The 121,896-nt window shown below is 41.6% G+C and overlaps 4 protein-coding genes, 1 long non-coding RNA gene and 1 pseudogene across 13 annotated transcripts; 4 read left to right on the forward strand and 2 right to left on the reverse strand.

Annotated features, from left to right (window-relative positions):
* The first annotated feature begins 2,248 nt into the window (after positions 1-2,248).
* ube2z (ubiquitin-conjugating enzyme E2Z) lies at positions 2,249-8,698 on the forward strand. The gene is made up of 7 exons (XM_086288297.1): positions 2,249-3,174; positions 5,115-5,187; positions 5,727-5,914; positions 7,036-7,147; positions 7,229-7,341; positions 7,457-7,547; positions 7,735-8,698. The coding sequence occupies exons 1-7, from the start codon at positions 2,723-2,725 to the stop codon at positions 7,915-7,917; spliced, it is 1,212 nt and encodes a 403-aa protein (XP_086144423.1). The 5' UTR covers positions 2,249-2,722; the 3' UTR covers positions 7,918-8,698.
* A 22,374-nt stretch (positions 8,699-31,072) lies between these two features.
* Positions 31,073-44,384, forward strand: LOC147331954 (oxysterol-binding protein-related protein 7-like). Of its 4 annotated transcripts, none has more exons than XM_086288298.1 (23): positions 31,073-31,288; positions 32,875-33,094; positions 33,300-33,443; positions 33,561-33,614; positions 33,700-33,813; positions 33,906-34,064; positions 34,361-34,502; positions 34,656-34,774; positions 35,229-35,318; positions 35,424-35,568; positions 35,717-35,850; positions 36,955-37,047; positions 37,446-37,626; positions 37,734-37,808; positions 39,099-39,313; positions 39,428-39,565; positions 39,643-39,706; positions 39,804-39,882; positions 40,540-40,684; positions 40,781-40,931; positions 41,149-41,275; positions 41,378-41,500; positions 42,386-44,384. In XM_086288298.1, the coding sequence occupies exons 2-23, from the start codon at positions 32,927-32,929 to the stop codon at positions 42,492-42,494; spliced, it is 2,769 nt and encodes a 922-aa protein (XP_086144424.1). In that variant the 5' UTR covers positions 31,073-31,288; positions 32,875-32,926; the 3' UTR covers positions 42,495-44,384. The 4 variants fall into 4 exon arrangements, with proteins under 4 accessions (XP_086144424.1, XP_086144426.1, XP_086144427.1 ...); XM_086288300.1 differs by having other exon boundaries at positions 35,427-35,568; XM_086288299.1 differs by lacking the exon at positions 31,073-31,288 and adding an exon at positions 32,170-32,260.
* Positions 44,385-68,244: 23,860 nt separating this feature from the next.
* On the forward strand, positions 68,245-73,202 carry LOC147331955 (uncharacterized). 3 transcript variants are annotated; one of them, XM_086288305.1, is made up of 12 exons: positions 68,245-68,577; positions 68,766-68,884; positions 68,966-69,430; positions 69,680-69,732; positions 70,942-70,981; positions 71,089-71,156; positions 71,290-71,376; positions 71,457-71,770; positions 72,002-72,180; positions 72,335-72,516; positions 72,662-72,876; positions 72,967-73,202. In XM_086288305.1, exons 1-12 carry the CDS (start codon positions 68,427-68,429, stop codon positions 73,200-73,202), a joined length of 2,109 nt encoding a protein of 702 aa, XP_086144431.1. In that variant the 5' UTR covers positions 68,245-68,426. The 3 variants fall into 3 exon arrangements, with proteins under 3 accessions (XP_086144431.1, XP_086144429.1, XP_086144428.1); XM_086288303.1 differs by lacking the exons at positions 72,002-72,180; positions 72,662-72,876; positions 72,967-73,202 and having other exon boundaries at positions 68,966-69,272; positions 69,339-69,430; positions 72,335-72,446; XM_086288302.1 differs by lacking the exons at positions 72,002-72,180; positions 72,662-72,876; positions 72,967-73,202 and having other exon boundaries at positions 72,335-72,446.
* Positions 73,203-73,795: 593 nt separating this feature from the next.
* On the reverse strand, positions 73,796-76,678 carry LOC147331956 (uncharacterized). The gene is made up of 3 exons (XR_015128923.1): positions 75,510-76,678; positions 74,145-74,363; positions 73,796-74,068 (listed from the first exon to the last, which is right to left on the reverse strand). It is a non-coding gene; the product is annotated as an uncharacterized LOC147331956 (long non-coding RNA).
* Positions 76,679-79,952: 3,274 nt separating this feature from the next.
* On the forward strand, positions 79,953-82,196 carry LOC147331957 (uncharacterized; annotated as a pseudogene). The gene is made up of 4 exons (XR_015128909.1): positions 79,953-81,095; positions 81,250-81,405; positions 81,669-81,761; positions 81,895-82,196. The product of XR_015128909.1 is annotated as an uncharacterized LOC147331957 (transcript).
* A 6,336-nt stretch (positions 82,197-88,532) lies between these two features.
* Positions 88,533-121,424, reverse strand: LOC147331958 (TANK-binding kinase 1-binding protein 1-like). 3 transcript variants are annotated; one of them, XM_086288307.1, is made up of 13 exons: positions 121,321-121,424; positions 103,145-103,385; positions 102,901-103,032; positions 102,178-102,282; positions 101,908-102,058; positions 99,761-99,954; positions 99,170-99,237; positions 98,980-99,086; positions 98,221-98,393; positions 97,839-98,120; positions 97,160-97,240; positions 96,839-97,066; positions 88,533-90,655 (listed from the first exon to the last, which is right to left on the reverse strand). In XM_086288307.1, exons 2-13 carry the CDS (start codon positions 103,376-103,378, stop codon positions 90,527-90,529), a joined length of 1,884 nt encoding a protein of 627 aa, XP_086144433.1. In that variant the 5' UTR covers positions 103,379-103,385; positions 121,321-121,424; the 3' UTR covers positions 88,533-90,526. The 3 variants fall into 3 exon arrangements, with proteins under 3 accessions (XP_086144433.1, XP_086144434.1, XP_086144432.1); XM_086288308.1 differs by lacking the exon at positions 96,839-97,066; XM_086288306.1 differs by lacking the exon at positions 88,533-90,655 and having other exon boundaries at positions 95,226-97,240.
* Positions 121,425-121,896: the final 472 nt, after the last annotated feature.

A 121,896-nucleotide genomic window follows, 5' to 3' on the forward strand; every position in this document is an offset into this window, starting at 1 on the left:
CAGTAGGTGTCCCAGAGAAGGAATGTGTTGAAAGTTGGACCTCAACTACTCAGGATGATTTTTAATGAATTTCTGAAAATTGACATAATTATAGTGTATTGGCTGTATTGCATTGAATACAAGTACCCTTTAATTTCTGAGGAATTCTACAGTAAATCTGGCTGAAACCTGGCACACAGGTACAGTAGGTGTCCCAGAGAAGGAATCTGTTGAAAGTTGGACATCAACTACTCAGGATGATTTTTAATGAATTTTTGAAAATTGACATAATTGTAGTGTATTGGCCGACTGCATTGAATAAATGTTTCCATTAATTTCTGAGGAATTCTACAGTAAATCTGGATGAAACTTGTCACACAGGTACAGTAGGTGTCCTAGAGGAGGGATGTGTTGAAAGTTGGACATCAACTACTCAGGATGATTTTTAATGAATTTTTGAAAATTGACACAATTGTAGTGTATTGGCTGTATTAGATTGAATAAATGTTTCCATTAATTTCTGAGGAATTCTACAGTAAATCTGGATGAAACTTGGCACACAGGTACAGTAGGTGTCCCAGATGGGGGATGTGTTGAAAGTTGGACATCAACTACTCAGGATGATTTTTAATGAATTTTTGAAAATTGACACAATTGTAGTGTATTGGCTGTATTAGATTGAATAAATGTTTCCATTAATTTCTGAGGAATTCTACAGTAAATCTGGATGAAACTTGGCACACAGGTACAGTAGGTGTCCCAGAGGAGGGATGTGTTGAAAGTTGGACATCAACTACTCAGGATGATTTTTCATGAATTTTTGAAAATTGACATAATTATATTGTATTGGCTGACTGCATTGGATACAAGTACCCTTTAATTTCTGATGAATTCTACAGTAAATCGGGCTGAAACCTGGCACACAGGTACAGTAGGTGTCCCAGAGGGGGGATGTGTTGAAAGTTGTACATCAACTACTCAGGATGATTTTTAATGAATTTTTGAAAATTGACATAATTCTACTGTATTGGCCGACTGCATTGGATACAAGTACCCTTTCATTTCTGAGGAATTCTACAGTAAATCTGGCTGAAACCTGGCACACAGGTACAGTAGGTGTCCTAGAGGAGGGATGTGTTGAAAGTTGGACATCAACTACTCAGGATGATTTTTAATGAATTCTTGAAAATTGACATAATTGTAGTGTATTGGCCGACTGCATTGAATACAAGTACCCTTTAATTTCTGAGGAATTCTACAGTAAATCTGGATGAAACTTGGCACACAGGTACAGTAGGTGTCCTAGAGGAGGGATGTGTTGAAAGTTGGACATCAACTACTCAGGATGACTTTTAATGAATTTTTGAAAATTGACACAATTGTAGTGTATTGGCTGTATTAGCTTGAATAAATGTTTCCATTAATTTCTGAGGAATTCTACAGTAAATCTGGATGAAACTTGGCACACAGGTACAGTAGGTGTCCCAGAGGGGGGATGTGTTGAAAGTTGGACATCAACTACTCAGGATGATTTTTAATGAATTTCTGAAAATTGACATAATTCTATTGTATTGACTGTATTGCATTGAATACAAGTACCCTTTAATTTCTGAGGAATTCTACAGTAAATCTGGATGAAAATTGGCACACAGGTACAGTAGGTGTCCCAGAGGAGGGATGTGTTGAAAGTTGGACCTCAACTATTCAGGATGACTTTTAATGAATTTTCGAAATAAACATAATTGTAGTGCATTGACTGTATTGCACTGAATATGAGTTTACTGTGATTTCTGAGTAATATTACAGTAAATCTGGGTAAAAACTGGCCCAGAGGTAAAGTAGGTGTCCGAGAAGAGGATTGTGTTGAAAGCTTGGCATCAACTTTTAAGAATGATTTTTAATGAATTTTTGAATATGCAACCAGACTGTCACGATGGCTGTATTGGGCTGTTCCATTGTAATTTGTGTGCGCGAGTGCGTGTGACTGTTCACGCGCGTGCGTGTGTGCGCGAGTCTAGGCTTTCAATCAGGATATAAAGCGAAAAGGCGCTACCGTAAAGACTGGTGTAAAAGCGCAAGGAAATTTATGCGGCGGATAGGAGGCGGCTGGCTTGACCGCGGCTCACAAATGACGGCTCACTTTACCGCGGTCAGTTGATTGTGAGGGCACAATAACTTCCCATTGTTTTGGAAGTTTTGAGCTGGGCCTTGCTTAAACGCTAGCTGCAAAAGCTGAAATGATGGTGGGTTGTTGTTGTTGTTTTGTATTATTGTTTTCAGGAATTTTACTTTGAAAACTTTTGCCCGGATGTGCCGTGGCTTTATTATTTCCGTGTTCTTAACTGGTGACAAATACAAGCTCCTAAAGTTGCGATGGTAAAAGACTAGTAGGGATGTGGTTGGTAATAAACCAAATGTTCTGGGGATTTAATGGTTTGAACCAGTATCCAGAGGGCAGTAGTAACCGTAACACTGTGACGTGGCAATTTTGCTGAAGACCGAGCAGTTTTTTGGAGGCCTGGGGGTAAAGCTAACAGTCAAGCTAACGATAAATATCCATTATGTCTTGGGAAGAATTGCCTTGCTTTCTGGCCTCGCCTCTGCCCGGTTTCTTTGCTGTCTGATCTGCGTTGGGCAACAAAGGAAGCAGGTAACTTGAAACTCTACTGTCAATGCTGCGCTGGAGAAAAATATAAATTACTCAACACCAACGGGTTTACTGTAGCTTGTTAGCTTGTGGGCCATGGCGGACAGCTTTGGAGATGAGTCCAGCAGCAGTGCCCTAGGCTTAGACGTTACTACGGGACAGGGGAGCGGAGCCTCACAGCTTCCGATTTTGTCTAACTCTCTGTCGGTGGGAATGTCGGCAACTGGCGGTGTGCACTCCAGCTCCAACCCGACCTCTCCGCCTCTTGCTGTCGCCGCGCAGAGTGGCCTAACAGCTGTGGTGGCCCCTATGTCCGCTGTCACTGCTACCCCGGTCAGTTTTGGGAACACATTGACTCCCGGCTCTTCACCACCAGTCGTGGCCGTGTCTCCCACATTGCATGCCTCCTCGCCTCTCCCCGGTGTTGGGCTAGGGGCGGCAGGAGCGGGCCTCCTATCTCAAATCAATGCCACTTCCTGGGACCCAACTCTTAGCACGGATTGGGACAACGAAAAAGCTTCCCAGCAGTGCATCCTGAGGATAAAGAGGTAATTCTAGGAAACACAGAACTCTGACGGAGGTGGGCATATTTACGTAATCTAGACCTGCAATCGAAAGTGAAATCTTTCCGTAAAGTTTTTAACAGCATCTAAAACGTCACATTTGACGGAGACATTTGGGAAACTAGAGGTCTGTAATAAGAAGCGAGATTTCGTCTGACCCAGGTAACTACAGGGTTAACCTTGGCTCTTCTGTTCACTATCTGTTTTCGGGTTAACTTCGTACCAGAATTTGTCGCCATGGTCATTTATGATGTGAATTTAACCTCCCCCAGAGCAGGTCAAGTTCGAGATTAGAGACCAGCAGGTGTTAAATCGTTGCCTTCTGAGGAATCTGTTATCGAGAAAATTGACCATTCCCTAGAAGGTCACACAGAGGGTCTGAAGTTGTTGTTGTTTTGTTTTAATAGCGTGTAAAGTCTTTGGCTTTCACTGATGAGCATCAGTAATAAATATAGATTCTTAGATACAGCTTTATTCCATGGTTTTATTTTATTTTTTTATGTTAGAAGCAGAGAGTTTTACAGCAATTTTATTGTTCTAGAAGGATTAATGATCTTAACACTACTTAAACTGCTCTGCTTCAAACCCTTCAACACCCCTGTGTCTGTAGCTGAAAGAATAAAAACTAAAACTTTCTGAAACCACCACATTTTCACTCAGTCTTTTATTTGTGGCATGTTTTGCCGTTTTAAACTAAGCCTGGGTTTTTAAGTGGGACTAGTTCAAAGTTTCAGAGCTCTAATGTGTAGCCATCACCTCAGAAATAAACACCAGCACTGAGAGTGCACTCAGTGATAAATAATTAACTGTAATTTAAAAGTTTATTTATAGGGCTTTGTGTGTTAAATAACCAGATTAATAATTTTCTGCAGCATTAACCATGTGTCTTCTTCGCAGTTGTTGGTTACTGGTATAATTTCAATGCTTTTTATATATTTTTGTTATCACAATTTTATCATCATCTAATAATATTGTTGATTGAATTGGTGGCATTTATAGGGATTGTTTTCTGTGGAATAAGAGTCATATGGCCTTTGAAACTCCTGTTTTAGATAAGATGTTGCCAACACCACCTGGTTTACACAAACATGCAGGGAAAACTTTGGCTTAACTTTGCAAGTTGATAACCTGATTTTTGAGACGGCTTATTGCGATTACCAATCTTACGGTAAACAAATCCAGAAAACTGAGAGATACCCTGGGTATGTTGAAATCCCTTTGAGCAGTATTTTAGACGATAGTGCACTCAGCCTATGTTTAAAGATGTTGCTTTAGTTTGACCCACACATACATGAACACACTTCTTTGATTTTTAACATGTCATTAATTTGTTGCTTAATAAACAAAAAATAAAGTTATTGAGGAATCACTTGACCCAAATTAATGAAATGTACTATTTCACTTAATTTACCTGTTTAAGCAGCTGGATAGCTTGAACATTCTTGTTTCCTTTGAGTCTTTTTCTGGAAATTCTAGTATCATGACAACTCTGGTAAATAATTCCTGTCTAATATATAAATGCAAACAGATTGCCAACATGTTGGTATCAGTCTGAATGAGTCTTTGTTACAAGTCGAGAGGACTCGACTCAGCTGGTTGTATGATGCAGTTTATCGCTGTTAATTGCTGTATTATCAGAAACACACTGCATGTAATTGCCAACTTGACTATGGTAGTTTTTTGGGTTTTTTTTTTAATGACTGCGTTAGTATGTTCGAAAAATTCACATTAGAGCAACTTTAGAGTTCAGTACTGTACTTAAATGTATTTTTTATAATAGATTTCTGAAAATATTAAGATCCTTCACCTCCAGGACATACTGTTTTACTAGTGGATTGCTGGAATGTTTAGGGGCATATTTCTTTGTGGGTTCTCTCTCCAGTTTTCAGTGTTTCACAAACCTCATCTGTTTATTTTGTCTGTAGGGATATCATGTCCATCTACAAGGAACCTCCACCAGGGATGTTCGTGGTCCCTGATCCTCAGGACATGACCAAGGTAAAAGGCAAAGTACAGTCTGAAAGATTTACCAACCTTTGACATCATTAACATGTTAACTTGATAGCCAATCAGATTTCACTAGGCTTCTTATTCCTGGGCTTGATGGAAATCAGGATCAGCACTGGACTTCCTCTGGAGTACTGAAAGCACATTGAGACGACTGTTGTTGTGATTTGGCGCTGTATATAAAAAAATAAAAAATGAAAGAAGTGGTATAGCTGTAAAAAGTGCAAAACAGCGAAGTGAAGAGTCCTTTAAACTGTGACTACCTCAGTGGTGTTTTCCATTCAACTGGAGTTGTACCGGTGCTGACAGCAACCATTTACTAATGGAGAAAAACCTTTAGATCAGAGTCAAAAAAATTGATAATGACTCAGCACGAGTCATTTGTTTTCTAGATTAAATTTCTTTGCTAATTGGTCTGTTCTTTCCTAGCATTCCTCTCTGCCTATAGACATCGTTTTAGACCACCTTATGAATCCCCATCCTGTCTTTCTCTCATCCTTTAATCCCACTCCTGTGCCTCATGACTTCAGATCCATGCCCTGATCACAGGGCCATTTGACACGCCATATGAGGGTGGCTTCTTCCTCTTCCTGTTCCGCTGTCCCCCTGACTATCCAATTCATCCACCACGGGTCAAGCTCATCACCACTGGGCACAACACTGTCCGTTTCAATCCCAACTTCTACCGCAATGGCAAAGTATGCCTCAGCATCCTGGGGTGAGTCATGGTTTCTAACTTTAGTCTCCAAGGGAACTCATGAAGAATTACCATGTTCACTGCATACGTTTCTGTTCATCAGCTGGGCCATAAGCAGCCTATTTAAAAAAAAAAAAAAAAAAAAAAAAAAAAAAAAAAGATTGAGGAAAATAAGCAAAAATGCCCAAACAAAAACATTGCCCAATGCAGAGGTTATTTTTAGACCAGCAAGTGATCAGTGAGTAAACTAGCAAAACCTCGAATTAGTTATAGTTAAAACTCGATGTTCAAAGTAATATCTCAGAATGCCTTGTTTTGTCTAACTAGCAACCCAAAATCTAAAAGGAAAAGGAAAAACACTTAAAATACTTATTTGTAGGGATTGTTGTCTGTCGAATACTCGTACATTAGGCATGTGCTAGTCCAATATTATTGGTCAGACACTTGAGACAAAAAGCTGGATATTGTCTGTTTGTGACAGTGGACAAATCCTTGGTCTGAGCCATTAGATCATGGATGGGCAACTCCAGGCCTCGAGGGCCGGTGTCCTGCAGGTTTTAGATCTCACTCTGGGTCAACACACCTGAATCAAATGATTAGTTCATTACCAGGCCTCTAAAGAACTACAAAACATGTTGTGGACGTAATTTAGCCATTTGAATCAGCTGTGTTGGATCAAGGATACAGCTAAAACCTGCAGGACACCGGCCCTCGAGGCCTGGAGTTGCCCACCCCTGCATTAGATGGACTTTTTCTCTTTCTTTTAAAGTGTGACTGAAAACTGAAAAGATCCTACAAAGGAAATGCTTTCTCTCTCTCCCACTATTGGTCATGCAATTTCACTCTAATTATGTTCACCAGACATGGTGAACATAATTAGAACACTGACCTTTACACATTAATAATAAAAAGAAATAGATCCTCACAGTGAGGAATACATGTTATTAATTTAAAACTAGTCAGATGTCCACGGTTTGTTTGTAAATATATGTTATCAAAAATTTACAACTTTATTTGTGATTCATAATTTTTAGGTCTTAAAATAAGTCATTTTACATCAATGATTTAGATTATTTTTTTTAAATTATGCAAGAACCCATTGTAAGAATGCAACAAACTGTTTCTGTGATCTTTGCGTGTAGGACATGGACAGGGCCGGCATGGAGTCCAGCTCAGAGTATCTCATCTGTGCTCATCTCAATCCAGTCTCTGATGACGGAGAACCCCTATCACAATGAACCTGGCTTTGAACAGGTACAGTCAACAAAGAGATATAGATATATGAGAGTTTTATGTCGCCACCAATCCATCACACCTTGTCATTCTGTTTCACAGGAGCGTCACCCAGGGGACAGTAAGAATTACAATGAGTGCATCCGCCATGAAACCATGAGAGTGGCTGTGTGTGACATGCTGGAGGGAAAAGTTCTTTGTCCTGAAGCTTTGTTGTGAGATCCTTATTTTTATTTTTCTTCTTTCTATTTTCCTTTATCACTTGCATTCCATCTTTGTTTTCTAGCTGTTAACTAAATGTATCAAGTGTGTGAATGTGTTTATTTTTAGGAGTGTGATGGAGAAGTCCTTCCTTGAATACTATGATTTCTACGAGGGCGTTTGCAAAGAGAGATTGCATCTGCAGGGGCAGAACATGCAGGTGAGTATTTATTTTTTTTCTGTTGGATTATTTTTGTCTAATCAAACAGTGCTTTCAGTATAAAATCATTCTTAATGTCAATAATGCAATATCACATGACTTTGTGACAGCACTGTGTGAGCCGGGAAAGTAAAGATTATAAATGGCAATCTTTTCCTCTTCCAAACATGACGTTGCCTTTTTCCAGGACCCATTTGGGGAGAAGCGTGGCCGTTTCGACTACCAGGGCTTGTTGGCTCGTCTCGGCGCAACCCACAGACGACTGCGAGAGAAAAACCTGGCAGAGGATAACCACAATGACAACGACTCGGACTCAGACACCAGCTCTTCAGGGACAGACCCCGACAGTCAGGGCAGCTCACAGCCCTGACTTCTTGGACAGTGCTAGACTTGTAGCCGAAAACTAAAGACAAGAGAACTGTTTTTTTGTGTATCTTTGTTTCTTTTGCTGCATCGGAGCAACATCACGGAAGACGATGTGAGTCTTTCTTGGGAATACGATTGGAATCGAGTATCTATTGTATAAATAATACAGAAAACTAAAGAAGAGGTGGTTCCTTTTTGCTGAAAATAATTAAAAAAAAAAAAAAAAACAGCAATCTGCAAGCCAAGTGCTGGAAAGCTTGACCTGCAGCTTTGGATTTGTGCTACTTGTAGCTAGCCAGTTACCATTTTGATCTGCGACTCTAAAAGCTCAATTTGACATTCTGGATACTTGTGAAAAGAAAAGGTTATAGTGACGGCTTGAACCTTCTATGATGTTCCACTTTGATCCCCAAGCACAAACATGTTTTCTATCTTTTCCACACCAATGAAATACTGTCTGTTAGGGACCTGTGAAGAGGAGGCCTGAAGCTTGGAGCTGGTTTAAGCAAAATCAAAGGACCTTATCCTGGGAATGTCAGGATGATTGGCCTGATTTGGTTGAAGCAGGGTAAGATCAAAGAAGGTGCTCCCCGTCTTTGATTTCAAGAGGGAAGGCAAAGTTATCCTGTGTAACGCGGAAGATGGAGAAAGTGACTGCAGTGGATTTGTGAGTCAGTGCCTTGTCTCCTCTAAGTGTAAAGCCATGCCAGACCTCTTCCAGACTTAACATCAATTGTTTCTTCAGTCAGGCCACAAAAAAAATAAATAAAAAAAATAAAATAAAATTCAGCAGCTCTGGATTTCTACAATATTTCTTGTGTATTAGCCTCTACAAAAAGTTCTGTTTAGCTTTCAGCTCTAATTGTCCTGTTGAATTGGTGCTTAGAGAAGGAGACATTTTAATTTCATTAACATCATTATGCCTTTTTGTTATTTTTCTTTGCTGTAATCAGACATCAGACTAACAATACCTTAAAATATGTACGATGCATTATTTGTAATCCTAGCTGGGGTTTGGTTTTTTGTTTTTAATCAGTCAATTTTTCAAACCAAATTGTCTCACACTTTCACTAGATTAACTTTAATTCAGGGAAATTAATGGAAGGAATACAAAACTCTGTTCTTGTATGGACAGTGAATTAACCCAACCAGTTTGTTCTTCTCAGGCTTTTTCTATGCTTTGGTAGTTGTTTCTCCATTATCCAACCCTTGAAGGTAGCTGTCGCAGTGAACTAATATTCATTTGTTATTTCAGGTTTCTGCTTTTCACCAATAAATGACAGTCACGGCACCATTGGAGTTACACAATCACAAGGTACTAAAGTGACAGGTGTTGCTGCTTATGCTCTGAACTCAACGAGAGGGTTTTCTCTTGGGGAAACAAAGGGGCACAGAGAGAGGAGGAAAATGCTTGGTTGACATGCTGAGATTTTTCCTTCTGTCTTTATACAATACTCATATTTGCACTGAAAGAAATGTGTGTGTGGTGGCGGAAAAGCCTTCATTTCAGGACATCATTAGGTCAATGTAATGATGCTTCAGATGAGCACCTTCATCCTGGTAAACAGTTTATTGGTGTTTTTCTGTAGGCCATGTTTGTATCAGGACTTAGACCCACATTACAACTTGGCAAGAAAACAAACTATTGTAACATTAACGATACCCAGTTGTTTTTCACTTCAATGACTGCAGCTTGTAATAGCTTCAGTTTAACTCTTTAAGATCTGCTCTGAAGAAGAGGAATGATATTGATATCCTTTGTCATTGTGCCTGCTGCATATAAGTTGATGGCACTAAAAAAAATAAAATGCGATTTTTGAAAGTTCTTTGAGTTGAATGAGAAGGTGCATTGTGCTCTTAAGCTGTCCCATGAGTAAACTTGTGAAGTTGTTTTTCTGACTGTGGTAAATGTGTACTTTTACATCAACACGATTGCTACAAAGATGCTGTTTCATTTCATTGCTCAAATTCTTACCAAAACCTTTCCTTTGATAGCCATTTCCATTGTTCAATAAAGCAATATTTGCTTTAATCAAGTTTTTTTTTTTTTTCTTTTTCCCAACGATACTGACCATTTTTGTCACTGTGGAGGCAGCAACTACTGGTTAAAATGTAATGTTATAGTTAAATTCCAATGTTAGGGTGAAATTCACATGCAATACATGAACATGCATTAATGTGTCAAATACAACACATCCACAAGAATTAAAAATCACTTACACTTAAGCCACCTGCAGCTTAGCTTAACGGAAAAGTTGCAAGTCACACTTTCTTCGAGTGGAGATGTAATGACTAAAAGGTTATCAGCACTTCTGTAACTAAAAAAACTGTGTTTTCTAATTTAATTGCTACATAAACCTACATAAAATGTAGGTGGAACTATTTGTCACAATCAAGCTGCAGCCTTCAGGTTTTAAAAATGAACACAACTTGGAGCTGTGGCAAAGTGCTGGATTCTGTAGAAGCATGAAGTTAAGGGCATCTCTGAGGCATCACCTCTGCTAATGCTAGTCACTGGAGGCCTTGAGGCGACTTTTGTTGTGATTTGGCACTATATAAATAAAATTGAATTGAATTGGAACTTTCCCCTGCATTTGTCTTTTAGGGCTTGAAATTTATCTGACAAATAATATCACCTGCTTTGTGGGACAGGCCATCCAAGAAGTGGGTGTTTGAAATTCTAGTATTTTCTTTAAAACTTTGTTTTCTCGGGCTCTTATTTGGTACTAATAAGCATTGCACTTGCACAGGTTATGGATGCAGCTTGCTAAGCAGCTTGCTAGCTTTAATAATCTTATGCCCAAAACCAGTGGGTACCATCAGGGCAGCTGTGTCCACCTTTTATATGCAATGTATTCCCAACTGCATCTTACTGTCTGAGCAACTAAAATGTTGTGATTGGAATCCCCAAACCAGACTGCATTTGTACATTTTCATCATACAGAATGGTGGTAGGTAGGATATTTAGCTTGTAATCATAAGGAAGAAAAAACAAGTTCACCCATTAAGAGAATATCTAACTTTCATAAAATCCATTCATGATTTATCTGGGCATTAATAGCTCTGAGTATACTGGATATGATATTGGGACAGAGCTATGCTACATGTTTCCTAGCTTGTGCTAAGCTAACAGACATTCATGATCGAGTCTCATCATCAAGGAGAAAGAAAATCATATGGCCATTCTCTCATATTCATCTCTCTAGACTAAAACATAGTGTTTTGACTATCTTCTGCCTTCCATTGTCCTACAGAGTTTGTGTTTAATTGCAGTGTTGATGGAGTCAGTTTCTGCCCTCAGCTTTGTGTCAGACTCTTGTTTGATTGCCATAATGGCATTTCTAACATAGGGCATTCCTTTTTGTTATCGAATGGTTATGAGAAGCTGCTTCTAGCAAAGTTTTGTGATTGCCAAAATGTTCAATTCAACATGCCCTGAAAGGAACAACAGGGATTATATCCTTGTTTGCTTGTGCTGTGCTTAAAGTGTTTTTTGTGGTTCAAAAATGCCTGGATTCACAACAGGTCTTGAGCATGGTGATATTGTGCAGAAGTGTTGGAAAAGCATAGAATAAAGTGCTGTTCAGTCCTGATGCATATGACTGGTCTTTTTTGTTGTTGTTCCCTAAATTTGGTTTTATTTTATTGTTTTAATGAATGTGGTTAGATGTGAACTCCCTGTTTTCTTACATAACTCGAGTTTGGACTCCAACACCATCTTTTTTGTCAAGGAAAAACCAAATCACAGAAGTTCGTAAAAGTAAAGGATCTCCATAATGTCTTAGTTCATTCAAAGGTAGACCTATCCACTGAAAACACCTGTGTTTACTCGATTTTTTAACTTATTCTTTGCATATAGCCATAGATGTCCTGTGCAGGAAAGAATATTCAGGTATGATGATGTTTTGTGTGAATAAAATAATGTTACCAGTCACTTTGCAATATTTCCTAACCTGTAAAAGGTAAAAAACATTTACAACATAAATATTGATGTGATGAATTCATACAAATGAAACTTCCAGAGCATCAAGGCTTGCAATCTCACAGAAACTGCCTTTTTTAAGGAATGTTCTTAGCAAATTACACCTATGAACTGATTTGCAGGTCTTGGGTAGCTCAGATGTTAGAACATCAGGTTGAATCTGAGGGTCCAGGATTAAAGTCTTTTGCAATGACTGTAGAAAACATGGGTGCCCAACATTTTTTATCACCCATTGGTTTCTGGCTGTACAGGTCACAAACTTTGCCTCCTCCATGTTAGCACATGTAACAAGAACTATAACGGTGTGTTCACACCAAACGCGATAGACGCGACCAAAACGCGCCAGATGCCCCTAGCTTGACGCGTGCACATTCGCACCTCGATGCGCGTCCAACGCGAATTATTACAAGCGGAAATGTGGGAGGAAGTAGTGCCAGACGGTATGTTTGCAAGATGGCAGCTGTCGATCTAGCGTTGGAAGAGAGAGTCTCCCTTCTCTATTTACTGTGGAGAGCAGAGCAGCGGCGTAAAGGACGTCCTCGCCGTACCTGGGTCCATCAGGTCCTCCAGAAGCGTGAGCAGTTTGGTGAGTTTCACCACTTGCTCCTGGAGCTGCATCTGGATGACGGCCACTTTCCCTCGCCCAATTTAAGGAACTGCTGTCCCGCGTTGGTCCAAGCATCGCCTGCCTAGACACCAACTACAGGAGCTCAATCCCACCTGCAGAGCACCTGTCCGTCTGCCTGAGGTTAGTAAAAGTGTTTAATACAGTAGTCCTTTATTGATGCCTGTGCTAATATATGTGAAACTATCCGTTTATACACTGAAAACATGGCTGTGGTATGCTATCAGTAAATGCCGTCGGTGTTTACTGATAGCAAACTGTAGTATGGAGACGACTGTTTATAATTTTTCTAGTGATACTCAGAAGGTCTCATCAAGTCCTGATTTAATTCGATTTATGCTATGTTATCAGTGTTTGCAATGATAGCATGGCTGTGGTGTCATATCAATGTATTTTCTCGGTGTTTGCTGATATCAAACTGTGGTGTGAGGACCACTGTTGGTAATCTTTGTAGTGATACTGAGAAGGTCTATCTTATAAAGACATTAATTTTTTTTTATTTAGACCTGGTTTAATTCTGGTATAGAATCAGTTGAATATTTGTATATAATCCCTGCAGCTGTCAGACTCTATAACAGGGGTCACCAGCAGAGATGGGCAGTAACGCGTTACAAGTAACAGATTACAGTAATCAGATTACAGTAACGCGTTACAAGTAACGCGTTACTGTAATCTGATTGCTTTTTTCAAGTAACAAGTAAAGTAAGGGATTACTATTGCAAAAACGGTAATTAGATTACCGTTACTAACGCTGCGTTACTGCGTTACTAAAACCGTGATTTTTTGCGAGAATGTCTCACGACAGTGACGTAAGCGAGTGCGCCGTTAGTGACAACAGCTGTGTGCAGATCAATAATGGATCACATATCGATTGTGGGAGAGAGTATGAGCGTGCAGCGTTTAAAGCGTGGAAGTACTGACTAAAAACATTAGCGTCCATCGTGCATGGGAAGAAAACTTCTTTTTACAGCGAAAAAAAACCCTAAACTTCCAAGCAAGCACTGAGTGCGCTACCACGTAATGGGAAATTCATAGAGAAACTTGCGGATTCTTCAACTGACCACGGCACACCTGCACCAGGGTAAACCTCCGCCTACCGCAGTCCTGCTTTACAGGTGAAAATAGAGCAACAGGACCGCTGAGTCTTTGACTTTATTTATTTTCTGCTGTGTTTTACTTGCATCTATTTGAAAGACTGAGTGTAAACACAAAAAATATTTTATTTTATGTGCTGGAATGTGTAGAAAATAGGTTTAAATGTTAAACTAATTTATTCAAGTCAGAGAATGTTGCATATAATTAAATTTTTGCTTGATGCATAAAGTTAAAAGATTAAAACTGATAAAACAAGTTAAAAAAAAGTGACTTTTCCATTTGATTACATTTTGTATGATGGATTATGTAGAAAAAGTAGAATTGGGCTGAAAGATCTATCGCTTTATCACCTCTTCAGGTTGTAAATCGTGTTTTTAAAAAGCAACTAAGTAACTAAGTAACTAAGCAATTAATTACTTTTGAAAATAAGTAATCAGTAAAGTAACGGGATTACTTTTTTGGGGAAGTAATCAGTAATTAGTTACTGATTTTTAGATGATTTGTGTTCCACTAGTGTTATTTGAATATATGAGGTTTTTTCGTTTGTTTAAAACACCCCATTGCCTAGTGAGTTGTTTCACTAACGGTTTTCAGTTGTAGTAATAAATCTTCTGTTTTTCTTTTTATCTAACCCTCCTGCCTCTGAGCTCATTTATGTTATATCCTCTGTCGCCTAGCAGAGCCGGGCCGTAACAGTGTCGTACAGCTCCGGGTTTATTAGCCTTTCCTCCATATTCAATATGGAGGAAAGGCTAATAAACGCGAAGAATGAAGGGCTTTGGCTGGACCTGCCCCTTTGAACTAGGTCAGAGCCACGTCACCAGGCTCCTGATTGGTTGTCGCTGCGCGAATTGACGCTGGAGTTCAAATGTTTCCAACTCAAGCGGTAGATGCGATACGTGCGAATGCACAAAATTCACCACACAAACTGACGCGCATATTTTTATTCGCACGTTTTCGTGACGCAAATCTGCTTCTGAATTTTCGCGGGACCCCCAGTTGCGTGTCATCGCGCTTCTCCATTGACTTTACATGTAAACCTGACGCTCTGGTCACGTCTATCAGTGTGAACGCACCGTTAGGACCACTTTTTTTTTTTCGAAACATGGGCATTGTTTCTTCTTCTTCTTCTTTTTTTTTAAAATTTTATTTTCACTTGCTACACACAGGACAGACAAGGCTTGGGGAAAGAAAAACATCCAAAATGAAAACTGCAGTCGTGGTGCTTTCAATTGTACTCAGAACTCGGAAATTCTGCCTTCCGAGTAGGAAGATGTAGGTAACACTAGACTGCAGATGAACTGCATACAGGGCTGGACTGGGACAAAAAATCGGCCCGGGCATTTTGATTAGAGACCGGCCCGCCATTATAGGAAAAATCATAAAGCCTTTGAATGAAAACAAATGCTGTTGTGACAGTGATGTACACTGTTTTGATGGTATATATGCCATCAAAACAGTCTATCAATTGTTTGTTGTAAGATTCAGATAAGTATTTTTTAAAAGCTAGACATTTTAAATGAGAATAAGAAAGAAAAGTATTTCTTTGTGCCCCCCTTTCCCTGTTAATGCCCTACCTGGCCCCCCTGGCAAAACTTTGCCAGACCCGCCCCTTCTTGTTTTCAGTAGCAAGTGATGACCCGCCACAATATGAAACAGGAATGTACCGCCGTGTAATCCATTTATTTCAACAAAGTAAATGTATTCTAAATACCACCTTTTTAAACGGTACCTATAACGGAATACAGTTACTCATATTTAGTATTTTAAATACGTAACGGCGGTACATGTATTCCGTTACTCCCCAACACTGTATATAAGCCATGCTTTTTTTCTAAATACTGTAGCGGGTCAGGGCTGTTCGGGGTTTTGTTTTGACAGTTATGTTTTGTTGTTCTGTTGTCATGGTTACAGGTGACGCTCTCTCTGCGACTGTGTGTTTCCGGGTGAGAGAGCGCCTTTTTTTGTTGTTGTTGTGGTGTGCTGGTCTGCCTGTGTTAATAAACGGCTGTGCTCCCTGGCTAGCTCACGGGAAGCAAGACCAAACGATACCTCCGTCTCCTCCTTGTCTGAGCTCGCCACATTGGTGTCAGAAGTGGGATTGCTCACCCTCGCCGTAATGGAGAGAGACATTCCGAGACTGGAGCAAGCATTCGAGGAGAGCATTCACTGCTTGGGAAGCTGGTGATTGAAGAGAGAGGAAGCGAGCGGCCATGTAAATCCCCCGACGGGGGACAGACACTAGGGCAATACTTCATGGGCTACCTCTGTCGACCCACACACCGTGTCCCCAACCGCGAGCAGTTATGCCTACCACGCCAGCTAAGGTACCGGGCTATACAACGGGCTAACCCCGCTAGAGCCCTACCTCTCACAAGTCCGGCTAGCCGTGAGGCATAGTGGCTGGAGCGATGAAGAGGCTGCCACACACCTAGCACTAGCATTGGAAGGAGATGCACTGCAGGTACTCCTTGACCTAGCCCCGGCAGAGCAGCATGAGCTCCAGGCCCTCACCATGGCACTCGAGAGGCGATTCGGGCAGCGGCACTCCACTGATCAAAGCAGGGAGCAGCTGACCAACCGGAGCCGTCGGCCGGGGGAGAGCCTGGGCGCCTTTGCTTGCTGTATGCTCGTCGTGGCTACCTGGAGTTCCCAGCAGCAGCCCATGAGGAGCTTAGCTTGCATGCTTTTCTGCGAGGACTTTTTCAATTCAATTAAATTCAATTTTATTTATATAGCGCCAAATCACAACAAAAGTCGCCTCAAGGCGCTTCATTTCCAGAGCGACTACGCCAACACGTCCGCCTGGCCATGCCTCAAACTCTCCGTGAGGTGCTCCTTGAGGCTGAAAGGACCGAGCTGGTGCTCACCTCGCGACCTAACCAGCAGGTGCCCCCCCAAATTACCCCCAAATCAGAGCTGCAGACTGCGACGGGGAGGGGGAGGTCGCGGAGATATGCCAGCTGCAACCCTCGGTGCCCCGGAGGCGTCCTCGTCGACCGACCAACCGCTGCTACCGGTGCGATGAGCCTGGCCATGTGGCGCGTGACTGCCCAGCACCTGCCCCGAAGACCAGAACTACGCAGCCTCAGGGAAACGGGGAGGGACCGGTGTAGCGAGGGGACCACCGCTCCAGCTTCCTGCCCCCCTCCAAGGACAATGCACGGTGGTGGGCCGAGTCGGGCACCTCAAGGGACTCTACCTGAGCTGCTGTGTTGAGGAACAGCCATGCTGGGCCCTGGTGGACACGGGGTCTACCATTTCCCTAATACGACCTGGTGTGCTCCCTGGAACGTCCGGGCTGCTTGTGAAGGGTTGGTCACCCACCGACACCCAGCTGATGACAGTGACGGGAGAGAGAACTGACATGCGGGGGAAGAAACCGTTGCGGATCCGAGTGAAGGATCTGGAGCTGGTGCACAACTTCTGGCTTGCTGACATTCAGGACCAGTGCATCATCGGCCTTGATCTGCTGACCCGCTGGGGGGCCTGCGTTGACACCGCAAAGCTGGCTATCACTCTTGGCGCAGAGACTTTTGCCCTCCAGCACAGCCAAAAGCAAGGAGCGAAGGGGACCACACGAGACAGGCGTCAGGCAGCTGCCGCTCAGCAGATTTCGGATGCTGGTGGCTCCGGGTCATCTCCACTCGCCTCAGCCTCAGCCTCTCAGCCCAACAAACCTCACTCGACCGAGACCATCGAGGCTGTTGATGACCTTTGGCAGCGCAGCAGCGTAGGTCTCAACGTCGACCAGCGCCAGCGGTTGAGGTGCCTAATGGACGAGAATGTGGACATCTTTGCCACCAGTGACAAAGACTGTAGGCAGACGAGTCTGGTCCAGCACACCATCGACACCGGCTCTGCTCAGCCCATCCGTCTAAGCCCACACCGGCTGCCCCTCACAAAATGGCAGGTAGCGGAAGAGAAGATCCATGAGATGGCTGCGGCTGGGTTGATCGAGCCGTCCAATAGCCCATGGGCGGCACCCGTGGTTCTGGTGGGGAAGAAGGATGGCAGCCCGAGGTTCTGCGTGGACTTTCGCTGTCTCAATGCAGTCACCAAGAAGGACTCGTACCCGCTTCCGCAGATCGACGAGGCCCTAGATTACGTTACCGGCTCCAGCTGGTTCAGCTCCCTCGACCTACGCAGCGGTTACTGGCAGGTGGAGCTAGCCCCCGAAGCAAGGCCTAAGACTGCATTCACCATTGGACAGGGGCTGTAACAGTTCAGGGTCATGCCATTTGGGCTCTGCAATGCGCCAGCGACGTTTGAGAGGCTGATGGAGAGGGTGCTCGTGAACATCCCTCGCAGCCGCTGTGTTGTGTACCTGGATGACCTGTTGGTGCACGGTGGTGACTTCGACAGTGCACTGTCTCACCTGAGCAAGGTCTTCAGTGCCATCCGACGAGCTGGGCTGCGGCTCAACCCTGCGAAGTGCCGGCTGTTGGCGAGAGAGACCACATTCGTGGGCCATGTGATCAGCGCTCAAGGTATCGCCACCGACCCCGCAAAGGTGGCTGCGGTCCGGGACTGGCCGACTCCCTCGAACGTCAAAGAACTTCCTGGGCCTAGCCTCCTACTATCGTCGGTTCATCAAGGGGTTCGCGACGATGGCCAGCCCCCTCCACCGCCTGACTGACAAGGGACAGCTGTTTGGCTGGGGGGATGCCTGTGCTGCGGCTTTTGCACAGCTGAAGGAGGCTCTCACCAGAGCCCCAGTCCTGGCCTATCCCGACGCCCGGCAACCTTTCATTGTGGACACTGATGCTAGCAATGTAGGAGTCGGGGCGGTCCTTTCCCAGCAGGACGAGGCTGGAGAACGGGTGGTGGCGTACTTCAGTCGTGCTCTGGGGCGAGCCGAGAGGAACTACTGCATGACTCGGCGGGAGCTGCTGGCCGTAGTGCTGGCGGTGCGGCACTTCCGGCCATACCTGCACGGCTGCCAGTTTCTCCTGCGCACTGACCATGCATCTCTGACTTGGCTCCTGAACTTCAAACACCCAGAAGGTCAGATGGCCCGCTGGTTGCAGGTCCTTCAGGGCTACGACTTTGAGATCCAGCATCGGGCAGGTCGACAGCATGGCAACGCTGATGCCCTCTCCAGACGGCCCTGCATGGTCGTCGAGTGCCGCTACTGTCTGCGACAGGAGGAGCGGGCCCAGGAAGCGCTGGGGGTGGCTACTGCTCAGGCCGCGGTCAGCGGAGGGGGATGGCTCACATTGACCACGCAGCAGCTGAAGCGGGAGCAGGAGGCCACTGTGACGTTGGTTCAGGTGGGGGCCTGGCTGGAGGCGGCGCAACGCCCAGACTGGACGGGGGTGTCGGGACAGGAGCCCGAAGTGAAGGCCTACTACTCCCAGTACAACAACCTGGAGACCCACGACGGCCTCCTGTACCGGAGATGGCGGGCCCCCGGTCAGGGCAGAGATCTCCTGCAGCTGTTGGTGCCTCGGTCGCTGCGGTTGCAGGTGCTCGAGCTTGTCCACGGCTCGGTGGGGGTCGGCCACTATGGGAATGCCAAAACTCTCCGCCGTCTCAGGGGACGGTTCTACTGGCCTGGCTGTCGACGGGATGTGGAACTTCATGTGCACTGCTGTGACACCTGCACGGCACAGAAGGGCCCAACTCAATGCTCCACTGCCCCCCTTCAGCAGTATCTGGTGGGGGCCCCAATGGAAAGAGTGGGAGTGGCCGTCCTAGGGCCTTTCCCTGTCACAGAGTCAGGGAACCGGTATGTGTTGGTGGCTATGGACTATTTCACGAAGTGGCCAGAGGCCTAGGCGGTGCCGGACCAGAGCGCAGCGACGACGGCCAAGAAGCTGGTGGAGGAGATGTTCACCCGTTTTGGGGTCCCGGCTGAGCTCCACAGTGACCAGGGGCGTAACTTTGAATCGAAGGTCTTCGGGGAGATCTGCCGGCGGCTGGGGGTGGAGAAGATGAGAACCACACCGCTCCATATCCGTATCCATATAAATGGCCCACCTTACCATCACTTGGGCTCCAGGGGGCACACATTTTTTTGTTTTTTACCCTATTTAAGGAAGGCATTAGGGGCACAGCAAAATATGAAGAGCGGAAGGGTAGCTCAAAAAAAAAATAATACAAAAATGCACAAAAGAGAGACCTGTAGGACCTGATGGATACACTGGGTTGGCTAGGACCATTAAACAAAATGGAGGTGTTATTAGCAGAGAAGGCATTTGTGTCACACTGGCAGAGGAACTAATTGACAAGCCATGTATGTTGCCACTGGCACTGGCAGATGTTCCACTCGAGAAAGACTCCTTTTAATCAATAGTGACAACAACATTGTGAGGGTGTCCCCAGAGATGGAACATTCAACTTTGTAAACATCTTGGGTAACAACACACCAGATAATCTCATCACCAACATTCATGGAGCTGCGTCTTATCAGTGGGAATGGTTGAGATAACTTCTTTAGAAATTACAACTGTAAGAACAAAACTAACAGTAGTTTAACTTTTTGGTAACATCTTACAATTAAATATTAATCAAATACAGTAACACCCTGCCAAAGGTTTTCTTTCAACAAATAGAAATACATACTTTTAGTCTGTGTCATCTCTGTGCTTGTTCCAGTAGACCTCAGTGCAGCGTTCCATAATTTTGACCATAATACTTTATTAGAGAGATTATAGCATATCGTAGGTATTAAAGGTACTGTGCTTACATTGGTTTGAATCATAGGTTAATTATCGACTTCCACGGGGATCTGTGCTATATTTTATATTTTCTCATTTCAGATCATTCCCTGTAAACCCAAGTGTGTAAAATATTCCAGTCCACCTGACATCAACAATGTGGTGTGGTGTGCGATGTGTGATGTCACAGTGTTGGACTGGTGTGAATATTTTAGACACTATAATATAATTTTCAATTATTTTGTTCCTAATTCTGATGCCTGTTTAAACTTCAGCAGACTGTCTTGACCATGTCTGATGGATTGCCTGATTCTTATATTGCGTTTTTCTACTCTCCCGGAGCACTTAAAGCACTTTATACAACATAACTCATTCACCCATTCATACAAGTACTATTTTCTATGCTTAAGTGCTTTCGATCTAACATTCACACACATTCATACTATGATGGATGTATTGCATAGCAACTTCAATTCAATTCAATTTATTTATATAGCGCCATCAACAGTCGCCTCAACACGCTTTATATTGTAAGGTAGATTCTACAATAATAGATACAGAGAAAAACCCAGCAATCATTAGACCCTGTAGCCGTCGCATTGAAATGTAATTATTATGTGATTGCAATGTTCAAAATTTGGTGTTTAATCTGGATTCATGTTGTGTTGTCGCCACCTACTGGTGGACCTGAGTGTGGCGCTTTGTGGTGCGCATGCTTTGGGGTGATGCTCAATTAAGCGCACATGTCACCAGAGACTGAAGGATTGAGTCAGAAAGAGAAGGCTGGCTTGTGTAAAGGTGGAAATATGGACGATATGGACTACAATTGCTCATGAATGTTCAGTAGAAAGGCGCACACGGTATGTCGGTGCATTTACTTTGTGTGTACGTTTTATTTGAATTGTAATTTTTGTTCTGCTGATGTAATATCTGTGTTTTTCATTGATCATTTCACCATAGTTTTTCACGGTGTTTGCTGGTGAAAAGAAGATTAAAATACTGGCTGAACATCAGTGCGAGCGTGGCTCTTTATTCTACTTCAAACATGAAAAACCTTCAGGAGCAGTTACAGACCCCCTATGAGCAAGCACTGTGGCGACAGTGGGAAGGAAAAACTCCCTTTTAACAGGAAGGAACCTCCGGCAGAACCAGGCTCAGGGAGGGACAGGGCCATCTGCTGCTACCGGTTGGGGTGAAAGAAAGAAGACAGGATAAAGACATGCTGTGGAAGAGAGACAGGAGGTTAATAACAGGTATGATTCAATGCAGAGAGGTCGATTAACACATAGTGAGTGAGAAAGGTGACTGGAAAGAAAAAACTCAATGCATCATGGGAATCCCCGGGAAGACTCCGTCTATTGCAGCATGACTAAGGGAGGATTCAGGGTCACCTGGTCCAGCCCTAACTATATGCTTTAGCAAAAAGAAAAGTTTGAAGCCTAATCTTAAAAGTAGAGATAGTGTCTGTCTCCTGAATCCAAACACAGAAGAGGGGCCTGAAAACTGAAGGCTCTCCCTTCCATTCTACTTTTAAATACTCTAGGAACAACAAGTAAGCCTGCAGTGTGAGAGCGAAGTGCTCTAATAGGGTGATATGGTACTACAAGGTCATTAAGATAAGATGGGGCCTGATTATTTAAGACCTTGTATGTGAGGAGCAGGATTTTGAATTCTATTCTGGATTTAACAGGGAGCCAATGAAGGGAAGCCAATACAGGAGAAATCTGCTCTCTCTTTCTAGTCCCTGGGACTGGTATCTTGCCCAAAGATATTTGGCATGAAGACTGGAAACCACCAACCTTCTGATTAATAGAAGGTTGGTGGGCTACAGGACATGTGGTGTCCTGTAGCTCACTTTACCTCCTGAGCTACAGGACACCACATGTCACTACATGTCTACATGCCTAAATGCTTTGAGTTGATGCTAATGTGAAAGGTTGATTAGATATTTGAGGAAAAAATCTAAATGTTTTTAATGACTAAGTTTTTAAAGATGGTGGGAAGGTTTTATTCATTCATCACAGAGTTTTATTGACTGATTATTCATCTTTTGAGAAATGTGAAAACACATTTTGATTTTTGTAATGTCTGTAGTACACATGACATCACATTGAAAAATGCCTTAACTGCTTTGAGACCTGCATTAAAAGTGGTGAGAATGGTTTTTATGATGTGAGAATTAAGCCAAGTATATTGAGATAATAATTCATTTATTTAAATGTAATTAAAAAAAAATACAGAGCTCCAGTTTGTATAAACACAAACCTAACAGCTTCTCTCCCTAGCTGGGGTGTGCTCTAGCCCCCCCACAACCCTGATCTGGATACGTTGAAGAAAATGGATGGATGGATGGATGGATGGAAGAAAGATGTATTGTAACAGTTGAATGATGTGCTTTGCTTTTATGCAATGTTAGCGGATGAAGCTTACGGAGTTTCAAGTATTAATAAATAGCCCATTTCCACAATTAAAAATGAGTAATTGTTGTTTACAGTTTAGTCTCCACAAACACATGCTTTCAGTCTAGCACACACTAACCCTCTCCATGATATTTTGTTTACTTCGCTTATTCCAGCAGTTGAAAATTTTCCACCAATAATTTCAATGCATTTCTGTTCGTATCTCTTTTGCCCTATTGAGTAAAAGTTCAGAGATTATAAATAGGAACTATTGTGGGGGATGCCTGTGATGTCGAAGGCATGTTAGATTGAAAAGCAGGAGTTGCATGAACCTGAGAGGTTTTTTTAGTCTTCCACAACAAAACAGTGAAAAGATTTCTTCATCGTTAGTGTGATATGGGACATTGTTACTGGCCAGAACATACATTTGCCAGGGTGTTGATTAGTTCCTCATTACTGTGGATTTCAGGAAGTGATCCTATGGGGAATGGCTCATAGTGCAACTTCTTGCAACTACATTATATGACTTAAACAGTAAAAACACTAGATGGTGCAAGAGCCTTAGTGACATCAATGTGTATTCAATATATAATATATTCAATATATTCAAGTTTCATGTAAAATATTTAGCCTTTGGTTCAGTATATTCAAGATTTATTCAATATATTCAGACTTTACTCAGTATATTCACTTCTCATTCAATACATTCAGACTTTAATTCACTCAACGACTAAATATTTTTCACCCCCCTTTTAAAGACGAAGTCATCAAAATGTTTAGTTTTTTTCCTCAAAACCTAACTGACTTTGGAGAGTTCTGCAACAAGGTAGGTCTAAGTTAGAGTAAAAATGTTCAGAAACAAAAATGAAAAGTGGTGGATTTTATGGAAAATTTATCAAACAGCTGAAATTGAGAAAAGCTAAAATTATACTTTTAAACTCAGCATCAGAAAACAGACAAAGACGCTATATACAATCTGAGAACATCAAATACTGTATAGCAGCGGTCCCCAACCCCCGGGCCTCGGACCGGTACCGGTCCGTGAGTCGTTGAGAGTTGAGGCTCAGGTCTGAAATGTATGGTTTTCAGCGTTATTTTGTCATCGTTTTTATCGTTAACTTGGTTTTCCTGGGTCTTTTCACGTGTGTTATAAATAAATCTTCTTTTTTTCGGTACCGGTACTAGTTTTATTTTGTTGTATTTATCCGCAACACCTTAAAGGCCGGTCCATGAAAATATTGTCGGGCATAAACCGGTCCGTGGCTCAAAAAAGGTTGGGGACCGCTGCTGTATAGTCCAGTTAAGTCACGCTATATACGTCTAGCAACCACTTTATTAGGCTCACCTATTCCATAACTTGTTACAGTAACCCAAATATCAAATTAACCTTTCACATCAGCAATTTAGGCATATAGAAATTGCAAGTCTATATGCATAGACAGCCATATAGACATAATCAAGACAGCTTGCTTAAGTTCAAACGGAGTATCAGAGTAAGAATTTCAATTCAGTTCAATTTTATTTTATTTATATAGCGCCACATCACAACAACAGTCCCCTCAAGGCACAAAGAATGAAAGCTCAAGAATGACACATAGCATGGTTGATGATGTCAGACAGGCTGGTGTGAATATTTCAGACACTGTTATTTCAGACCATCACAGCTGTCTTGTGCCAGATGTTTTGTTGACATCAGCTCAGAAACATCAGGAGGACTGAAGCTCATGACAGGGATCAAACAGGATTCACAGTCTTCACCAGCGGCTCCCTCAGTAACAGTGACCTTTGTTTTGTGTGACGTTAGAAGCACTGTATCCTTTTCAGATAATGTAGAGAGGCTCTGGACCTTTACATAATCATGGTATAGTCATTCCTGTAGAAAGTTAAGCAAAGTATATATTGAAGATATATATTACCCTAACAAGTTACTCTGGTATGAATGACTCTGAAAACCTTATGGCAAATAACACAGAATTAGCAAAGGTTTTTAGTTCAGTCTATCTAATAGACTCCAACGTGCAGTCATATGACCAATTAAACCAAGATAGCAGAGGGCATTATACAGCAGTTGGTTTGTTTGACAGCCCTATTAAAGATTAAAAACCCTCCTGGGTTTTAAATGCACCTTAGAACACACATGCATCAACACTACAATGAGCGGGTGGAGGGAGGTTTGGAGTCTTCTCTCACCCCCGTTCTCTGCGACCTGCTGGAGCAGGGGGGCTAGGACTAGGAGGAGGAGTTGGCCGTCCGACTGCGGTCTGGAGTGTGGAGCCTTCCTGCTGCTGCGGAGTTGGGGCGGTCTGCCTCCCCCCACCGCAGGGAAAAGGGAAACACCACCTGGGTCTGGGTGCAGTTCCCCCCTCCAGGGGCGGGGGCACCTAGACCCGGTTTGTAGAGTACGCTTGGGGAGTGTGATCGTGTCTCCACGTTGGTTGAGTGTGGAGTAAGTGCATATGAGAGCATGAGGGTGGGAATGGATGTTTGTATCTGTGTGTGCCTGTATGTCTGTGTCTATATGTCAGGTTGGGTGTCAGGCGCCACCTCTCTGGGGACATCTCAGGCCCTCCAAGGTTTGGAGGCCTATCTCCCCCTACCACCACTTCCCCTGCCAGTGGCGGACCCCCTCAGACATCGGTGCGTTGGTGGTTCTTTGTGTCCGGGGATGGGCGTCCAGGTACACACCGGCTCACTCCTTGGCGGCCGCTTATCGGGGCCTGGAGCCTGGGGCTCGCTCGGGCCACTTCGGAGGTGGGGTGCCCCCGGCCTCTCGGCCTGGGGCTCGGTCACTCAGGCGCAGCTGGCTGCCGGCGGAGCTCACGGGCGCGTCACTGCAACTCCCCCTGGCTTCTGCTCCGCGGCTGCTGAGTGAGCCCTCATCTGGGACTCTCCTCAGCTCTTTCCGGGACAGTGCCGCAGCTGCCCCTCTGTTGGTCTTCCTTGGTCTCTTGTGTTCTGGGGGCCTCTGGATGTCTGGAGTTTTGATCTCCTCCACACCTGCTTCACGCCCTGGAGGACGGGGCTGTGGCCCCCCCACACCCTCTAGCAGATTATTACATGAAGGAACCTTTTAAAAAACAAAAAACAAGCGCGTCCATGCTCACAGGTGTACACACGGGTGATCACACCCACAAACTACACCCTTTTGGGCTCCTACCTCAAAGCACACTGTGTTCTGTTGATCTTATGTGCTGCACAATAATGTTTAACATTTAGTATTTACTGTCATATTCCCATATATCATTGTGATGTTGTTTATTCTATTACTCTTGTTCTCTTCTGCTTGCTTTCTTTTTTCTTTCTCAGCAGGTGATCCAGGTGATTGATATATGCATTTTTTTTTACTCTGCCCGTTCTGTTGGTTTTTGTCTTTTGCCCTTCTCCCCCGTCCCTCTTCTCAGCTGTTTCTCTTTCCCTCTTTCTTTCTCCCCTTCTTTCCCCCAGTCAAGTCTGTCCCGTATTCAGTAAGTGAAAATAAAATAAACAATAAAAGGTGAATCAAATGGACCATTACGGCAAGGCTGGGATGGTCAGTTTGGTAAAGTAAATCCGTTGGGCATCTTTCTTTGCCTTTAGACAACAATTCTGATGGCAAAAGAGCCAAACGGGACAGGCAAAAAAAAAAAAAAAAAAAAAAAAAAAGATTAATATCAGTTTGTACAGATAGCTTTTCTTCAAATTCTTTAACTCTCACTCACTTTTGCAACTTTGTACTTTTGTGTTACTCGCAGCAACAACTCCACCTCATTGTTAATCCATTTAAAAAACTCTGCTTTTCCTCAGCATTCTGCCGCAACGTTTCAAAGAGCCGGAAAGTAAATAAGCGGCAGACTAATGAGGCAGGTCGAATCTTCTTGCGTTTCACACATGCGCAGTACTGGAACGTAAGCCTTTTCTGTCGTTTCAATGTGGACGCACAACACTGTGAAAATGACTGAAAACGCTAGTGTGGACGCGGAGCGTTTTCAGACGAAAACGCCGTTTTCAAATCTATCCCGGCTAGTGTGGACGTAGCCTAACAATGGGACGTGATGTCAGTTTCATTGTCATTAATATGCAAATTGTCATGACCATTGGTCATTGACCAATGACCAATGCCCAATCCTTGATTCAGAGATGGTCTTTCCTTTTTCATGTAAATTGACTCCCTGCTCAAACCAGTGTTCCTCCCTGTCCAGGGAAGTAGTGCTAAGCAACAGACTAATAAAATAAATAATAAAATATTGGAATTTTGCTCAGCAAAACTAAAGCACAAACTTAGATGGTCTAAAATATGATAATTACACTAAATCAATCAAATTAACCAAGTCCTGTTTGAATTCACAGAAAAAAATTACCCACCATGAAAATGAAAGGGGAAACTATCCACAGAGTCATAAAATGCTTTTTGCACGTTCTTTGTGCTACTGTTAGCTTGGGAGTGTGGAGCCAACTCCAAGTGGTCATCAGAAGACATTTTTGACACTTCCATGTTGGCCTCAATTTTAATTTGTTGAGATTTGTGTGTCCTTAAATTAAATCGTAGACTATGATTCCTGATGATGATTGTTCTCAATTGTCTTGATTGTTCTTGATTGTCTCTCAATTACATTTTCAATAACTGAGGGAAAAAAGTAGCCAGAAATGCATCAACAGTACTCAACAGATAAATCAAGATTTTCAAACTGCAGCTATCAGACATGTACAGTAGTTACATTTCTAGGCAGTTACACACCAGGTTATGCCATAGGTAATGGTTATGCTGTAGGTTATATTTCAGGGTTTTCGAGAGGTTTGCAGTTTTGACGTAGCTATAAAATAGAGTTTTCGCTGAAAGATAAATCCCCAGTAACCATTAAAAGGATTACACCCAACACACAAAAATACATATCTTATTGTTTGACATGAGTTAATTGTTTTGTTTCTGTATATAACTCTATATACTCTAGTAGGCTCTGGTATTTAAACAGTGCTCAGTTGGCCTTAAAGTATCCCTTTATTCGAATGTTGCCCAACAGCCTGTGCATGTTGTTCTGGCACATTCCTGAAGGGAGGAGGGAAAAGAGAAATGGAGGAGTGACGAGAGAGAAAACCAGTCATATTACGTCTCAAACCTGTCTAAAGTGTTGTCACAGAGACAGGATGGCAGATTGTTCTGGACAACTTTGCTTTAATCACAGACAACAAAACAGTCTGCATCTTTCAATTAAATCCAAATATGACTTCCATATTTGGCTTGCTTGGGCTGTGTAATGTTTCCCATACACATTATGGTTACGTCATGATGGACTCACACAATATTCACTCTCTGATAAATGCATCAGAGAACAACTTGGGGTTCAGTATCTTGCCTGAGGACACTTTAGCACAAAGCATCAAAATTCATAAAAGTGCCATAGGGATAATGTTATCACTCAAATCATTTTTCTACATTCCTTTTGGCAGTAGTTTCTCTGCAGAATTCAAACAGTAAGTTTTATCATTTATACCATGTAATTTCTTCTTCTCCAGTCAAGGTGAAATTCATAGGGTTTTTTTTTTTAACATGTTTTTGGGGCTTTAGCACAGAAACTATACAAACTCTGGTTTAATGGTCAGACCACATACTTGACATAGTTGATCTGAAATCTTCCTCTGACCTTGTCATGACTCAAAATATAAGCATTATCCCTGGGTTATGCCATCAGCTCTAAGGTTGTTTTTGTTGTGTTTTGTTGTGTTTTTTTGTGAGGACATGACGGTGTGGATATCTAGCAAACAAAGATGGGGAACAGGTACATGAGTTACTTCTTCAACAACCATGAGCTTTTCCTGAATGACAAAAATGTTTAATATAAGGTACGTGCTCTGTAATAGTGTCCTATACTGCTTTTATCTTCAGCTGGAAGGCAAGTAACATTGGTGGTAAGTAACATTCCTGCATCACAACCAGTGTTGGGCAAGTTACTTTGAAAAAGTAATTAATTACAGTTACTAGTTACTTCTTCAAAAAAGTAACGGAGTTACAGTTTTCTAAAAGTAATTAATTACTTGAAAAGTAACTATTGCGTTACTTTAAAAAAAAAAAACCCTCTGAGGTCCAGGGTATAATTGCCCATTTTTAACTACTTGTGATTTTCCCTGTACATTTCACCTTTAAAAACTATTTACTTTGCCTTGTTTGGTATCATTCTTTTCAGCTCAACCTCAAGTGTCTGAATTTACAGTTATGATTTCATTTTGACATACTGTATTAACACAATTGATCTAAAATCTGACAAGAAGTAGAAAAAGTTATATTTTTTACTGTAACAACCACAAACATGTTAAATGAATCATATTTCACAACTTTAAATGCAAATATAAATTGTCAATTTTAAAATCATATGTACAAGTTTTGGAAACAACAAAGCTATTTGCAGCCATTTACCTTTTACATTCAATAAGATGCCACACAAATTATTTGTGCCACTCCAAATATTTCCGTCCACTATAAAGGAGAACATCACAGCCTGATGCCTGCAGGTCTGACAGCAGCAGGTGTTCTCTGTTCTCCTGTTCTCTACCTGGAGAAAGCAGTCGCCTCATTGTTCTGACACACAACACAAACTATCCACAACACTACACACTAACTACAAAAGACAACACATTAACTACACACTCCAAACACGCTAAATGTCATAAATCTCTCACATCTCAAAACGCCCTCTCTCTCTTTTTCTGCTCTCTCTCTCTCTCTCTCTCTCTCTCTCTCTCTCGCTCTCTCTCTCTCTCTCTCTCTCACTCTCACTCTTGCTGTCACTCCTAAAACTTCCCCCTCTTCCTAAACAACCAAATATCATGGCATGGTGCATTTTTCCACCAACAGGAAAGGGCAGGGGTTTTTTTTGTTGTTTTTGTTTTGTTTTTTGGTCATAAGCAGAGAGTGCTTGCTAGCGCTGTCGTTAAACGTGACGAAACTATTCAGGAAAAAATGCAGCGTATATATTGTTTATCATGACTCTGGTTTTACATGGCCTATCAACACTGCCCAACACTATGGAGCCAAACTGGCATTTGCCAGAGAATACCAGAAATGGCAGGCCCAGCACTGGTGCAGTGTTCTTGGATAGAGCGTGAAGAAACTATGGAGAATGTTATTTTGTCTGTAACTTTCCACCTCAGACAGTCTTGGTCCAGATTTGGGAGAAGATCTAGCAGGATATCATCTGTTATCTCATTAGGAGCATGCCACAATATTGTCAGGCATGCTTAAACGCACACGATGGCCATACAAAGTACCATTTTGAGCTGCACCAAATTTCAGCAATATGGACTAATCTGCCACATTTTATCACTTTCATTTTTGAGGCGCATTTCTAGTCCTCTGTAATGTTCATTTCCATCAAAAAAATATGGCATCCTTTCATTCCTAACATATTACTCAGTCCATTTCAACAATATATACCCAGCAAGATTTTTTTCCTTTAAGATCTGTGTTTTCTATGTGTTCCTTTATTTTTGTACCAGTGTCTTTAAGCTTATTTCTACATTTTTGACCTTGTATGTATCTTATAGAAAATCAAAAATAAAGTCAAACCTCTGCACTCAAATCTTGATAAAAAGAACAGTTCAAAGAAATCATTTATAACGTCCAAATACCACGACATCCATGATGAGTGTATGTAGACCGCAGTTGTAAGATAGAAATAATTTTCTGTTTCCAGTGGAGTTATTGCTGTCTTCCTCACTCTGTGTACAGGGGGGACACACACACCTACAAGCACACAAAACACTCAGGCATGTATGTTTACTTATCTTTGTGAGGACATTCAGTGATAAATATTAATCAATACTCATAATCTTATGGCCCCCTTAACTCTACATTTGACCATCACAACAGAGTACCAAACCTAAATGTAACTCTGGCTTTAATCCTGAAGCCAAGTCTGCAGGGGGTTCCTTTTTGTTTCAGATTTACTGAGTAGTTTGGGGCAGCAAAATATGTGTGCATGTGTGTCTGCCTGTGTGTGTATGCATGCGAAGGAGCTTAAAAGAAAGCAACTGGACTTCTTTAAGTTTCTTGAAGAGTCACCTCCCATCCAAGTTGTGAAAAAGGGCTACCATGGTACCTGGTAGACTGAGAACCCATACAGACATTAAAGGAAAATGACTTTCTCACTGATGAAAACACTGACATTCACATTTTCAGCAGATTGCTTTCAGAAAACCACTCTGATATCAGACAGAATTGTCAGCTCATTACTCTCTTTAAGACCTTTGTAGGTCAGAGCTAATTACTGAAAGTAACTCAAGACTTTGGCATATCTGTTGATTGCAAATCTGTTCTAACGCATGCCATCTTTGAGATGACAAAGTTGGAAGGCCTGTTTGGTCAGGTCATGTTCCTTAGCTTTCAGCCCCGCCCAGATACCCACTGGCTTTGATTTACACCAGTCTAACAAGCACATCATCAGTCAGGTGTGGTATTGCTTTTTGTTTAACTCAGAGGACAAGAGCAGGGAGATCACACAGTGAAGGAACACCCTAGGAAAGTCTCTGTGCTGTGATTTTTCTCCACAGAAGACATTTTACAGCTCTACAATTGTTTCTGGGAGAAGGTATAAGGAACTGTCTGTGGAGTCCTGCTGCTGCAGCTTGTCAGTCCAACACAGGTGTGTTTCATTTACTATTTTGTCTCTGTGCCTTCCCACTATTTTATATGACTTTTATGTGCATTCTACATAGATACATAGTCACAAATATTACTGTTGATGTAGTTGTCTACTTTTTTACTGTTTGTTGTTGATTGTATGGATAAACTTTTATATTTTTGTTTACGATATACAATCCTGTATTTGCTGTCATATCACCCAAATGTAAGCCATGATTAGTTAGTAGTTAGTTTTAGTTTTGATGGAGGTTTTTCTATCCATATACTGAAAGTCAGACCTGAATCATCTGTAAACTAAGTAGATTGTGTCAGGCATTGATCACATTCTCTATAGTTGTAGTTGTCCCCAAGTAGGACATTAAGATTAATATGTGATTAATATTCCACAGAGAGAGAAGGGTAAAGGTGCAACTGTTCCACCCTGAAGAGAAAACATGCAGTCACATGCAAATCCAAATTTCCTTTAAGTACAGATTATGTGCTCAAGCTGCATGCCTTAAGCAATAAACGGACACCAGTCTCTGGTTAAGACTTCTTGGAATTTCAGACTGGAATTTTGTCAGTGATTCTTCCTCATGTAAGCTGATCTGTCTGAATGAGAAAAAACAAATGTAAGTGTTGGAATTGGGTGTAAGGGTCTTCCGACTTCCCTTCCAAATCGAGTAGGAAGAACCACTGTTGGCTCAGTGGACCATAAGACTGTTGGGTTTTTTTTTTTTTAAATTATGCATTTAATTGTCCACCTGCTTGACTTAACAGACTAGTAAGATCTAGACTTCTTTCATACCTCGTGATTTCAGTAGCAGGAAGTATGATATCTCACACACAAACATGGCAGTCAAATAAAACTCCCGAAGTCCCTTTAGCGGTCATTCCTTTCCTCTACAGGAAAATCCTGCTTTTGATTGCAGGTGCCCTTCCCTTTAAGGGAAAACATGGACACGGACCATTGGAGGAAAATGCTCCCCATAGCGTAAGGGCTACCAGATGGTCTGAGTATATGGTTGATGGCTTCATAATACCTTTAATTTGTCACCTCTATGTTCATAACAAATAATTTGTCTTGATCCTTAATCCACATTAAATTTTACGAGCCAATCTAAGATTAAAGTTCTAAAATGGTTTTAAAATGTTTGTTTTTTTTGTTTTTGTTTTTACGTTTGGTGAGACAATTATATCTTCTCAGTTCCTGACTTTAATGTTGTTAAAGTCAGGAACTTAATGGTGACATCATTACAGGCACAGATAAAATATTGCCTTATGCCTGCAGTTTAGACAAACAATGAGACTGTAGATTTGTTTCTGTTTGTACTGTAAAAGGACCACTTGTAACTCTTGGACAAACTAGAATCATGGTTCCACCCAGGCTTCTTTTGTTCTCAAACATATTACTTTAAAAGTCGAAAGTTGCATGTCTGTGGATACATTTGTTTCTTTTAGAAGAAGGTTTTTAAAACTCTGCTTGTGTCATTCCTGTTATCCACCTTTCCAACTCGGCTTTAATTTTGCTTTGACTGTGACTGTGATGTTGTACATTTGTATGTCATCTTTTTGACTTGTCATGAAGCTTTTTCTTGTCCCCCCCAGCACTGTGTACATTGCCATGAGAAACAACTTGGGTTGAAGGTCATTTCTCTCCATGCAACGCTACTCTCATTACATTGCACCAATGGACCCTCAGGTTTGTCCACCACCTCTCAGTAGCAGCCAGTCAGTGATTAGTGGCCTTGACAAATCCCCAGCAAGCACTTTCAGACCTGGCCACTCACGGAGCAGCAGCACAGGTTCTGGCAAGCACTCAAAACAGGTAAAAAGAAAAAAAGACACTAATTATATTGTAAAGTAAAAGATAAAACTGTAACCCACTTGGTACAAATGGGCTTCCAGAGATTTTCTCCATTTCTGCCCCCTCTTGCAATCCATATCACAGAATTCCTCCAATTGACTGACACCTGAAACTAAAAGCTGTGTTTTCATAAATGTAATTTTAAAGTGCTTTCTGTCTCTATCAGTCTCGTCACTGGGAGGTAGTGGATGACTTGCAGCATGCTGACAGGGGCTTGGTTCCAGGGTCATCTGGAGACCTCAGTATTCCTGGGATCTGTGAGGGCTACTTGATGAAAAGGAGAAAATATCCGCTCAAAGGCTGGCACAAAGTGAGAGAATTTAAACTATTTTGCTCTTCCAGTTTCTCAGTGAAACTGTAGTAAATCCTGCAGGGTTGAACAGTGAAGATTTTTATCCACAACTAATTTGCCAAACTCTCTTTTTAGAGGTACTTTCTGTTGGAGAAAGGCATTCTCAAGTACTCAAAGACCCAGCAAGATGTAAGTCCAACACAAAAACATCAAACAATAATGATACGCTCTGATGAAGAATAAAGTGTTAAATGTCCTCTGCCATTGTGTTTAGATTCAAAGAGGGAAGCTGCATGGCTCTCTGGACATCAGCATGGCTGTCATGTCTGTGAATAAGAAGACCAAACGCATAGACCTGGATGCTGGAGACAACCTGTATCACCTCAAGGTAACTTATTGGTTCCAGGATGAGTCAAGTGTTTACTGTGGCTAGAATCGGATGTATCCAAATTAAATAAGTTCTCTTCTCTCTGGTATTAGGCAAAAAGTCACGACATTTTCTACATCTGGTTGACCAAGCTGTGTGCCCATCGTGTGTTCAGAAAAAATGAGGCCATGAGTGTCCACCGTGGTGTGCTTCATGCGCTTTCTTTGGGACAGAGCACTCTCCCGGCTTTCTCTCAGCAAAGCAGAGCAACAGTCAGTATAACTTCCTGCTCCAGTAAAATGTCCACAGCTGAAAGGAAATTTACTTTGTGCTATAGGAATCCAACCAAATGGAGAATCGCAGATAGACTGGTGAACATTTTTGCGACCAAAAAATGTTTGAGTATTAATAATTTGGATGATAATACTTTAGACAGCTGACTATCAAAAAAATACAGAAAATGGTATTTATGTAATCCATGATCACTGTAGTCTGAAAAACAGCAGCTGCCCACAGATACTGTAATTGTGAAAGTGCTTTCTTTTAACCTTGATATATGATCCTGCAGATTCCTCACTATGCCAGCTCTGCATCGGTGTACCATCCAGAGATGGCAAGTCCTGCCCCAGCTGTTGCCAGTCAACCAGGTGTGACCAGCAAGGTATCAGCTTGGCTGCAGCAGACCCACGACATAGATGCAACCTCCAATGGTGAGAGCTGCATTAGAGATGGTGCCAGAAAGAGAGGCCTGATTCTTGATCATATGTCCTCCATATTTAACAATGAATACAGATTTGATCAGTAGGTGTGCCTGTCTCTTCGTTTCATTTCTAAACTGTGACCTTTAACCCACTGCCTATCAGAACTGGCTCGTTGTCAGGCAGATCTGACAGAACTGGCTCAACTTATCCAGAGACTGAATTGGCTGGAAGGAGGCTACCCTATCACTAACACAGACCTGGAGATGCGAATCAGCATGCAGGCAAGTATGCTGGTCCCAAATGTGAATGTGTGTCACTTGTCAAAGAATATTTAACAACCGGGGGGTGAGAAGTAATTTCACACAAAGTTTGATGTTTAATCTAAGCAAAAATCTGAAATTTTTAAATGGGCTTTAAAATTTATGGTATCAAGCACAATAGGCATCCAGTAAAAAGGCTGTAACACTTCACCATAGTTTTTCTTTAGGAAATGCAAAAAGAAATTAAACAAAATACACCCATAATTGCTCATTCTGAAATATTTTTCCAGGTCATTCACTATCTTAACCAACTATATACCAGATTAGCCTTAACAGCACCATATATAAACTATAGGATGGAACTGTGATATAATGCTGTTGGGATTTCATTCTCAGCTTCAGAATTGCTCCACCCTAACCTGCAAAAGAAAATGGTCTGGAAAAAGAAGCTATAATTTTGTACTTCTGTGTTTAGAATCTCTCCCTGGAAAAACCCAAGAAAAAGAATGGGCGAATGCCGGGTCACTCCAGGACTCTGTCTCGTGCTGAGGCCATGGGGGGAATGGTAGGAATTTGTTACTTAATGTCTTGTTACAGTACCATCAGACAGCTCACCACTTTTTAGCCTCATCCAATTCTGTGACTCTTTTCCTTTTCTCTTCATCTCCAGCAGTTCACTTCCAGTCATCTGAGCACAAATTCTACTTCTGTACAGTCCATTCCAAACTACGTCTACTCTCAGCTGTCCAATCCTCAAGTCACCTCACCTGAAGCTAAGAAGCTCCACCAGGAGATCTGCACTGCTTCTCAGAGAGGTATGGCCTTGCTGCCACTTGGCTAAGTCTGACGCTCTCTGCATTAGCATTGACTTTTTTTCCCTTTACATATTCCCTGACACATTTTGACATATTGCTGAGAGTGTGAGAATCCTCATCTATCACTTACACTTTTGCTGTGTTGCAGTTCACAGTTCTCTGAAGTCCATTCATGAGGTTTTGACCTTGGAGCGTGAGAGACTGAGGCAAGCCTGGACCGGCCCAGACATGCGGCAGAACACCTCACAGCAGCTCGCTACCATCTGTAGCACATTGTCTGAGGTAACAGACACATATGTATACAAACATGGACACTTCTGGCCTATGTGGAAGCAAACTTAACCTGACTTCTAATTCTTGATGTCATAAACCAGATAAAAACACAGACTAGATCCTTCACCATACCCCAGTTAGTGTCTTTCCAACACTCTAAATCTTAGTGTAGCCCTGCAAACGGCAACAATGGGCCCAGCCCTAAGTGATACTGTTGAGCAGGTTTGGGCTGTTTTTAGGTAAGACGGGCACAAGTTAATACAGGTGGAACTTAAAGGAACACACCTCAAGTATTCCTTTCTTTTCACACACAAATATGCATATAAAACGACTGCCGCATACTGAAACAAAGCAGTCAGGTTAGGGACTTGTTGGCTCCTGCTGTCAGACTGACTGTGCTTATGCAACACTTCTTGCTTTCCCCTTGGCTTCTTACCATGGTGCATGTGACTGCATGTTTGAACATCAGCGGCTGTGACTTTGGGCTTTATTTTGTTAATAGTTGCTTGATATCCACAGTGATGAACATATCCCATGGTTAATAAATGTATGTTATTACCCTGTTTATTTACTGTTATATCACTCTACTGGAAACTGGTGAGACTTTCACCCTCTTGTTCAAAATCGCTTTAGAGTCGTTTACTAACCATAATTTAGTGAGTTTAAAGGGTAAATAAAGTTTTTCTACGAAGAATTGATTGATAAAGATCCTTTTTTTTTTTTTTTTTTTTTTTTTTTTGCAAGAGGGTGTTTTGTTAATAGTTGAGAGGGTGTTTTGTTAATAGTTATATCCACAGTGATGGATAATTCAGAAATACTAAATGTCTGAAGGGACCTTTCCTAACCTGTACTAAGTTCATTTACTAAAGTCCTACCTGGCCCACTAAAAAGCTCTGTCCTTGCTAAGATATTATACATAATTCAGTTTGATTGTGCTGGTATTTACTGTACTGGAGAGCAACTGCACTTGGCAACAAGTAATATTTGCCTCACCTCTGCTGTGTTTGTGCTTTGGAGTGTGCGTGATATTCGCTGCATGCATTTTTGATCCTGTGTGTTTCTTCTGCACTTCTCCTGCATGGCTTGTGTGCATGTGTGCCTGCGCGCATGCAGCTTGATATACAGTCCCATCTGACCAAAGTCCATTCGCTTTCCCTGTCCTCTGACTCTTCTGAAGAATCCTTCTGCACTGTCCGTCCAGACCAGGTGTGTAGTGTATGTGTGTAGCATTATTATTATTTATTTTTTTCTGGTGTCACTGATAATCATCCTGATTAACATTGAATTCTAGCTCAGGATCATGAAGAAATTTTATCTGACTGAAGCTATAAGATTGTGGGAAACTTTGGTCAAAAGAAGGAAAACATGGAATGATTTACAGTCTAGTGACGTGGGTGGTGGTGCTGCTGTTATTCACAGTTGGGACAGCTGCACCTACAATTGTTACAGAGCAAGTTGTGTGGGTAGCACCTGTTGGAAATAACTGTGCATGTCAGTCGTCACTGTTCTGAATTTACTTCGCAGCTTCGCAGCACTTACAGGTAGACTTGTTTATTGGACTTAAATGGTCAAACTATAGCTGGAACCATGTTTCATCCTTACAGAGAACGCCTTCCTTAAGTCGTCACAGTAACCGTCCACCTTCAGTGGCAGATTCTATGGCAGAGTATTTTGATGCTAGCGAGGTAATAGTGTGCGAGACTTCGTCAGAGGCCGAGGCTTCTGATGAATCGGGCCTGAGTGACATTACCACCACTAGCACATCAGAGCCTGAAGAAGGACATTGTGAGTATTTACTTTCAAATAAATCGCCACTGCACGATTTTCTGTGTCACAACAAAGGTTAACATGAAACAAAAACATCAAGTCATTGTTTCCTCTGTCCTCCACAGCTGCTGCTACTCTTAACTACAGAGAAAGTTTGAACAGCGCAAGTCACAAGCCACGGCCAGTGCCTCCTGATACTGGTAAAGTAATCTTCTGTTAAGCAAACCTGTAAATTTATATTTCAACATGGTAACCGCTAATATGAAAGGAATGATAACAGTAGGACAGACATGGCTGCTAATCGTGCTTCTGATTCACACAAAATTCAGACGTGAAGTAGCCTGTATACATTTGGAACCAAACTGTTGCTTTGTCAAAACCACTTAGAATTTGAGTTGCTTCACCTGTATATGGCTGCTGCTGCAAGCCGCTTTGCAAAGCATGCTCATCCGAGCTGAAACCTATGTCCCAAATGGCACTTGCCCATGGAAAAGGGCAGCAGGACAGCCATGAGCTTATCTGGGCTAATATGAGTTTATCTGGGCTAATGTGAGTTTCTGCCATAACTGGTGCTACCCATGACTCCAAAACCTACCTCAATTATGTTTAGTCCAGTAGAGCTTTGTTGGGTTGACAATAAAACTCTACAATATACACTCAAGTATACAGTGGGGTAAAATGATGTCCTCCTGGATCAAAGGTGCAAACTGTTTAAAAATAAAAAATAAAAAAATTTAAAAAAAAATCTCGCTGACCTGCTCCTGATGCTGCAGAGTCGTCTTCTGGATGGAGGAGGAGTAAACAGTTGGTGGGAGGGGTGATGCGGGTCAGCCATGATGCTAGTGGCTTTACGAATGCAGCATGAGGTGTAAATGTTCTGTAGACTGGGTAGAGAGCTGCCAATAATCCTCCGGAGGGCTCTGCATGTTGATGCGTGGCAGTTTCCATACTAGACTATTTAATTGTCATTTGGGAGACCTTCAACATTTCTAACCATGTATGGCCTGTAATTTAATAAGGATCTTAAGAATCTCGAAACATGCTATAAAACAGCAGTTCCCAACCTTTTTTGCGCCACGGACCAGTTTGTCTGACAACATTTTCACAGACCTGCCTTTAAGATGTCGTGGATACATACAACAAAATAAAACCAGTACCGGTACCAAAAAAAGAAGATTTATGCATAACACACAGGGAAAGACCCAGGGAAACAGAGTTTAAAAATAACGATTAAAACCATAAATTTCATACCCAAGCCTCAACTCACGGACCGGTACCGGTCCGTAGCCCGGGCATTGAGGACCGCTGCCATAAAAGGTTTTGGAAGCACCACCAGTGAGGCCTGGAACATGTGGATATTGTGATTATTCTTGGTTAGTTGACCAGGTTTATCTCATTTTGTGTGTGGTGTTGTTGTTGTTGTGTGTGTTGTATTTTTAATCATCCATTTTGTTTAATATGTTACGCTGTTTTGTGGTGTTACCATGCAGGTCGTCGCACTACCCTGCCTGCCCCCTGCGCAGACAACAGCCACATTGGCATTATGACCATCCTCTACAACAACATTGGCAAGGATCTGTCCAGAGTGTCTATGCCAGTTGCTCTCAATGAGCCACTCTCATTGCTGCAGAGGCTCAGTGAAGAACTGGAGTACTCTGAGCTGCTGGACATTGCCAGCAACATTGATGATCCATATGAGAGGATGGTGTGTTGGGATTGCTTATGATTTCTGACCCGCTGGGGGTCAAATCAAGTTGAATTTGGTGTAAGGCTTGTTCAGGATTTAGGAAAAAATTGTTTTTGTCTTGTTTGTTTTTAGGTTTATGTAGCAGCATTCTCCATCTCTGGTTATGCCTGGGCATCCTGGAGGAATCGTTACAAACCCTTCAACCCTGTCCTGGGTGAAACGTATGAGAATTACAGAGAAGACAAAGGATTCCAATACATTAGTGAACAGGTAACCTGAAGACATAATGATTCGGCTTATTGGTGTTTTAGAACAGACTTTAATGCTGTATTGTCTTATGTTTTCAGGTCAGTCACCATCCACCCATCTCTGCTTGCCATGCAGAGTCAGAAAACTTCACTTTCTGGCAAGGTGTGTTGTTTTTGTTTTTTTGTTTCTTAAGCAAGTCCCAGATATACAGCAATCAGACCTAACACTGCAGCTTTTCCTTCTTTAATTCTGCTCTCAGATCAGAGATGGAAGTACAAGTTTTGGGGCAAGTCTGTGGAGATCATCTCTTCTGGACTGGTTAATGTTACCCTACCCAGGTGATGATTTTATGCCACTTTTAACCACAAAAGATGTGAAACAAAGGGACAGTGTTTTAATATTAATAGTAGTATACAACACCATACACTAGTACAAGAGATGACAAAGAATCATTGCTCTATATCAAGATTGGTGAATAATTGAAACTTTTACATACAATAATGTTTTTATAAAAAAGGGACTGATCAAAAGCGTGTTTGTTTAGTTTTTTTTGGTTGTTTTTTTTTAAATAAATAACTGGCCTAATGTTGCTCCAAAGCTGGACAATTTCACCAAACTGTCCATTGAAGGAAGTGCAGTTTCTGGCACTTGCATGTTGGCTTAATTTTTCAAAGGCGTGATTTTTCCAGATAAAAAGGAGAAATGCAAACAGGCTAGAAGATTGATCGGATGAGTGGGAGACCTTGAAAATTATCTTGAGGCTTTTTGGATACAAATGCTGACACAGAAGTGACAATATTAAAAATGTTAGTAAAAAGTAAACAAGATGGACTAAAGCAAAGGATGGCTGGTTTGCAGTTTGCTGTCACAAGGCACCAGCATTTCTAGAAATCCATATACAATTTGAGCCTGTACGATCTACGATCTCATCTACATTTAAAAACTGTTTCAATTTCATTATGCAATGATCACAGTATAATTTGTTTTTTGTTTAGTTATGGTGATCACTATGAATGGAATAAGGCCGTTACATGTATCCACAATGTCCTGAGTCAGCAACGCTCTTTGGAGCACTATGGTGAGGTGACCATCAGAAACACAAAGAGTGATGTGTGCACCTGCAAGATTACCTTTGTCAAGGTAAGGACATGCACATATGCATATTTTTTCTAATTTAGCCAGAGGTCCATGTAATGCATTGAAATTGTGCTAAGTGCCTTCATCTTTTCATCCCAGTCCCGCTACTGGAGCTCGGACAGCAGTAAGAATGAGGTGCAGGGTGTGGTTTTGGACCAGGCTGGGTCAGTGATTCATCGTTTCGGAGGTCTCTGGCATGAAGGCATTTTCTGTGATACACTACCTACACCAAAATGTATCTGGAAACCCAGTGAGTACCACTGTTCAGCGCTCAAATCCCTCACAAATTACTCCAATCCTATGACTCATGTAAAGACCACCGTCAACCTGAGCCAAGACTGACTCATTGATCTCTTCCACAAATGATTAAGCTAATCTACTTTATACACAAACGCTGAGTTTTGTCAACTATGTTCAAGTTTTAGATGAAAGATCTTTAAATATCCACGATATCCTTTTCTATACAGATGTACAGCCTGATGACTATGTCAAGTTCTATGGCTTCTCAAGTTATGCCAGGGAACTTAATGAACTGACTTCAGAATTGAAGGCTGTCCTTCCACCTACGGACACACGTTTCAGACCGGACCAGAGGTATCCACAAGATCTTGTTTAATTTAAACTATGGTAGACTGACAGACATTTCTGCACCATCTTCTGTGCGCTCCAATTCCTTACTCTTGTCTGCTCTATCAGGCTCCTGGAGGAGGGAAAAATAGCAGAAGCAGATAAAAGGAAGGATGAGGTGGAGGAGAACCAAAGGGAAAGGAGGAAAGAAATGGCCAAGAAAGGGGAGGAACACATCCCCAGGTTCTTCAGGTGAGAAGCTTTCCTCGTTGCCTCGTTCTGGTTTTGTGGTGGACTGTCAAAAGTCTAGTTAATAATTCAAGCAGCAACACATCTGGTGTCCTTTTCTTCAGTATCAGCCTTTTTTTCTGTAGGAAATGTATATAAATGTCATTTTCTAATCTGTTTACAAGATGTGGGGTTTGCTCAAGCGCATGCCTTTTAATATGGGAGTATTTGGATATTATTTTGAATGTAACAAAGACCACAAGATGGAAAGAGATTACTCTGTCCAACCAATAATGGTGGTAAAAGCTGGTATTTAAAGCACTAAATAATAAACATGATGGCAGTTTAAAAGGAGGGGGAGGGGGGCCCATTTAGTTAAAATAAAAAAAAATAAAAATAAAATAAAAAAAAAACATCCAGGATTGTTTCCCAGACAGGGTATAGGATGGCCTTAATTTTAAGGTGGTTTTAAAGACCTAACTAAACTGTTAGGTCAGTGGCTAATGGCTATCTTTTTATTATTTTATTATATTTTCTTCTACTGTATCATGCTGCTGAGTGACTGCTGCTCGTCAAACACATTTCATTGCAATGTTGACCCTGTGCTAACTTGCATATGACAAATAAAACTGAAACTAATAAGAGCTTAAATAAAATGTTTGATGCCTAACATAGTTGGGTATCAGCAGCTTGTTCTGTTTTTTGTTTTGTGGTGATCGGCTGCCTCACTGATACTGTCAACAGAAGAGGTTCTTGGATGTGATTATAAACGTCACATTCTTTAGAGTGTTCTAAGAGTCTGTATTTTCCTACAGAAATCTATGTATTTTTATTTATTTAGGCTTATTAATGTTTCCAGGTTGAATGACATTCCAGTGTTGCATGTCACTAATTGGTCTGTTTTCCCAGAAAATCGGTGGATGAAGCTGGCAGAGAGGTGTGGCTGTACAATGGGACATACTGGATGCTCCGCAAAGACCCTGGCTTTGCCAATACTGAAAATCTGGATCTGTGGTAGAAATCTACACCCACCTGAACATGAGGCTGAATAAAAGCGGATTCATGTGAACACATAATGGCAGAATGAACACGTCGTCAATAAAAGTAATCAGCTATAACTATTTGTGATTATTAGCCTGGTGAAGAATAAACAGTATTGACCCAACAGCGGTGACCAAAGGGCCAAAATACTACTACCAGTGGTGCAAGGGTATAGAGGGAAAGGGCTTTAAGAAGCATAAATGAACCTCTCATTAGTTTCATTTTGGTTCCAGTGTAGAGATGAGATGCTACTAAGGTACAAATGAAGACTGATTTAGATGAAGCCAGATGTCTTTCCTGCCTTTTTGCCTTTCTCTGCCATAAAGAAAATCTGAAATATTATCATTTATGTTTAAGAAGCAAAGCTTAACTTGAATTCTATTTTAAATTGCTGCCATTTAGGAAAAAATTGGGTAAAATGTTTTCTTGATGTAAATAGTAGTTGATTTATAACATTTTATGTCATGTGTTTGTAAATTTTAATATCAGGCTCAAAGTGTTAAATGCTTTCTTGTAGAGGGGCTTATGTGGTATTTTGCAGGTGAACTGGTGCTGTTCTCAGTGGGTCTTACTGTTTAAACAAAGTCTGTATGCATGTTGTGTTGGGTCACATTGGTGAATCCATATACCAGAATGAATCAAGCGCCATTTCAACCCAGCATTCTTCATTTCTCTGTCCTTGATGAGCTGAAACACCTCTTAGACATTTAGACTGTGAGTTGAATCAGTGAAGGGTTTTTATGTTTCAATAGTGGATTTTTTAATAAGGAAAAGAGATGGCTGTTAAATCATTGTGAATGTTTTCTTTCAGTGGTTTAGTTTCAAATAAAAGGTTCTAGATCAACATTAAACTTCTGTTCATTACTAAACTGCACTACAAAATTGCTGCCTAGAATCTGGACTTGTATTTATAAAGATGTGAATATTTGCAACTGTGGTTGTTGTGAAATCCTCTAGTGCTGACTCATGCTCCTGTTTGGTTATCTTTCACGGCTGTCATTATGTTGCACACACAAGCAACTGAAGCATGCTAACACGTAGACAGCAGGTGTACATGTTGTAACATTTGTTTGTTTTTTTTCCCCTTATTCACCAGGAAGTGAAACTCTTAATATTCTTGAGTAGCAGCATATTTAAATCTCTTATCATCCACCGAAGCGGTTTACTATACACAGTTGGCAAGATATGTGGCCTTGTCAGTTTTGTCATGAAAGTGAACTACTTCTTTTTACCTGGCTAAATCACAACTTATGCTGAACACATGACCTGCTCCTGTCCAGAGGTCTTTACAACAAAACCGGCTTCTGGCTTATTCAGGTAATTTTTTTGTACTAATGCGGTTCACTTCTTATCGGGGTAAATCACCATGGTAACTTAAACTGTGAACGTAATCTGCTCCAGAGCAGGTTTGGTTCCAGATTAGAAATCAAGAGACATGCCGTCACCACCTGCTGACCTGACCTGCAGATCTCCAGAAAATGTGACACCATTTTCTGGAAGATTCCTCAGACCTGTGTGTGGGTGTAAAATTTTGTGGGTTTTGTCTTTTTGTTTTTCCTTTTGACAGTGAACAATGCAATGACTGTTTTATTCAAGCTGCTGAGAGAATTAAAAACTAAAGGCAGCAGGTTATGTTCAGAGTTTGGGTTTAAAATCAAGCACTCCATTTTCATAGATTCTTTTATGTAAAGTATGTTTTGAGTGCAACGTGGATTCTCTGCTGGTGCAGCTTGTTAAGGCACACCTTACTAAAACTGCTGAATGAAGCCTTTTGTTAATGGAATATCCATGTGTTTGTTATAAATGTTGTTGTGATTATTAGCCTGGTGAAAAATAAACAGTATTGACCCTATAGCAGTGACCAAAAGGCCAAAATCTGCCTATTTGTCTGTTTTTACACAGCTGGAAAGACAAATACACACCAAGAATACCTGTTCAGCCAATAAAATTAATTTCACTTTGATCTGCGACAAACAGACTATCGGGCTGTGAAACAGCAAGCTCTGTTTAAACTGATCCAGTTTAAAGTTTCAGAGCAGTAATGTGCAGCTATAGAGATAAACGGCACTGAGTGCGCAACCAGGTATTGAAACTATTAAGTGCAAGTAAATAATATTGTCTCATCCCCAGTGTTGGGCAGGTTACTTTGAAAAAGTAATTAATTACAGTACTAGTTACTACTTCAAAAAAGTTATTTATTTATCAACCTTTATTTAACCAGGAAGATCCCATTGAGATTAAAAACCTCTTTTTCAAGGGAGACCTGGCCAAGATAGGCAGCAGCAGATGTCTCACAGTTACAGAAATTACTCAAACACAGGCAGCAACAACACACATGCAACAATAAGTGAAAGAATACAAATAAAATAAAAAATAAAATTCAAATAAAATAAAAAGTCAGTTAAAATGACAATCTAATTGAAACAGTTGCATGTTATGGACTTGGCCTCAAGGATTCGTAGTTTAGATTTAAAATCACTTAATGAAATGAATTCAGTCATTTTCCATTCCTTCTGCAGTTTGTTCCAGGCCAAGGGTGCTAAATGGACAAAAGCTCTTTTATGCGGACGAAGAGAATACCGACCAGCATGTTTCATTACAAGCAGGGAACATATATAAGAAGGCAGCAACCCAAGTATCGCCTTATATATAAAACTGTATAAATGACAGTTCCTCCGACTTACCAAAGCAGGCCATCCTACCTGAGAGTATAACTCACAGTGGTGAGTCTGAAATTTACGGTTAGTGATGAACCTCAGAGAAGCATGATACACAGAATCAACCATTCGAAGACATTCCCGGTCCCCAAAAAGAACCGGCCCAATGAGCTGAATGACTTCCGACCGGTGGCACTGACGTCACATCTTATGAAGACTCTAGAGCGGCTCTTCCTCAACCTCCTCCAACCACAGGTACAACATGCCCAGGACCCACTACAGTTTGCATACAAGGCGGGTGTCGGAGTGGAGGATGCCATCCTGTACCTCCTACACAGAGCCCACTCACACCTGGATGGGGGAAAAGGCACGGTCAGGATCCTGTTTCTTGACTTTTCCAGTGCCTTTAATACCATCCGGCCCTGTATGCTTCAAGAAAAACTGAACAGGATGGAGGTGGACCCCTGCCTGGTGGCTTGGATCTCTGACTACCTCACCGACAGACCACAGTACGTCAGGCTGAAGGACATCACGTCTGACACAGTGGTCAGCAGCACAGGAGCACCACAGGGAACTGTGCTGTCCCCTCTTCTCTTCACCCTGTACACCTCTGACTTCTGCTACAACTCTGAATTATGCCACATTCAGAAGTTTGCAGACGACACAGCCATCATGGGGTGTATCTGGGATGATCAGGAAGAGGAGTACAGAAGTCTGGTGAGGAACTTTGTCGCATGGAGTCACACAAACCACCTGCAACTCAACACCTCAAAGACTAAGGAACTGGTTGTGGACTTCGGGAGGTCTAGAGCAGGTCCACTGCCGGTTCAGATAGAGGGGGAGGAGGTGGAGGTGGTCAACAAGTACAAGTACCTCGGGCTGTGGGTGGACAATAAACTGGACTGGTCATGCAACACAGAGCACCTGTATAAAAAAGCCCAAAGCCGACTGTACTTCCTCAGGAGGCTGAGGTCTTTTAACATCTGCAGGAAGCTCCTGAGGATGTTTTACCAGTCGGTGGTTGCTGGAGTACTTTTCTTTTTTTTTTTTTTTTTTTTTTTTTTTTTTGGCCTGTCCCGTTTGGCTCTTTTGCCATCAGAATTGTTGTCTAAAGGCAAAGAAAGATGCCCAACGGATTTACTTTACCAAACTGACCATCCCAGCCTTGCCGTAATGGTCCATTTGATTCACCTTTTATTGTTTATTTTATTTTCACTTACTGAATACAGGACAGACTTGACTGGGGGAAAGAAGGGGAGAAAGAAAGAGGGAAAGAGAAACAGCTGAGAAGAGGGACGGGGGAGAAGGGCAAAAGACAAAAACCAACAGAACGGGCAGAGAAAAAAAAATGCATATATCAATCACCTGGATCACCTGCTGAGAAAGAAAAAAGAAAGCAAGCAGAAGAGAACAAGAGTAATAGAATAAACAACATCACAATGATATATGGGAATATGACAGTAAATACTAAATGTTAAACATTATTGTGCAGCACATAAGATCAACAGAACACAGTGTGCTTTGAGGTAGGAGCCAAAAAGGGTGTAGTTTGTGGGTGTGATCACCCGTGTGTACACCTGTGAGCATGGACGCGCTTGTTTTTTGTTTTTTTAAAAGGTTCCTTCATGTAATAATCTGCTAGAGGGTGTGGGGGGGCCACAGCCCCGTCCTCCAGGGCGTGAAGCAGGTGTGGAGGAGATCAAAACTCCAGACATCCAGAGGCCCCCAGGAACACAAGAGACCAAGGAAGACCAACAGAGGGGCAGCTGCGCCACTGTCCCGGAAAGAGCTGAGGAGAGTCCCAGATGAGGGCTCACTCAGCAGCCGCGGAGCAGAAGCCAGGGGGAGTTGCAGTGACGCGCCCGTGAGCTCCGCCGGCAGCCATCTGCGCCTGAGTGACCGAGCCCCAGGCCGAGAGGCCGGGGGCACCCCACCTCCGAAGTGGCCCGAGCGAGCCCCAGGCTCCAGGCCCCGATAAGCGGCCGCCAAGGAGTGAGCCGGTGTGTACCTGGACGCCCATCCCCGGACACAAAGAACCACCAACGCACCGATTTCTGAGGGGGTCCGCCACTGGCAGGGGAAGTGGTGGTAGGGGGAGATAGGCCTCCAAACCTTGGAGGGCCTGAGATGTCCCCAGAGAGGTGACGCCTGACACCCAACCTGACATATAGACACAGACATACAGGCACACACAGATACAAACATCCATTCCCACCCTCATGCTCTCATATGCACTTACTCCACACTCAACCAACGTGGAGACAGACATAAAGAGACGTTGTACACACGATCACACTCCCCAAGCGTACTCTACAAACCGGGTCTAGGTGCCCCCGCCCCTGGAGGGGGGAACTGCACCCAGACCCAGGTGGTGTTTCCCTTTTCCCTGCGGTGGGGGGAGGCAGACCGCCCCGACTCCGCAGCAGCAGGAAGGCTCCACACTCCAGACCGCAGTCGGACGGCCAACTCCTCCTCCTAGTCCTAGCCCCCCTGCTCCAGCAGGTCGCAGAGAACGGGGGTGAGAGAAGACTCCGAACCTCCCTCCACCCGCTCATTGTAATGTTGATGTATGTGTGTTCTAAGGTGCATTTAAAACCCAGGAGGGCTTGGAGCTACCTGCCAGAGAGCAGCAGGTAAGCTGGAGTACTTTTCTATGCTGTGGTGTGCTGGGGGAGCAGCACAGCAAAGAAGGACTCATCCAGGCTGGAGAAACTGATCAGGAGGGCTAGCTCTGTGGTCGGCATGAAGCTGGACACTCTGGTGACAGTGGCAGAGAAAAGGACATTAAAGAAACTGATGGACATTATGGACAATGCCAGACATCCTCTGCACACGGCCATTAACAACCAGAAGAGTCTGTTCAGTGACAGGTTGCTTCTCCCAAAGACAAGAACTAACAGACTTAAAAACTCCTTTGTCCCACACGCCATCAGACTGTTTAACTCCTCCCTGGAGGGGAGAGGGAGGGGAAACAGGAGGACAAAGGAGGGGGGAACAACTAAGCTGTAGTGCCTCTTCACCTCACTGTGCAATACCTTTTGTGCAATACTTTTGTAAATAGTCAACGGTGCAATAGACTCAATACTTGAAATGTGCAATTCACTTGTATTTTTATTTTTTATTCCTATTTATTCTATTTATCCCCTTTGTATATTTTATTTATATTGTCTCTGTATTTATATATATGTGTGTGTGTGTGTGTGTGTGTGTGTGTGTGTGTGTGTGTATATATATATATATATATATATATATATATATATATATATATATATATATATATAATATTCTGTAACTCTGTAACTTCTGTCGGTGCTGTGCTTTTTTTGGAAATCGAATTTCCCAGAGGAACCCACCCGAGGGATTAATAAAGTTCTATCTAATCTAATCTAATCTAAACATTGAGCAGAAGCATTCATATATAGAATATCACCATAATCCAGAACAGGCAAGAATGTTGCAGCAACAAGCCGCTTCTTTGTATTAAAAGAGAAACTAGAGATGGACCGATCCGATATTACGTATCGGTATTGGTCCGATACTGACCTAAATTACTGGATCGGATATCGGAGAAAAATAAAAAATGTAATCCGATCCATTAAATATCACGAAAGCACCTCACAAAACTTGCAACACGCCGTAACTCACCTCAGAACGTTAGCACATCGGAGCAGTATGCATCACGTGATAGAGAGGCTGTGGCATGCGGGACCTGTCGGTGGTCTGGATAGCATTTGGAGCTTCGCTAGCAACCCGGCATTTCATCTCCGACAAAGTTATCCCGAGAGAAGTACAGCAAGTGTGTAAGTCCATCTCTGAATGTTTGTAAAGCATTCCTGCGTTAAGCTTAACAAGCGACTGCCTCTCCTGCTGCTACTTCAATCATGAAACTGCTTAACGATCAGCTGATCGGCTTTTCTGTCGGAGTCCGTGTCTCTTGTTTGCTTTTGGCCCACTTTGCACCAGAAAGAGGAAACCAGGGGCTGAACAACAGCAGCACGTTTAAGCTTGATCAGCTGTTGTTAGAATGTATTTAATATTACTTTCTACACCAGGATCTTTTTCTACGTAGCTGACGCTGGTAACTGTGCAGGGGCGGATCTAGCAAAGTTTAGCCAGGGGGGCCGATAGGGCATTAACAGGGAAAAGGGGGCACAAAGACATACTTTTCTTTCTTATTCTCATTTAAAATGTCTAGCTTTTAATAAATAATTATCTGACACCCAAAGTTTCAATTTGATGTAAAATGAATAGAAGTCAATTACTGTATATAGTAACTATTAAGTCTAATATATATACCCTAGTAAGCTATAGTACTTTTTCCTTTGGGAAGGTACCATCTGTGCAGTCTGCAATTTTGTTGAAGAAAGATGTTGAATCTATTTAATATTTCTTGAAAAATAATTGATTTCTGTGCATTTTTTTTTCACACTGCATCAAATTAAGGTTGATTACGTTGATTAAGCATCATGAGGTGGAGCATGAGGGGTGGTTCCCTATTTTTTATTTATTTATCTTTGTTGTTGCTGGGAGTTGGAACCCTATTAGTTAGGTTGCTTAATATTTATGCTAAGTACTCTTTAAAATACCAGAATAGGGAGGATGGTGTAGGTTTAAGTTTATTAGATTGATCAGTATTGCTGAACTATGAAATATTTTTTTTTGCATACAGGTATAACAGAATAGCTTTAGTGTAGTTGTTGTTTTAAACTTGAGTATGAACTTATACAAAATGCAGCAAGATATTTAAAAAACAGTTTTGTTGATTAAAAAACACTATATCGGATTCATATCGGTATCGGCAGATATCCAAATTTATGATATCGGTATCGGTATCGGACATAAAAAAGTGGTATCGTGCCATCTCTAAGAGAAACACAACTTATTTTGAAAATAAAATCTCAGTTTTAACTTCAGGTTTTTCACAAGATTCTCTACATGTGGTTTGAAGGTAAGCGAGTCATCAATTAAGATTCCCAGATATTTATAGGTGTGAACCAACTCTATTTTATTACCTTCAAGAGTGGTTACTGATGGGATTGTTTGGGCTCGTCTCCTTGATTTAGAAAACAACATGAGCTTTGTTTTGTCTGCGTTGAGAACAAGTTTAAGCTGATGTAATGAGTGCTGGACAGCAGAAAAGGCTTTCAGCAAGGAGTCGATGGCTTGGACAAGAGTTGAACCACAGCTGTAAATAACTGTATCATCAGCATAGAAGTGCAAGTTTGCATCTGGCACATGTAGACTAAGATTGTTTACATAAATGAGTCAGAACATAGACCGTCAGATTTACTACCTCAGTCCTGTTACTGAGGTAGTTTGAGAACCATGCCACTGCTCTCTCAGAGAGTCCTGACTGGAAGAGTCTAAGTTTTAAAATACAATGATCAACAGTGTCAAATGCTTTTGACAAATCAATAAAAAGGGATGCACAGTGTTGTTTTTTATCAAGTGCAATAGTAATATCATTTACCACTCTAATTGCAGCTGTGATAGTAACTGTGATTCTTCCTAAAGCCTGATTGATATTCAGATAAAATGGCATTGTGTGCAAAAACTCCTTTAACTGCTCACACACAAGAGCTTCAAGAACTTTGGCCAGCACAGATAGATTAGATATTGGTCTGTAATTAGTTAACACTGCTGGGTCGCCCCCTTTTAATAGAGGAACAACAAAAGCTGATTTCCATACTGAGGGTATTTTATTCGTATCCAGTGTGAGGTTGAAAAGTGTTGTGAGAGGCTCTGCTACAAAATCAGCTGCCAGTTTCAAGAAGTAAGGATCTAGTAAGTCTGGCCCTGGAGATTTTCTAGGATCTAACAGTTTAAGAGCTTTACAGACCTCCTGCACAGAGAAAGGAACAAAGTTAAATGGCTGACCAGTGTACACCAGAAGGTTTGTGCCAGATTTTACAGAGACTGGGTTCAGAGAGTCAAAGAGCCAGAAGATATAAAGTGCTTGTTAAAACAATTCATAATCTCCTTCCTATCATAAACAGGAACAGAATCCTTAAAAACATAGGTGGGTAGAGCGTGGGAGCTTTTACTCACTGAAAGAGACTTAATGATTTTCCAGAACTTCTGTGGATTATTTAGGTTCTCAGTGGTGACAAACAGATAATATTCTGTTTTAGCTTTCTTAATAGAGGAAGTACATCTGTTTCTTAGTTGTCTGAAAAGAAGCCAATCACTGGGGTAGCCTGTTTTCCTCACTTTGGCCCAAGCCAGGTTACGCTCATGAATGATATCTGCCAGCTCTTGGGAGAACCAGGGGTTTTCACGACCTTTTATCCTATATCTTCTTAATGGAGCATGTTTATTCACAATTTGCATAAACCCATCCTTAAAGAATGCCCACGCTAATTCTACATCAGGGATCAATCCTATTTTCTTCCAGTCATAATTTGACAAATCATGATAAAATGCTTGCTCATTAAAATGTTTAAGAGTTCTTTTAAAAATAATACGATGTTGTGACTTGGCCACTTTAGTATTTCTAATAGCAGCAACAACACAGTGGTCACTTAAGTCGTTACAAAAGACACCCAAAGATGAAAATTTATGAGGAACATTTGTCAAAATCAAGTCAATCAAGGTAGACTTTTCGGGGCTTTTGAGATTCGGCCGAGTGGGTAAATTGACCAGCTGGGTAAGACTGATAAAATCACAAAAAGATTTAAAATCATCTGAAACAGTTTTGAGCCAATCCCAGTTAAAGTCACCAGCTAGAAAAAGCTCCCCATAATTTAGTCTGGACAGCAAAAGGTTTAAAGAATGCAGAGCTTCTGTGGAAGCAGAAGGGGGTTGATAGCAACAAGCAACTGTTATGCAAAGACCCTTTGCAACATTCACATTCAGAGCCAAAAATTCCAATTGTTTGCAAATTGATCCTGATAGAACTATTGTAGCATCAAATTTTGACTTAACATAAGCAGCAACACCACCACCTTTCTTAAGTCTATCGGTGCGATAGATATTGTAGCCAGCCATGCTAACATGTTCATCAGATATATATTTATACAACCAAGTTTCAGAAATGAGGACAATATCTGCATCTGTTGATTGAACCCAGATCTTGATCATATCCATCTTGGGTAACAAACTGCGCACATTAAGATGAACTATCTTCAGCCCAGGTGAGGATTTAAATTCAGATGGTGTCTGGCTACATTGCAGCTCAGGGCCTGGGTTAGGTTGCACATTACCAGATAAGAGCAGTAGTAAGATGATCAGAAGTCTCTGCTTTGTACTTATTGATTTTGACGTGTGAAATGTTGACACAAAGCAGGATTTTTCGTAACTAATTTTGTAATTGTACAAAGCAAGAAGGTTTTGAAGATGAGGTAAATCTTTCTGTAGTTCAAAATGATTAATGTCCTGTTCCAAATACATTGGAAATTGTACAGGATGTATAGCAGCAGTGACACATGTAGATCTGGGAACCATGTCTCGCAGAATGGGGTCACTGTTAAATGTTCTCATTTTAGAAAAATTGAGTGTCCAAAAGTCCCCCACGGCCAATAAGCAAAGTAAAGTTATTAAAAAAGCCATTATCCAAAACACAATGATTGTTGATGCTGAATTAAATAGGCTGCACAAACCTAGGATGGCAAGTAAGGCTCCAGCCAAAAGTTCGGGTCCTGGTGGCTTGCTAGCAGAGGGCTTCTGCTAGCACATTCACCAATGTGGTGTAGAAGGCTTCAATCAACAGCACAGCGCCCGATGTATTGCAGATAAGCTTTTCGAGCAGCACAGGCCTTGGTGTGGTGCTGATGTCTTCCACTAGCAACACAGATGCAGTTTGTTCAGCCGGCAGCAAAGGCCCTGGTGTGCTGCAGACGGCCCCAGTAGTGATGTGTCCTGTGTGTCGAAGCTTCGAATCGTGCGTCGGGTAATCGCGGGGGCGTTTTTCTGAAGCGCGTATCGAGGCTTGCTTTGATTACGTATGCAGTGACGTTCGAGGCCTCGCGGGCAGTCCGTACCACGTGACTGATTCAGGGACTGGTTCACCGGTTCGCGCCAGATTCGAAATAACATGGGCAGGAAAACAGCTGATTCCCCATCACACCGTGTTGTGGAATTGGATTACGTACGTGCTACATAGTTACTTGTGCATTTCTTCTTCGATGGAACCAGCAAGGAAGAGATGTTTTTTTTTTTTAAATTTTGTCTCTCCTAATAAAGTATGCACACAGTAATAAATATCACAAATGATAAACACCAAAATATAAATAAACAACACTACACATCCTATAATCTGATTTCTGTCTTTTAGTTTATTAAAAAGTGAAGCACCAAACACTAGTTTGTGTCATTATCCAGATGTACATAAGGTTTACACATCATTATAATCAAAGAGCCCGCTTCACTTGAATTGTCCACTTGATGGCGCAGTAGAGCAAATGAATCATCACAATGCTTCGAACCATGAGTCGACCAATTGGATGGAAAGCTTCAGTTCATCATGAGGCTTCATCTCACCATCACTAGGCCCCAGCCAGCAGCACAGGCCCTGGGGTGGTGCCTATGGGTCCAGCCGGCAGTACAGGCCCTGGTGAGGCTCAGTTGGTTTATGCTAGCAGCACAGGCCCTGATGTGGTGCCTATGGGTCCAGCTGGAAGCACAAGCCCTGGTGAGGCTCAGTTGGTTTATGCTAGCAGAACAGGCCCTGGTGTGGTGCCTATGGGTCCAGCTAGGCCCTGGTGCGGTGCAGATGGCCTCAGCCAGCAGCACAGGTCCTGGGATGGTGCCGATGGATCTAGCTGGCAGCACAGGCCCCGGTGCAGTGAGATGGCCTCAGAAAACAGCACAGGCCCTGGTTGAGGCTCAGTTGGTTTATGCTAGCAGCACAGGCCCTGGTGTAGTGCAGACAACCTCTGGTAGTAGCAGAGGTCCCCCCCAAAAAAGACCACTTTCCAAGAATTTACAGAATAGTTTAAAATACTCTTAAAAAGCTTGTTAGAAAAAACTAAAATCCATTTAAGATAGTAAAAAACAAAAAAATACCCCAAAAATTCAAAGCAGACATTCAACAAGGAGACATGCTGCTGCCATCTTGGCTTGCGGTTGCAATATAGGGTAGCTTGTTGTGAAATTTACCAAAGGGATAACTCAGTTACTAATTTACTGAATTAGTAACTGAGTTACAATATTCTAAAAGTAATTAATTACTTGAAAAGTAATTATTGCGTTACTTTTAAATGGCCTGCATTTGTAAATGGCCTGCATTTGTATAGCGCTTTTCTAGTCCATAGGACCCCAAAGCGCTTTACACTACATTCAGTCATCCACCCATTCACACACACATTCACACACTGGCGATAGCAAGCTACATTGTAGCCACAGCTGCCCTGGGGCGCACTGACAGAGGTGAGGCTGCCGGACACAGGCGCCACCGGGCCCTCTGACCACCACCAGTAGGCAAGCACGGGGTTAGTATCTTGCCCAAGGATATTTGGCATGCAGCCAGGATGCAGCCTGGGATCGAACCACCGACCTTCTGATTAGTGGCTGACCTGCTCTGCCACCTGAGCTACAGCCACCCCAAAAAAAACAAAAAAAAAGCTTCTGGGGTCCAGGGTATAATTGCCCATTTTTAACTACTTTTGATTTTCCCTGTACATTTCACCTTTAAAAACTATTTACTTTGCCTTGTTTGTTATCATTCTTTTCAGCACAACCTCAAGTGTCTGAATTTACAGTTATGATTTCATTTTGACATACTATGTTAACACAATTGATCTAAAATCAGACAAAAAACCATAAAATCCAAGTAGAAAAAGTTATATTTTTTACTGTAACAACCACAAACTTGTTTAATGAATCATATTTCACAACTTTAAATGCAAATATAAATTGTCAATTTTAAAATCATATGCACAAGTTTTGGAAACAACAAAGCTATTTGCAGCCATTTACCTTTTACCCCTTTTTTAAATCACCATTTCAAACTATTTACCTATTTACCTATTACCTATTTACCTATTTACCCTAACCCTAACCCTAACCCCCTAACCCCCACAGCCCCGTCCTCCAGGGCATGAAGCAGGTATGGAGGAGATCAAAACTCCAGACATCCAGAGGCCCCCAGAACACAAGAGACCAAGGAAGACCAACAGAGGGGCAGCCACGCCACTGTCCCAGAAAGAGCTGAGGAGAGTCCCAGATGAGGGCTCACTCAGCAGCCGCGGAGCAGAAGAGAGGGGGAGTTGCAGTGACGCGCCCGTGAGCTCCGCCGGCAGCCAGCCGTGCCTGAGTGACCGAGCCCCAGGCCGAGAGGCCGGGGGCACCCCACCTCCGAAGTGGCCCGAGCAAGCCCCAGGCTCCAGGCCCGGATAAGCGGCCGCCAAGGAGTGAGCCGGTGTGTACCTGGACGCCCATCCCCGGACACAAAGAACCACCAACGCACCGATGTCTGAGGGGGTCCGCCACTGGCAGGGGAAGTGGTGGTAGGGGGAGATAGGCCTCCATACCTTGGAGGGCCTAAGATGTCCCCAGAGAGGTGGCGCCTGACACCCAACCTGACATATAGACACAGAAATACAGGCACACACATATACAAACATCCATTCCCACCCTCATGCTCTCATATACACTTACTCCACACTCAACCAACGTGGAGACAGACATAAAGAGACGCTGTACACACGATCACACTCCCCAAGCGTACTCTAAGCCTAGGTACCCTTGCCCCTGGAGGGGGGAACTGCACCCAGACCCAGGTGGTGTTACCCTTTTCCCTGCGGTGGGGGGAGGCAGACTGCCCCGACTCTGCAGCAGCAGGGAGGCCCCACACTCCAGACCGCAGTCGGACGGCCAACTCCTCCTCCTAGCCCCCCCGCTCCAGCAGGTCGCAGAGAATGGGGGTGAGAGAAGACTCCAAACCTCCCTCCACCCGCTCGTTGTAGTGTTGATGCATGTGTGTTCTAAGGTGCATTTAAAACCCAGGAGGGCATGGAGCTACCTGCCAGAGAGCAGCAGGTAAGCGCATGGTCCCTCCTGCTGGCCCTCAATGTCTACGTGTATTTAACATTGAGAGGTGGGCAACGACGCCCAGGGTGGGGTGTACACCCTGATGGTACTTTGGATTCCGTGTATCGTGCCCACCCCCAAGATCCTATATGTATGTGTAATGAGAGTGTGAGTAATGTGAATGTCTAAGTTGTGGGATAAAATTGAGGCAGAGGCAGCCAGAAGGGGACGGGGGGGTGGCCTCCTCTGCACCCTGGTGACATACCCCTACTCCAAGGTCCTGCATGTGTGGGTGGTTGTGGTGGAGCGGGAAGACGGAGGCAGCTGGAGATGGGGAGGGAAGGAAGGGAGGGGCAAGTGACCCCTCCCTGGGGCCAGCTCCCCCGCTGACCCCAGTAGGCACCCCCATACTCCGCGACCCACCAGGGAAAGGGGGCCCAGGCCCATCCAGACCGGGGCCCAGCGCAGCAGCGCCCCCCGGCCCCACAGAGCCCAGGACAGTCCACCCAACCCCACCACAGAGAAAACTGCACCCACCCCACCATCCACTCTTCTTCCAGACTACATAAGACAATAAACACCCAGGCTGAGATCTTCCTCCACCTCTCCTGTATCTCCCCTTCCTGCAGAGAGAGCCCCTGAGGAGAGGAAAGCTCCTGCAAGATGTGACAATCTTCCCCACCAGTTGAAGAGCCCCCCAGGTGGCTCGATGCACCGGCGGCACCCTGCTCCAGGGCTGGGCCCCCATGCACCCACCCGCCCACAACCCCGGCAACACACCAACCAGGACCCAAGCCCCCGAGGCCCGGCCCGGGCCCCAGCCCAGAGACGGAGCGCCCCCAGAACCTCACGCCCATCCCGGACCCACCCAGGGGCAGCCAGGCTACCAGGTCAGTAACCCACGTCCGTCAGCACAGACCCTCCCCTAGCCCCGCTGCACGCAGCCGCGAGGAAACAGTCACCTGAGAGCCAACAGAGCCCCTATCCGGACATGACCGCTACCCCGGGTTGAGCCCCCCAAGGAAGATGCCTCCGGGGAACCCCCCGATGCCCTAAGCCTGTCCCTACCCCCACACCAATCACAACAGTGAAGGCGGGACCAAACTATGACCCCCCACCCCCACTAGGTGATGGAGCTGATCAAAGGAGCCCAGAGCAATTGATCTGATGTGGTGGCAGAGGCTGTATCAAGACTAATGTAATCTAATAGATAATTTCTATATTGGTTAGAATTAAGATTATTTTTATTTTTCCAGTTCATGAGGACTGTTTTCTTGGCTATGCATAGGGCAGTGAAAACCATATGGGTGATATTCTTTTCTGAAGTGACATTATCTAAGCTGCCCAACAAACACACTAAGGGGGAAGTTGGAATGTTACATTTCAGACACTTCGATAAGTCTTCACATATCTCGCGCCAAAACTTCTGAACTGGTGGACAGAACCAAAGAGCGTGGATATAATTGTTCGGTGAATTGGTTTGGCAGTGTGAGCAGTTGTTGGTAGACGTAAAGCCCATCTTGAACATCCGATGACCTGTATAGTGCACTCTATGTAATATTTTGTATTGAATTAATTGAAGACTGGGATTTCTAATTAGATGAAAGGTTTTTAAGCAAATCTGAGACCAGAAGTTTAGGTCTAAGTTAACTGATAAATCCGCTTCCCATTTTGCAATAGGAAGTGATATTGACCTTATTGCTTTGTCATCTTGAAGTGGTCATGTGATTGGCTTACCACGACTACTTTATTCTTCCTCAGACAGCAGCACTCCTGCCAATGTTTTGCCCTCTAGCTCCAGGTGTTGTGCCAGAAAGTGATCGTTGGGCAGACAGTGATTGCCGTCCGCGGGAGCGCGCGCAGCTGCTTAAAGCTGTAGCGTCCAGATTACTTACAGCTACTTCCGTGCAACTGATATAAGATGCGCTAGGAAGACAGCTTCAACCGTCTGTTTACTAAAAAAAATAATGCGGTGCAGTCGCGTTACTTTCTTCTTAGTAACGGTAACGGTGTTGTAACGATACAAATAGTAATTAGTTAGATTACTCGTTACTGAAAAAAGTAACACTGTTATTCCCATCACTGCTCATCCCTTTGCGTGTTGTTTTACTGGTATAGGTTAATGATTTTTAACTATTGTTACCACCATTAGATAATGTCTCTGGAGTAGGTGGCACTCATAGGGATAATAACACATCAGAGCTGCTTTTCCACCATCCCTGGACTCGCACCAGTTTGCATACAGGGAGAACCGGTCAACCGAGGATGCGATCGCCACAGAGCTGCACACATTACTGAAGCACTTGGAACACAGGAACACCTATGCACGGCTCCTCTTTGTAGACTACAGCTCGGCTTTTAATACCATCCGGCCATACAAACTCCGTCCCAAACTCCACCAACTGGGACTTAACTCCTCTCTGTGCAACTGGATTGTGGACTTCCTCACTAACCGTAGACAGAGTGTCAGAGTGGGTAAGAACACTTCTTCCACCCTTGTGGTCAACACCGGTGCCCCTCAGGGGTGTGTTGTGAGCCCTCTGCTATACACTCTCTTCACCCATGACTGTATTTCCTCCTGCGCGTCCAATCTCATTGTTAAGTTTGCAGATGACACCACAGTGCTCGGACTTATATCCAACAATGATGAGACAAACTATAGGACAGAGGTGCAACAACTAGAGTCATGGTGCCACGACAATAACTTGGTCTTAAACACCAAAAAGACCAAGGAGATCATTGTAGATTTCCGGAAGAGGGGTCATAACAACCATCTGCCTCTCTTCATTGGCAGTGAGGCGGTGGAGAGGGTGAGCAGTTTTAAATTCTTGGGGGTAACTGTGACCGAGGACCTGTCCTGGGGCAACCATATCACCTCAGTTGCACGGAAGGCCCAACAGCGCCTCTACTACCTGAGGAGACTGCGGAGCGCACACATTCCCAGATCTCTGATGTTGAACTTCTACAACTGTGCCATCAGCAGCGTTCTGACGTATGGATTTCTAGTGTGGTTCCCCAGCTGCACCAAGGCCGATCAGCAAGCACTCCAGCGGGTGGTGAAAGAAGCTGGCAGAATTATTGGAACAAGTCTGCCAGAGATCAGTAATATCTTCCCCACTCGCTGTCTGAGGAGGGTGCACAGTATCCTGCGGGACCAACATCACCCTGCGCGCCACCTTTTCCATCTGCTGCCCTCAGGGAGAAGGTACAGGTCTATACAGGCCAGAACATCCAGACTGGCCAACAGCCTGTATCCACAGGCTGTGAGGCTCCTGAACTCTCTGCCCCCCTCTCACGGACAATAACCATATCCAACTTCTTAACACTAGCATCCCCAGGCTTCTACCTTTCTACCTATAAAACCCGGAGAGCAGTCAAATGGTGGAAGTGGAAGCTAAATTGGCTAGTCATTCATATGTATATTAGGCTGTTAAGTAGGAATTCTGGAGGGAGGGGAGTGGGGGTGGGGGAGTGGAGTGTTTCAGTTTGCCATCTTGGGGAGAAATCAACACACATGGGTGTATGTCCTTTGTTGCTGACATTTATTGATAAAAACAGTACAAAAAACCAACCATTTGTACACATATTTACAAATAATTCAACATTGTCAGCAATCACTCACAATCCTGGCACTGCCATGGTACCTGTAGTCTGCATTTACCACATGTGTATCTTTTGCAGTGAACACATCGCACAGTGGCCTGATTTTTCTTGCATTTGTGTTTGACCTGACACGTGGCTCTTTTTCCAGGGCTAGGTGTGGAGGGTTCTGCCCGAAGCAACTGATCTTTTCTTGCCTTCTTCGCAGCTACATGAGAGTGAGCCAACTCTGTTGCAAGCGCCACCAGGAAGTCCACCCGTCTTTCCTTCGTCCCGGTGCATGCTTGATACAGCACATGTGCATTCAGTGCTGCCATGTCAATCATGTTATAAAACACGGCCAGCGCCGTGTTCCTTTGCGGACAGTGTACTCCCGAACCATCTGGTCCATCACATCCACGCCACACTTTGTTTTGTTGTAAAGGGTGACAGTGTTTGGCTTCCTTTTGGTGGTGTTATCAGTCTGAACCACGCTGTGCATGCTGCTAAGAATATAGACTGTCTTCTTCCGTTTGGCCGCATACGCCGTCAGCGTGGCAGCAGAGGTTGAAAACACCTAAGAAATAAGATAAATTGTTATTTTCATAGCCCTTTTACACACAATGAAACACATAAACATAGAACCACAAAAGACCTGCAACATACCTGAGTGGTGAATACATTGCGATCTGTCTGTCTAGTGGATTGAGGAATTTCCCTGCGAATCCTGTTGACTGATATCATATCTCACAGTACAATAATATTGAATGGGTTGCATTGTTGTATTTTGTCATGTTTCTCAGGTCTTTGTCTGAATTTCTACGAACATTATTGCTAAGGATTGTCTTATTGCATTGGAGTCACACTGGGTTAAATATGTACACTTGGGTTTTAAGGGGTATTTATTATTTTCTTCTTTTTTTTGGGTTGTATGGAAGCCCCAAACGCAATTTCATTGTTCTTGACAATGACAATAAATAAATAAATACTAAAAATACTAACATTTAGAAGAAAAGTCATATAAACAGTCATATGAAAGTCATATAAAATTGAATTTAATAGTCAGATGCTACCAACACTACACTGAAAAAATGGTAATTGGCAGGCTTTTGGATTTGCACAAATGAATTTAGTTAATGCTACACAAGCCTTTCATGTTTCTCTTATTTACATTATTGAATAAAGTACCATTTACGTAATTATAAACAATACTGAAACTACTCATTTTTCTTGCATTGATATAAAATGACTAAATTAGTATACTAAAACCATTGTAATCATGTTTGACCACCAACGGAAATGATGTAATATATTCAAAGACAGCAACTAAATATGATTGGACAATCACATAAGCGCGGCCTTTATACAACAACATTATTCAAGGAGAGCGCAATTGACCGCCAGTTTCTGGAAGACTGTTAAGCCACATGCAACCTTTGGCACTGCGTTAGTGGGCATAGTGAGAAGGTAAGTAAATTAAATACATTTGTTTTCCTTGGGGATGTTTTCACAGAATTATTTTGTTGCGTGCTGGGAAAAAAGTTATCTGTAATGCTTTTCGTACAGCATGCACCAAAATGCACTTTTTCCTTTTCTTTTTACACTGCTAGCTAGTGTTGGTTAGTGATGGTGAGATGAAGCCTCATGATGAACTGAAGCTTTCCATCCAATTGGTCGACTCATGGTTCGAAGCATTGTGATGATTCATTTGCTCTACTGCGCCATCAAGTGGACAATTCAAGTGAAGCGGGCTCTTTGATTATAATGATATGTAAACCTTATGTACATCTGGATAATGACACAAACTAGTGTTTGGTGCTTCACTTTTTAATAAACTAAAAGACAGAAATCAGATTATAGGATGTGTAGTGTTGTTTATTTATATTTTGGTGTTTATCATTTGTGATATTTATTACTGTGTGCATACTTTATTAGGAGAGACAAAATTTAAAAAAAAAAAAAAAAACATCTCTTCCTTGCTGGTTCCATCGAAGAAGAAATGCACAAGTAACTATGTAGCACATACGTAATCCAATTCCACAACACGGTGTGATGGGGAATCAGCTGTTTTCCTGCCCATGTTATTTCGAATCTGGCGCGAACCGGTGAACCAGTCCCTGAATCAGTCACGTGGTACGGACTGCCCGCGAGGCCTCGAACGTCACTGCATACGTAATCAAAGCAAGCCTCGATACGCGCTTCAGAAAAACGCCCCCGCGATTACCCGACGCACGATTCGAAGCTTCGACACACAGGACACATCACTAGTGTTGGTATTAGCTACACGACTATAGCTAAAAAATAGTCTAACAAAGTGCACATAGTCGGGAGAAAGTGGCTGTTATCGGTCGGATTTGGAATGTGGCAGAGGACACTGGGTTGTTAGTGGCTTAACAAGCTCATGAAATCTCACCGAGAGAGCACAATAGTGTTTGTGTTACACTGCTAGTCATTGCTACAGTGGCTAATTGCTGCAACAGTCAGAGTTTAGCAAACTGGGATTGCCACTGTGAGATATGTTAATTCTGGTGGCTGACACACACGCAAGTCATAACAAGAATCCGTCCACACGTACACAGATATTTTTGAAAATGGAGATTTCCCATTTTAGTTAAAAAAATAAAAAAAATCCCATCCATGCTGCAGTCTTGAAAAAATATCTCCGTCCACATGTAAACTCAAATGCTGTCAAGAACCAAATCCTAGTGTAACAAACAGTGTAGAAATGTTGGTTAATCAGAAGTCTAGAAGCCTGGGAGCGGAAGGAGTAAACAGTTTTGTATACTCACAAAACTTTGAGGTAATTCTGAAAAGTTTTCGTGTTTTTTCTAGAAAGGCAGCTAATTTTGTGTTACCTTTTGAAATGATGAAGGCATTTAAAATGTTAATAACTAAAGACAGTATTTTGGATTTTGTGTCTCTTGCTCTCATGGCCAGGTTCACAACGCTATGAAATACGACTGGAAATTCCCCACTCACAACTGGGGAATGCACAAAATTCATACAGCATACAGAAATTTAATAAAAATAAAATGTTTTCGCAAAACCAACTACAAAGTTGGCGTAGGTATTTAGGTTGTGAGAGCGTCCATGTTAAATGTATAAGTTCACCCTGACGCCTGTCTTTCTTAATGGAGGCACAGTAACTGCGTATGTATATGTAAGTGTGTAAAAACTGCAAACAGTAAGATTAACAGCAACAGTATTTTGCCAGTATCTGCTACTGAAGAAATTAATCTCACAGCGTGACGTCTAAAAAGGCGGACAGGTGGACAGGTGGACAGGCAGGTGGCTCGAAAACAAAAACACGCCGAGTTGTGATCTGGGTACACAGGGAAAAAAACAGTGTTAGGTCCGATGGAGAGTTTGTCATACGAGTTCTTTTCCCGCAGGCGTACGTTACCGCTGAGAGGCGACTACGGACTGGCGTGGAGCAGCAGGTAGGGCAGGATTAAATAGTCCACCTGGTGATCGCCTGGGATGGGATGCAGGTGTGGGGTTAGCAGCCACGCTCGTGGGCGTGGACATCCCAGCAGCACCCCGGACGCCGGGCCGCGGACCATGACAGTTTGTGTGGACGAAAGACCCAAATGCACAGAAAAGGCTGCGTTTTCAAAAATACCTTGTGTGTGTGGATGTAGACTTAGACTTGGGTTTAAGAACCTTTGCCCATGAATGCCAAATCATCTGTCATAGTCATTGTTTTAGGTGAAGTGCCCCTTACTTAACTATTATCTTATTCAAGCCCAACTAATACAGATATCTACAAACAGATACATACATTTGGTCAATGGAGCATGCTCCCAGCACCCCAAGAAAAGCATGGCCAATAAACAGTGGTTCTAATTGTCTAATTAAGTTCTGGATTGTGAATTTTCCAATACTGTCCAAACAAAAGTTACAACCTTTCTGGGGGTTTTTTTAGTTTGTGTGGAACATATGTGAGCTGCTTCTCAAAACATTATGTATAAATGAGCAAAAGATTGGCACTTTAATGTTCTGCTTGTTGGGAATAACTTTTTTTAGTAAAAGTTAATGTTGTATGTACGATGGCTGGGAAGTGCAAAGCGCAACAAATTAAAAAACAGCAACAAATTAAAAAACCGCAACAAATTAAAAATCCACAACAAATTAAAAAACCGCAACAAATTAAAAAACCGGCTAGCTGGCTAGCGTGTACGGGCCGAACTGGGATGACGACTCTTTTATAGCTAAACTTTTCTCTTCACTTCCAAATCTGGAAAACTATCATCTTATTATTGGAGGTGATTTTAACTTGGTTCAGGACACTCTGCTGGATAGATCGTCAACTAAGGCCTGTTCCCTGAATAAATCTGCTAAAACCCTAGAATTTTTCAAAACTCAGCTGGGGATTGTGGATCCATGGCGACATGCGAATCCCACTACTAAGGCATTTTCCTTTTTCTCTCATCCCCACCGTACATATACACGTATAGACTTTTTTCTTGTTGATATTAGGTTTCTCTGTAAAATTAGCCATTGTCAGTATCATGCTATCGCCATTTCAGATCATTCACCAGTTTCTTTTGATGTGGTATTAGCGACCCCGTCTCGACCCATTAAACATTGGAGATTTAACTCTAGCCTGTTGATAAGGGATGACTACACACATTTTTTGAGATCACAGTTCTCACTTTTCCTTGAGTTGAACGATTCTACTGAAGTGTCAAGAGGTGTATTATGGGAAACGTCGAAAGCCTACATGAGAGGCCAGCTTATAGGATTTGTGTCAAATTTAAAGAAGAAAGAGTTAACTTACACGTCCAGTTTATTGAATAAGATCAAAGATCTAGATGGCAGATATGCATCAAACCCAGATCCTAACCTCTATACAGAACGTGTGAAAGTTCAAGCCAGTCTCAATTTAACCACCACCGCAACAGCTATGGTTCAATTAATTAAGACTAAGCAACGCTTTTTTGAATCTGGCGACAAGGCAGGGAAACTTCTGGCTTATCAAGCCCGTGCCGAAGCAACCTCTAAGCTAATCCCAAAGGTCAAGTCTGCTGCTGGTGACATAATATCGGACCCAGAGGGAATTAATTAAGTATTTGTAAGTTTCTATTCCAATCTATACACTTCAAGTTCTCCCCCTCTATCAGAAGAAACTCTCCAAAATATACATTTTCCAAGAATAGATAGAGATCTGACGAAAGGATTAGGGGGACCTATCACTGTAGTAGAGGTACAAGAAGCCATTAAATCCTTAAACACAGGTAAATCGCCGGGCCCTGACGGTTACTCTGCAGAATACTATAAAGTCAATTCTGATCTTATGGCACCGTTGTTGAAAGATATGTATAATGAAGCCTTTTCAAAATGTCAATTACCCAAGACTTTGTCCGAAGCTACTATTTGTTTAATCTTGAAAAAGGATAAGGATCCTTTGTTGTGCAGTAGTTACAGACCAATTTCTCTTTTAAATATTGATTTTAAAATACTATCTAAAATCCTCGCACTTAGGCTACAACGTGTTCTGTCACAAATTATCGCCTTTGACCAGACGGGGTTTATGGCCGGCAGGCACTCATATGACAATTCAAGACGCCTCTTGAATATTATCCATACATCGTGCAACTCAATTCCAGAGGTTGTGGTATCTCTTGACGCGGAGAAAGCTTTCGACCGCGTCGAGTGGAGCTTCCTCTATGAGGTGATGGATAGGTTTGGCTTGGGGGCTGACTTTATTCTCTGGGTTAAGCTACTATATTCCTCGCCATCCACCTGTATTCGTACTAACAACAACTTGTCTTTGCCTTTTCCACTTGAGAGGGGCACTAGGCAAGGGTGCCCTCTCTCACCCCTCCTATTCGCCATTGCTATCGAGCCTCTTGCAATATGGCTGCGTTCAGAGGATAGATTTAAAGGCATTACAAGGTTCGGTGTGACTCACAAACTCTCCCTTTATGCAGATGACTTGCTCCTGTACATTTCTGACCCTCTAAACTCATTCCCGGTGCTTTTTGACATACTGGACCAATATGGTACACTGTCAGGATATAAGGTCAATTATCAAAAAAGTGAGTTGCAACCCCTTAATTCCCTGGCCAGAGCTCTTCCCCACTCAATAGTGCCTTTTAAGTGGACAGAAACCGGATTTAGATATTTGGGGGTTTTTATTTCCTCTTCTATACATAAAATGATGAGGGAGAATTTTCTATCCCTACTAGAAAATGTTGGGAAAGATTGTGACCGTTGGACTTCTCTACCATTGTCAGTGGCAGGGAGAGTTAACCTGATAAAGATGAGTGTCCTCCCAAAATTCTTGTATCTTTTTCAACATGTCCCGATTTTTCTTACCAAGGCATTTTTTGACAAGTTAGAAAAGATTCTGTCACATTTCATATGGGGAGGGAAACAAGCTAGAATTTGCAAGTCTATTCTTCAGTCCTCTAAAAGTGATGGTGGTCTTGGTTTGCCCAATTTTAGACACTACTATTGGGCAGCTAACATACAAAAACTTTTACAATGGGTTCATAACGACCCCCCTGTAACAGCCTGGGTACAAATGGAAACTGCATCTAGCTGTTACTCATTATCATCAATACTCAGCTCACCACTCCCTTTTTCTCCAACCCTTGTTGGGGATAATCTAATAGCTAAGGAAACAGTAACTATTTGGCGACAGTTCAGAAAATACTTCGGGCTACTTGGACCGTCTTTGCTAACACCTTTATCAAAAAATTTTAATTTTGCACCTTCAAACACTGATGCGGCCTTTAGTAGTTGGAAAGATAACGGACTTAGGACTGTTAAGGACTTGTACAGTCAGGACACCTTTCTATCTTTTGCTGACCTATCGTCCAAATACGACCTGCCTAACTCCAACTTTTTTCGCTATCTTCAGGCTAGAAATTTTGTAAAAACGCAGTTCCCTCACTTTCCCAATCGGCCTCCAGAAACAAATCTGGATATCATCCTGCAGACGAACCCTCATCAAAACAGACTGATATCAGCCTTGTATAAAATACTAGATGCTTTGGTCCCCAAATCCATTTCTCATATTAAGCTGAGATGGGAGGAAGAGCTTCAGACAACCCTGCCAGAACAGCAGTGGGATCGTGCTTTGAAATTGATTCACTCGTCTTCAATTTGTGCTCGTCATGCTTTGATTCAGTGCAAGGTGGTCTATAAAGTACACTATACAAACGCAAAATTATCTAAAATCTATCCAACCATCAGTGATGCCTGTAGCAGATGTGGACTATCGCCTGCCAACCATGTCCACATGTTTTGGTCATGTTCAAAACTGAGTGCATTTTGGAGGAATATATTCGACACACTTAGCCAAGCATATGGCCAGACTGTCCTTCCTAACCCACTCTCTGCAATTTTTGGCATTCCTCCTGACTTGAACTTATCTGGTCCCCTCAAACAGGCCCTAGCCTTTACCACTTTACTGGCCCGGAGGCTTATTCTGTTGAAGTGGAAGCTTCCCCACCCCCCAACTCATGACCATTGGGTGAGAGATGTACTCTTTAACTTAAAGCTGGAAAAACTTAGATTCTCTCTAAAAGGTTCTATTAGGGAATTTAATAAAATCTGGAAATCATTTCTCTTGCTGGTCGACACTATTACTTTACTTCCTGAGTCTGCAGTGAACTGAGCGAAGCTACATTATAATGTTTGTTTTTTTTTTTTAATCTTATTTATACCTTATCTATTTGTTTTTCCTTTTGTTTTGCTTGGTCCTTTCTCTGTTATTGTTTTCTCTGTTTTTGTTTTGTTTGTTTTTGTTTGTCTGTTTGGTTACGGGGCGGGGGGAGGGGGGGGGAGTTGTGGTTGTTGTTGTTTTTTGGGGGTTATGCTTGTTATGTGTATGGGTCCTGAGGTGGTGGTGTTGTTGTTGTTGTTGTTGTTTTGTTTTTTTTTTGTTTTTTTTTTTATTTATTTTTTGGGTTTGTGTGTGTGTGTGTGTGTGTGTGTGTGTGTGTGTGTGTGTGTGTGTGTGTGGGCAGAAACTGGTTTTCTGCAGTGTTTTGTCTATTGTAGACCTGGTAGGGGGAGAATTTGGGTTGGGGGGTTGGAGGGTATAATGGACATACCACTGTTCTGAAATCAAGATGGACTTAGCTGTTGCTAACTTTGTATGTCATTGTTGAAATTAATAAAACAAAGTTGAAATAAAAAACCGCAACAAATTAAAAATCCACAACAAATTAAAAAACCACAACAAATTAAAAATCCGCAACAAATTAAAAATCCACAACAAATTAAAAAACCGCAACAAATTAAAAAACCGCAACAAATTAAAAATCCACAACAAATTAAAAAACCGCAACAAATTAAAAATCCACAACAAATTAAAAATCCACAACAAATTAAAAATCCACAACAAATTAAAAAACCACAACAAATTAAAAATCCACAGCAAATTAAAAAACCGCAACAAATTAAAAATCCACAACAAATTAAAAAACCGCAACAAATTAAAAATCCACAACAAATTTAAAAAACGCAACAAATCAAAAATCCACAACAAATTAAAAAACCGCAACAAATTAAAAATCCTTGACGGAAAGGGATTGTCTGAAATACCGGAAGTGGCACAACGATTAGGCTTACTCCATATTTGTAGCTCAGAAAAGTGATTCGGGATGTCAACAAACGTTGAGAAACTCACACCTCACAGCGCTTCCTTATCACCCTGACGGTGCTTGCTGCACTACATAGAGAACCGGAAAATGTTTTGCCCGTTTTGTGGCGTTAGCTTCAGCCTCTTCACCCCTTTTTGTGCTTCCTGTGGACGGTCTCTGGAGCTTTTGCGGGACACAGACCAGGCTGAAGGATCAAACTCCCCGGGGACATCAAAACAAACAGAAAATTCTGAACAAAGTAATTTTGATATATTACTCACTTTTTGTTCTCTTCAGACAGTCTATGCTATTTCAGTTAAATAGCACGTTTATTTACCATTTTGGCTCCGGTTTCTGTTTCTGTTTCCTTATACTGTATTCTCGTCTACGTTTAGTAATGGAGAGTGCTAACCCCGTTTTGATGTCAAACGTTTTTCATTCAACCAGAACAAACATGTCCGTCATACAAGCAGTTCATGGAGTACAAAAAATCAAAATCCAAAGAGCGTCAGGCCTTCAGCTGTGGAGCAAAATTAAAACTCAAGCAACAGAGTAAACCTGTCAAGGTAAGCCATCACAGGTAACTTTATAAACGAGGATTTGGCAATTATTCTTAAAGTGATCTGGCTTTTATTATTTGTTTGTAGATCAATATCGGATTTATGGTGTCACAACAAACCGACTTAAAACCGCTAAGAGGGAAAACACTGCCCTTATTTATTACCCCCGAAATTACAGCCCCTGACCTCCTGAAGCAGGCTGTAGAAAAAATGAGAACATTCAACAAGGACTTGGTGGAGGGACCATATGTCCTTTTGTATCCTGACTGCACAGAGGTGATAAATGTGCCTGGGACAGAAAGGCCATTCCGATTGGCAGACTACAAAGAGGAAATAGGAAAGAACTACAACAGGATTTCTCTATTCATTTGCCCAGAGAGCCACTTCAAACGAGGTTTGTTAATTTTATATTTTGATGTGTTTACATATACAACAACTAATAATGTGTCTACTTTCTCAGCTCTGATTGCAGAGGATGGTACCTCAGACTCGGACCCTGAGATTGTGATTACATCAAGAAGCACAGCTGAGTTCAACCAGGCAGACACATTGGTGTGTACTTTTTTTCCCTCTCCACCATGCCAGAGGCCTGTGAGTGGCCCTGGCAGAGGTGCATGTCCTCTGAGTGCTCTATTTTTTTTCTCTATAATGATCATAATTCTGTAGCATCCATGGGTCTATTATTTTCATTGTGTGATTATATGTTCTTTAAAAAAGTTTTTTTTTTTAAGTATTGATGAACTATCTAAATGCGATACGAAGTTGGTGAAAGCTTTGAAAAGTGCATGTTTTTCATCTTAGGTTTTCAAACCACAAGACCAGAGTACCCCTAATGGTAAACATGCAGAGAAGGAGTAAGTTATTTAAGAGCTTGTTCTGCTATATATTAGAGTTGGGCAATACAATATATGTCTTTGTTTTATTTCAGGGAATATTGATCACGATATAAACCGCTAGATTTGTACATATTAAATGTGCCGTTGCTCATGGTAAATGGTAAATGGCCTGTATTTGTAAAGCGCTTTATTAGTCCCTAAGGACAAAGCGCTTTACACATCCAGTCATCCACCCATTCACACACACATGCACACACTGGTGATGGCAGCTACATTGTACCCACAGCCACCGTGGGGCGCACTGACAGAGGCGAGGCTGCCGAACACTGGCGCCACCAGTAGGCAATGGGTGAAGTGTCTAGCCCAAGGGCACAATGACCAAGACTGTCCGATCCGGGGCTCGAACCGGCAACCTTCCGATTACAAGGTGAACTTAAAATTTCACATAAGTAAGATGTGAAATCCTCAGAAGCTTGTTTTGATTTAAATATTTATTTCCTGTCATAAGTTCAGACAGACGGATGTATTAACATATTACATCCGTTTCAGATAACTAAAAAAAGGTACATGTTAAAAACTAAATCAAAAGTCAGGGATAAAGATTTCCAGTTTCAAAAGACAACAAACACCAGATCACTCAATTGCTTGGTCAATTACATTTAAAAACAAAAAAGAATGATTCTAAACATAAATCTTAGTTTACAGTAAGTTTTACAGGAGAACAGACATAAAATTGACAAAGTCTTTGTCAATATCAAATGAATAAGCTAAGAAATAAAAGCAAATTCTCCTAATCTCTCCTTGTATATTTATTTTAATGGTTGGTTTAGATGTAAATGGTGCCCAAACATCTCCACGGGTGGCGCTGCTACTTCACTGTGCTGCAGGTAACAAGTCACCCTAACTGGACATGATGCTGTTCCCAGAGCGATTGGTTGCTGCGCTACTTGATAAGGATTGACTATTCTTATGTCAATGAAAAAAAAGAGTGATTAGAGGAATAAGCAGCATATAAAATGGATGGATGGATAGCTCTATTGCAATAGTCTCATATTTCCTTTGAGAGAAAAGTATACTGCAATACATATTGTTATTTTATTGCCCCGCCCTAATATAAATATTTATTGGTTTCATAGCCTTTTTATAATGTTGGTATCATAAATAATATTGAACTGTATGAGCTTCTTATCTGGACATTTTAATTCCAATACTCTTATTCTGTTTCAGACATGCTCCAGGACCTTCATCTATCATACAGCCATGTCAGGTATTTGGGCAATTTATGTCAGCATGACGTTTTTTGCTATTGCTGAAATAGTACAAAGCTATGTATGTTTATATACAGTATGCAATTTTTGCTCTGTTTTTTTCCAGATTGTAATATCTGATACAGAGGATCTTGATCACCAAAACGAAACGAATCCAGTCATGAGTCCCTATAGGTAAATAAAATTGTGTCTTATATGTAATTTTAAATCTGTAACTACAGTACACGTTTGGGTTTGTGAAATGGGTAAAGATAATTAAAGGGTGAATAGAAGTTATTCTAATGTTGGAATTATAATTTCTCAACAGTAAATATGCAGACCTGTGTGCCCCCTGCATTGAGGACGAGGATGAAGAGCTGGTTGAAGTTGCTTCACCGATTGATGACAGAGCACTGTAAAATATCAAATACTACTTCAAATAACAATGCTAAATTGTATAGTCTTGCATTCGGTCTTTCATTTTTGTGATTACAGGGAAGACGTTAACATTAATCTACCTGACATCATTGCAAACTTATCCAGTGCTATTCATCATGGAAGTGTCAGCAGATTCAACATCTCAAGAGCAAATGTCTGGGATGGAGCAGTCAGGGGTTTCAGGCGGTTGTCATACTCTGAAACCAATGACATGCTGGTTAAATTTACTGATGATTCTGGCATTCTAGAAGAAGGACTTGATGCAGGTGGCCCAAAACGAGAGTTTTTGAGTCTGCTAATGAAACACATGAAAGATCGTCCCATTTTTGATGGACCTGAAGGACGTCGATTCCTCGTCTACAATGCAAAGGGTATGCAATGATCAGATGTTTGATAAACTTAATTTAAAGACTTTTTTGGACTTTTAAATCAATTTGTTTTTAATTATTATCAGAAGCAACTCATAATAATTTCTTGGATTATTTCAAAACAGCATTAGTCTGTCTATCTGATCGATCTATCTGACATCGATCGGATCTGATCGATCGGTAGAGAGAGGTGTGTGTGTGAGAGAGTTTATCATTTACTGTATTCATTCACAGCTGTAAGGGAGGATGAATACTACCTAGCAGGAAAGATGATAGCCGTGTCAGTTGTGCATGGTGGTCCAGGGCCCCATTTCCTGTCAGAAGAGCTGGTACATTATCTTGCAGGCCAGACTTCAGTAAAAGCAACAGTTGCCTCAGTCACAGATGACGACATAGGGAAAGCTTTACAAGAGGTGAGGACAGCGCAGGATTTGAATGCAGGATAGAACTACAGCTTCTTCATCTGTATGACATTAAAAAATTCTTTCTTTGTGTAGGGAAAAAACAGGAATGAAAATCAGACACGTAAGCTTACATTGTGTATGTCCATTTTTATGGGTTTTTCAGATCGACAGTGCTGGTTCAGTGGATGTCCTGCGTGACTGTGTCATAAAACACAGTACTATGCTACAGGTGGCTGGTTGTCTAAGGCATGTTTCCACAGTTGAGGAAAAGAAAGACATTGTGTCTGACTATCTCCAGTGGTATATAATTGCTCGAAACTCATCTGTAATTGACAGGGGAGACAGGTGAATTATTGTTATGACAGTGTTGTTCATAATTTCCGACTGAAATATTTTACATTCTCCAAGGTTTCCAAAGTTCACAGTTTGTCCATAGTTTGTGCATGTACTATGAACTGGTAAATGACACAAAGTTCTCCTCATTCTTTAGATTTAAAGAGGGTCTTTCAGCACTTAATTTCCTGAGTGCACTCCAGCAACACCCTACTTTGCTTTCCCCGGTCCTGTGTCACATGGAAAAGAAACTCACAGCCCTTGAACTTGAGAGACTTTTCAAACCTGACTTCAGCCCATCTGGAAGTAACAGGAGACGTCTGGAAAGTCAAACTGTGGGCTACTGGTCAGACTATCTGCTGGACTGTGAAGGTTTATACCAGTATTTCTTTTAGTACTCATTACAAGACAATGTGTTGAATTCACATATACATATATAATTTTTTTTTAAATTTTTTGCAGAATCACAAACTGCTGTGTCGTTGGGCGATGTTCTGATGTTTGCAACTGGGCTAACATCACTGCCACCTTCTGGATTAGATCCACTACCAAGCCTACAGTTCCTGGATGACTCTTTATTCCCGATGGCAAATACATGCTTAAACTTATTGAAACTACCAATGATAACTTCATATTCCTTGTTTAAATCCAACATGGATTTTGGAATTCAAAACTCCCCAGGGTTTGGATGTTTCTAGAATGTCTGGCCTTGTAGTTCAAACCTGCTGTTGATTTATTCCTCAAGTTTTTAAGTCAAATTTTTTTTAAAATATGTTATGAATAGGAGAAGGTGGGACATACTGGCGGTACAGCACAAATCCATTATAGTTTACCAGGTTTATTGTAGTTTTATTAGATAACCCAGTTACTTACAGCTGCTTCTTCTTGGCATTACATTGTAAATTCTGTAGGTTTTTTGCTACGGGACTTATCCAGAAATCTGTTATGTATTTGAGCATGTTTTTTTTATTCTAAAATGTAGGTACATCTGTTCAAAGGAGATTTAAAATGCAATCGCTAGACTTGATTTGTTCAAAGTTTTGACAGTGCTACTAAAAGTAAAGGCATTTAAAGGTGTACTGTGTTCTACTCTTAAAAGTTGTAATAAACACACAATACAGTGCAAGATGTGATTTTGATTTGATTTATTATTTATATAAATGTTCAGGACTGTATCTCAACTTCCATCAGCTAAACAAGGACCAGAATTATCAAGACATTCAGTAAGAATATGCTTTTACAAATACAAACTTAAACTTTTGGCGTCTTCAGCCAACTCATGTAGCCTAGTTCAAAAAAGCAGCATATGCTATAGGTTTTGGTGAAAACAACAAAAAGCCAGGTTTTTGTTTTTTTTTAGAAATTTGCAATTTCTATTAACTTCATGTAAAGTTCAGTGGCAGACTCCCAGCAGACGGGCTTTTGAAAATGATTTTGCTCCATTACAAAATTCAGATACTCCTGTATGTTTGAGTCCCCACATACAACTACTGACAGCCTAGACTCAGGAAAAGCGTCCAGTTCAGATTGTTGAATCAGGAATCCACAGTCTCTGGAGCCGTATCTCTGATCAATGGAAGACAATTGCATTAATATAGGTTTACACATAAAGTAATTATTTGATCATTATTATCCGTTACCTGTGGGGTAGGTAGTACAGTTCATTTGGCACACCTCCTGGACATGAAGCTGTTCTTGAGGGACGAATCCGATGAGTGTTCCACAGCTTCACACATTCATCAAGATCCTTCTGAACAATGACAGTGAAGCAAAATCTCAAAAGGCACTGATGCTCGTGACTTCCATTGAAGTGTCCAGCATCTCGAAGATCCGCAAACAGCTCCAACCAAAACTGAGCCCTAAAAAAAATTGTTTAGAGATAGTTTAGTTTGTTTACATGGCATCGTTTCACAACACGTCATCGCATGGCACTTTACAGTTCATTTTAACTGAATCATATATAGACTCCAGTCAGTTTAAATGTTTTCTATCGAAAGGGATTGCATACAGGCAAAACTCTAAAACATTTCAGTAATGTGCAAAAGTTAATTTATTTTAGGAATTCTAATTAAATGTGAAATTAGCGATACTGAGTCATTACATACAAAGTGAGGTATTTCAAGTATTTCTTACAATGTTAATGATTAAGACGTAGAACTTATGAAAAACCCAAATTCAATGTCTCTAACAATTTGTATGTTCTATTTGTTTGGGTCCTTTTTGCATAAATTACTGCCTCCATGCAGCGTGGTATGGATGCTATCAGTCTGTGGATCTGTTGAGGTGTTATGGAAGACCAGGATGCTTCAGTAGCAGCCTTGAGGTCTTAGCCACTACACTATGTTACACCCCTTTCATCCACACTTACATTAGACAAAACTTTCTATTAATGTGCTTTGATAGTCTCTGTGAACATTCAAATTCTTTTAAGGTGTTCTTTATGGAGGGTGTCAATTATGTTTTTTTTCCCACAGCTGTCAGGACAGCAGTCATGTCCATCCTGTGAGTCCTCCTGAATTAGAAAGACCATTTAGAGGCTCAGGAACCCTTTGCAGATGATTTGAATTAATTAGCTCATAGTAGAGTGGCACTTTAAGTCTAAAATATTTAACCTTTTCACAATATTATGGTTTTGAAGTTGGGTTTTTCTTAAGTTCCAAAGCATAATCATCATAATTACTAAATGGGCTAAAAATGTATAGTTTGGCATACAATGAGTATTTAATATCGGTTTTACTTTTTAAGTTGAATTACTGAAATAATAATAATAATAATAATAATAATAATAATAACAACAGTGGATTGCATTTATATAGCGCTTTTCGAGGCCCTCAAAGCGCTTTACAATTCCACTGTTCATTCACTCTCACATTCACACACTGGTGGAGGCAGCTACAGTTGTAGCCACAGCTGCCCTGGGGCAGACTGACAATAAATCAACTTTTGCACAACATTCAAATTTGTTACGCCTTTAAATATCAGGCAAAATTAAATGTTATATTTACCTTCCTTTTCGATATATGGACCACCAGGACTCAATTCGCTGGTTATTCGTTGATGAACCAAACATGTGACTGGACTCTCCGCTGAAGTGGTCATCATGATGGTGACGTAGTGCGCACTGAACTGCAGCCATAATGCCGTTTTCTGTCCCACAGTCAGTTCTCAGTCTCATCGGTACAACACCAAGGCTCCCAACACATGACAAGTAATAGTAAGCTATAACCACTGGATTATTATTGGTTGGTCCACATTCTAGCCACAAAACCTTGCGTGAAAATCCATCAATGCACCCTGAAATGGCCAAACCGAATGGTTTGAGCTTGTCATAACCATCAGCATGCCACATGTAGTTGGGTCCCAGCGAATGATAGGTTCTCCTAATGAATCTTCTGCGTGTTCTCATCTGGCATCCATGAGGATTAAGCTCCCGGAGTATTTTCATCACATCATCCCTCTTCACTTTAAGATGATGCTTTTGTTTAAGTACCTGCCACATTGTTCGATACCCAAACAATCGCCCAGGTCCTTGAAGCTCCGCTCTGATTGCGTTAATGATCGTTGTTCTGGAGTGAAAATATTTTCTTCGGTAAAGTCCAGCATTATTAAGTTTACTTTTAAGACTCCTTAAACTTATCTTTACACCATGCAAACTTAACATCATGTCCATGATAACACTATATGAGTGACCTTCGTTGAAATATTTAATGCAGTACTGTAGGGTGTCTGATCCTTCAGCCTGGTATGTGTCCCGCAAAAGCTCCAGAGACCGTCCACAGGAAGCACAAAAAGGGGTGAAGAGGCTGAAGCTAACGCCACAAAACGGGCAAAACATTTTCCGGTTCTCTATGTAGTGCAGCAAGCACCGTCAGGGTGATAAGGAAGCGCTGTGAGGCGTGAGTTTCTCAACGTTTGTTGACATCCCGAATCACTTTTCTGAGCTACAAATATGGAGTAAGCCTAATCGTTGTGCCACTTCCGGTATTTCAGACAATCCCTTTCCGTCAAGGATTTTTAATTTGTTGTGGATTTTTAATTTGTTGCGGTTTTTTAATTTGTTGTGGATTTTTGATTTGTTGCGGTTTTTTAATTTGTTGTGGATTTTTAATTTGTTGCGGTTTTTTAATTTGTTGTGGATTTTTAATTTGTTGTGGATTTTTGATTTGTTGCGGTTTTTTAATTTGTTGTGGATTTTTAATTTGTTGCGGTTTTTTAATTTGTTGCGGTTTTTTTAATTTGTTGCGGTTTTTTAATTTGTTGCGGATTTTTAATTTGTTGCGGATTTTTAATTTGTTGCTGTTTTTTAATTTGTTGTGGATTTTTAATTTGTTGCGGTTTTTTAATTTGTTGCTGTTTTTTAATTTGTTGTGGATTTTTAATTTGTTGCCGTTTTTTAATTTGTTGCCGTTTTTTAATTTGTTGCGCTTTGCACTTCCCAGCCACCGTATATATGTGATGGTGGCATTTTTTACTTTTATGATTACACATGTCTGGAAAATGAAGTTATATTCTTGTTATGTGCAATAACATCAATGTTATTGTATACGTAGATTAGCATAAAGAAACAAAATAAATCTTCAATGTTGGCGTCCAATTTTAAGTGTGTGTGTGTGTGTGTGTGTGTGTGTGTGTGTGTGTGTGTGTGTGTGTGTGTGTGTGTGTGTGTGTGTGTCAGATCTCTGAATCTGACGTAATCCTCTGGATATTGAATGAGCTGACTCTTGATTATCTGTGTCTTACAGGGTTAGGTGGTGCTGGGAATGTGGAGTTGTAAGGGGTGCACAGAAACGGTATCAAGTCGTTCCAAGCTTTTGCATCACTACAGATTAAAACATCCACATTTTGGACGTCGTTCTCACTTTCCATGTACATACCTGCATTGTCCATGCACCTTTAAAACGTGGAATGCCCTTATTGTCCATCAAAATAAAATCCACAGCACGGGGGTCACTACTAAAAAAAAGGCGATTTTCAGTTGCCACCTTTGCGAATGCAATGATTTAGCATCAGAGCGTGATTATTTTGCTCACATATATGCGCATCTTAAAAGAAATGAGACACTTACTTGTATGTTTCTAGGCTGCAACTTTAAAACAAACATTTACTGTACATTTAAATCACACAAAAACTGTAAACACAGACATTATACACCAGGTGATTTTAAACGAGGTATAGTAAGAACAGGAATCGCACCTACAAATGAATTTGCGGAAAATAGTCAGGAGTTTGTAGATCAGTTGGATACTGTCATTCCTTCACATGGTCAGTGTGATACTGAGGACTTGCAAAAAGTCATAGAGCAAAGTTTTGCAAATACTCTGCTAAAGCTGGAGCATTTGGTCCATGTGCCAAGCACAGCTATTGATGTATTTTTAGAGGAACTCTATCATTTGATACGGTCGGCACCTGTACCATTATCCTGTGATATTGTGACGAATATCTTTAATCAAAGAAACCTCCCCATTGATAAAGATCTCATTACAGAAACTATTAATGCAGTTTTTTCAGGTAATCCTGTACTAAGGTCCATTCAAAAGGGTGGTCCGCTAAGCACAGCATATCTGCGTAAGCAGTATTACAAGGAAAATTTCTGTGTTTTAGAACCAGTTGAATATATACTTGATGCTGAAAAGAAACACAGTTTCCAATATGTCCCATTGCTGAAATTGTTACAGCAGCTGTTGAGTAGAAAAGATGTTGTTGATGAAGTTGTGAAATGCCATAAACAACAGGTGGGAACAGACTACTGGGTCATATCATTACAAGTCTTCAAGTGATGGTTCCCTATTTAAGGAAAACTTTTTCCTTTCTGGAGAAAATCTAAGGATTTCCCTACGTTTTTATGTGGATGACTTTGAAGTCTGTAACCCCCTTGGTACCTTATCGTCCATCTACTTGTCAGTGTTGTGCAAAACCACTGACGTTAAAACTTATGGTTATGACAAAATCTTGGAACCTCTTCTACAGGATCTGAAAACTCTTGAAGAACATGGCGTTTATGTTCCACTATTAGGAGAGTCAGTCAAAGGTACAGTCGTAAGTGTAATCGCAGATAACCTTGGAGCACACAGTGTTGCAGGATTTATGCAAAGCTTTTCTGTAGAATACTATTGCAGATTTTGCACAGGGAAGAGCAGTGATATTCAGCTGTATTCTGTAGCGTCTGGTGCTTTCACGCTAAGAAGCAAAGACCTTCACCAAGTCCATGTCAAACAAGCCCAAGATACAGGTACAGGCTGTTGTGGAGTGAAAAGAGAATGTGTCTTCACCAAAAATCTGTCCCACTTTCATGTCATATTTGGTTATCCGCCTGATCTTGCTCATGATGTTTTTGAGGGTATAATCCCAGTAGAGTTGGCTCATTGCTTGACAGTTCTTATATCAAAGAAGTTTTTCACTTTAGCCGACTTAAACAATGCGATTCTGAAGTTCCCCTACAAATGGGAAGATAAGACAAACAGACCTCATGTAGTGTCACAAACTTTCTCTAGCACCAAAACAGTAGGAGGAAATGTGCATGAGAACTGGAGCTTGCTCCGGTTCTTGCCTTTTTTAGTTGGATCACTTGTGCCTGAAGATGAGCCTGCATGGCTTGTTCTCATGACTCTGAAGGATATCACAGAACTTGTTGTGTCCCCTGTGCATAGTGATGACTCTCTGGCTTTTTTGGAAAGCAAAATTATAGAGCACAGACAGCGATACCAGGCACTGTTTCCTGATGTTAAGCTACTACCAAAACACCATTATTTGGAGCACTATCCACAGATGATTAGGTTTTTTGGTCCAGTTGTTTGGCTGTGGACAATGCGTTTCGAGGCCAAACACAGCTTTTTCAAGCAGGTCATGAGACACACAAGCTGCTTTAAGAATGTGCCTCTCTCCTTGGCCTCAAAGCATCAGATGATGATAGCTTACCATCTAAGCTCCCCATCTCTTGGCAAGTCTGAACTAGAGGTCTCGGCTGTATCAACTTTTCCAGTGGATTTGCTTAAAGAGGAGATGGCTAGAGTCATTAGGCAAACATTCCCTGACATTCTAGAGATAAACCTTGCACAGTGTGTGACAATAAAGGGCATAACTTATAGGAAGGGAATGGTACTGGCCCACAGGGCAGCTGGTGGGTTGCCAGAATTCTGTGAAATAAACCACATCTGCATTGTAAACCAGAGCATATTCTACATTGTCAGAGAGCTCGGTGGCTGGTACAGGGAGCACTACAGAGCTTTTGAGCTCAACCCAGTATCTGCAAGAATATTCACTCTTGTTTCACTCCGTGAACTCCTTGACACTTATCCACTGGTTGACTACAAGATCGGATCAGTCTGCATGGTGACTTTAAAAAGGCATATAGAAATAAAAGGTGTGCAAATATTTGTAATAAGTTCAGTCACATGTATTTCACTAGATACATTTTTTTTTTTTTTTTTTTTTGTATATCTGACCTTTTATAACTGACTGATATGTATGGGTAACTGTATGAAGACTAAACTGAAGTTATTCTTTCTGGGTGTCTGATGTATTGTTGTTGTTTTTTTTCGTCTACAGAATAGCTGCTTGAAATGGGGACCCCTGTGATCCTAAAGATCATCTTGACTGATGGAACCTGTCAAAGGCTCATTCTCTCCAATGGACCACCTGAATCAATTGAGGATCTCATTGTTGAAGTCAAGAGACAGTGTGGTCTTCAGGGCGATTTCAGACTTCAGTTTATGGATTCCTTGTTTGGGAATGAGTTCCTTAATCTTACCTCAGTTTCAGAAGTGGCAGACAGAGGGACTCTTAAAGTTATTGACATGTCAAGACCCACCACTATGCAGCATGAGGATTATATCATTCTTGATCCTGTCCAGGACTCCGAAGCCCTCAGCTGTTCCTCTGTTAACGATTCTTCGTACCTGTCTGGTGGATCTGTGGACACGGATGTGTTGTCATCAAGTGAGTCAACAAGCTCACGATCTTCTTGGCCTGCTGTCTTTTATGTGCCCAAGTTTTCGTATGATGCTGAATTACAACTTCAGCAGGCAAAAATTGCGTACAATCAGAATGGAACTGCACTTATTCCAGATCCCAAGTTGAAGTCAGCCATCCTTGAAGGTTTGGTGCAGGAAATTGTGAAGTATAAAGTGTATGTCAGTGATAAAGAAATGGATCAAGTAGCTCAGAGTCTGATCAAGAAGCATCCCTGTCTAACTGAGACAGGCTCCAACACTGGATTTGGAGGATGGAAGACCAGTTTAAAATATAAACTCTCAAACTATCGCACCCAGCTACGAAAACTGGGCTGCCCAGAGGTGACTGTAAACTCTCTAAAGAACAAACCTGTTGGAAGATGCAGTGCAGCCTTTGGTGTCAAAAAAGCAAAGAGGGCAGAAGTTAACTTTTGCCCAACATACCCACCAGAAGAAACTGAGGAGAGCCTGGAGGCAATGCGGAAAACTTTACTCTTGGACATAAAGAAGAAGAACAACAGAGAGTTGGTGAAATTCAAGATGGAAAAGACTTTTGCCTACAGAAGACATGAAGTTGTTCGTGATGCACCAATGGTAGAGGCTTTCATGGCAAGATGGCCTGCTCTATTTGATGTCCATGAGGTAAAGTTTGACTCACACCGGGAGTTCTTGGAAGAGGTGTTAAGCTAAAATACTTTAGGCACATTTAACAGCCAATTTCTTCAGCATTGGTGATTGTGGCCTTCTTCCTGGTGTTAAACATTTGAAGCTCACTCTTTTGTGCTGATGTTTTCAGATCAATGCTGAGTTTAAAAGAATTACCACAATCCCCCTTCAATCAAAGTTCCTGTCTCAGATGGATCTCCACTTAGACAACCTGGTGAAGCTGTTCAAAAGAAGAGGAGGACAGCTTGGACAAAGACTGAAAAAAGTTGTGGCACAAATGGATAATGTAAGTGATAAAGCCTTAACACAACTATGACCCCTTTTGGACAAAACTTTTAATTGGTTAAAAATTGTAAATGTTTTTCCAATGATAAATGCTGTCATCTTGTACTACTTTTACATCTGCTTGTTTTTGTTTTAATCTACTTAGTCAACTTTATTAGTATGTGTGCCTTTACTTTGAAAGCATTCATGTAAAGTACAGTACTAAAACCTAAAATCAATGAGAAGGGCTAACTGAAGATACTAATCACACAAATTTGATTTCAGTGTGAAGATGTTGATGCTGGACGTGAGTGTGTCATTAAGGGAGTGTGTATCTACATGGGTGAAGATCCTGACAACCTTATCCGGGAGTATGTGGTAAGTACTTGGGGTATTTTATTTTATTTTTTGGGGGGGTGGGGGGGTGACTTTCACCAGTACATCATATTGCTCACTTGCCATGGATTGAGTAACATGACTTTTATTTTATTTATTTATGTATTTTTTACAGGACATGGATGAAGACGCCATCAATGAGGCCATTGAAGACACCACTGTTGGAATTTATCTTCTTAAAGAACAAGCTTCAGCAGATGAACAAGAAGACATTGGAGTTGTCCTTGAAGGCATCAGGGTGGTGAAGAATTTGGATAATGTAGCATTTGCTGTGGTAATGCTATTTGGACTCATGTATGCACTAAACCTTGCCTACCCTGCTGACCTCTGCTACACCTTTGAGGTTTTCCAGAAGGTTTTCATGGAACTAAACTCTCCAACAAAGTTCTTGCTCTCAAAAACCGTCTGTTTCACTGAAGGGTCAAAGACTGCACTTCAGCAATTCTTTACTGAACACAAAACGAAAAACTGCAATGTTATACTGCTGATACTGTTTGTTTGGGTTTTTTTTGTTGTTGTTGTTGTTGTTTTTTCTCATGTGACTGCACTTCGAGGTGACACTTTTTTTCTTTTCTTCCTTTTGGTGGTATTGTATTGCGAGAAATGTTTACAGAGGTTTTTTAGCAATGTGCTCTGGGTCAACCTTTACATCCTGCTTATATGTTCAAAAGGAAGATTCCTTTAGGTGTTTGGTATTATGTGACAGTGTCATTTAAGCTTCAATTTAGTAAAAAAATTCTGTACAGCTAAATACAAAATGTGACATGTATGAAGATATATCTTATCCTTAATAGCAGCTTGCTGCCTCTTTGAGTTTTGGAAGACCAATTTAAGCTGAAGTTGTTCTATATATGTACAGACTTGATCATTCAAAGCAGCTTGCTGGTTTCTGTCTCTTAAACCCCAGGTAACAGGAGTTGTAGAAATGTTAAATGCAAAAAAAAGTTATATTTGTGTAAGCCTGTTTGTTCATGGATGCTTTTTGATTCTTTTTCCAAGTAGGCTTAATTTAGTTTCAAACTTTTAATTGTGAAATTAAATACAAATATGTGTAAGATGACAGGATCATTAATAAGCACTTATTTGTAGCTTTCTTGTATTGCTGCTAAGGTCAGTTTTGAGGGGAAATATTTACAAATGTTTTAAATCTTTCTTTCAGTTATATCTGCAGGCAATCGCTAAAACTGTGTAACAAGTTTATATGCTTGCTGTTTTCACTGCTGTTAAAATAAAGGTGAACTTTTCAGCACTCCCATTTTTTTTTTTGCCTTTTTTGTCAATAACATTTAGTTTATATTTACATTATTATATTGTACATAGGCAAGAAACCAAGGACTGAATTTTTATGAAGTTGACTTAAAATAATTAAGTAGGATTTAAAGCCATAATTTGTGTTGCAGGAACATAATTATAATGCCTTTATGTTACACAATTTCATTAAGTACCACTGACAATCAAAAATACGTTGGTGTTAAACTTTAAAATATATCAACATTACGTAATACATTGATATTTTGGTAACAGACAAACAGTATGTACATCGAACATGATTTTTTTTTAAGTAATCTAATGTGAATGAAATACTTTGGCTTTACAAGTAATTATTACTTGTTGGAAAGTGGAAAATTAAGTCAGTCATACTTATTCATATTATGTGGGACCGATGTACACAATAAAATCAAGTAAATTGAAAGAACTTTTTTTTTCAGTGTACCCCTTTCATGTAAACATCCAAGGGAAACCCTGGGTCAACTTAAAGAGTTAAGGTTTGTGTCACCACTTATTCTAATAGACAATGTTAGGGTCAGTGAACAAAGATATCCTGGATTTGTTGAACCCGTAGTGTAGAGCCCACTGGGGTATTCCAGGAAGCAGGTTTAGATAACAACTCCATGTTTGTTAACCCTGAAATGATGGAAACACGGGGTGTGTTCCACACATATGCAGTACCTCTCTCCTATTCCTCGGTAAAAGAATTGCTAAGGACTTACGAAATGAGAAGAGCTATTTGCTGAGAATTGGAACAGCCCTACACTTGTCTCTCCTTAACAATGTGATGCCAGATGTCCACCGTATTGAAACTACAGAAGATGGACTACCTTACTTTGCTATGATGTGTTCTAAACCCGGTGTGTTATGGAGGTCATGAAAAGCCTGTGAAAAATATCTTCATTACAAAGGCTGATGTTCTAAAGAAGGAACGTTTACTAATGTCTGCAGTTGCATGAAACCATCGTCTGATCTTAAAAAGTTGCTGGAATTACTAAAGAGGCTCAGAGTCAATTTGTGACTGACAGTTGTGAACAGGGCTATCTTTGCAGCTTGCTTAATGGGATATGGATTTGTAAGCTTTTCACTTCCAGGAGGAGACTTTACACAGTTGTATGCAAAGCACTGGGCACCCCTGATAATCTTCACGATTTTCCTTTAGAAAACATTGGTTCTTTACATCAGCAATTTCATTTAAATATATCAGCAGATGACCACAATGATATTTGACAAGTGAAATCAAGCTTTTAGGATTTACAGAAAGTGTGCAATAATTACCACTGTAACTTAGTCACATATAATTTGTGCAAAATCTGACACCACGGGGGGGGGGGGGGGGAATCAGGCTTTATGCCTGTTGTTTTACACGACAGTAAATAATGTTTGTCCTGTTCTGCATATGTGATTGGTTAGCTGTTCCACACAGATTTCAGGTTCATAGAGTGGAAGAGATTGTAATGATGCAGCTCTCCTTTGGATAAATCCTGAGCTTCACCTCACAGCCCCCTGATCATTCAGTGAGCTAGTTTAAGTCATTGTACCGTTTATAAGGTTGGGCAAACCTGCAGTCTGCTGAGACTGAAGAAGTCACCTGGATGATGATGAAATGTTTCTCCCGCTGAAAACGTCCAGATGAACAGAATCAACTTTTTGGGATTTACTTACCTGGATGATTGAGCATGCATCAAGACATGTGAAACCATGTATGTGTCACAGTTAATGTTAAGCTACACAGCATAACATTAACTCTACACAAGTGGAGGTACACAAACTATATTACAGACATTTTATAACCCTACATTTAGAGAGTAGTAGTAGTGAATGCAAAAAAGTGGGAGGAGCATAGGATGATGTAGCTCAGCTTGCCACAATGCTTCTCTAACTACAGCAATCTTATCTCAACTGGACTACTGTAATTCTCTATATGCAGCTGTTAGCCAGTCTTGTCTAGCACGGCTCCAGCTGGTCCAGAATGCTGCAGCTCGTTTCCTGACACGTTCAAAGAGACACAAGCATATTTCCCCGATCCTCACCTTACCTTACCTCGCCAAGCTTTAACATTCGCCAAGTTAAAGCTTGGCAAATGTTTTGAACCATTCGCCAAGCTTTAACAGTAGATAATGTGAGTGGGTTGCTACAGAACATCGTTAAGGTCTTAAGTTTTCCCACAAAAAGCAAACTTTTCAAAGGGAATTTAGACATAGAGCTCTCAATATCCAACCAGACAGGAGAAGGCTGTTGTACCCAATCGGCAGCTATACGCATATGGGTGCTCAGCTGATACTTCCTTATATCTGGGAAATAAAGGCCCCCTTTTAAGGATGGAAGACATAACGTGGATATTTTAAGATGAGGTTTCCTCCCTGCCCAAACAAAGGAGCTGAACCAGCCATTTAGAGTTTGGATAGCTTTATGTGGAAAAAGGGTCGGAACCATCTGTATTGGGTAAAGTAGCCTAGGTAGAATATTCATTTTCAGAAGAGCAATACAACCGAGCCAGGATAACGGTAAGGACTTCCATCTCTCTAGATCTAGTTTGACCTGCTCAAATAGGGGGGTAAAGTTACTTTTATACATCTGTTCAAAGGCGTGAGTAACCCTAATCCCCAGATACGTAAAGCCCTGTGTGGACCAAGTGAAGGGAAATGGAGAAGGGGCCCATAGTTTTTGTTTCAGACTGCCCAATGGCATCTCTTCTGATTTATTGAAATTAATTTTATAGCCTGAGATTTCACTAAACTTATTAATAGTTTCAACCAGAGAGGGGATTGATGTTTCCGGCCGAGTCAACACAACAAGTACATCATCAGCATACAGAATAATCTTATGCTGTCTTTGTCCTACAGATAGACCATGTATGTCCGTCTGAACTCGTACTGCCTCTGCCAATGGTTCTATGGCTAGGGCAAAGAGCAAAGGGGAGAGGGGGCAGCCTTGTCTGGTTCCCTTCTGTATCTGGAAGTTGGAGGACCGCACCCCGTTTGTAAGAACTGCAGAGCAGGGATTGTTATAAAGTAACTTAATCCAGTTTATAAAGTTTCCACTGAAACCGAATTGATGTAGTGTAAAAAACAGGTAAGACCATTCAACATGGTGAAATGTCTTCTCGGCATCAAGGGAAATTACCACACCAGGCAGAGATTTTTGTTGGAAGAACTGGATCATATTCAATAACCTACGCATGTTATTATATGAATTGCGCCCTTTAATAAAACCCGTTTAGTCCTCATTAATAAGCGAGGGGAGTAAAAGTTCCAGACGTTTTGCTAATATCTTGGAGAGGATTTTCAGATCCACATTCAACAAAGAGATTGGCCTATAGGAGGGATAATCTTCAGGTAGCTTGCCCTTTTTAAGTATAAGGGATATATTGGATTCCCTTAAAGAACTGTGCAAGAGACCCTTTTTAAAGGAGTCATTGTACATGTTCAGCAGCGGGCTAGCTAAAATTTCTCTGAATTCTTTATAAAACTCGGCACATAGTCTGTCTGGTCCCGCTACTTTGCCAGCCTTCAGCTCTTTAATAGCGTCTAATGGTGTCAAATCCCATCTTAAAACACGTTTTTACTCATTGGCTTTCAACACCGCATGAGAGTTACCTATCTATCCACCTAGTCATCTGTTACCAGGTATTTGTTATTGATGTTATTTGTTACTGTGTAATTTTTGTTTTTTGGGTTTTCTTTTTATCTTTGTAAAGCACTTAGGTCAACATTTTGTTGTTATTAAATGTGCTATATAAATTAATAAAAAAAATAATAAAAAAAAAACAGCGATGAAATAAAAGGAAGGTGTACCCAAACAGAGGCTAACCTGGAGTCTTCACACCTCTCCTGCACTTTCCTGTCAGCTTTGTGACAGCAGCACTCAGTAAATCAGCTTAAATTTAACTTCCATTCCACTTCCAGCAGCCAGCATATGTTCATTCACAGGCACTTGTTACGTTTCGGTGTTGTCGGTGTGTTGTTTTTGGCGTGACTGTTATGTGTTTCCTGTTTTACTTTGAAAGTCTGTGTTATCTTAGTGTTTTCAGTTTACGTTTCCCTGTCTCGTCAGTTCTAATTTGCCCCAGCTGTGTTTCCCTCCTGTTGTCCATTTTCCTGATTGCTCCCTCTATGTATTTAAACCCTGTGTTTCAGGGTGTCATGGTCGCGATCTCCCCCGTGTTGTAAATAGTTTGGTGTTTTGTTGTAAATAAATAGTAGTGATGGTGAGATGAAGCCTCATGATGAACTGAAGCTTTCCATCCAATTGGTCGACTCATGGTTCGAAGCATTGTGATGATTCATTTGCTCTACTGCGCCATCAAGTGGACAATTCAAGTGAAGCGGGCTCTTTGATTATAATGATATGTAAACCTTATGTACATCTGGATAATGACACAAACTAGTGTTTGGTGCTTCACTTTTTAATAAACTAAAAGACAGAAATCAGATTATAGGATGTGTAGTGTTGTTTATTTATATTTTGGTGTTTATCATTTGTGATATTTATTACTGTGTGCATACTTTATTAGGAGAGACAAAATTAAAAAAAAAAAAAAAAAACATCTCTTCCTTGCTGGTTCCATCGAAGAAGAAATGCACAAGTAACTATGTAGCACATACGTAATCCAATTCCACAACACGGTGTGATGGGGAATCAGCTGTTTTCCTGCCCATGTTATTTCGAATCTGGCGCGAACCGGTGAACCAGTCCCTGAATCAGTCACGTGGTACGGACTGCCCGCGAGGCCTCGAACGTCACTGCATACGTAATCAAAGCAAGCCTCGATACGCGCTTCAGAAAAACGCCCCCGCGATTACCCGACGCACGATTCGAAGCTTCGACACACAGGACACATCACTAATAAATAGTTTGTTGTAAATAGCTGTAAATAGATTTGTCGATACTTTCGTTTTGGGATTTTGGTGGAGAGCCTTAGTGGGGGGTTTTTTGTGTGGTTTTTTTTTTTCTTTATTTTTATTTTTTTCGTGTTGCACTCCGGTTGCCTAGGCCGGGGTGTAACACACTGGTACTGGTGACCTTCAGCGAGACAGTGAACCCTTACTGCTCATCATTGTAACAGCTCTAATGCTAAGTTTGTCTGTAATCCATAAAACAATAGCAGCCAAGAGTCAAAATATTTGTTTATAGTTCTGGATGCATGTCCACATCTTCTGCACAGGAGCCAACTTGCAGAGAGCATAATAAGAGTTCTATATTTTCTTAGTGGAGATTTATATCATTTACATAAATTTATGAATATTCCAGCAGATTTGTGAAAATTTGTAAATAAAACTAAAGGACATTTTAAATTACCATACATTATTTTTAAATTGTTGACATAACACTAAATATCTTGATTTAGTTTAAGTTTTCGTTTTAGCTTAAACCAGGAAGGTATGTACCATGAACTCAGTCCAGACTCTATAAAAAAGATAGACTTCAGCATATGTTAAAATTCACATCATTGGTTACATTATAAATAAATAAGTGGCCAATGATAGTTGTTATGAAGGGGAAAGAAGCCACAGAAACCAAAACGTTTGTACAATGTCATACATTTATTTGCTTGATATGGACATTTAAACATGCACATTGACTCGCCTTTGGAGACAGCCTCCAGTCCCCACTTAAGGGACATCTGTGTTATCTGAATATCCAGGGGCATCCTCTTCATATAAAACTTCATATAAAACACGGATGTAGCCACCCATTGCTTTTTGGACACCTCAATTTGAAGCTTCAGCTGACAGGCTACAGTTTTGGGCCTTTCTTTTCCGACACGGACGTTGTTGCTCAGTCCAGGCATGACACTCAAGTAGACTTTTTTATTTTAGGTCCTACTTAATTATCTAACTTGATAGAAAAAAAGAAAATAACTTTTTCCAAGTTCTACCAAGCAGCTGGTAGAGCTTTGTTTTTTTTTTCTAAGTGGAAGTTTAAAAACTTAAACTTCCTTCATGAAAGTTTAAAACAAAATAATTATCTTAGGACAAATAAATACACGGCTCCTTTTTTCAAGGATATAATAATAATAACAGTAATAATAATAATAATGTCATCAACATTATTTTTAAGTAATTAAGTATCCTAAGTTTGGTAAAAAAAATAAAAAATAAACAAACAAATAAGTAAAAATCATGACAGTTTAGGTAATAGTAATCCCATGGTCAGATGGATTGGTGTTGCAACTACAGCGATGCGGACGCTGTACCGGTCTGTTGTGGTGAAGAGAGCTGAGTGTGAACGCGAAGCTCTCAATTTAACAGTTGATCTACGTCCCTACCTTCACCAATTGTTACGAGCTGTGGATAGTGACCGAAAGAATGAGATCGTGGATACAAGAGGCAGAAATGAGCTTCCTCCAAAGGGTGGCTGGCCTCTCCCTTAGAGATAGGGTGAGAAGTTCGGCCATCCGGGAGGGGCTCAGAGTTGAGCCGCTGCTCCTCCACATTGAAAGGAGCCAGTTGAGGTGGTTCAGGCATCTGACAAGGATGCCTCCTGGGCCCCTCCTGGGTGAGGTGTTCCAGGCATGTCCCACCGGGAAGAGGCCTAGGACACGCTGGAGAGGTATCTCTCGGCTGACCTGGGAATGCCTTGGTGTTGAACCGGACAAGCTGGAGGAGGTGGCCAGGGAGAGGATGGTTTGTCCCATGTTAACAATCTCACATATGCTGGTAAACATGTTTCTAGCAATACATCATTACATGGTTTGTAATCACATTTTTAGTTTAAAAAGTTAAAAAAATAAAATAGAGCTAAAATGAAAAGCCTGAATCATTTAATAAAAAAATCTGTATTTATTTGTATTTTTAAGCGTGTTTTAAGCCAATATTAAAACATGCAAGATTTATTTAAAAACAAATTACTGATTAATATTATTATTGCCCATGGTAAATAAAAAGTGCTAAGAAATAATAGTTCTATTATTATTTTCTTACAGAGAATGTTAAAGGGTTAATGTGGCTACCATGGTTCTACGGGTCTAAATTTGCACACCAAGTGTGCTCTTCATACCCAGATCAGACCTCAGGAAGGTTTGTATATTTTCAAACTGCCAACTTGATCCACTACAACATTGAATTGTCTTCTGTTTCCAGGACTGCTTTCAGGCCAGCACATGCGGCACTGCAAAAAGAGTGCCAGCTGCAGTGGTTCCAACTATAACATATATAATTTCTTAAATGTACAAATGTTAGTTTGATTCTGAATGAAAGAAAACCTATAGTGCTTGATGAAAAATAATATGCAATCCATGTGTGTTTACTGAAAAGGAAATTGTGGCCTGTGAATGCTTTCATTTCACAATTAGATTGGACTATCCACTTCAGTGAGATGGGTAATGGCCATACAAAGGTTGGAGTGATGCAAAAGACTCATGCAGGCTACTCAAACCGTTCCTGGATCAAACCAAGAACCAATCAAAAATAACCTTTATGTACATCTCTGGTGAAAAGTGAGCTTACAATTGTTTTTTAAATAAAAATGAAAGGTCAGATCTTGCTGTTCTCCAAGTGAGAGTCAATGTGTTTGATGAGGGCATCATCAGGGTAACTGGTTGGGAAGGTCAGCTGGCACAGAGGGCAGCTCCGAGCAGCATTCTCTTCCGATTCCATCCATAACTGTGGAGATTAGGAAGAAAAAAAAGAATAGGTGTCAAATTGCTTAACCATCAATAATGGTAAATCCTTCATAAAGTCTTCATAAAGCTTCAATCAAAGAGAACACAAGTCCTTCAGCACAGTTTCTCGATGATGGAAAATTGTGATATGATGAAGTAGAAAAGCTTCTTATAGCTTGGATTATTAATTGTTTAGATCAAGTATCACAGAGAATACTTTTAAATATTTTAAGTTAGCCTCGCCCTGGCTCACTCAACAAAATGCCAGTGAGACTTTTTAGAATAGCTTTGGAATAGATGATTTATCCCAAAAGAGCAGCTCACTCTCAGACTGTAGGCTTAATCTCTAAAAGTATAAGTGGGTGGAAGAGTCTCAGCAATCAAGCTCCTTTCCTGTAGAGCCAACTCCTAGTTTGGGTTCAAAAGATACACAACCTATTTAAAATTGCTCTTAAAACTTTCCTTTTTGATAAAGCTTATAGTTAGGGTTGGGTCAGGTGACCCTGAACCATCCCTTCCACTGCTATTGGCTCAGGCTACTGGGGGACTTCCCATAATGCACTGAGGATTTCTTCTGCGCTGACCTCTTTTCACTCCCATTTCACTTACTAAATCTCCATTTACAATTTTACGTATAACAAAAAAAAAAGCTATGCAATATACAATATACAATATTCAAGTTAAGGAGGCATAGTAGTGCAAATAGGCAAATAGTGCATTGTATTTATTTAAATTTTTACTTTTTAATTATTTTATTTGCATTTTTTAATCACTAGGGTTTGAGAGTAACGAAATTTCTATTCTCTGTATGTCCTGTACATGTGGCAGAATTGACAAATAAAGTTGACTTGACTTGACTTGACTTGTTTTATATGCCGCTACTGCACATCAGCCTTTGTCTTCTCTTTCATATAGTTGAACTTTATTTGTTAAAATAATGTGCAGCATAAAATCCTTTTGCATGCACCAAGCAAAATTTAGTTTGATGAAACTTATGTGACATAAAATAAAATAAATATGGATCATGAATAAAATATGTGTCATATTTGGTAAAAGTTTTCCTTTTCTTGCCCTTCCTTGCTCTCCCTTCTCGTCTACAACAATTTTGCAGCCACCATCACCATGCTGGTAATCCTTGCAGGGCATGATCTGATCTGAGCCTTGTTCTGCTGGTGGTTTCTTCCTGGGCGATTATGGCTCAAGAGTTGGGAGTTCACCTTGTAATCGGAAGATTGCCGGTTCGAGCCCCGGCTTGGACAGTCTCGGTTGTTGTGTCCTTGGGCAAGACACTTCACCCGTTGCCTACTGGTGGTGGTCAGGGGGACTGGCAGTGTGCCCCAGGGTAGCTTGCCATCACCAGTGTGTGAATGTGTGCGTGAATAGGTGGATGACTGGATGTGTAAAGCGCTTTGGAGTCCTTAGGGACCTTAGGGACTAGTAAAAAATAAAATAATTTCCCCCAGGGATCAATAAAGTATTCTGATTCTGATTCTGAAAGCGCTATACAAATACATGCCATTTACCATTTAAAAGGGAGTTTTTCCTTCCCACTGGAGCCAAAGTGCTTGCTCGTAGGGGGCCTTAGCACCTACGAATCTAGAAGTTGTCTGATCTGGCCCATATTTCCCTTCTGTCCTCATACTGCGGTTAAAGGTAATTATACTGCCTATACTATGTGCAAAGAAGGCTAGAAGTAGCACTAACAGGTCTTATATGCCTGTTAGGTTTATATTGTTGATTTGTCATTTATGCTTGGAAACAATTGCTCATATATGCTTAGAGGTATATAATCAATTGTATAATGATATAGCAGTCTGCAAAGACTCTTTGTGCCCCCAGAGCACTCTGGCATATGCACACACATCCTAAGGTCATGAGAGAAGTCGTACCTTCTCTTACTGATTTATGGTATAGGAGGACACCTGCTCTGTATCTGTTTTAGCATAAGAGCCCTTTGTTTAGGTGGACCGCTGGGCTCCTAGCACCAGCTTTGGGGAGTCGTTCACAGGGTTACATCTTGACCACACACACACACACACACACACACACACACACACACACACGTACTCTTTGTTCATATGTATGTTAATGAACCTATACATATTCATGTAACCACAATAAAGAGAAGTGCTACGGGGGAGCTAACTGAGAGTGACTGGGGTTCAAGTGGAAGGAACGGCGCTCGTCATAGTTCTCTCCGTCGTGCACGAGCAACACAAAGTGCTCTGGTGACTTGCGTCTTGCTTTTGCTGTTGTAGTAGAATTGTCTCGGTGTTCCAGCAGTAGGCCTGTGCTACACAGACCTATCAATGCCCACTACTAGAATTGCACCACCAGTGCTACACACACATCTTAAGAGAGATTATGGCACACTCCTTTTTACATAGTCTTTAAATCCTTTAGGTTTCTTGGGTGTCACATGGCAAACCCAAAGCTTTAGCTTGAGAAGAAAATGACACATCACAAATTTAAAAGAGCTTCAATCAGCCTAAAAATAGCTTGTTGCTCTAAAAATAGAACCCCCTCCTCAAAGCTAGAACATCTTACTGATCACTGATTCAAGAAAATAAAAATAAAAAAGTCTGTTTCTCTTCGACATGGTAGCCAAGCTGACAAAAAGTCAGAGGTCTGTTGAGCCAAGCATTCCTTTAATCTTATCTAGCAATGACTTCATGATTTTCTCCACAAATAAAATTAGATTCATTGGATAAAAATGATTCAAACCCATCATAATGTCCAGCCTTTTTAAATATCATTGATATTTTTTAGACCTGTTTTCTCAGAATGATCTTTCTGAGTTAACTTCAGGAATTACTAGCAGACCCATTCTTACAAGACTTCTCTAAGAAGTCCAACTGTTAGTTAATGCTTCCTCAAATGTGATCAGCTCATCTCTAATAATCAGTTACCTACCACAAATCTTTAAGGTAGCAATAATTAAACTATTACTTAAAAAGCTATCACCTGACCCAGCTACCTCAACTAATTATAGCCCAATGTCCAAGCTTTTTTTTTTTATCTTAAAAATACTTGAAACATTAGTTAAAGGATTTAACTGATCACCTGCAGAGAAATGGTTTATTTGAAGAGTTTCGGTCAGATTTCAGAATTCAGTACAGAGACAGCGTTACAGTTTACAAATGATCTTATGGCTCATCTCATTTGTGTATGGACAGCAAAGGAAGAATTTCATTGCACAGAGAAATGCTATTTCTTCTGTACACATGAGAATAAACTCTTTGAATCTTGAGTCTCTGCACTTGTCCTGCTAGATTTGCGTTTTTTATTGTTGACCACAATATTTTATTAGGAATTAAAGGGGCTGCACTGCAGTGGTTTGAATAATATCTGTCTAATAGACAGTAAATGTTGTTCATGTAAATGGGGAGTCCTCTTTACACACTTAATTATGAAATGATACCCAACCAGACCTGACTCGTCCGGCCACTACGGCGGCTCAGTGGTCCTTGTTGCTGTACTGCTCACATCAGTGTAGCCCCGGCTCTTTCTACTCATGTTCTCTTCGCCTTCGTCAATACTGATTCTACTGATAATAGATTCTACTGATTCTTTGCCTGTTTCTTTGTATATAGATTTCACTGTCCCTGTTTCTGCCCTGGATCCCTGAGAGTGAGTTTGGAAGTTCGAGTGTGTTTCTGGCAGTGTCTGACTGCAGCGGAGAGTGGTGTCCTCCTTCTCTCCATAGCACTTGGCGGTTGTTGTAAATAAGCCATGAAATTTCAATTCCAAACTCACAGAGTCCTGTGCTTGACTCTGTGAGTTTACTGTGACAATCTTAGAAATATGTTATCTAACCACATGCTTACTCTGGATGGCATTACCTTGGCCTCCAGTAATACTGTGAGCTGACTAAGACATATCCTTCAGTGTTCATATTAAACCAAATGTTTAAGGACTGCTTTCTTCGATTTGTGCAACATCTCTAAAATTAGAAACATCTATCTCAGAGTGACGCTGAAAAACTAGTTCATGCATTTTTTACTTGTAGGCTGGACTACTGTAATTTATTATTATCAGGAAGTCCTAAAACAGTCATTCTCAAACTGTGGTACACGTACCACTGCTGGAACGTCTCAAAGACTTTTTTAAGATCAAATGATTATTTAAAATGTTAAAAACATTCAAGATCACAAAAATTGAGTTTAAATAAAGTTTTGTCTTTTTTGAAAAAGGCATATTCCTTTTTAAATCAGCCAGTAGGCAAGCTTACTACGCCGGCCTAACAAGTAGCTAAAAGGGTTGACAAACTAAGTCGTCATGGCAAGTGGAGGAATGAAAAATAACGGTTCAAAAGCATTGCAATCCTGGCTCCAAACAGGAAGTATCAGAAGGAGAACTGTACAGAATAGCAGACAGCAGAAACTTTGGACTTTTGAATACAGCTGTGCAGGGAATACCCTGTACTTTCAGACAAGGCGATGTGCTTTCTCCTTCCATTTACGATCACGTATCTACACAAAATACAGAAGCAGATTGGATCTGAATCAAACCTGAGGTTGAAGCTGACCTCAAATGACCAAGACATCACAGAACTGTGTTTACAGAGCCATGCACATTCCTCTCATTAGGTATGTAGGCTAAGTTGCAAATAACCAATGAGTTGATACAGAGCAGTTAATAGCCTCACTGAGTGTTTCAGTGCAGTACATTTGTTATTCACTTGACGTGTTTTTCAGTCAAGTACAGTTATGGCTGTTTATGGCAGTTAAATATTTAGCATTCATATAGGAAATAAAATTATCTCGTGTAAACAGTATATGTTGTTAAATAGGCCTATATCTCACTCTTTTTCCCCCCCTCTCTATCTATTTTGTCTTTTCCACACACGTATTCACACTCCAATAAGCACATCGGAAGCAATTCAAGCTTCAGTATCTTGCCCAAGGATACTTTGGCATGCCAAATGGAGCAGCAGAGGATCAAACCACCAGCCTTCCGAATGGCAGATGATATGTGCTATTTCCTGATCCACAGTCATCCCATTAATTAAAAAACTTGATTTAATTGAACTGAAGCTTTCGGCAAGCTAATCTCAACAAGCTCATAACAGTTATATGATTTTAGAAGAGCAAACATAATGAAAAGAAGCAAAACGATAATATTTGGACACTAACAAAGTGTGTGTCTTTGTTTAATGTGATGACATTCAGTGTCTTATTTAGCCGCTTGTGAGCAAACCAAAACGTAATTCATGAATGGGGTGGCTATTTACTTACTTCAACATTTAGAACAATATAATGAAAATATTCAACATTGCCAAAGAGTCAATGTCACAGATATTTATCAGAAATGGTGTGTATCTGTGACATTAAATTTCTGAGAAGATGCTACTAATTACTAATTTTTTGCAGAGCTTCAAATTACATTGGGAATTTTTCACATGCAAAGTTTGATTTTTCTGCCTTCCTTGCCAGCTCTGTCCAGTGTTGCAGAGTGGAAAGCTGCTTTTGGAATGCTTCTAAAATGACACAGTTGGTGAAGTTTGAATCACTGTAGGCTGCCTGTCCAGGGTCTATCCTGACTCTTGCACTAGACAGCTGGGGTAGGACCCCAGCTTCCTGCAACCCTGAAATTAATAAGAGCAAGAAGATGATGGATGGATCATTGTCTTGAATGGGCACAATCTGCTCCATTGGCTGCATCAGAACCAGAGCTTGGTAAAGTTTGAGTTAACCAGAGACTCTATTCGAGCATCTAACAAAACCTCATGAAGAAAGCCCATCTATGCCAGGAGAACTGGAAATACAAGTTGCTAACTTATTTCAGGGTTTAAATATTACTTTCTCCTGTATTACAGAGTCTTAAGAGTCTTAAGAGTTTGTGCAAGTGTCTGTGAGAGTGTTTTTCTTTTTTTTTTACCAAGTTTAAAAGAATATTTCAGTGTCTCATCTTTACTGCACAAACTAAACAGGCAGATTTATTTCTCTGTGGCATCAGCTAAAAGGAATACAGGAATGTCTTTTTAAAGCAACTTACATTTTTTTTCCATACACAAATTATACAAACATAATCTTCAGCATGTTAAACAAATTAAATTACCCGAGGTAACAGAGGGGTTTTGTGCTTCAGTGGGACTTCTTTTGAGCTGCAGCACTGAGCGTGTTGGGTCTGCAGGAAATCTCTTAATAGCTTCATGTAATCCCCAATATTGTTTTCTACTCACATTAATAGATGGCCATGACTGAGCATGCTCAGTGTTCACGTAGGGAGGCAGATGGCATGAGAGCATGGTAGGGCCCTCAAGGGCTGAGAAAGAGGGATGGTGGGACTGTTTCCTTGGAGACTGGAAAGAGGAGTGAAGGGGCTGTTCCCTAGGTGACGATGAACCAGTCCCAACAGCACCAAGAGTATGAGGTGGGCTGGCAACGGGCGATGGATATGTACATACGTCCTGTAAATTTACATAGCACACAACCCCACACATCTTCAATATGACCTCTAACTCTAGATGAAAATCAGTAAACATCAGAATCATTATCATCACCTCTTCATCATCTGAAGACTGAGGTGGTGTTACCAGTGGCGTGGGTTCAGTTGGCTCATCAGTGTGACAGAAGTGGTGAACCTTCATGAGAAGAAAAGTAGGGTTAAGTAGATACTGTAGTTTGGCAGAATAGTAGTCATTTTTGATGTAACTATCATGTTACATCAAAAATGACTAAATGATTATCAGAGTGATTACTTTTCTCTGATAATCCACTAGCCAAAGGCAGCTTAGAAACGAATCCACTATTTACTAAGTTGAACAAACAACCAGTTCCTAGCACAACACAGACTCCATTAGCTAGCTGCTACATTGTGCATCAAGCCATTTGTCTGCATTACCAAGAATGTTAGTGCTAGCAAACACTAGCAATAGGTCAGCAAGTTTTATCTAGTGAAGCCAAATAGGAATATGGCCATCAGTGGAAGACTACTTTGAAGCCCACTACATCTAAAATATCAAGGGTAACCAAAAAGAGAAAATTTGACACTAAAATACCTCATCTTGATTTGTCTAACTCAGCATGCTCAAGCGTCATAAAATCTTCAAATAAACTATGGACTATGGACTGGTAATGGCCAGAGCACCCAGCACTCACTGCTAAAATGGGTTACAAACCGTTGTTTCATCATAACATCTGAAAAACAAGAACTAAGTGAATACAAGTTCTACTTCTCACCTCAGCAGCCACAGGAAAGTCCAGGTCGAGAACACAGTGACAAGGACTGCTGCTCAGGCTGTTGTCACCACACCTTTCTACGCCCCTTCCTCCTCCTCTCTCCACTCCAGCTCCATGAGCTGATGCTGGTCTGACCAAACCCACCAGTGAGGTACAGAGCTGACTTTTGGTTTGACCGTAAGCCTGCATGTCCCCATGGACGTGCCTGGGTTTGGGAAGCGTAGATACTGGGTCCCTTAACAGATGAACTGGGGGCTTTTGGTTGACTGATGTGTTAGATACCTTGGAAACAGGAGGCAAGGATCAGTACAAAATAAAATACATAAAAATATTTCACAAAGTAGTTGTCATTTTCATGTTCTACTAAAATGTGTAACCTAACCTCTGAGTAACTTCGGCGACCCTGGAACTTAGCTCGTAGGCGGCTGCTAGTCTGCTGATGGGAATAGGAGATGGACCCTTCAGTTGAGGACATAGGAGATGGGGGAGTGGGGAGGAGTCTGTCAGGGGAGAGTGAGGCACGCTGGGAAGAGGTTGGAGAGAGATGCTGAGGAGCTGTGCAAGAGCAAGAGAAAGATGAATGAAGAAAGGAAATAACAGACCTGAAAACAACTTCTGCTTAAATGTGTAAGAATTGCAAAGACTATCAAAATCAATCAAAATCAATAGCTAAATTAGTGACTATAGGGTTTGTCCCATAGATAGTTCACTTAAGTTTACTGTGGGTGCTGACATGTGTCCAACAAGTTACTGCATAGCTTCCAATCAAGTAGAATCCAAGTAGAAGTTGCAGTGGTCACGGTATGGTCATCTATACAGAAGGCTGATTATACCTCCTGCAGTCTGATGTAAACAGAGGATGTTTGAACTCTTTCATCATGATCCAACAACTCCACAGCTAACATGAGTTGCTATAAACTATCAGCTATTGACTAAGATGAAAGAAAGATGTTTATTACTGTTTCACAGTAACACTTGAGCCTCAGTACAAAAACTGTTCCAGTAAGTGGGTACAGTACATGCAATTAAAATGAAAAACTTTCAAGCTGGTAGAGACTTTTAGCATATCTACAGGACAAGTCTCTCTGACAAATATTCTACCACAAAATCCACAAATTAGTCACTCTTTCAGGTTGCTTACCAGGCTCCTGTGAGACATGCTGCAGAAGGTCACTCTGCTTTGCAGCCAGACAGCGAACATGACCCAGCTCCTCTGTGAGCTCCGTGTAAGCTAATGCCAGGTTAACCCTGGAGCACACACACACACAGACACACGCATAAGACAATGAACTATAGACTTCTATTTAAATATTCTTTGTAATTAGACTTACTGTTCATCGCCGGCTTTCTTTATCCATTCTACGTCACAGTGTTCACAGTGAGAAGACAGGTCCTGTGACTGACACAGACACACAAGGATCTGTGGTTAGAACTACCAATCACTGAAGGAAAACACGAGATGTGACTGAAAATGATAAATGTTTATAAATTAATATTATTATAAATTAATATTTGGGAGTATGTAAAATAAAGCTTAAAGTCTATGCATGGGATAAATGATTGAAAACCTTTCCTCAGTATCCTCGTATTATCGTATTCTAACAATTTCTGAAGATTTATTCATTTATTTTAATTTAAGGGTTTTTGGTTTTTTTTTACCACAATAACTCTGAAAGACTGCAGCAAGTGGCAGTCCAGGAGTGTAATTTGTTTGTTGAATTTGTTTTAAAATAACCTGACATATAATGGACAATAGTGCAGCTTATAAGCTTTAACGTTAAAGCGTGGCTGCATGGCAGCACCTTAGTCATGACTGCCTAAGTGTGCTTTGTTGACCCACAGCAGTTGTGAGATCACAATGTCCTGCAGTCCATCTGTACTTGATCATGGCCAGTTAAGCATTTAAAGCAATTGAGAGGTACCTGTCTTTGTGCTTCCCGCAGCTTTGCTACCTCGTGCTGCAGCCTCTGGACCTCAGCCCTCATTGCCTTCTCTCTCTGAAAAGCCCCCTCAGCCTGGTTCTGCGCACCCTCCAGCTCAGCCTCCAGCTGCTGCACCTTCAGGTCCAGAAGGGCATCCAGACTGCAGGAGCTCTGCAGTGTCGGCCCTGGACCATCTGGAAAAAAAAAACAAAAAAACAAAAATGAAAAAAAGAAATGACAGCTTCACATATATCTCCCTGCTCTGGATTTCGCAGTGTAACCCAGTTTGAGCAGCGTTAGCAAGGAAATGCTGTTTGGCAGGAAGCCACAGGGGGTGCTGGACGTCATTAAAGAAAGCTGGGAGCAAGGTCCAAGCTCAGGTAAGAATGAACTTCAATATGTTCTGGACCTAAAAGCAAAGCTATACACACTGGGGAGGTTATCATGGGAAAATTTGCTCTAGGCCGAGGAACATCAGCAGCACCTAAGATAATTTTTGCTGGGAGATAAATTGCTTGTATTGCTCCCTTCATCCAGCTCACCAAGTGGAGCTGGATGAAGTGTGTTGGTAACACATGACAAGTGTTACCAACACATTGACTATGAATTGGTGCTGTTGGAGCAGAGTGGAGCCACAGAGTTCCCATTGTTGTTTATTGTGTCTTATGTGTCATGTTTCTGCTCTGCCTGGTTAATGCTGTCATGCCTGTGTGGTGTCATGTTTTCCTGTTTATTTTGAAAGTCCAGTTTTCATGTCGTTGTGTTTTAGTTTACATTTCCTGTGCATCATTATGTTCATCCTAGTCAGCTGTTTCCTCATGTGTCTCCACTTCCCCTGATCACCTCATGTGTGTATTTAAGTCCTTTGTCTATTACTGTTCATTGTCAGGACGTCTGCCAATTTTCCTCATGTCATCTAGTCACAGTCATAGTTTTACCTTTTGTTATCATGGTCAGTCATAGGTTCAACATAATTTATCATAGTTATGCTTGGTGTTTCATAGTTTCATGTTTTCAGCCGAAATAAAGGCTCACCTTCAGTTTGCAAACCAGCTCCTTGCCTCCAGTGTCTGCTTTTGGGTCCGCTCCAACAAACACACCGGCGCACCCCGCCGTGACACTATGTCACCAAAACCAAAAAGGAGATGAAGCAGTACTTGGGGCTGGCTTGTTATTACTGCAGGCTCTTTTAAACTTTGCTTAGCTGACCAGCTTCTGACCTCACCCGAAAGTGTGTCCCAGAACTTTGTGGGTGGTCAACTCTGTTCGCTGTTACCTCCTGCTGTCCGGATCATTCCCTAGCAATTGTTCCATTGCAAGAAAGGATTCCTTTGATTTTCAAAGACATAATTCAACAAACTAGGAAAGGACCGAACAGGAATCCGAGCAGAGAGCAGAGTTAATTCCAAGAATGAAGGTTCAAGTTGGTCCTTAAATACCCTCACTTTATTGTAGCCCTATGATGAGCAGGTGTACCTAGACCACAGCAGAGACCAGCTCCGCCCCAAATGGAGGAGAAAAGGAAAACGTGTCTTCCAAGGTTGGAAAAAACAGGTCTCAAACTCCCCAAACATCCACACTATGACAGGCAGACCAAGGATGCTTGGCAGCACTACTAAGGTGTTTGACTAACGAATGGAAGAACAATCGTAATCATGAAGGATCCTCAAAACGGTCCAGTACCATCAAACCTGCTAATTGCCTGCATCTTCACAACATAGAAGCTCCACTAAGGCATAGCAACCAAGCTGAATAGGCACATGAGTAAACACATGAGCGCGGAGTGCATACTAGAGGGCCATCGCCCTCCGATAGTGGAGAAGACCAGACAGCATTGCTTGGATTGACTACAAGACAGACTATGACCCAATGCCACACACACACTGTACAAGGCTAATAGTGCTCTATAGCATTCATCAGGAATGCCCCGCCCTGCTGTTGGTACAGAAGAATAGCGGGAATAGAATATGTAAAGCAATGAATTTGTGAATGTGACAGATTTTAAATAAATGGAAATCCTGAACTATAACTATGACAGTTACAAACAGTATAGTTTTTACTTGCACTTTATGGATTAGGATATTTCTCCTACTGCTACCATAGACATTTATTTAAGCAGATGTGCCCCTGATATATAAAGAACCCACCTCTCGGTATGTCTAGACTGGCATGGAGTTGAGACTTATGTAAGTCTTTGCTGTGCAGCTCAGTGCTGAGTTTCTGCAGGGAACTATCTCTCTGCCTGAGAGCTGATTCGAGGATGCGGATCCTGTCCACGTGCTGCTCCACTAGAGTTGTCTGTCTCACACAAATGGAAACACAGCAAATTGCAACTGAAACCCAATCTGCTAGGAAATACCTCAGCACAAAATGTGTTTAACAGTACAAAACACATTATTATGTTTGTATGTATTTACCATTTTGTCTAGGTCTCTCTGGACATTGCTTTTCTCCAGGTGAATCTTCTCGTAAGCTTGGATGACTTCTTCCAGTCTCTCTTCTCTCTCTTTGCTCTTTTGGAGCTGAGAAAAATTATTTCTAACAATTTCAATTAATTCCAAATGAAATACAGTATACTACAGGTATCTAAATTTCAGAAAGATATGTTATGATATAATTTTACATTTTAAAAGGAGAAAGGTTTCTCCCATTATGAAGGCCTCCTAGTTACTGAGACATTTGCCATGGCTCAAATCTGTGTTATTGCTTTGCGGTTCCAAGAGGTAACCCCTAGGACTTTTTTTTAGCATTTTTTTTTTTCAGTCTGAGGATCTGAAGTATGTCAATGAGGTCATGATAGTTAATCAAATCTGAAAATGAGAGACTTCCTGAACAGTTAATGTAATATTTCTCTTAAACTCCTTGAATTAGAGCTTCACTGTGCAAGTACAGTGCTTGTGGTCCTGACTGCTGTGCAACATCATAACAGTCTGGTATATGTCTCATCACTGTTTTGCCTGATTCTCAGCTGTGTGTTCACTATTTGTCAGATTACAAAAAATCCAAACAAGGCTGACAGAGAAAAAACCTCAACATGATTCACATAAGAGACTTGACCAGACACATCTAACTGGTGTCATATAAAATGACTAAGACAACCCACTCATATAAGTTGAAGAGTACTGCATGTCATATTTTACCTCCTGAGTGAGGGAGTTGATCCTCTGTTGTAGGTTGGTGGTCTGTGACTGAATAGTGCTGGTATCTTTGATGATGGGCTCACAGGAACAACACAGTATTGTCTCCTCTCCAAACTCAGTAATCATAGGGAACTGGGGGACAGGGCACAAACAAAGCATTCCTAACACAGAAATGTTACTGTATGCTGTTTTGTGTATGGGGTCTAGGATGTGTGGATATGTGTGTGTGCCTGCTGCTCTCCACCTTGACTTCGTAGTGTTCGAGTTTCCTTTTAATGCTACTGTTCTCCCTTTCCAGACTGGCTAGTCGGAGCTTGATGTCATGGTAGGCAGCAGCCAGGGCCAATCCAGACGGCGGATACATGTCTTCTGGCAGACGACTGGGTGGCCAGCGGATGCCATGCGCAGCCACATCATCTCTGAGGCCCTCTCCTCCTCCCAGCAGCCCCAGCTCCCCTCTGCTGAACAGATCCATCATCAGTTAGCTACAAGGGAAAGAGACAAAATGGGGGAGAATTGTAGAAATTCTTCGCTCTGTTAAGTTACAATAAACTGATCCGTAAGGCCAGTAATGTTAGGTTAGCGCTGTTGACGTCCTGAGTTCAATTCCACCATCAGGCCAGGGGCTTTCTGTGTGGAGTTTGCATGTTGTCCCCATGCTTGCATGGGTTCTCTCCGGGTACTCTGGCTTCCTCCCACCGTACAAAGACATGCAGTTATTGGGGATAGGTTAATTGATTAATCTAGATTGCCCATAGGTGTGAGCGCTGTAACCAAAATAATTTCCCCTAGGGATCAATAAAGCATTCTGATTCTGATTACTGCAACAAACTGGAATGGGTGAACAGACAGAAAAACTAGTAGCCATGTGACCTCACCATGCTCCTCCACACCCATTTCACACAACAGGAGCACTAGCAGCAATAAATGTATAAAAGCCTACATCCTGACAGAAGTTAAAGCCAGTGTGTGTGCAGCCAGGAGTTTATATGTTTCAATGAGGTTGGAGAGTAGAAAAAGATCACTACCTGTAATTTGATACATAGAAGTGGGGCCTAAGACTAATTGATGGGAGCTAACCAAAAATACTGCTGAATGGTGATATATTATTCCATCGTGATCCATCATTATCATCAGTTTTGACATCCAAAACTTTGAGTTACAACATCCAACACTATTGTCAGAAATGCAGCCATGACGATGCCTTTTGGTACTCTCTGTACAGTCCATACCTGTTAACAAACAGATAATAAATATTTGAGTCAAAAGAAATTGAATTTGGATTCATCACTCCACCTGCTCCAAATAACGTCCAGTCCAGTTTGTGTGTAATTTTGGTTACTTATCCTTTTGTCCCTATTTCCCTTTATTAGGAATGGCTTCTTGAATGCCACCATTCCACTGAGACTATTTCTTCAGCAAGTAGTAGTAGATCAAGTGATCAGCCAGATCCATCTCTCATCTAGTGTGTCAGTGTCTCCGATTCTGTCTGTCTGTTCTATTATTTTTTATATGTAGATACAGTACTGTTTTGTCTCTTGTGGTGTGTGCCTTTTTATGCTTAACTGATTTATATATGACGGTGGCCGAACAGTTGCCTAACAAACAAGAGATTTTGTTATGGTTTGAAAGGTCTTCAAAAACCCCGGAGAGCAACTCCACCAGAACATCTCCTTGGAAGCAAAATGTAATGAGGGGTGGCTCCCCACTGTTTTCACAGTACTGTATATTTTATTGATTGATTGATTAACTGCAAATATCCATTCCAAATATCCTTAATGGTATACAGTTTGCATATGGATCTTTAACAGACCAACAACAGCTCAGGACAGTTTGTGGAACAGAAACAACATGTAATCTATTGCTTGTGATTCTGGATACTGTTCTAATGCATACTGATTCATATCGGTTTACTTGAAATTAATATTTTCAAATAAAAAAAGGAAAGAAAAAGGAATGGCTGGCAGCAGAGAGTCACTCAAACATGTGACCATGGTTAAAACCACACATTTTGTTCATGCTGAATGTAACAAAAAACATAATTCCAATGCACCCCCTACCACCCCACCCCTCACATCAAAGTCTCTGCCTCTCTCACACACATTCAGCCCACATACTGCCTGTGTTTGTCGTCGTTTTCCCCATTTTGGCTCTAAATTTTCAAATCAATTCACTTAGCTGTATTATTAAGGGATTTTTACAGAAGCACAATCAGCATCAGCCAAGGACAGACCAGAGCAAGCCCGTATGTATTCATCACATGGTTACCCCTTCACTAAAACACAAACACAGTGGAGTCTACATCCATGTTATCCACACACTGTTTCTACTAGGGCTGAACGATATATCGCATTTGCGATAATATCGCGACATGATCAAGTGCAATTTTCTAACCGCAAAGGCTGCGATTATACTCTGGACATGTCCAAATTCATGGGCTGCATCCTCCTGAGGCCGCATTTGTAGACCGATTACGTCACAGCGACGCGCCGAAGGCTGTCCAAATTACTACCATATCCCAGAATTCATAGCGCGGCCCAGCCAAACTCCAGTTTCCAGCAATGGCGGCCGCTACTAAGTTTTAAAATTACTCATACTAATCTTTCTGGGTCACAAAATAAACTTTTAACATATTTTCAGGCGAGAAAGTAGTTGTGTAAACATCAAATATCTGCTCGGTTTATCAAGATATCCCATATTTGCAAAAGTGCTTCGACGTTTTCAGAGGCGTCTGCTACCCACCAGCTCGACAGCTAGCCGGGAGCTCGAGGGTTACTGATGCGGCCGAGAACGGCACAACTCCCGGCACATCATTTTCAGATCACCGCGGAGTTTCGCTGCTCGGGTTAAACGTAATATATAAGTCACTTAGACGACCTAAAAATGTTATTGTTGGGCTTTTTTCAGTGTTTTGTTTGTTCGTGAGTAAATCGGTTTGGCTGAGATTAAAGTTATTAGATTAGATAAAATAAAACTTTATTAATCCCCCGGGTGGGTTCCTCCTTGGTTTTCACACAGCTGACTAAACGTCAAACAGAAAACTTATTAAACAGAAGTATGAGACAGTCGAGAATTTACACCAGTGTCTGGTTATATTTTAGATAGCAAGAAGCAGACGGCCGAGTTTATTAAACTCCACCGAGACAGCGGTGACGCTAATCAGAAGGCTAGACCGTCCAATTTCACGCCTTTAAATTTTAAAGGCGTGTTTGTGTGTGTGTTTATACAATTGCTATTATGTTTGCACTTTATGTGTAATGTTACTGACTGCAGAGATCAGTAAGATGTGTGTATTTTTTATTTATTAGTTTTATTTATTTAATATTATTTTTTAATTGAATGACTGTCTAGTAGTTCACAGATGTCGAAAAACTGAGTGTGGTAAAGCCACTGATTTTTTTATGTATATTTCTGCAATCTGCACATTGCACTGACTTTCATTTTAATGTTTACACCAGGGTTCCTTGTCAGCACTTTATGCTCAGATGTTTGTAAGCTAAAAATAAACTATTGTGTATGTTCAAATATACTGTTGTGATTGAAGAGGTTAAATAAAAATGTCAGTCATCAATTCATGCATCACCTCATGTCATCATAACAGAGGTCTGTCTTCCAGGAAAGAACAGTTTAAAATTAATGTAATATAGTATTGGCCATACTATATGATGTATTGCTTGTCTTTGTTTAATAATACAGAAGACAAAGACCTTAAAAAATAATCGCATATCGCATCGCAATCGCAATATTGGGGCAAAAAATCGCAATTAGATTATTTTCCATAATCGTTCAGCCCTAGTTTCTACTCTATACTTGAGTTGCTCTTTGCTGATGACACAGGCTTAACATCCCACAAGGAAGACACTTGAAACAGCTTGTTACTTGTCTCTTCTATGCTTACAAGGAATTCAGGCTTGCTGTAAGTTTAAAGAAGATGCAAGTCATGGCACGGGGTAAAGATCACCCCCCAAAACATCGCTATAGATGGGTACAACCTACAATCATTCTTTATAGCAGTGAAGCCTCGACCAACTACATGAGGCATGAGAGAAAACTTCCACCTGAGGTGCCTGCAGTGCATTCTGTGGATTCAAAGACTAAACAAAGTGCCCAATTCAAAGGTCCTGAAATCCACAAACATGGACAGCATGTTTGCCCTTCTTTGTGAGTGGCACCTTCATTGTCTTGGCCACATCAGTCAAATGGAACTTGGCTGCATCCTTGAAGGACCTGGCGAGTTGATGAAGGGCTTGCGACCAAGCAAGACCAAGCACCCACGGCTGCACTTTAAAGATGTCTGTAAAAAAGACATGAAACTGTGCAGCATAAATACCATGGCATGGAAACCCGGCACACTTGATCGCTCAGTCTGGCGCCTCACTGTCAGGAGGGGAGTGGAAAAGGCAGAGGAAAACAGGGCTGCACACATCTCTGAAAAGAGAGCCAGAAGGGAGGCAGACAAACACCAGCCTCATCAGACGTCTCCTTGTGTCTGCGACGCATGCGATTGAGACTGCCACTCATGGACAGGACTTCTCAGTCATGCACACTGATGCTGGCATACCTGAAAGAACACCTGTCTGAATGTTACAACATCACTTCTTGACACGGAAGGATGCCGCCGCAAAAACTCTTCTGATTATTTATTGGAGTTTATATGATATGTGGAGGCGCGTGGTCTGCGGTGCCGCTGCATGGACCACAGATGCACCTGAGTGACATCTGCAATCACGCCTCACCAGGTTTAAAGTGTGAACTAGGTTTAAAGGTTCTGTTACAGACACCTTTAATTCTACTACATGAAGTTAATGCTAAAATTACTTCTGAAGTATGATTAAATATAAAAATCTATGGGGTTCTTTGAATAAAAATACAAAGATTATTGTTACTCTTGCCCCAAATAAGTAGAAAATACAAAGAAAAGAAATGTCACGTTTTTTGGTTTTTTTCTTGGTCTGGCTTCAGTGGGATTTATCTCCTCTATTGGCCAACTTATTATTCCAGCTGGGTATCTGATGACTAGTGGGGCATATGTATTGAAGGTGAGTTAATGTCTTACTTGAAGTAGTATACAGCTTGATGTTATTCATGTACACAAGGTATCTGATGGTCATTCTAGTCCTGAATGTATATTCCAGTCTCTTCCACTCTTCGTGATGAGCTGGCTTAGGGGGTTGAGGCCTATGCGGAATAGCTGCAGGGACCTTGGTATATTCTGCACTTGAAGGTAGATAGTGCCTTGGAGTTGGCCTTCAGTGTTGTCTTCCACATTCAACACTGAGTTCCTGATGAATGTTATAAGTGCATTATTAACCTTGTATAGTGCTAAGGACTCCAGTATCCATGTGCTGTGCATTGAGTCACAGAGTGCCTTGTAGCCAATACAGACAATGCTCGGGTCTGTCTGGTCAACTGTTCTGTGAACCAATAGCTGGGGCTTTACGCCCTGTTGTTGTTGTTTTTTGTTTTTTTTGCAATATGTCTCTGAAGTGTGCTCATATCTCACTCATGTGCTTATTCAACTTGGTTGCTATGATATCTGAGAGGAGCTTCCATGTTGTGGAGAGGCAGATAATTGGCCAATAGCTTGATGTTGTTTTACCCCTTTGATAGCTATTGTTCTGCCCTGTGTTGGACAGTATGAATGAGTAGATACTGTTAGCAGACATTTTATTTGTACTGCAATCCATAGATTGCTATTAGCTTCTTCATTCAGTAGTTGTGGGACAATGTCTGGTCCTGGTGCTCCCCAACTCTTCATGCTGTTGTTGGATACCTTCCTTTGTGAGGTTGCTTTTTTCCTACTCTTAGGCCCACCAGCCACTTGGCATTGGTGTAGTGGGACACCTTTTTCTCTCAGATGTTCTTCTAATATTGCTTATTTTCATTTCTGGGTAGGTCTGCCCTTGAAGCTGACAATACACCATGGATGGATCTTTGGAGACCAGGCCATTTATTCTTTTGGCCTCTGCTTCTCTGGTATATCTCTTGAGCTAAGTGACCAGAGCTGTGAGTCTCTGTGTGGCATATTCCAGACCCTCTGTTATGGAAACCCTGTTGTACCTCTTTATCATTAGTTAACTAACATCCTTACTGATTTTGGCTTCCATTCTTCTTTTTCTTTGTATCTGTGGAGTTTCATCTTATACCGAAGTGCTTCTAGGATTAATGTGGCAGTGATGTAACTGAGTTAAATGGTTTTAGTAACACTGTTAGTAAGAATCTGGTTAGATACCATATTTCTATGATTTTCAGGGCCAAGTACAATAACCTCAGTTTTATCTAAATTAAGAAGCAGAAAGTTAGCGGCCATACAGGTCTTTATGTCTTTAACTAATTGCAGTTTAACTAATTGGTGTTTGTTATCTGTCTTCATAGATAGATAGAGCTGGGTGTCATCAGCATAGCAGTGAAAATGTATGCTATGTCTTCTAATGATACTGCCTAGGGGAAGCATGTATAATGTAAACAGAATTGGTCCTAGCACTGAACCCTGTGGAACTCCATAGTTGACCTCAGTGTGTGAAGAGGACTCTCCATTTACATGCACAAATTGGATTCTATTAGATAGATATGATACAAACCACTGCAGCGCAGTACCTGTAATACCTACAGCATGCTCTAATCGCTCTAATAGGATATTATGGTCAACAGTATCGAACGCTGCACTGAGGTCTAGCAGTAAGGGCACAGAGATGAGTCTACTGTCAGAGGCCATAAGAAGATCATTTGTAACCTTCACTAAAGCTGTTTCTGTGCTGTGATGAGCTCTGAAACTTGACTGAAACTTCAAATAAGCCATTCCTCTGCAGATTATCTGTTAGCTGTTTGACATCTACTCTTTCAAGGATTTTTGATATGAAAGGAAGGTTGGAGATTGGCCTATAATTAGCTAAGACAGCTGGGGCTAGAGATGGCTTTTTGAGTAAAGGTTTAACTACAGCCAGCTTGAAGTCCTGTGGTACATAGCCGATTATTAGAGATTGTCATGGTCCTGGGTCGGTGACCCAGCGTTTTGTGTTTCCTTTTGGTTTCATCTTGTGTTTTGTGTTAATTCTAATTTTGTATTAGTTCTCAGGGTTTGGTGCTTCCGTGTTTTATCAGCCCTACCTGTGTCTGTCCTCTGTGCTCTGTTCGTATCCCCGAATTTGTGTTGTAAAACAGTCTGTGTGTTTCCTGTTTTACTTTGTAGGTCTGTGTCTCGTCTTGTGAATTAGGTTCGGCTGTGCTCCCCTCCTGTGTGTCATTCCCTCATTACCTTGTGTGTATTTATAGTGTGTGTCTGCTCCTACACCTGCTGATTTTGTCTCATGTGTGCCAGAGGCCCCCATGCCTGCTGGTTTTGCCTCATGTGTGCCAGAAGCCCACGTGCCTGCTGGTTCTGTGACTGTTTTCGCTGGGGGGTCCGAGGAGCCCGTCCAGCCATAACCATCATTGGCAGCTTCTGCTGGAGGGTCCGAGAAACTGCTCCAGCATCCTGCTTTTGCTGGGAGGTCCGAGGAGTTGCTTCAGCTTGCTGCTTGCTGCTTCCAAGAAGCCCGTCCGGCCATCACCGCCGTCTATCGCGCCGTCGTCTGCAGCGCCACCGCCTGCGGCTTCCATGCCATCGCCTGCAGCGCTGCCACCTACAACATCCACGCTGTCATCTGCAGCATCAGCATCATCCTCGTCTGCAGCATTGACATCATCCTCACCTGCAGCTTAAGCCTCACCTGCAGCTTCAGCATCAGCTTCAGCTTCGCAGCATCCTCATCCACGCCTGCAGCGTCAAGCATCCTCATCCATGCCTGGTCCAGCCCCAGCATCAGCCTCGCATGGTCCAGCTTCAGCTTCGGCCTCCTGAACTGTTAACGCGCTGCCACTGCCTTCTGCGTGGTCGGCCTTGACTTGTCCAGCGCCGACGGCGAAGCTTGTCCAGGGGTTGGCCACATGGCAAGCGATGGTGCAGGTTCCACAATAGAAGCTCCTGAAAGCTGAAGGCTCTGCCTACCATTATACTTTTAAAGAACCACAAGTCACCACTATTAGGGTGAGATGGGACTAGGAGGTCTTTACAATAAGATGGAGCCTGATTATTGAAGTGTGTCAGGAGAAGCATTTTAAATGTATCTGTGAAGGTTCTCAGTCATCCAGGTCATCGTAGTCTAAGGAGCTTGGAAATAAAAGAGTCTGGACTTCTTTAAGTTTTCTTGAAGACGTTTCACCTCTCATCCAAGAAGCTTCTTCAGTTCTAGGTGCAATTGGTTGAGAGTCCCAGATTTTAAGCCCTATGGGAGTGTCCGCAAGAGGGTCATGGACCCTGTATCGATCCTCTACCTAATCACACGAGCCAAGGTGTGAAAACGGTGTGGGACACAATCAGCCAAGGTTTCAGGTGAACCCATAGTGAAACCTAGCCCCACCCTATCATGTGATTTATATTATTTATTGAGGTCAAATGGCCCAGGATGTGAGTGCTATATGTTAAGGTGTCTGGGAAGGGATCTCAAAAGCTGGATTATAGACATCAGACTGTTGGTGTCGTAGCCACCTCCTCTTTCACTCCTCTTTCAAGCCATCTGTTTTCTCTATCCAAAATTTTAACATTGGCATCCTTGAAAGAGAGACCTTTAGACTCAGTTGTACATCTGCATCTGAAGGATAAATGATCTCTTTTTTAAAATCCAGATAACCCAGGGGGGAAAGCTGTTTGTGAGTCTGGAGGTGTGAGAACCTTATAAACCTAAGATACCGTCTGGAGGGCAACGGGTCAAACAGGTGGCAGGCAAGATGCAAGAGGCCACCTGTGATGGCCCTTGTTTTCCTGAGACAGGAGCAATTGACGGCCTCCAGGGTGGCGGAGGACAGCTAAAATAAATAAAATAAATAAAAAATAAAGATTTTTTTCAGCAGTGTTACCCTATGTGCATGCTTCCTGTTCTCATCTGTGGGCCAGACACCCAGGCAATAGGAAACCATGCTCTCCAATGAGGTGCGGTAGACAGTCAACAGCAGCTTCTGGTCCAGGTTGTTCTTCCTGTGTTTACAATAAAACTTGTAAAAACCTTAACACTGCTCTGTATTGTGTCTGTGCTTGAATCCACTCATAAGTACTGGCCTTCAGGTGCCTTCACACCGCCGACTCCATACAATGACTAACATAATTTGCGGCTATGCAGCAGAAAGATTCAGTGTTGTCAAGAAAGTAGATACCAAGCCCACTTACACAAGAACCACTTACACCAGAGCCATCAAGATCCAGCTGAGGCAAGAGCTCCATACCTTCAAAAAACATATAAGGTGTAGTGAGAAGAAAGAAGAAACAAGCTGACCTTCAAGACATCCTAAGGAGGTAGAAGGTTGGGGACCCTTCGGAGAGCAGAGTAGCAAGGATCTTCATGTTGACCGTCACTTCTAGGACAGAAACATCAGATTGTCATTGGCAGGAAAAAGGGATTATAACCAGATGTACCATCTTAGTCATCCGATAAGAGCATTTATGGATGACCTGACTGTTACAACAACATCAGTTCCAGGAGTTAACTGATGTTGTTGTAATATCCAGGAGGTAAGGACATCTTGCAAGGCCTTGAGAAACTTCACCTTTACCTGGGCAAGGATGAGCACTAAGCCCACCAAATCAAACTCTATGGTGCTAAAAAGGGGGAAAGTGGCTGACAAATTCCATCTTTCTTAGATAGGATTGGCATCCCCTCCATATCAGGGCAGCTAGTGAAAAGTTTTAAAAGTTGTATCACTGAACAGGCAGAGAGAGCTGTGGAGGTGGCCAAGTCATTCTTCAGGCAGAAGGATTTGGTGGATACACTGGCATCCAGGAGAGCTTGCTTGTTTCCCCCCCCCCCCCCCCCCCCCCCCCCAAAAGCCTCACATGGACAAGGCTAGAGAAAATGAGAGAGACCACATAATCCAAGAAGAGGACTGAGCAGATGTGAAGGAAGAGCAAATGTGTAGGACAGTGGGGCTCAGGCAGCAGGTGGCCTGGACAAAACGTAAGCTACAGTGGAAAATCACCTGAGGAACATCATGCAAGCGGATGTCCATTGTGTCTGATTCCTCATCCATGCCCTACCAAGCCCAGCCAATCTCTATTATGTGGGGCAACCATGAGACACCAATCTGTCAGCTATGCTCAAAAAGGGGATACTTAGAACATCTACAGAGTAGATGTCCAAAGGCTCTGCAGAAGGTTGCTACCACTGGCGTAACAACCAAATGCTGAAAGCAGTGGCAGAAAGCATTGGCAATGCAATCTTCTCTGGGAAATAACATCTTGCCACGAAGAGGAGAATTGCCTTTGTCAAAGCTGGAGAGAAGTCCTGCCAACAGCAAAGGACAAGGTCAGGTCTTCTCTACACAGCCTGGAAGCTACAACCCCATTTGGGGAAGCAATTGAAGTTCCCCCAGCACATTGCTAAAACATCCATATCCATGATCCATGGACGGTTGCTGCTGGGATGCAAGCTGGGGTCTGATCAACTTCAGCTGGGACTGGATTTGGAAGTGGATTTGAATGTGTAATCTCTTTTGTTTACTTTATTTTTTCTTCTTTTCGCACTGAGAGAATTGCAACTCAGTTTCGTTGTTTAATGCTTCATTGCTACAATGACAATTCACTAGCAGGGACCACTTCCTCGGTAACGATGGGCAATGAGGGATGAGGAAGTGTGTATAGTGCTGCGGTTTGGGGAAGGCCTTGAAGGGGACTGGCAACGGCTCTCGGGCCGGGCAGATCCCCATGTACTAACGAGAAATAAATGGAGGAAAGGAAGAGAGGAGAGGAGAAGAGGAGAAGAGCAGAAAGAAAGGGGGGGGGGGGGGGCAGGGGGAGCATGAAAATGAGAACAGCAGGTATTGGAGGGGGGGGGTTATAGCCTGAGGCCGGAGGGGGAGTGAAGGAGGAGTGGTCCCGCTCCTGAAATTCAGATGATATCTCCACTAAAGAGTCTGTCTCTGTTTTCTGATGTGCTGGTGTCATGCGTTGCTGTGTAGCAGGCAGGTTGAGACCCAATATGCAGAACTCAGAGACAGAACTAAACTCAAAACAACTTTACAAAAAAGTAGACGGGGCAAAATTACAAGAAACTCAGGATACTAATGGGGAAATGCGAAACACACAGGGAACACAGTGATGGGAGGTACTGTGCCGAGGCTTCAGAGCACATGTGAAGACATATAAAGAATAAAACAAGATGCATAAACACAGACAGGGACGAAGACAAAAGAACGTGACATAGACAAAAGATAAATAAACATGAAGACAAGACTGACTAAGCACGGAAGATCTAAGAGAAAGGCAGACTTGACAAAGGGAACACAGGAGGACAGAAAAAACAACCCTGAAGAAAATCTAAAAATGATAACTATAAATACCAAATATGAACAAAAACACAACCTAAGTAAAAATCCCCTCCATACAACTCAAAACTGAACACTTCAACAAACCAAGTCAAACAGAGAATATCACACACACACAGCTGGATAAGCAATTCCAATCCAGGAGGTCCTATCTCACAACTTACAGAACTCAAAGAATCTTTGCTAACATCTTGTTGTCAGATACTACAGTCTAGCATAGTCCATGACTCCCCATGTTTCTTTTGGCAGTAAAAGGGGGACCAACAGAATATAAGGCAAGTGGCCATAATGTTATGCCGTCTGTGTCGTTATATTCCTCTGTTATTGGTTGGCTTGTACAGGTTTCAGTAGCATTTAAAGTAGGAGAACTAGTAAAACTGTCTGTATTGTACTCTGTATTTTTAATCCCTATACAGATTGAATGTCATATGTGGCTGTGTGACAGGCAAGGCAGAACCCAAACACAGGACTCGAACACAAGGGAATTAGTTTTAAGGTGGCAGCTATGATGGCCAAATTAAGCTTTCTGAAACATTGAAGCTTGTATTCAAAAAGGTTTCATTACTCGAAGCTGTTCAACAGTCCTCTTTTGTGCCATCTTGTGGCCAAAAGTATGAAGAGCAGCTTGAATAAACAGCTTGAAATGAACTGCTTCCTACAGAGCTGAGTTGACAGTTTCTGTTTAATATCATGTGACTGAGGTGCTTTGAACATGTTTTTATGTATGTATGAATGTATGTATGTATTTATGGGGGGGCGGGGGGGAGTGAAAAAGAATGATTATTTGATTAATAAATACTTTTGATAAATAAACTTTTTCTTAAACGTGCTGTGTTATGGTCTCCTTTTGTTTGACTTCTTGACATTTGAAAGCAAAACATTCTTTATAATAATATACAACACGCTCTTATAATAGGTTGGGAGTATGCTTGTGCTGTAAGGTCCCCATTTCCACATGGTTATGTAATTAACCAATGCACAGCTACACTTGTATATAATATATTATAACTTATATCTATAATGTATTTTAGGTACTTTTTTACCTTGGGGTAGAATTTTTTAAAAACTAGTAAAATAAAAACAACACATAAGACTGTTCTATTTATTTTTTCTTTAGGAATAGGCAGAATGTCCTCTCTTTCTCGCTGGCTCCATGTCTCTCAATATGTCACACACTTCGCTCTCTCACACAAAATCACAACAACACAGCACAAATCCTGCCAATGATTCCCTTCATTATAAACCATGGAAACAGGTATTGAAGCAGAGACGTACCAAATGAAGCTTCACACATCACTGATCATGTGACTCAGGTTAGCCGAACCAAGCCTCGACACTGCTTCAGAAGCAGTGTGTTGTTTTTGGTTTTCTGCACCGGAGCCTCCGCTTCAAACGGAACATCACTAAAAAACTCTAACGAGGGAGAAATTAGGAACTGGGAACTAGAAAACATGGAAAGTATAGGGTACAGGGAATCACACAGCAAACAGGGATGACGCAACAACAAGCAGGGGGAGACTAAAATACACACAGGATAATTAAACGATGAACTAACAGGACAGGGAAAGCAAAATTGAACACACAGTAGTACACAGACACTGTCAAAATAAAACAGGAATTAACGTCAGCTGATTCAGTCCCAACTGACCTATTTTAAAAAATGTGTCTCATTACCAAGAAACATCTCATGATGGGTAAAAACCAATGAGCTCTCTCCAGACCATTGAAACAGTGGCGTGTCTAGAAAATTTTTGTTGGGGGGGCCAGGTAGGGGCACAGATTTGGAGAAGGGTGGCAGATGTAATTGGCAGATAATGTTTAAAAAAAATTCTACCAACCATTAACCATAATTCAATAACCCTGTAAACCTAATAACCGAATGCGCTTTTAACTCTTATTAGAATGAGATTTTAACCACTACGGTGCAAAGTTTTTAGATACTGTGTTGATAAAGTACAAGAGATACAATCAGTGCTTTGTCAGTGTTTACTCAGCATTCAAGGACAGCAATATTTGCATAGTATTTTTACTGACACATAGTGCACATATGTTTTGGGCAAAAACATTTTTTAATATTAAAATACGAACATTTGTAACAAACAATTGACAAATTAGCCAATGCCAATGCAAAACTTTATCTGCCTATTAAAAAAAGAAGATAATCTTCTCACAAACTGGTGTTTGATTTTGAAACAGGAAAAAAGTGGGGAAACAACTGAAAAGACTAACATTTGAATGAAACCTGAAAGCAAGTAAATACTTTCTATGCTGCCTTATGGTAAACTTTGGTAATATTGATGTATGAAGAACAACACTGGCTGATGATGAAATACAGTCAGCTGGCATGGTGACACTGCCAGTATTAACCTGCAGGGCTGGACTGGGACAGAAAATCTGGCATTTTGACTACAGACCGGCCCACCAGGTATAATAATAATAATGGATACTTTATTGATCCCCATGGGGAAATTACTTGTTTTTCTCTGCATTTGACCCATTCACTCAGTGAAGCAGTGGGCAGCCCACTAAGCAGGCGCCCGGGGAGCAGTGTGTAGGGACGGTACCTTGCTCAGGGGTACCTCAGGGTAGCCGTTAAGTGGATTCAAACCGCCGACCTTCCGATCATGGGGCGACCACTTTACCTACTGAGCTATCCCTGCCCCATTAAAGCCATAAAGACTTTGAATGAAAACAAATGCTGTTGTGACAGTGATGTACACTGTCTTTTTGGTATATGTATGATTTCTATACATTTTACGTCAGATAAAAACTTTGGTTGTAAGATTTAGATAATTATTTAATAAAAGCTAGATATTTTAAATGAGAATAAGAAAGAAAAGTATTTCTTTGTGCCCCCTTTCCCTGTTAATGCCCTACCTGGCCCCCTGGCAAAAACTTCCTAGACCCGCCCCTGCACAGTTACCAGCTGTCAGCTGCTTAGAAAAGGATCCTGGTGTTATTTGTCTCTCAGAAACAGTTCATAACTTCCCTTCAACTCATTCATGTCACCTAAAAGGTAAACTTGTTTCTCCATCATCTGTTCAGCTCTGATGATTCAGTAAGGACATCTCCTGGTTTCATCTTCATGTTTCCCTCTCACCATATATCCAAACTGACATCATGACCAGCAGCTTTACAGCTGTGGCTCCAGCAAACATCAGCTGATACTAGAAATTAATATTAAATAAATTCTGACAACAGCTGATCAAGCTTAAACGTGCTGCTGTTGTTTAGCGCGACATCTGCAGGTTTCCTCTTTCTGGCGCAAAGTGAGTGATAAACAAACAAGAGAGAAAAGCCGATGAGCTGATCATTGATCAGTTTTATGATTGAAGTAGAAACAGGAGAGGGAGGGGGGAGAGAATGAGAGAAGAAGAGGCAGCTGTGCAGCGTAACGACAGAATAACTCCAGCTTTGTGTCTTTTTCCATTCTAGCTAAAGTCCGGGACAAACTGCGTCTCTTCTCAGCTCAATACGAAACGTGTAATATTTTCTCTGAATGAGGGACCATCCCATTTTTTTAAGGACCCGTTGGCAACTCTATTAACCTTATGAATAAAATAAAGTTCACTATCAGTAACATCACCCACCTAAAAACTCCATCAAGCTGGCTAGAACGCAGTACGAGTTATTGCAACTGACAGTAAAAAGTCAGCACAACGAAAATAAACTGCACCTAAACTTGGTTTATATCTGACCCAGATAGACTGCAGGTCATAACTTCTTACCTGAAGTTCAGTTCACCTGACACTCGGACTGGTGGCCTCCTCGGGGCTCTCCACCTGCCTCCCCTTCCCCTTCCCCTGCTGGCCTCTGTGGAAGCCCCGCCATAGACACCACCAAACAACTGAGTTATTTTTACACATCTGCCAGCATCTGGCCAGCCCACCACCTGTCATTGTTCATGCCATTACAAAAAAAAAAAAAAAAAAATAAGCCACCGGGCATATGCCCGGTATGCCCGATGGCCAGTCCAGCTATGTTAACCTGCAACCAAATCTGCAGCTCCATACAGCAATGCTACGACTTAGATTATATCTTATAACTCATAACTCTTATGTTAGCTGCCCTCAGTAGCATACTGTCTGAAATATACGATGGCTGCAATAATTCTTTAAGTGTTATTTTCTCCTTGGGATTCTAATTTCACCGAAGTTTACTAAACTCAACAAACTTAATATTACTTACCGGGACATTTATTCTGTTTTCATTTTCTTTCACCGAAAAATTGTTTCCTGCAGTGCTGTCTTTCGTGCTTGGCTCTCCTACCTTTGCTAACGTGATGCACATAGCGCAGAAGCCGATGCTGCATTCACTTACACTCGGATATCTGAGCTTCACCGTGAAAACATAATCGTACATTTGTTTGAATTTTATTGTTTTACCTTTGGGGTGGCACCTGGGGTGGCCAGTCTGGTTGGGGGGGTGGCCTGTGCCCCCCCAGGCCACCCCGCTGGACACGCCATTGCATTGAAACCTTATTGTTGCAAAACATCTTGATGGGATTTGTCACAGAAGAATTCCTAAACTACTGAATGTGCCAGTGAGCACTGTTGGAGCCATAATCTAGAATTGGTAAGAACATCATTTTACCATAAGCAGGCCACGACCAGGTGATCCCCGCAAGATTTCAGGAAGGCAGTGAAAAGAATTATCAGAAGAGTTTTCCAAGAGCCAAGGACCAGTTGTGGAGAGCTACAGAAAGACCTGAAATCAGCAGGTAGAATTGGTTGAAAGAAAGCAATAAATAATGCGCTCAACCATGTATGGACACTCACCACACCGCGTTTACAGTTTGCTGACCAACATTTAGACAAGCCTGTGAAATACTGCCAGGATATAGCCTGATTAATTAAGACCAAAACTAAAGCATTTGGATGCCATAATACACACTATGTTTGGAGGTAAAAACAGACTGCATGTCGCCCCAAAAACACCATATCAACAGTGAAATTTGGAGGTAGGAACAGCATGGTATGTGGCTGTTTTTTGGCATTCAGCATTGGGGGGGGGGGGGGGGGGGGTGTCATATAATTGAAGGAAAGATGAATGGAAAGATGTTCTGAGACATTTTTGATAAAAAAAAATCCACTGCCACCTACCAGGATGATGAAGGTGAAACGAGGGACGTGTCAGCAAAACAACAATCCCAAACACACAGCCAAGGAAACGCTCATTTGCTTATAGAGAAAGAAATCTTTGCAAGCTCCTTTGAATAGAGAAAGAAAGTAAACCTCCTAGACTAGCCCAGCCAATGACCTGACCTGAATCCTGAAAACTTTTCCCTGTGTCATTTCTGCATCATTAGTACACATAATTTAATTATGTACTTCTATGGTTTGATTTATTTGCATGTGTGGGTTTGATGGGTTGAGACATTTGATGAGAATTTCATGTCAGTAGCACTTTTAGAAATATATTTTCTTAAAAAATTGGTGACGTGTTCAATACTTATTTTACCCTCTGTATGCACTCACCAGACAATGTATTAGGTTACCTGTTGAACTGCTTATTGCAAATTTTAGCCAATCACATGTCAGCAACTCAGTGCAATTAGGCATGTAGATGTGATCACAATGATTAAAGTCCAGCCTTAGTATCAGAACAGGGGGGAAAAAAGGTGATTTAAGTGAAATTGCATGTGGCATGGTCATTGGTGCCAAACGGGCTAGTCTGGCATCAGTGAGTATTTCAGAAACTGTTGATCTACTGGGATTTTCTCACATAACCATCTCTAGGTTATGTAAGCACTGCTCATATAACTAGGTCTCTATTTTAGACCATTCTCTTTTTTAAAGCATGACCATCCAAGTGTGCACAGAAAAGGCACATTTAAGTCATGCTTTGCTATGCATCATTATGCACAAAATTCAAGAACTGATCATGCAAGTGTCACAACAAAACTGTTTGATTATTAGCTATAATGTGATTGATGATTTTAGTCCAGCAATTTTATACATTCAGTAATAGATGAACACTCAATGCTGGCCGTCAGTGAGAGCACATTTAATCTTTTTCCGAAATTTTATATTAATTTAAGCTTCAATGTATTCTATTCGGTAAGCTATTACAGTGCTCATATGCAGTGGATCATTAGTTTTGGGGAAGAACAGTATTATACTATTTTGGCTGTAGCGCAGGTGATCTACTAATAAGAAGGTTAGTGGTCCATCCTCACTGCTCCAGTCTGCATGCCTAAGTATCCTCACACACTGAACACCAAGTTTCTCTCTGATGTATTCACTGGAGAATGAATGCATGTAAATGTTAGATAGAAAGCACTTACTAACACCTGTAGAATATGTGTGAATGGATGAATGAGTCATGTTGTATAAATAATGTAGAAAAGTGCTATATAATATCCAGTCCATTTATATGATCAGTTTGTCTGAGTTATAAATAGGCCATCTCAGCTCATTTCAAAAGCGATTTCAAAAGTAGGGTCATGTCTGTACTAACCTTATTGTGTGAATAGCACGATTTGTGATTTGCACATTTTCGAAAGCCCCCCCCCCCCCCCCCCCCCCCCCCCCCCACACACACACACACACACGCACACTTAAGAGGAAATTAGCTAAGGTATTGATGACAAAGTGTCCAAAACCCGACAGTACTTGAAGGCAACACGTCTAATGCGATTGATAAAGCCTCGCATCTCCATTGCTCCTTTAGTCATAACTGCAAATAGTCACACACGCAAAAACACACAGTCTCACTGTGTCAAGTGTATGTCATTATATTTCTCTATCCATGCTTATATTGCAGGGGGTTATTGCAATCTATACAATCTATTGTCGAGCCGGGTAAAAAAGAAAATAATCTTTCTGTGATGTAACAATAAATTAATGTGTGTTTTTAAAAAAATCGCTACAACGGTGTTGCTGATGCTTTTCCCCGAGAGCATCTTCCGTTGCGCCACTAAAGCATGTCATCCTGACCCGTTTCGAAATGCAGACATGTTTTAGCCGGTAACATAACAGGACAGCAGATACAGTAGATTGCAGCAACACGCACAATATCGGAAATTAGAGAGAAGACGCATGCGGCACTAAAGCTACTTTTACTCACGGCTCTGAAGAAACGCCATGAACATGATGGTATCGTTGATCCTGAGGAGGGTCGACATGACTGGAGTCTGACATCAGCAGTGTGTGTAGCGGGGTTGAGTGTACTTCCCCCTCCCCCTTTTAACAACATGGGGAGGGTAAGCGAAAAGATGAATACTGAGGAAAACCAGCTCGCAAAACTTTTTTACTAAACTGTCTAAAGGGGAGTTATTCATAAAGAAACACTTTTGAACAAGGTAGGCTTTCTCACATTCTATGACCAGCCTCACGAAAACCCTGTATTGGGTATGGGGAATGAGAAGGATGGATGGATGGATTGCATATACAGGGGTTAACAAAATCATTTTGGACATGCAACAATCTGTGAGATCTGATCTTCGTCTACACACAACACAATATCCATTTATCCACCTTCTTCCTCCTACACAACTTAGCAAGCCTGTCCCAGATGGCAGAGGACGAGAGGCAGGGTACACCCCGGACAGATCGCCAGTCTGTTGCAGGGCAAACACAGAGAGACAGACAACCATTCACTCACACCTATGGTGTGGCCACTTTAGAATCACCATTTATCTAA

This window comes from Aulonocara sp. 'chitande type north' Nkhata Bay, linkage group LG4, assembly GCF_057382095.1.
Source record: "Aulonocara sp. 'chitande type north' Nkhata Bay isolate Kocher_YH1m ecotype deep benthic linkage group LG4, A_spYH_male_GT1.1, whole genome shotgun sequence".
Classification (NCBI taxonomy): domain Eukaryota; kingdom Metazoa; phylum Chordata; class Actinopteri; order Cichliformes; family Cichlidae; genus Aulonocara; species Aulonocara sp. 'chitande type north' Nkhata Bay.

What these genes read in the sequence shown, in the direction of transcription:
- ube2z (XM_086288297.1), top strand. Translation starts at nt 2,723, where the DNA reads ATGGCGGACAGCTTTGGAGATGAGTCCAGCAGCAGTGCCCTAGGCTTA. An exon ending in ATCCTCAGGACATGACCAAG is followed by an intron (nt 5,188 to 5,726) that starts GTAAAAGGCAAA and finishes TCATGACTTCAG; the next exon opens with ATCCATGCCCTGATCACAGG. An exon ending in ATGAACCTGGCTTTGAACAG is followed by an intron (nt 7,148 to 7,228) that starts GTACAGTCAACA and finishes TCTGTTTCACAG; the next exon opens with GAGCGTCACCCAGGGGACAG.
- LOC147331954 (XM_086288298.1), top strand. Translation starts at nt 32,927, where the DNA reads ATGCAACGCTACTCTCATTACATTGCACCAATGGACCCTCAGGTTTGT. An exon ending in GCCAGTGCCTCCTGATACTG is followed by an intron (nt 37,809 to 39,098) that starts GTAAAGTAATCT and finishes GTTACCATGCAG; the next exon opens with GTCGTCGCACTACCCTGCCT. An exon ending in GCAAGATTACCTTTGTCAAG is followed by an intron (nt 40,685 to 40,780) that starts GTAAGGACATGC and finishes TTTTCATCCCAG; the next exon opens with TCCCGCTACTGGAGCTCGGA.
- LOC147331955 (XM_086288305.1), top strand. Translation starts at nt 68,427, where the DNA reads ATGTTTTGCCCGTTTTGTGGCGTTAGCTTCAGCCTCTTCACCCCTTTT. An exon ending in AACAGAAAATTCTGAACAAA is followed by an intron (nt 68,578 to 68,765) that starts GTAATTTTGATA and finishes TCATTCAACCAG; the next exon opens with AACAAACATGTCCGTCATAC. An exon ending in CTATCATACAGCCATGTCAG is followed by an intron (nt 70,982 to 71,088) that starts GTATTTGGGCAA and finishes GTTTTTTTCCAG; the next exon opens with ATTGTAATATCTGATACAGA.
- LOC147331958 (XM_086288306.1), bottom strand. Translation starts at nt 103,378, where the DNA reads ATGATGGATCTGTTCAGCAGAGGGGAGCTGGGGCTGCTGGGAGGAGGA. An exon ending in AGAGAGACCTAGACAAAATG is followed by an intron (nt 102,059 to 102,177) that starts GTAAATACATAC and finishes TGTGTGAGACAG; the next exon opens with ACAACTCTAGTGGAGCAGCA. An exon ending in GTCGCCGAAGTTACTCAGAG is followed by an intron (nt 98,121 to 98,220) that starts GTTAGGTTACAC and finishes CCTGTTTCCAAG; the next exon opens with GTATCTAACACATCAGTCAA.